At 32.6% G+C, this 126,401-nt stretch overlaps 6 protein-coding genes and 1 long non-coding RNA gene across 8 annotated transcripts; 2 read left to right on the top strand and 5 right to left on the bottom strand.

The window, feature by feature from the left end:
• Window positions 1–5,886: 5,886 nt before the first annotated feature.
• Window positions 5,887–8,651, bottom strand: LOC113515961 (uncharacterized). The gene is made up of 2 exons (XM_026900271.3): window positions 7,245–8,651; window positions 5,887–6,124 (listed from the first exon to the last, which is right to left on the bottom strand). The coding sequence occupies exons 1-2, from the start codon at window positions 8,471–8,473 to the stop codon at window positions 5,887–5,889; spliced, it is 1,467 nt and encodes a 488-aa protein (XP_026756072.2). The 5' UTR covers window positions 8,474–8,651.
• A 297-nt stretch (window positions 8,652–8,948) lies between these two features.
• LOC113516108 (pre-mRNA-processing factor 6) lies at window positions 8,949–23,698 on the bottom strand. The gene is made up of 17 exons (XM_026900477.3): window positions 23,495–23,698; window positions 23,164–23,223; window positions 21,859–21,982; window positions 21,473–21,603; window positions 20,459–20,718; window positions 19,739–19,999; window positions 18,928–19,121; window positions 18,247–18,517; window positions 17,297–17,433; window positions 15,762–15,839; window positions 14,717–14,933; window positions 14,207–14,370; window positions 13,387–13,563; window positions 12,906–13,039; window positions 12,413–12,563; window positions 11,159–11,269; window positions 8,949–9,426 (listed from the first exon to the last, which is right to left on the bottom strand). Exons 1-17 carry the CDS (start codon window positions 23,587–23,589, stop codon window positions 9,202–9,204), a joined length of 2,790 nt encoding a protein of 929 aa, XP_026756278.2. The 5' UTR covers window positions 23,590–23,698; the 3' UTR covers window positions 8,949–9,201.
• A 498-nt stretch (window positions 23,699–24,196) lies between these two features.
• On the top strand, window positions 24,197–40,508 carry LOC113516057 (centrosomal protein of 162 kDa). Its single transcript, XM_026900402.3, has 5 exons — window positions 24,197–24,754; window positions 34,559–35,120; window positions 35,445–35,960; window positions 36,226–36,440; window positions 37,261–40,508. Exons 1-5 carry the CDS (start codon window positions 24,365–24,367, stop codon window positions 37,492–37,494), a joined length of 1,917 nt encoding a protein of 638 aa, XP_026756203.2. The 5' UTR covers window positions 24,197–24,364; the 3' UTR covers window positions 37,495–40,508.
• On the bottom strand, window positions 24,943–33,536 carry LOC113516058 (carboxypeptidase B-like). Its single transcript, XM_026900403.3, has 9 exons — window positions 33,382–33,536; window positions 30,228–30,596; window positions 29,964–30,155; window positions 28,865–28,998; window positions 28,140–28,300; window positions 27,318–27,449; window positions 26,638–26,734; window positions 26,030–26,176; window positions 24,943–25,318 (listed from the first exon to the last, which is right to left on the bottom strand). Exons 1-9 carry the CDS (start codon window positions 33,473–33,475, stop codon window positions 25,079–25,081), a joined length of 1,566 nt encoding a protein of 521 aa, XP_026756204.3. The 5' UTR covers window positions 33,476–33,536; the 3' UTR covers window positions 24,943–25,078.
• A 4,561-nt stretch (window positions 40,509–45,069) lies between the features above and the next one.
• LOC113516000 (pre-mRNA-splicing regulator female-lethal(2)D) lies at window positions 45,070–52,344 on the bottom strand. Its single transcript, XM_026900327.3, has 5 exons — window positions 52,190–52,344; window positions 51,852–52,079; window positions 47,545–47,669; window positions 46,664–46,991; window positions 45,070–46,094 (listed from the first exon to the last, which is right to left on the bottom strand). Exons 2-5 carry the CDS (start codon window positions 52,042–52,044, stop codon window positions 45,835–45,837), a joined length of 906 nt encoding a protein of 301 aa, XP_026756128.1. The 5' UTR covers window positions 52,045–52,079; window positions 52,190–52,344; the 3' UTR covers window positions 45,070–45,834.
• Window positions 52,345–55,449: 3,105 nt separating this feature from the next.
• Window positions 55,450–116,618, bottom strand: LOC113516080 (protein lozenge-like). 2 transcript variants are annotated; one of them, XM_052901013.1, is made up of 6 exons: window positions 115,560–116,618; window positions 106,624–106,863; window positions 92,942–93,055; window positions 87,218–87,382; window positions 58,888–59,022; window positions 55,450–56,815 (listed from the first exon to the last, which is right to left on the bottom strand). In XM_052901013.1, the coding sequence occupies exons 1-6, from the start codon at window positions 115,669–115,671 to the stop codon at window positions 56,292–56,294; spliced, it is 1,290 nt and encodes a 429-aa protein (XP_052756973.1). In that variant the 5' UTR covers window positions 115,672–116,618; the 3' UTR covers window positions 55,450–56,291. The 2 variants fall into 2 exon arrangements, with proteins under 2 accessions (XP_052756973.1, XP_052756974.1); XM_052901014.1 differs by lacking the exon at window positions 92,942–93,055.
• On the top strand, window positions 93,003–100,728 carry LOC128202066 (uncharacterized). Its single transcript, XR_008253592.1, has 3 exons — window positions 93,003–93,100; window positions 95,393–95,565; window positions 99,945–100,728. It is a non-coding gene; the product is annotated as an uncharacterized LOC128202066 (long non-coding RNA).
• Window positions 116,619–126,401: the final 9,783 nt, after the last annotated feature.

Here is a 126,401-nt window from a genome sequence, read left to right as displayed (position 1 = left end):
GTCCCGGAGGTGGCTTGGCAACCGCGAGTCGGCCTCTCCTCTTCAAAGGCCTCAACGTAGCATCCGAACCATGATAAGGAGTCAAGGCGCTAGTATGATACTTGCCTTTCACAACGCCTTCCTTTCCTATAACCTCGAAAGTGGTGGGACTCACCTTCTGACTAACAACGAAGGGTCCTTCTCGTCTAGCCGCAAACTTATGGCTAATACCCTTAGAGGCGTTGCTCGGGATATGTGCTTCTACCAGCACTCTATCACCAACAGCAAGTTCAGGAGCAGGACGGCGACCTTTATCAGCATATCGTTTTCGTCGCTCTTGCTCATTCCGGATTCTTCTAGTTACCTTCTCTAAATTCTCAGCGAAATGACGTAAGTAGGGTGTAATCTGCTCTACATAATTATTAGAACTTACAACTTGACGGATATCGTCGGCAAGATGTATAGGAGCACGCATCTCTCGAGCGAACGTCAAGTAAGCAGCGGATTTACCAGTACCTTGGTTTGGAGCGTTATTGAGGGCAAACCTTATTAAGGGTAACTTACTTGGCCAGTCCCGATGATCACTATCAGCACTAAGAAGAATAGAGAGCATCAATTTCATCTCTCGGTTCTTGCGTTCTGCAGGGTTTGCTTCAGGGTGATATAAGGGCGTTAAGTTCTGATGGACATCAAAAGCAAGCATTACCTTTTGCATCACGTTCGAGACAAACTGGACGCCGTTATCGGAGATAACTCTACGGGGCAAACCATAACGTAGGAACACTTCTTCGACCAAGACCTTGCTGCATGACTCAGCAGTAGCATCTATGAGAGGAAAAATCTCCACCCATCTACTTGCTGTGTCCTCAATTAAAAATATCCAGCGCTCACCTTTAGGTCCTTCCGGTAAGGGTCCGAACAGGTCCATGGACAAAACTTCGAAACGCTGCTGAGGTGTTGGGGTTTGTAATAACCCTGCGCGTTTCAAGTTGGTAGGCTTATACTTCTGGCATAGCTCACAAGCCTTGACATATTGCGTAACTAGTTGTTTCATATTAGGGAAATAATACCTTTCTTTCAGTTTCAGGTACGTGCGCTCGATTCCAGGATGTCCAGCTGTCGGCGCATCGTGGAGTTCCTTCATCACCTCATCATGCATGGTAACAGGAACGACAAGCAAAGGTTCCTCACTCTCACCTTCGGGGTCAGCTCGGTATAAGACACCTTGCGTCATATAGTACCCTTTATTAGTCCAGAGAGTCGCGCGCGTAGGATCAGCATCCTCGAAAGCCAGGATGATCTTCTTACAGTCAGGATCAGCCAGCTGTGCATCACGGAGCGTCTTTGGATCTCGATGTGGTAAGTCTAAAACAACAGGACATACATCGCACGTAGAATTCGTTGACTCAGCAGGACGACTAAGAGTATCAGCAACCACGTTAATCCTGCCGGGAGTATATTCAACATCTAGATTGAAACCTTGTATCTTCAGTGCCCAACGAGCCAGACGTCCACTGGGTGTTTTCAGAGAGAACAACCACTTCAGTGGTTGATGATCAGTGCCGATACGTACCTGGGCTCCCTCCAAATAACCTCGGAACTTTCCTAACGCCCATACTACGGCCAAAGCTTCTCGCTCCGTAGTGGTATAATTACGCTCAGCACTGGTGAGTAACCGGCTGGCGTACTCAATAGGTTGTTCGGATTTGGGGTCAGGTCCCTGCATTAGTACGGCCCCTATGGCATACGCACTCGCATCAGTTCTCAAAATGAACGGCTCGTCGAAAGCGGGCTGGCGGAGAATCGGGGCAGAAGCTAGGCGAGACTTTAGTTCTTCAAAAGCCCTCTTCTGCGGTTCCTCCCACAGCCAAGATTGTTTTTTTCGTGTTAACATTGTAAGTGGTTCACTCACCTTTGAGAACTCCGGAATAAATTTTCGGAACCAAGAACAGGTTTGCAAGAAGGTTTTCAGTTCCTTCAGATTCACCGGCGGTTCCCGATTTACGATAGCATCCACCTTGGATGGATCCGGCTCTATCCCTTTCGCGGAGATAAGGTGACCTAAATACTTTACCTTCTCACGACCAAATACACATTTCTCTCGATTGGCTCGTAAGTTAAAAACACGCAGTCGATCGATCACCTGTTGCAGGTCCTGCAGGTGCGACTGCAGATCAGAGGAGATCACAAGGAGATCATCAAGATATACAACGATAGTTACCTCCTTTAGTCCGGCCTTGAAACGATCCATCATCCTTTGGAAGGTTGCCGGCGCATTACGTAACCCAAACGGCATGCGGCGGAAACGGAACACACCGAAAGGCGTGACAAAAGACGTCTTGTCTCTGTCATCGGGGTGGACCTCGATCGGCCAGTATCCTGACTTTAAATCGATCGTAGACATGACTGCACCAGCCTTGGTAGAAAACAGGATGTCATCAATGACGGGCAATGGATACTTATCTGTTTTTGTGATGGCGTTTACGTTTCTATAGTCTATAGCAAACCGCCACTCACCAGGCGACTTCTTTGGAATCAGCACTACCGGAGATCCCCATTCAGACTCTGCTTCTTCTATGATTTCCTCTTCTAACATACGTTCTATCTCCTTCCTCATAATTTCTTTCTTCCATGGCGAGACACGATAAGGCGGTACAGCTACAGGAGCATGCTCACCTGTATCAATCCTGTGGACTGCGAACGTTGTAGGGGCTCCCCCTGGCTCGAAGATGTCCCGATTGTCATGCAGGAGAGTGTTAAATGACTCCCGTTCCGAAGCTGAGAGGAACGCACCTTCCTCGTCACGAAGAACGATGGCTGAAGCTGTTGCGATCTCACCCACTGGATCAATCGCTTCATACCTAAGGTTGAAGTGCCTAGAATCAGATTTAAGCGTATACAAGTGCCTTTCAAAATTCAGTATCATACCAGCTTCCTGTATAAAGTTCATTCCTAATAAGGAGTCTGTAGCATCGGGTAATACTATAAACACAGTTGGTATAATTATACCTTGAACCTTTACATCAACCTTAGTGGTTGCAACATTCATTAATTTACTAGAGCCATCGGCTAATTTAACAGTAGTATTTACAAAACTAAACACATGATTTCGAGTTCTTAAAAATGTATATAAACTTTTACTAGCAATAGATTGTTTTGCACCGGTATCAATTAAAGCGGTACCACGTTCACCATATATCTCAACATCAAGTTTCGGGCGTGCTCGTGGGTCTATATCCTTATTTCCCAAGGCAGCAACCGATTGGAAAGCAGTGGAGGATGTTGATGCCGTTACTGGTGTGGTCGGCCGCTTCTTGCACGTGGGGCAATTTGAACGGATCACTCCCGGCGCACCACAGCCATAACATGTAATTGTTGGAGGTGGAGGATATTCCTTAGTGTTTCCCTCTTGCTTACCTCTTTGTCTCTGTCCTTTCGGACATCCTTCTGTTTTATGACCAAATTGTTTACAATACCCGCATCTCGGTCTGGTTTTCTTCATAACGGGACCCTTAGATGCAGCAGCGGGTGTCGAGAAGGCTAATTTACTGGGTGTTGACATCGTCGCTGTGACAGGCGTTTGCTGGCCTTCTGCATACAGTTCTTCAACAATGCGTGCTTTCTGAAGCAGTTCGGCAAATGATGAAAACGATGTTCGAGGTACTTTCTCTCGTATATGACAACTAAGTAGACCATAAACCATGTCCAGCTGAGTTTCTTCTGAAAGCGTATTTGGCGGCAGCTGACTAATCAGCGCTCTCGCTTTAGTTACAAAAATATCAGTAGCTTCGTCTCCTTGTTCTCGTTCGAACAGGCGTCTATACACCTTATGTGGCGGTAATTGAACACCATAGGTACCTTGAAGTAGTTGTATCGCTTCATTCCAGGTCGTCACAGAGTGCTTGATCCCTTGCCACCAGGTTGCTGCGAAACCTGTTAAAAGCATTGGTATACCACGAAGCGCTATTTCATCTGAGATACTAACACATTCTTTATATATAAGAATAGCATCCACAAAAGCTTGTATATCTCCCGTTCCATCAAAACGTGCAGTACACCTGGCAAAATTACCTCCAACAGTAGCAGGTTGCGTTCTAAGCGCACTCACAATCTGAGCTAACTGACCATCCGTGATTACCAAAGGCGTAGGTGCAGCAGAAGCAGCAGTGTTCGATGCACCATCGAGGTAAGATTGATGACTATTCATATTATTTACAGGTGCAGGCATCGTCGGCGAAGGTAAGTATCCATCGGGTGGAATGAAGTGCATGGGAGCATGATGTATATATGGCGGAGCATACATAGATGGCGAAACATTCGTGTGCGTCTGGGTAGACCATGCAGGCATGCCATAAAATGCGGCTGAAGTGGTCGGAGCAGTAGGGATCGGCGGGAATCGATGTGCAGGATGCACATGCCAACCAGGAGACATAGCATATAGTAACTGAATAGGTACTTGCGGACACGTAGTAGCTGTGGCCTGCATTGTGGCAACAGGCGTTGTTGTAGGCACGATGTGATGAATCTGAGGCGGCGGCACGCTATGCACGCCAGGTTCAGCAGGTGCAACTGTAGTGACCGGCGGGGGCAATCTTGACATAGTGTGCACCCCACCAATTTCGCCGGAGCCAGGCTGAAACACGCTGTGTTGAAGTGTGTCATCAGCTGTGCCTGAGATGACAGGCGATCGCGTGCACTGCGTACTCGCGACAGGCGCAGCCGGGTTAGCCGATGTCACCGAACTGACAGTTGTAGTCAAAACCCGTGAACTGTCCTCACTCACTAAACTATTAGCTCTAGAACGTGTAAGAACCATTTTAAAGTTCACAACAAATAATTTGTCATCAAATCGATTTTCGATAGCGACTCGTACTTCACTACATTTATCGACACATGTACATCACTATTTGTGACGTAATGTTGGCAATATTGTACTGTCAACATTCAATCCAAAATTGTCCGTTCCTTCACTCTATATTGTCTATAGCAGTATGACAAGAAGAATTTCGAATAAAAAACGGAAATTGAAATATGACAAAATTATACACACTACAATATTGAATTTCTTTTTTGATTTGATGCAACAATTACTTCGATACACTGTTAATACTTGATACTGTCCCAAAAATGTCCATAAAATACGACGTAACTATTATATGGAATGTCTTTACCTCAAAATTTTTTGTAAAAATATTAAAGTTTTGAACCAGGACTGTCCATTTGTCGAATGTTCTAGCACTAATGATTATGGATTAGGCTGTACACTAACACTCGGCAACAAACAAATGGTTTTCACAGTCTTTTGTTCACAACTTGCACCACTTTTAATTATTAAATGTTCGGCCTCGCGTTGGGCTGCCACTCTAGTGAGTTCTTGGGGTTACGGGCCAAAGAAAACGTTTTTTATTGTGGGAATATACTTTTACTGGAGGTAAACATATAACTCGTATTAATTATTGTAATACACAAAAAACATGGACACTCTTAAAAATAACCTTACAGACAGTACAGACTAATTAACAAGCAGAGACAACTCATTCGCTAATCTAGAGTATACAATCATGGAATCGAGCTGGGAGGCGGCGCTGGCGGCCTCTGCTCTCTCGAATACCGAGAGTAGGTAATCGAGTGATGGCTACAGTCTGGATATGCCGGCGCGCTTTGCGAGTAATTAGTACTACATTTGCAGGACACGTGGCAAAAAACTTCGCATATTTACAGTTATATAGTGGATTTCAATTATCGAGGTAATTTTATTTATGGTACCCTTAAATGATGTGATGTAAAATATTCTTCGTAATAAAAACAAATTACAAATTTTTTTTTAACAAAGACGGCCTCTTGATAAATTCCTGAGTATATTTTTTATGATAATTGTACATCACTTTGAATAATTCACTGTAGGTACTAATTCCCTTGTTGAAATATACCAAGTGGTGATAGCACTAGGTCCGTATTCGTACTAGCTATAATGGCTCTCATGAGCATCATATCGTCTGGGGTGAACCGCCACCCACTTAGTTGGCCTAAACTCTGAAGCTTGGGGCAGCACTCCATCAGAAGCTCTACGGTGTCTCGCGTTAACCGTGGAGCGTTTGGGAACCAGATGCCTTCAAGATTCTCAAACTTGTATCGGCGGACCATTCTGGAACACCATAATAAGAATTTCGTATTATATTGTTTTAATAGAACTTAATAAAAATGTAGAAAACAAAAATAGACTCGACTATAAGACTGTCAGTCCAACTGTATATATAAATAAAAATTCAATAAATTCATTATTACAATTTGTTACTACTTTATTTCATTCAGAATTATTCTGTGATTATTTCAACAAAACTTGGTTACCTTTCCTTAAGTTCTATTGAAACTATAGATTTTTTAGATTTAGATTAACCAAAAAATAAATGAATGGAAATAATAACATATATGTTAGGCCGAGTTAGAAATGGTAGAGATTCATTTACAGAATATAAGCTCGAAGCAGATTTAAACGAAATATATTCTTATTTTTTTTTTAATATGTTATGTCAATTTACAATAGACATAAACATAAGCTTAAAATTCATATCATTCATTGAAATTTATAATTCATGTCATTGTAAGTCAATATGCCTCTACAGGAAACTTTAACGGTATCAACTTTCCCATATCATTTTTTGTTTGTTTTATTTTGTGGTGGAGCAATTTTAACTAGTAAATGATGACAGAATTAAGTGATGGTTTATATTGACATTGTGGATACGTGCATTGTTGATGTCACTTGATCAGGATAATTTCTAATATAAAGAAATATCTTAGCCCTCTCTCAAGAATAGTACCGAATAAAGAATACCCACGCTTGAAGCACAAACTTTTGAAATTTTGCACGAAAAAATGTAAGGGTTTTAAGAATTAAGAAAAAGAGAACCGGAGGAAGCCTATCTTAGTAATACCTATAAAAAAATAAAAGTTAATAACTCATACATACTGTTTTTACAATTCAATGGTGAAAAATCCAAATGAAATATTCCAATGTTATATATAAAACTATGTGATATTCATAAAACTTCCTCTTATTATTAAAAAAAAATCTTGTAAAATATCAAATAACGTACTCAATGAAAATAATTCCTAATAAAATCCTTAATATTGAATATAAAGAGAAAATTGTCAAGTTTTCAATTATTAAATTGTGAAAATAAAAGTCAACAACGGCGGAGATACCGTTTAGCCACAATAATAACGTAGCTGAAAATAGCTTTGGTTTAGATAAGATTACTTACCTTGACATATCGTCGTCATCGAGCTTGATTTCATCTCCAATAATTAATTTCTTTAAATTTGGGCTGGCCGTCATCAGGTACTTGAGACATGAAGGCGATAAGTTTCCGTGTATAATCTCAATATGTTCCAATTTATTGAACGGTATCTCTTCCTCGTGTGTGGCAGTATGTATCTGATAGAATTCTATACTTTCTAAGTTCCTACACGTCTCTGCTATCCTGGTAAAGTTGAACGACCCCTGTGATGCCGAGAGCATAAGGGTTACGATTTTGTATCCTATTTTATCCAACAATTGGTGCAACTCATGACATTGGAATTTGTTCAGTTTGATTTTGTTTATATTATTTAATTCCTTCACTTGTTGGAGAACGCCTTGATCTGGTTCCTCTAAATAAATAGTTTCTAGCATCGGACATAGCGCGAGTATCGCTTTCATCATGCGCATATTCGTTTGAACATCGTGTAAATATTGCAGTTTCGTTTTGAAACCTGGAGGACAATCACTATTATAAATATGGTAAATAGATTTTCCGACGAACGAATAACTACCGAGGTTGGTGAGATTCGGTAATTGACGTATCAGTAGCGCCACATCTGTGTGATCAATATTCTCCTCGCCGTACATACCAATGTTTACAACAGTCAAGCTTTGTGTAAGTTGGGGATTACCACGTAACATTGCATCTATACCTATCTCTGTAATATCCGTCTCCCCAGACACATCCAAGAGCTTCAAAACTTTATTATGTTCACCAATATACTTAAGCACTTCATCATTGGCGATGTAAGGTATATTAAGTACAGTCAAACTAGGTAGATTCTTGATTAAGTGATACATGAGCGTTAAATGCTCATCTTTGACCCAAACTCCTTTTAAATTTAGCGAGGTCAAGTGTCGCCCTTGCTCGATAATCAAATCAAGTACTTTCCCATAGTAAGGGCACGGAAAAATTCCTGTCGCTAATGTTTTTACGTTTTCTTTGAGCAGCAGTCGCATTGAATAATATCTGATAGATGGATCAAGGTATTCTGAGCTGAGTATTAAATTAATGAGATCTTGGAAGATGTCGCTCGTGGCGCCCATGCTTTCATAGTAAGAAGTAACCATAGCGAACGGTAGCGCGACATCTTCTTCTGAGGACACACGCGTCAGGGTATGGATGAGTTGTCTCGCCACCAAGGAAAGCGTGATCTCTTGCAACGGCGGCACTGGACACTTGGGCGACATTATTCACAACACTTTCTTATGTTTAATATCACTGACACTATAATCTAACTAAATATTACTATAATTTGAGCATCGCTGTCAAACGCTACTACTCTTAGTTTTGGGAAATGAAAGAAGTAAAAATTTCGTGTAGCTATTTAGCACACGCATGCGCACCATGGCTGGCAGAGCGCCAGCGCACGTTTATACTCCAAACTCACACAAACTCGTTTTCATTGTGTATTTATAGAACGTTTATAAAAAGTGTTTATCCACGCCGTTCTCATTGTTATTATAATCTGATTTCATAATTGATAAAAAAATTCAATTAATTAGATTTTTCAACTGTAATAATAAGTGATTAATATGTAATAATAAAACTTGAAACATGCAGTATAAGATTCTGATAACTATAACCCTAGTTCTTATTTAAAAGAAGTAATTCAATAAAAAATTAAATTCAACTACTTTTAATTACTTTAATTTATACTAATTCTTATTCTAAATTAACAATGAAGTGTTCGCGCTTTACATCAAAACATGGAAAACTCCTTCTTGAACGGTCACTTGATACTTGACAAATAAAATCAATAACTATATAACACCTTGTCAATTCATATAGTATAATATACACTTTCCACAAAAATGATAATAGATACTCTATTAAAATGACAAAAATAGATTATTTAGAAATCTATACTCATTCCGTATAATAAATACATTTCATTATCATACATCAGATAATACGTTCACGTGGGGACAGGTAACTGTTTAGCGACTAGTAACAGGATTTGTTCAGTACTGAAACACCAGTTAGCGATTTCTTTGGAAACCTTGCACCAATATTCGCCGTGGTGCGGCTCAGCCGTCTTGCACCGGGTCTTCACATCCTCTTGTTGTTGTTCCGTGCCGTGAAGTAGCTCGAATTTGTAGAAGTATGCCCACGCGTCGCCGAGGTCGGGGTCGATTTTTACCTACGAATTTTTAGTTAGTTTATATTCCAATAAACTCCATACTAATATTATAAGTTTGGAAAATTATTTTTTATCCTGCTTAACTAATTATTATGAAGTTTGGTATATTCGTTAGCTACTATATGAGATGGGGTAGGACATAGGCTATTTATACCGGTTAGTCAACATATCGGGAAAAGTTACGGGTAAAAGCTTGTAAAGCTTATAAAGAGAGAATATTCGACATATTTTAATTTTTAAATTAAAAATAAAACCCGATTTTAAAAATTCTTTCACCTATAGAAAGCTATATAATCGGCAAGTATTACCAGATATTTTATGTTAAAAAAACATACGAAGCAGTGACAATAAGTATTCAAATAAAAAAAGAAAAATTTATTTTAAAAAATCACAACCATTTTCCGGTAAAAACAATGCCAGTTCATTCCAAATACAAATTGAAAAACGTTTGTTTGCGTCTATAGGGGTTAATAAACCTGTGGCTTCGTTCAAATATACTCGAACAGTGAATTAAGAATATTTTTTATTTTTATAGTGTATTTTATAACTCCTGTCTCCAGGGTGTTGATTAAAGTTCTTCCAATGTTTAAATAATGTGGCGTAATTTTTTTTCACAGTTGTTTGTGAAGAAAAAATATTATCATGTTAATAAAAACGATTAATATACACGATTTGCCCCTATTCAGGGTTTGAATAACTGTTATTTAGATTGAATTGTCAATGCCTGATATGATCTTATCGTATTAAATTACGATTTGGTTTTCAACTGAGCGAACAAAATTACTTTAGAACTCAGATGATAAATTGACTTGGCTCAACAAACTGTAAATGTTCATTGCACGAATGAACGACTTGTAAAAAAAAAGTATTAAATTTTTAGTAAATTTATACTTTTTTGTAAATTATAATAAGTAATATACTAGATTATAGTGTTTCGCCGTATAAAAAGCAACGATTTTGGGAAAAAAATATTCATATTTACTCATTTGAATATCTTTGGCCGACTTCCAACCGCAACTGATTGTTATATCTGAATCTGACATGAACTAACAACCTACACAAATAATTTTATAGCCCATGTGTTCAAAATGTGTGGGACAGTTATTCCAATATCTAATAGGCGAGCAAAAAAAAAAATAAAAATAGTTAAACCTTTTATAATACAGGCATTCATTAAGGAATTACAAAAATCCTATGGGATAGGAAATAATGTGAAGGGGAAGCCGCGGTAAATAGCTATTTACTATTACTTTCTTTCTATTTAGATTTCTAAGTAGGTAATATCTTAGATGCTTCGCTTAAGTGGGTGAAAATACAGCAAGCAAATTAGCCTTTTAAATTTAGATTTATTTTTAAATAAAAATCTAACGGTAAATAGTGACTGCCATAACTCTGAATGAAGTAAGTAAAACACAATCGACTACGTGTGCATTTCACAAAACGCCTTTGGCTACACGCGCATTCAGTAGAAACGCAGTCGGCTACGCGCGCATTCAGCAGAAATGCAGTCGACTACGTGTGCATTCAGCGGAAACGCAGTCGGCTACGATCGCATTTTGCGGGAATACAGTACTACATGTATATTCCACATGGAATATACATATAGTACTGTACTGTAGTAATGTGGTTATGCGTATTATACACTTCATAAAAATTTGTTTTCCCATTCGCATGAGCACGGTTGAATCATTGTCACATCATCTTAATAGTAAATAAAAAAGTAGCAACTCACCGTTCTGTTGAACCACTCGCGACACTTGTTGATCTTGGATTCGGTCCAGAAGAGCTGCGAGACGGCGAGTAGCACGTGAGCGTCGTGCTCGCACTTCTTCAGCGCGTCCACCTACATAATCCATACACATTACAAAGATTGTACACTAGAAAGCACTTCCATAGGAAGTCCTTATTTTTACTTTTTCTAGAGTAATTAGGTACCATAATACATAGAAAATAAGGGCCACATCACTACATCACCAGAGGCAGACTTTGTACAAATGTCGTTTACGTAGGCACCTCTGTACCATTCGTGTTTCTACCGTGAAGCAGTTGTTTGCTTGGCTGTGTTTCGGTTTGAAGGGTGGGATATGGCAGTGAATTTATAGGGTACAGAGGAGTAACACCTGAGTCCTCAGGAATAGCAACGCATGTGGGGTATCATGGACGAAACAGTATGTTATGTTCATGGTACTGCTTATGTCTAAAGGCGACGGTTACCACTTTACATCAGGTGGGTCGTCAGCTTGTTTGCCATAAATATTATTCATAAAAAAAATCTATTAAAGTCCTATTGCTGAACACGAGTCTCTTTACAAAAGAAGAAGATATACTTCACTATTGATCAAGTGGTTTGTTATCAAGTTTTCCTTCTCTTAACGACTGTACAGATACCATAATTAACGTATCGCGGTGTTACGTTGACGCAATAATTGATCTTCGGTATAGTGTGACAGACTGAAGCAAATTGTACATATTTTGCTATGTGCGACCGAAGATACGCTGAATGTAGCGCCACCCTTATACTGATGTATTGTGCCTTATTCACTTAATCGCCTCTTGCGACCTCTTGTAGTGGGAATAAGAAAGAGTGTCAAATTACATGTTGTTGGTATTTTTCCTCTTTCACGATACATTTAATACTACACGTAGTACGATAAATAACATTATTTTCTATTTATGTCATCAAAGAATGTGCTGTTACGATTCATATACAAATAAAAAAAAGCTAAGTATCCAGGATTACTTATTAGTATTACATTTGTTAGAAGACTATTTTGGATATCACTATATTAAAATAACTAAATATAGGTTATAGTAAAATTACACTTGGAATAAGTTGATGACCAACTTGATGAAAAGTGATAACCGTCGCCTATAAGCAATATATACTGTGATATTCATGATACCCCTCATGTGTTGCCATTCCTGAGGATTTACGCCAGGGTCATGACTCTTAAGCCATTTTTACTATTATAAAAAATATACTCACGCTCTTAGTTTTTCTCTGAGGTCTTGACTCCATAAATATTGCTTCAGCCCACAATCGTCCAGCGTTGGGGCACTCTTGAAGCGCCTTCGCCATTACGGCGTTTGCTATCTCCGTGCTACCGTTCCGCCTCTCTAGTCTGACGCTCTCTAGCCTATGAAATAATTATTTATTTATGAAATTTTTATTTAAATTATCTATTTTTGGTTGTAATTAGATATGTGTTCGTTATTAGGTTTTAACTAGTTAAAGTATAACATGTTGTAATAGTTATAGTGTAATGCAAAGATAGAGGATTGGAACATTTATAGTATTTTTTTTTATAATATTTTTAACTGTTTTTCACATCATATATCTGACAACAATTTAATAATATTCCTATTTTTATATACTTGTTTACCAAATTTAAAATAGACTTGCAGTTGATATACAGACATAAAAATTTTACTACATTGCTATTTACCATTTCTTTATGATATTCATATATAGAACATACCATAGTTCAGGATTCTTAGGATTCCTCAGCCTGGCTTTTTCTAAAACTGATCTTGCTTTGGTAACATGTTTCAATTTCTCTTCCAGTCTCGATAATAAAATCCACATCGGCACACATGTAGCACATTTTTTCAGCTGAAATAAAAAAATACCATAATAATTTCAAGGTCTTGATAGTTTTATATCATTTGTAATTCAATAGATTTTTTTTTTAATTTATCGTTTCTAATATAGTAATATAATGTATTAGAAATGATAAACATAATATAGTATAAGTACATAAGTAGGTAACCACAATAATACCTAAACATTATTTGTTTCGTTAATGTTTAACTTCATACAACTACATTGTATGAATCCAATTAACGCATTTATATATTTATCTGTGTGTAATTACTATATCGTATTATTATTATTATTAGTATGATGTCTCTATCAACTTGTGAATTTTTAATACTTATCATAAACAGAGTAAAACTTACCCCCTGAAAATAGGTGTTATGTGCGTCTTCGTCCTTTCCCATTTGTTCTTCGATCTGACCTTTCATCATATGTAATTTGGCATAATCACCAAACACTTTAATTGCTTCTTCAAGCAAATTTAACGCTACGTCCAAATTATTTAAAGCCCATTCCAGCTTTGCAGATTTTATCATTACCTGAAACAAATAGTATGATATACATTTGCTGTAGATTACATAATTGGATAAGTTAGAAATTAAAATATAAAGGTGTTTATTTTTAAATTCCGATTACGTACTTTGCTCTTTGTACTTGATATTCATTAATAAGATAACAATAAAGTACAAAGGTTAAATAATATAACAATTATTATGTTTTGGTGTAGGTACTTTATAAGCCCGTGATGTAAATGTTTATCAATTTACTCACGTGCTTTCCGATAATCAAGTCAATTTTCATGTACTTTTTCTTTAATCAATCTAAAATTTTACGTAAGGTGGTACCATAATGAACTTCTTATCGCACAATTAGCTCTTCGATAATACAGTATAATTTTTTTTTATTTACTGATTGTACAAATTTTTTTAATACGGTTTTAGAGAAGTTTACCATGAGCTGTTTCACCGAGTTTTTCTGAGATAAAAAAAAAGATACATACAAATTTCGTCACTTAATGTATGCTGTTGCAGACTACGGTACTTGTTTACTATAGGGCTAATCGTATGCATGTTCGCCATATGTGTTTTTTTTATTATAATGCTCATTCTTATAGCCTAATTATATTTCCTAAATTATGTAAATAATTCCACAATTATAAAACATAGTTTAAGTAATTCTTACCCGCGGAGTAGGCGCAGAAGCTCGCGCTTTGGATAGTAATCGCCTTGCTCGATCATACTCTTTATTTTCGCTCTCAAGCTTGACAGCAGCTAACCAAATTTCCTCTGAATTGGGATTTGCTTGAAAAGCAAGCGATAAGATGCCTCGAGCTGCTGGTACATCACCTGGTAAGAAAAAATATAATCTAATAAATTAAGACTTCTTTTTCAAATATTTTTTTCATTTAAGCATAGCTAGAGATTAAAATTAATCATTAATCTAGAAATATACTGTCGGATACGTCCGTAGATCGCATAGAACAGTGTACGCTCATTTGACTGTTTATCTCTCTCTCTCTCTTTAGTTTATGTGCAGAGATGTCTGTGCAAAATATCCATCAGCTACCGTTCTAAGAACTAGTTTGCATAGTTTGATGTAAATATACTGTCCAGATAACGTCCATCAGTCGCGACTGACGGACGCGTCCAATGTATGTTTTCACCATTAATTTGACAGAATAATAATACTGACCTGCTAGCCACTTAGACTTAGCTCCCATAAGCCAAAGCACTTCTGATTTTGGACAATGCGCGACAGCTCTTTGCAATAAAGCCTCCAAACTAGCCCGGGTGCCATGTTGCTTCTCAAGGTACGCTGCGCGCAGCCATATAGACTTCTTGGATGGGAATACAGATAGTGCGTAGCCATAAACTGCGCGGGCGCATTCGTATGCACCTTCATTTGCACACTGTGTAAATAAATAAAAAAAAAGTTGTTTAAATGGCTTGGAAGTGAATGAAACGCACAGATGAACCATATTTTGGATACATAAAATAGGATAATGAGAGGAGGACGCCGACAGTCACAGGTTATAAACAATTGTTTGATAGTTAATTTTTTACTGTCTCGACTATTACATATTATTGTTATAATTGATATTCATTCATGAGATGGCGGCAATAAAAATGAGATATTTATCTATACAGTATTTAACAAAGTTTTGAATAAGAATTCAAATAGATGTTTAATTTTAAACATTATAACATAAAAAGTAGGTAAATATCATAAATCCAAGGATCTGACAAATTTCAAAATATTCTTTTTTGATGATTTTATGATTAACTAAATTAGTAAATCATGGGGAGAGATAACAATAGATAATATAAATAGAATAAAAAGTAATCAAACTTATCGAAAACGTGTTGTTTTCTTTGTGATAAGCTCAAAGCATTAAGATAATATTCACCTTACGGGTGGCATATCATACAAACGGACTTTAACATTATTACGATTAGATATAATAGTTACTAATAATGTTTTGTTTTTAGAATATCTTGAATCAATGCAGACAATAATAAAACTTCATTGTATTGCAAATTATACATTCATAGATTTATTTTTTTTTATAAACGTTTTCAATATATATTTTTTTGTTTGGAAGATTGAAAACAGACTCTTAATAAATTCTTTTGTTTTCGAATATATAGATTTTTTTTAAGATAAATAAAATTTTACATAGTGCCATCCTTATCTTAGTTCAATAAGAATAGGTTGTATTATTACTTGGTATACTTACAGCTTCAGCATCTTCCATCCAAGTATGTTTCTGGTCTTCAGGTTCAATTCCATGTCCGATAACTGCTCGAATAATAGCCTAAAAATAAAGAAAATGATAAGAAATAATCCTTCTTCTAATTGAGACTCCAAATATTTATTTAATATTATTAATATTAGTAATGGAAACGAGTAGCTCTAAATAATAATAATATTAATCGATTTATTATCTCTTCACAATTAATCACAGTGAAATATAATGAGATATGTTTAGATTAAAGTAATCAAATTATAAATATAATTGTGAGAAACTAGTGTCTGAGATAGATATAAGAATACCTGTATTACAGGTCATCAAAACGAGCAATATATTTTATCAGGCTGAACAATTGTTATCGATTAGAAATTCATTGTGAAGAGTCAATTAACTTGACTATATTCCTTACGTACTCATCAGGATAACAGATCAGGGGGTCTACCATGAAATGAAATTCCGAATTTTCGGACTTAATTTCGTGATACTGTTTGTACCGAAATCGACCCTGTAAATGGAGCTTAACATTTCGTTTGTCATAAATCCTATCATAAAAGTTCAAAGGAACGATATTTTAGCATTTTTAATATTTTTAAACATATCACGTAATTTTAGCATCAAATTTTTGTTTCGTTCGGATCCGAAATTTCGGAAAATATTTCATGGTAGGCCCTCAGATGCTTAGATGAGGTTATTATTCCATTATTAGTAAGGAAAATTAACAATGAGATGTTATTGCTCAAAGCGATTTCAACTAAGCAACCTTTAATAGAAAGTCTCAAATTAAACCATACACCAACCAAAAACGTTAAATGTCCTTTGAGGAATTATATTCTTTTATTTAAATATAATACAGATAATTTATTATATGACAATGAATTACATCGTGAACGCGTCAATAAACGTCGATATCTCTTGTAGATACTAATATTACGTATATGTAGGTGTAGGCAATCCAATATAGACTTAATATTCATAGTGGCAATAGCACAACCCTCTCCTCTAAAAAAATTCTAACTGGACGTGTTTTTGTATTATTATTTTATTTTGGGAAGAATAATCGATGCTTTAGTTCGCGATAAACAGTTTTTTACTCGGCAAAGAAAAACTATTATTCGTTTAAAATTAAAATGGGATCTACATAGAAATAAGCTCTATCGTTTGCAAAAAGAATTGTAAAAAACCAAATAGGCGGCATAATTGTGTTACATCTCAGAGAAAAATCTTTTTTAATAATAATTAAGATTGGGTTCCATAAAAAAAAAACACATCAATTGACTGATTCTTTTAGGGATTAAAATGAATAATTTTTAAATTAAATTAAAAACTAAACTACTGAAATTATTTTGATAAAATTTATATGAGATGTTATGATTAAAAAATATAATTTTCCAATTTGGAACCGAACTAAGAACCTATTTCATTTTAAAGTCTGTTTAATAGTATTTGCACCACTTGTAAAAGGACCATAACTGGATCTGTTAATAAAATGGTCTAAAATCAATCTATTTGTAATAAGATACCTGGCAAGTGTGAACAGCTCCAGACTTCTCAGCTTCCATAGCTTCTTTGAACCAATGTTCGCGGTTGATTTCCACGCCATTAGCACTGAGTGATGTTATAGCGCGGTCTATGATCTTCTCAACCATATGTGTGTTACCTGATTCACAAAGGAAAAAAAAAATTTTTTTAATTGGTGATAATGGAATGGTAATCCCGCCTGCGCTATCAGGATACGCTGGCGGGGTACCAGTGAAGGATGATAGGTGAGGATGAAGTATGTCAGTTGGCCCATCGTGACGAATTCAATAAGAATTGTTCACGATGGTTTCCAGGGGGAACCACGTGGAGGTTGACCTAATAGGGCATATTGCTAGCAATGGGGCTGTCAAACTCCATTGCTAACAATCCCTTTCCCCCTAGGAAAAAAATATTGATACATTGATATTGCAACTGTAATATCTAATGCAGTAAAATAACTTTGTTGACTGTCGCATTGTGGTGAAATTATTAGGATAGATTGGTAGAGTTAGCGTCATCAGGTCGACCTTAACGCGGTTCCTCTTAGAAACCATCGTGGTTGATTCTTGTGGATTCATCATGATGGGCCAACTGACCTTCTTTTATTCCTACTACTCACTGGTGCCCATCAGCGCATACTGACAGCGCAGGCGGAGTTACCATAGTTATTTTGACCCATTAAAAAACATTTGAGTAAAGAAACATCCTGAAGTAAATACATAAAAGATATTATAGGTGTTACATTGTATTTGATGATGTGCATTATGCATACCATGGACAGTTACCATTATTCATTAGACAAGCCATTAAACTGTATGCTATTCCAATTATATATGTTAATGTTACGCAAGTCTGAAACAAATGGTTATAAAACCAATCTATACCACCTTTTTTGTGTATTGATATTGAACTAAAATACTATTTATGGCTACCATAAATGGAAACAACATACCATGAGCTTCCTCTAACTTAGCAGCAGTCACCCAGATCTGTCTGTCTGTAGGTACATTTTCGCGCGCTTTGTTAAGCACTTTCCTAGCGTTTTCGTATGTTTCGAGTCTCGCTAGTGCTAACCACAATTCAACACTGGTCGGGCAGCACTCAACCGCTCTGGACAGTAAAATTCGTGCATCTTCTGGATTCTCGAGTTCTACAGCTGCTTTCCACAGACGGACTGAATTGGGAATGTGTTCTAGAGCTTTCCGATAAACACGACGTTTCGCCTATAACACAATAGTATAGAATTAATAAAAAGAAATAATGATATGTAGCCCTGCACTTATGACATAGCGCAATCTAGCTCCAAACTAAGTAGAGCTTTCATAATGGGTATCGGAAGACTGGGAGGCCACACTTAACTACATTTGTAAATAAATTTTTAAAAAGAAAATAAACAGCATATCTTGATACAAATTATTATATTACTATTTGTTTTCCGCTGCTTCATCGGTATACATCAATATGTACCAATACCAATGTACAGATGTACCAATTTAATTCAAATCCCTTCAGTTGTTTAAACAAACCTTTTTACAAACTTACACATTTAAAATATTAATGGGATGCGGGTAATGAACTCATAATCATCGGAAGGATTCTATTAATAACCTAGAGTAGTACTTTTGTGCATTACCTTTGTTTCTTGCTCCAAATCAGCAGCTTTCACCCATATCCTCACACTATGGGGCAAGTTCCTAGCGGCATGAGCAATAACGGCTCGGGCGGTGTCTCGAGGTTGTAACCTCGCTGCCTCCAGCCACAATTCCTCACTACTAGGATTCACTTCGCACCCTTTCATTATAAGATTACGGGCAGATTGAACTTTGCCTGAAAATTTTGCAATCAGTAAAAATATGTAGTATCTATAAATATCTATATATCTTCATATTCATGTTTATCAAACAGAAGACATGCTGTGGTTGCCTATAAATGTAAGAACAGTTAGATTTAATCTACCAGTGTATTGTACTAAAATGTTTAGCTGTATCTTATGTTGGTAATCCTATAAATAAATAAATAAATATCAGAACCCTTTAAAGATAGGTAAATAGAACTAAGAAGTGAATAAATATGGGGATTTAAAAAATACGGCAGACTATTTAAAATATTCTTTCATATACATATGTATAGAAAAAGGAATAATTTTAACTGCAAATTTGTAGGTAAAAATTGTTGTGTATCTCAGCTTTGAACCAGAATTGGACAATTCTATGTAATTGAACTCAAAAATACTAAGACTATTTATTTTTAATTTTAACTTTAATGTGTGTAAAATTATTTATTAAATGACAGAATTCTCCTTCAGAACTTACAGTGTTATGTTAATTATTAATCAACAAAGCCCAGTAATGGAGGAGTTAACTTAAAATTCCAAATAATTATATGGAGTCCTTATTGAGGGGCTGATCATGTTAGGATGAAAAAACAAAAAGAAACAATTTTACCTGTAACTTCTTCTAATCTTGCACTAGCTATCCAAGCAGGTGGATGATTCGGATTTGTTTCTCGTACTGACTTCAAAAGTAGTCTAGCCTTCTTTATATCGTTTATATCACCTCCATATGTAGGGATCATAGACTGCAAATCTGTGAGGTAGCCTTTGGGATCAACAACTGTTTGACCCGTCACCGAGTCAGATACTTGAGACAATTTAACTGTCATTAGTGTGTTCCTGGCTTGTCCAATCTTTCTTAGATCCAAGTCACCTGTATAAAATTTATAATAATGTTAGATTTAAATACCTGATCATATATAGTCATGTTGAAAGTGATTTTTTAATTGTGCTACAAGAGGAGTCAGTAAATATTTCAATTTTTTTTTTTAAGAGAAATCATATTTGACTGCTAAAAAAGAAGGTAATGTTTTTTGGGCGTATTATGAAACTAATGCCTGAATTTTTGCTAAATAAGATTCCTAAACTCATAAAGATTTCTAATCTTTTACATGAGGTAGACACTTGTTAAATAACTGTACTCAAAAAAACATTTATAGAAATAAGGGATTCACTACACTATTGTCAAAACGAAACGCTCATCAATGAATTGATTTAAAAGTATATTTGCTTGTTTATATTTCCTTTTCTTTATCATAATTATTGATTAACGACTTTGCACAACCATAATTACAGTAAATAATTCTATAACTTTAAAAAAATACAAATATACCTGAAGGCGTCAACATTCCAGGAGTCATCACGCCGGGCATCATGGATGCTAGTCCTGATCCTGGGTCTATAGATGTTGAAGACTCCCCTCCTAAGTTTCTGGAGAGTACACTATCAGGTAGAGGGGTGAATTTTTCAGCTCGCGGATTACGTTGCTTTCTGTTACGAGCATCACCAACTTCAGGAATTGCAGACCATTCCTCTTCAGATACCTGTTTTAATTCGCGTTTGAGATCTGAAAACTGCTGTTGGATTTTTGGTCTGAAACATGATAATTATAGTATGAATATTTTTATATGACTAGTTATCTACTCTGGCTTCACATGAGTATATAGATAATAATTCCTTTAATACCTATCCCATGTACATAATAAAATACGTACATGGAATAGGTTTTTGATAATTAGCTTGATTCAGAGACGCTAATTCTCGAAATTTATTTTTATAATAGGTTACAACTCGATGAATTACTGTTTTAACTAAGCATAAAGATTTTGCTATGATGTAAAATTGAAATTAAAATTTTATGATAAGGTTAAATATTTAATCATGATGGAAAATTGTGATTAAATCTAGGCAAGGTATAATGAAAAGGAATCAATTATTAATTCAGGTGATTGCTTTTGCAAAGCAATCATCTGTAAAGCAAGAAATTAAGAATTCATTTGTAACAACTTAATATGAGACAAACATGACATAACACTATTGATTATAAAATGTAAAGATTGTCATAATCAGTCCTAATTTATTTCGCAGAAGATATAACATACAAAGAAGAAATTGGCGAATTGAGCAAGTCATATTTACTTTATTTTTATATGTTTTGTATCAAAAATTTTTTTGTAATGTGGTCAATAAAGAATTAATAAATACAGGTAAAATAAAAGCCAAATGTTCATAATTTATGCTTGAATAGATGATCCCATATCACCATTTCAACCAATGTAAATGTGGCAAATAAGATATACACCATGTTTTTTGTGGTAATTGGAGAGTTAAGGAAATCATACATTACCTTTCTTGACGATATCTTTCAAGATCTTCTTTTAAGCGTTTTTCTCTATATTCTTTCCTCTTTTCATCCATACGTTTGTCAATTGATTCATAAATTGCATCTGCTTCAGCGTCATCTTTATCATAGGGATCCTTAAATACAAACAGATAATTTTTATTTATATTAAGATTATAATATCTGATAATAATTTCATCAAAATTGATAACTCCAATAGCCAATAGTTCTCAACTTATTCTGGATCAGTTTTAGAAGAAATTAATAATATGTGACACTTGACAATTCAAATAATATAAAAATAAAAATATGACATTATTAATTTTTATTCACTTCTTCTCCCATAGATGGTCCCAGATTTCTTTAGAAATGTATGAGATAAATTTAAATACCTTAGAAAACAATGATCCACTATATCCTGAGAATTCATCATAATTAGAGTCATTCAAGTCTTCATCATCATCCTCCTCTTCTGTTTTTTTACGTTTTGCTGCAGGTGGTGCATGACGGTCATCACTGTAATACACAAGTTGATACTTATAATTAATGAGTTTAAAAAAGATAATGAAATATTATCCACCCTTTTGTAGGATAATTGGGAACATATTCAGCCTGAATAATTGAAGAATACCAGTTTGAGTCTAATTAGAGGTATATACTTTTATAATGAATATTAAAAAAATAGCTGATAAAAATTAGATGAATACAGAAAATATGGGGCTCATATCCAAAATACTACCTAACAAATAACTAACATAGATATTAAAATTTCTAGTAGTAATCACAAAGTAATTATTATAAATTTAAACTATTGTATGGATATGAGAATAAATAAATTATTTACCTTTATAATACTTATGAGTCTTAGAAAAAAATAATTATTAGTTTATTATGACAGAAAATCCAACTCTAAGAAAAATAGCAAAGGATATAAGACAATAAAAACTGCAAATTATAATCTTTACCATTTTTTGAAGAGAATAGTAAAGAGTTTTCATTCAAACATATATTGTCAAGAAAAGAAAGTTAAAGGAACTGTTGTCGTGGACAGGACCAGTAGATGTGTGTCTGTTCATTTCATTTTAGAAATATATATATATATATATATATATATATATATATAAAAAGATAAATTAATATTTCATATTAATATTTTTAATACATTGTGCTACATTATTGTAATTTTCATAGAGATCTAAAATTTTTTTTAATTAATATATAGCATATGTTACTTCACTGATAATGTAGTTTTCTACATTATCATCAGTAGGTGAAAAAATTTTTAAAATAATTTGAGTAGTTTTTGAGTTTATTCATTATATATATATTAGTGTAGTTTGTAAAAAAACTAAAGATATATTACAAGTGTCTATTAATAATAAGGCATGAAATTTTAAAATGAGCCCTATTTGAAAATTTAAGCTTGGTATCAAATAAGATGTTCATTTAGGCAATCCGGAATGTATATTACTTATTTTTATTGGGAAAAATTTAATCATATTTATTTACTCTTGTCAGAATAATTGTAACCACAGTTGTAGTAAGTATAGATAGTGCATATGATGGACCTTCATTGTAATGTAAATTGGACTATCTTTTCCATACTAAGCTTCTTATTTGGGACATTTTACTCATGAAAATGTGGAGCAGATCTTCCTTATTGGTTTCTAGATTATGCGATCAAAAACTTTACTTACGAAACATCATTAGCATCACGAGCTGGTCCAATATCAGATCTTGTTGTGAAACCTGTAGCACTGTAATAAATTAAAAATTAAGTATAATTTATTAACATTATTTAATAACATGTTTTTAAGTAATACTTGAGAGCATGTTTCTTATAACATATTTAGTCTGTTTAACCCGTGTGCAGGAAAGAACTTTAGTTAAATTATAATTTCATCTGAATATTTCAAAATACAAAAAATAAATATCACAGATCAAACAAGTTTTAAATTGAGTGATAATATGAATCTCAGATAAAATAAATTTCAATAGAATATAATAAAATTTTGGATGAAAACTTACCCTCTACCAACGCCAGCTACATAACCTAAAGGCGCAGGTATTCCTAGAAAATGCTTCTTATTTTTATTTACAAATGCTTGAGGTGGTACGGACATTTTAATTTGGAATATATAATAGAAATAAATACTTAAGGCTCAATTAAATACCTCTAATAAACAAAATACACAAGGAAATGTCAGTGGATGTCGATTTGTCAAACAAATGTAATGCATAGATTAGATGGTATGTCATTTCCATATATGTGTCATTGACTGTCAATGATCGCTGGTATTTAAAAGAACTGTGCTTAGTCTACTGCAGTACCTTCTAAGTTTATTATTATTAATCTATGTTAATAGCGTGTATCTAGATTTAAAAAAATTTAGAAAGAAAATATTAGTTACTGACCTACTTTTTTATGTTTTCGACAAAAACTTTTCTTTTTTGGTTCGATCTATGAACCGTAGAAAAAAGATCGCAGGTTTCTCTATACTTAAGTTGCTTTTTGATCGCAAATATATTTTTGTTTATTGTTACCATATCGATTGCACCTGCAGTCCAATATCAACATTTTATCTACCTAAGCAAACTTGTCAATATCAAAAATAAACTGTACCGTTTGATAATAACTTTCTATTTATTTTTTGTGAAATATTCAATGAATTTTCCAAGTACTATCCCTAATCTATGTTCCACCCGAATTATCACAATTATTATCTCCGCGTTTCTAATCTGTGCTGAACAATGGTTGCTTAGCAACAGCTTGTTTGTTTGATTGATACATGAAATGAAATTATAAAAAAATTATGTAGATCATAATAGTGGATTAAATTTATTGGATCTATTATTTAATAAAGCAAATATTAAAATTGATACCTGATCTCATATTTAATGGCGCAGTGCTCAGTAACTATGGTCAACGCAGAACAAAATTCTACTGATAATAGTATATCAACGAAAGAATTTCTACACATTGAAAAAGCCTGTGAGGTACCTAGAGATAGTGATGAAGAAATTAAGATGATATTTAATGAAATCAATAAGTTGTCTGGTAATGCAGATAGTGATAAAATAATTGGCGAAGACGTCGAGGATGTGGAGCTTATTCTAAAGAGGGCTGAAGATATTGCTCATGAGACTGAAAATTTATTGAAAAGTAGCCCTATCGCTGCTGTTAATGGCATCACCAATGATAGTGGAGCTATACCTCAAATTAAGGTCACGAAACCTAATGATAACGAATCTAAGGCTGTAGCAAGTGCAATTTCTAGTGTCAATAAGGTAATTATTTTTCTTTCACCTATTAAGGCTACCAAAACTACTTTGAAATATAAATTATGGTTAAATGAAAAATAAATATAGTGCATTCTATGACGTTCATGGTGCTATTAGTTTCTAAAGGTAACTATCACTACTTTTCATCTTGTGAACTGTTTCCTTATTTGGTATTCTAAGGTATTAAAAAAAAGTTAAATATTTATTTTTTATTTTCATTTCAATAGTATAATTAAAATTATATTCAAGACATTCATATTTAAATACTACTTATATGATAACTTAATGTAAGTTTAAATATTATAAATAATATAAGGTTGTTTATTGAGATCACTCCTTATTCACTTGTGCAGCTAGTACTCTTAAAGCAGCTAGGGATTCCTTAGCAACATTTTCTATGTAGGTTGTGGGAAGTACAAATCCATATCTGCCCTTGTCATTAAGTTCAATGGTGTAAGAGTATTTGATGCCCTGGCTCTTTGCCCAATCGTCAGATCCTCCCGCTGCTGGATATAAAAGTTTACTTGAAGAACCTACACTATAGTAATCACCACCTGTTGATTGGATAACCTGAAAGATAATAAAAATTAATTGTAATTCTGAATAGTTCTTATCTATCTATCTATCTATCTATCTATCAATTTAAGAGCTGCGTTCTTGTTGGTGGAGCTCTTACCAAGTTCTTATACAAGTTCATAATTGCTGATCTATTCAATTGTTTTGACAAATTTATTAAGCTTATTATAAGAAGGAATTTTTAGTAAATTTGCTGATACCATTCATTAATTTTGAAGTAACTTAAAAAAATTAGTTTCTCATTTCAATTGTATTTTTTTTTTAATATTTATTATCTCATATCTCTGTTAGTTGTAATTCAATTTGAAAAATTATTTTATATTTGAAATAATATACTTACAGATTGGTCTTATAGAAATAAGTGGTATTGCCAAAATTGAAGTTGTGTTTTTGTGGAACACAATTTTAATTATTTTACACATTTTAATATCTTATACATGATAGGGCTACAAAAGTCTAAAATATCACATAGACAATGTAACATTTTGTTAAAAGGAATTGTTGTAAACAAAAATGATTTTTCAGCTATATGTGTTACATACACATTTATTAAATTTCTAGGCTAGACTGATTTTATTTATAGTATATAAGAACGAATGAATGCGAAATAAATTTATGGTCTATGTTGGTGTCTAATACTATGTAATTACAGGGTATAAGTAGGTACTATATATTGTATATAAATAACTTGTAGATTTATCTTACCGCAGCCATTTTGTCACCAAGAGATTGTAAGTCCTCATAATCTGGTGGCACAGCATTTTCATATCCCCATGGGTACAAAATATATTGTCCATAGCTGTGGTATGTTATATAAGCCACATAATTGGCAGCACTCTTTTGGAAGAATTCCTAAAAAAGACAAAAAATGTGAATACAACAAGAGAAATGAGGATATATTTTTTTTTGCAAAAGATCCTTGCTAATATTATCAAACAACGGCCATGTTGTTTGCTATACAGTCCAGTTTGGTAAAATTTTCTATTTAAGACAGAGAAGGACATAGGGTGCTTTACATCTTTTTCAAGATATACCTATTGCAATGAAGCATATATTGTAGTTGATATAAACTAGTATATAAATAAAATAAATAAATGCTTTCATAACTATGATTTCTAAAGAAATATTTAGAGGGTTTTATCAACTACTGTTATTGTGGTGAATGTAACACTCGACGTTTTATAAAAAGGTGTTAACAACGGTATAAAGATATTTTAGATAAAAATCCTTATTATAAGTAAATGTATAGCACATCAGGGTAGAAATATTATTTAACTTTAAATAAATTTTACAACCTTGCCACATGAACTTACATAAACAGCACGCGATTCTGGCTCCGAAAATGCTCTAGGACCACGGTAAATTTCACTGCAAGAACTGCTAGATGTACCTTTACCACCCCAACGGTATCTGTAATGTAAATATTCGGACTGTAGATGCTATAGTATCAGATTTATAAATTTACAGCTGCGTCATTGTTTGCTGATCTGCATCACGATCACAACTTCTCACTTTCAAACAAAACGGCTCAACTTTAACTCGTATTTGACGAATTCCATCAGAATTAAGATATCGTATCCACGCTAGAGAAGACATTACTCAGGGATTGTAGTGGAGATTCTCATGCCTGTTACACCGGGTGTCGTAGAGAGAGTAGTGTTGGACATTTCGCACTTTTCTCTCTGCTATTGTTAGTCCCTCAATGGTCATCGAAGTACGAGTAAGATATGGGTTACATCTAGGTGTATGGATAAGTGAGTAAAGAAAGTCTGATAAGATGTAACCTAAGCTACTATTAGTCGTGTCGATCTTTACTCACTTAACGGCAACTTTTGCAAGATTAGAGTGCCACCTGCGCTCGCTCTCATTCTGATAAGTTCGCTGATGACAGTATACAGTAAATAATTTAAAGATAGACCTGACAAATGGAGGTTTATACCTTCATAATTAAAGGATATTGAAATAGATCTTGAAAAATTAAAGTAATCCTCACCCAAAGTTCCTATTTAAGTCAACGCCTGAACATCCTCTTCCAGCGACACCAGGCCGCCTGTTTTTCCTCCACAAGCGATCACTCATGTGAGTATACTCGTATCCATCTGGATTCATCACAGGCAAAAAGTACCTGAAAATAATAATGTTGTTCTAGTTCGCCTTTGTGAACCTTTCTCACATCATAAAATTAAGGAAGATATTTTCGTGCTTTTCGTAGCACAAATTACTATAAATTTTAAGTAGACACAGTAGCGTTTACAATAAAATTCGTTCCCTCGATTATTGTATTGCAGACAGAGTTCCACCGATGGAGCAAAGATCTTGTATACACGTGACGGTTACTTTTAATACCTATTTTTGTCTATAATTAGATTATGATGATCCGGGCGTAATGATGAAGGTCTTTATTATTTTATTATCATGTATGTTTTTATTTATCAGTGTTTGTTTATTACAAGGATTATGAGGGAAGTAGTATACCTAATCATCACCAATAGTATAGCTGTACATTCAAATAATGAAGAAGGATTTTTAAGCAATAATAATGTTAATTAGTCATCCTCGCATCTACTTTTTAAATGATTTCTGAAAGGTGGAGGGTCTCAGTTTATTTATATTTTTTATGATTTTGACAATTCTATATGCAATAGATAGGCTTTACTTTCGTATTATGTAGTTCTGAAATAAAATAGATAACATTCTATGTTTATTCTAACACGGTGCTCGCAGTGCGAACATGCTAAATTCTTATTTATTAATAGTATTTTTATACAATTTGCGAAAGACACCCACAAGTTTTAGAGTTAATGGGAATAATTACCAATCTAAGTTTTTGATGTCCTCAGATTCTTCATCGAAGTTTTCAGCAAACTGATTGATGATGTAAGTTACAGTTGCAGGACTGATCCATTCGCGCGCGTGGATACCTCCATCTATGAAAATGGCTTTATTCGAAGGATTACCGTTCGAAATTCTTAATACCTAAAAAAATAATACCTAAAATTAAAAGTGAAAGGGATCTTGTATACATGATATAATAAGTAATTAAGGGAAATATTCTAATGGAATATTTTTTTGCATCTAAGTATCTATATTGATAGGTAGAAAAAAATCCATATGCTTGCATATATGTGCTATTAAGAGATCTACAATAATCGCTGGTCACCTGGATCAGTACCTTTGTCCCGCATAGGTTTCTGCCATCAAATAGTAGTGCCTATATGACTGTGTATAGATTTGTGATTTAAAGGTGTACTTAACATTTAATCCTCTGGATTGACAACGTATGAGTAATACTACAAACGTAACAGTCTAATCTGTGATGTCTAATTACTCTTCATATTTGAAGGGGACAGTTGCTATTTTATCAAATGGGCTATTTCATGTTGCTTAAAAAAGTTCATAATAAACAAAGCGAAAAAAGGCGCACTCTTAACACTTTATAATTATAATACTACACATTCGATATGAAGTCCGTTTGTTTTTGGAATCGTTTAATTATTAATAAATTACATATTGGTTAATGATTAAATTCCAGTTATTTACCTTCAATTCTCGTCCTTCATGTGATTTTCCGATACTATTAACACTGATGATAGCAGGGTATGTTTTGGATAAATATTCTAAAAATCCGTCGATATCTTCTAATCTGTGATATTGTTTCCAATTCATACGGTGTCCTGGAAAGCAAAGATGTTTTTCAAAACTATACTATTAAATATTACTCCTAAGAATATTTATTTAGGGATTTAAATTTGTAGAATAAACAATTGATTTTATATTGAATATAATGTATCAAACAAAGTAACATTTACATTGGATATATAGTTTAACGTATAAAAAAAATTGCAATTTATTATAAATTTAAAAATTTACTGTAAATTTTTTTTTTAATTATTAGTCTAACGGAAAAACAAAAAAAAAAAAATTGTAATTCGAGTACCAGAAGAAGTTGCAAAGAATATATGCCAAACCACACGACGTTTGTGCTCCTAAAAATTTGTGAAATTTATACATTGATTTTCCAAAATACACATTTTCCAAAATACAATCAGTACGGAACAATATCTGGTTAGTTACGTAATCTATAAAATGTAAATACATTGAATGCATGCACACATTTTTGTTAAAACATGTACATTCGCGCCAAATTACCAAAAAATTAGAAGAAATAATTAGAACACATGTGAACGTGCAATGGAATCCGGAACCTTAGTTTGATAACGAACCCCAATTCGCATTTGGCCAATATTCCATGGGTATGTTGAGAGAACTGTAGCCCATGTAAGCCCCTAGCAAACTTAGACGATGTGAACCCCTGTAACGCCAAAAATTGTAAGCTCTTGCTGTAACAAAATGACACCCTTGGAATATTGTTAAAAATTCCAGGAAAGCATACGTAAATGACTTCCACTAAACGACTCGCAGTATTCTTAGTAATTGTAATCAATGTAATACTTATTATGATTAGTAATACTAATTTTATAGTAGGTATTCTCATCCTCTTTATTGTTTTAAAATTATGAGTGTATCATAGTGTTTTTTTTTTATCTTATAAGAAGAATATTCTAATTTAAGAATATTACATAAAGTAATGTAATGTTAAATACTTCTAAGTAATTTTTTTTTGTCTAGAAGTACTTACCTCGTCTGTCCTGAAGTTCTACTTCATTCTCATCTAGAGGTGGATTTTCTTCATCAATCCTCTTCTGTAAATCCTCAATAACAACTTCAAATGCAATATTTTCCCTACTCAATACACGAGTAACGTTTTGTATAGCATCTGGTTTTATGAATACATCAATTGCTGTTCCATTAGTTCCCCAAGTTGCAATTTCTAGAAATGAAAATTACAAATAATATTCTTGTAAATATCTATATTATTTACTACATACTTTTTCATACTTACGATTTCTTCGACGTAGTCTGCCAAGAATACCACGACTTCCTTCTTTTTCTATTGAGACTTTCCAGAGTTGAGCACCGGAATAATCTACTTTTTGTGAGGCGGTTTCCGCTTTAGTTAATGTTGTTTTGGTTTTAATTGTATCAACTTTATTATTTAGGGTATTATTATCAGAATCCTCGTTTTCTTGTGTATTTGTGTTAGTTACATCTGTTTTTATTTTTTCTTCAACTGGCTCTTCTTCAATTATCTCTAAAGGAAGCTCATCTGTAGTTACTTCTTGCTCACTTTTTTCTCCCGAAACAGTTTCTGTAGCCGTTTCCACTAATTTATAATCAGATGGCTGTGGAACTGCACCGCGATTTGGCCATTCTGGAAATTTTGTATTATATGTATTATAATAATACATGTATTATAAGTCCTTATTATAAATATAAGTCCTTGTAATACCAGAGGGAGACTTTGTACAAAAGTCGATTATTGGGTACCTCTGTCCTATTTATTTTCTATTGTGAAGCAGTTGTGTTTGCATAGCTGTGTTTCGGTTTGAAGGGTGGGATATGGCGTAAATTTACAGGGTACAGAGGAATAACATCTGAGTCCTCTGGAATGACAACGCATGGGGAGTATCATGGGCGAAACAGTATACTCTATTATGTCCATGGTACTGCTCATGTCTCTGCTGCTCAGTTGCAAGTATAGCTTGTAATCTATGCTACTTAATATACGCTTTCTTTATTTGGAATAATAAATTAATATGCTAATATTATGTATGAGACTCCCAATATCGACTGAAAGTATTTTTATTATATTAACATCATATAGTTTATATTCATTTTATTTATTTTGCCAAACGTAGATATTAGTTTTGGTGTGGTTTCAAAGGACTTTTCCCCTGTGAATGTTTAGGCTGTGAAATAACCTTCCCGCCGAGGTGTCTCCTAGAGACTGCAGTATTCTTTAAAAAGGGTATATTAAACTTTCTTTAGAGTCGGCAATGCGCATGTGACTTCCTTAGTGTTTTAAGCATCCGTAGGCAAAAGTGACCGTTTACCATCAGACGGGCTGTATGCTTGTTTGCCATCTTTGTGGTGTATAAAAAAAATATGTATGTCAAAATCTATCTTGGCTATAATCTATCGATTTTTAATTCTGTTATTAAGTACGAGTGTAAAACGTGATCTGTTATGTGTTACTATCATGTTGAAAATCAGCATTATTCACAATTACGCGTTGGTATTAAAATTGTTGTAAATCATGCCCCTTTTGTAGTTAACATTAATTAGGTTGTAATGAGATGATTTTATCTACGCAGTGTATAATTTTATTTTGGTTAGGTTAACATATATTACTACAATTGTGAAAGACTTGTATAAATGTAATTTATGGATTTAATGAACAAAATTCATGCAATTAAAGAAAATATTTATTTATTTATATTTAATTGTATCATTTATAAAAATTATAAATACAATTAATTTTAAAGAGAATTGATATAAAAGGCGGTCTTATCGCTAAGCAATCTCTTCTAAATAACCTTTGGGAAGAGGACATTGAGAAAAAAGAGAATGAAATAATAGGAAAAATAATAGAATAAGAGAACAATTAATTTATATACATTAAATTATTCATAAAAACTAAAATCTATTTTTTTTATCTATTTTAACTATTACACTATTTTGTCACTTTCTTTCAAATTGAGAATTTAGTGTAAAAGAAAGAGACAGTTCAATAACTAAAATAGGTTTATAAGAGGTGTGATGTTTTTATAAATAAGAGAGATTTATTTAATGTCCTAAAATGTCCGCGAATATATTTTAAATAATACTCAAATGTGAGTCAAATTGTCAAATTTCTTTTGCAGTATCCTTGTGTCCTAGTTAGTCTGGCACTTATTCCTAACGGGCTATTCAAGTGCCGTACTAATGAATTCGGTATTTTAGGTGTACGTACGATATACTTTGATAGAAACAATGATTAAAATGCATGACTCGTGCCCCATGTGACATGTCTAATGACTTTCTCTGGCTGTCTTGATTTCCATTCGCCGCTGGCCTGATCTTGCTTGTAACGGTTTTACTAAAACTTGATTCAACTTAAAGGAAGGGTTTCCTCTAATATGTTTTATTTAGATCACGTCCTATGAAGGTGACGCTATGTTCAGAATCATGATGTATTTAGTATTCATATTTAAAGTTTTAGTTCCGCTTTTTTTTATTAGCACGCTTTGTTAGTGATGAACTATTATTTCCAACATGCGTGAACTTATTGTTGTTCTTTTCATTTTATATTTGCTATTATTTATTTATTGTACAATGGTTTTTGTTTGTGTCCTATTTTATTTACTTTAATTTGTTTCTCTTTTTTAAGTACCGGTATGTATTGATATATGGGTATTTATCATATCTTAATATTTAAATATTCAAAATCAGTAGTAAGTATGAATATGCATTAGGAGAAACATATTTTTTTTGCGCTAAATAGCTACAACGTGTTTTTTCATTTCTCCTCTATCCAAAGGTCGTCTGGATGAGGTTAGCGATAAAAGTGCTTTTCGTACTTTAAGTGGTGTAATAAAAAAAAAAAAACTTATTTCTGCAATACTATTATTGAGTCTCGAATTATAAACTCATTTAGTAAATAAATATTTTAGCATAGTTAAATGATGAAATATTTATTTTACTAAATGAGTTACTGCAGTCCACTGGTGGATACAGTCTCCGCGAAAACGCGCTTTTTTATAATAATTACTTAATAAAAACATATTATGATTTTTTTGTGTTGTACTATGGACTGAATTAGTAGTGTGTTGCGCATATTATTATCAATATTCACAATTAATATAATAGAATTTAAGAAGAAAAAAACTATCAATGACAAGTGAAGAAAAAAAATATTCAAAATTACTTTTCTGTTTGTTTTGGATTCTGTGAAGTGATTCTCATTCTTTCTTGATCTTATTCAACGACAAATTTTCATTATCCTCAATTTGAATAAACAAAAATGTTATGAAGATTGTATTTCCTTATGAGAATAAAGACTTAAAATTATTCATTAAAGTTTTGGCAATATATCTAAGACGTTTTAGTATTATAAACAAAATTGTTTTTAAAATAAAGACAATATTATAAATTTAATATGAAAATACAATAATTACCTTGCCCGGGTTGCTTTTCATTGACGAGTGGTGTACTGTACACCACTGTGACTCCAACCACCAACAAAACGAACGCCGCCGACCACGATCCCATGGCTACTGAGCCTTCTAACGGGCGAGTCGACAAGTGCAAATGCCCACTGATGCTCCTGCGCATCGATGGAGCCTTTTTAAACTCCTAAACTACCTCTTGTTGCTGCCATCATTAATACTGCACATTGTTAGAACATTGTCCGTGAACACTGATACGGGTAATATAGAAATGTAAATAGATTTCTATAAAAAGTTAATTAATCGGTATATAATAGATATATGAATACAGAAGCTATAGCTTGGGCTAGAAAATTAAATTTTGTTACGTGTGATGTGCTGCATTCTAAAAAAGATATAGATGAATCCTTGTTTTTATAAATTAGGTATGTTTTTTGATATAATATTATATAGACCAGCTGAATTCAATAGAACGTTTCAAACATATAATTGTCCTGACTATAAGACAGTTTGCTGATGTCCAATATGGTAATGCAAATAAAAATCTATTGAATGAATATTTCGATTTAGTATTACATTCATTTCGAGATAATTTCTGTGATAATTTCAACAAAACTTTGTTAGCATTCAATTAAGTCAATTGAAACAAACTATAGTTAAAGGAAATTGTATGAAGTCATTATTAAAATTATTAAAATCTTGTTATCTATATATATACCTAAATCTAATCCGACTTTTTTCTAGTTGTGAATTAATTGACTTACATAAATTTAGGCTTTCATACTTACGATTCTCATTGCCTACCAAATGTAAGTAGGTATATGGAACGTATTTTATTATGCAGTATTGAAACTGCTTGGTATTTTTTACCTGAGTGGATAAATTTAGATTAGAAGGCTTTACGTGTATTTTATAGGTAGGTACAATATATTATTAGCTTTGGAACCAGAATGACAACCTTCCTGTTCGGGTAGATACCTACCTGCCCACCTAAGCGCCATGTTCGGTCATTGCCTCCAGACTTGCAGTTATTTTACGTTGATGACAAACTCTATTTACCGTAAACACTTATTTAATGGTTTATTTATCACAATGACTTTTAAATAGTTTAGCATCTCATTTGGGCCCCTTCGTAGTGATTATGAAATCGAAAATATGTATGAGTAAATAAGTAATATGTTTGCAGGCCAGTCCTGCCAAGCAAAACAGTAAAGAAAATAACGATATACGCCGCAAACCGAAGTTGAGGCCTTTCTCTGCTGGTGTTATCGATTCTAAGAAAAGAGAGACTTCGAAAGTGGCACGGTTCTCAACAAATTCAAATTCGCCGAAAAAAAACAGTAGTTGTAAGCATGAAAATTTATTAGAGGAATTGAAGGACACAAACGAAAGGGTGAAAGCTATTGAGCTTCTAAATGTTCAATTGACAGAAGATAACAAGTATTTGCGAAAAAAACTGGACCATATTAATGAGCAAAAACATGTGACTGATTTGAAATTGTCTGAATGTGAGAAGTTCGTGAGCAGATTGGGTAAAGAGTATGAGAACAGAAATTCTGAGTTAAAGGAAATAAAAGAACACGAAGGTAGAATCATGGCTGAGTTGAATAAGGAAAGAAACGAAAGGAAAAACTTGACGATTCAGCATGATAAAGATGTTATTGTTATTCAAGATCTGCAAAGACAAGTGAAAGAAATGGAGATGATATTAAAAAGGAAGCATCCCGATTCAGTGTCAGCTTTAATAGGTTCGTATTGTATGATTATATTTAATTTTCAATTGATTTATTTTTTATTATAAAATATGGAGCGTGGTGTGTGTATATATATATATATATATATATATATATATATATATATATTCTGAAACTTCTTTATGATTCCATTTTGATATATTTTCATAAAACAAATCCTAATATGCTTGTAGAAATATGAGCTTGTCGATTGTTATCTCTACCACAATGGGAACTGTGAACTAATGTCCCTGACTACTCCATTATGGATTATTAGGAGTCTTGAGCAGATTTTTTTTATATATATATATTTTATTTACATAATATTTCTTGTTTTAGTTGCATCTAAGTCATCAACAGTTGAAGATAATAAAAAAAAGTTACTTGAGGATCGTATCATTCGTTTAGAACAAGAATTGAAAGACAAGGAAGGTCATTTTCAGGGTATACTACTTACTTTGCAAGAAAAGTTTGGGGACATGAAACAAAAATATGAGAACCACATTATTGACGTCGAGAGGCAACTCATGGAGGATCGTAAAATTAATAATGAATTAAAAAACAAAATCAACAAAACAAACATGGCCGATTCTGCTGTTCAAACTGTGTCTAGACCATATCAAAGTGTAGCGTGTCAAACATTTATAAAACCAGATAGAGCATCTTCTGCTGTAAGTAGGTTGTCGCAGAGCTCTACACTTATTTTAAATAAATTGAAAGAAGACAGTTACTTAGTGGCCACAATAAAAGGCTTACAAGCCGAATTAACAGTAAAACAACGTACTATTGCAAAAATTAACAGAGAAACTGAAGAACTTCGAAAGAATTTAAGGAATTTACAAAAGGAGAAAGAAGGTACAAAGTCTATTTACATCTTATTTAGGTGTCGATGTGATATGATACAATCCTGACATGTCTTTGTAATAAATTTAGTAGTTTAAAAATATATATATTTTACATAGAAATCCTTTTTCATCATTTGCTAATTTTATTAACCATTTAGAAAAAAAGATACGTTTTTCTTTACTTAAGTCATGAGTAAAGGAAAACGTACTATAGAGAACTTGCGCTTATTTGAAATATTGTATATTCATAATATTACAATATTGGTTTGTTTTAGTATTATTGAATTTGAATCCACAAAAGAAGCCCGGATGTAAACAGACAAAGTCATCTGACAACATATTATTGAGAGTGAATACAGAAATGGAAGCCGAACTTACGGAAGTACGAAAACAAAAGGAAGTCCTTACACAAGAACGAAGCAGCTTACTCGACTCTTTGAAACGGACAAACGAAGATTTTATATTGCTGAAAAAGAAACGCATACAAGATGTAAGTGATTTAATTATATTTTTCAGTCCACTTAAAAATAGTATGTTCTTAATTCGTTTTTTTTTTTATATATATATTTATTACCTCATAACTCCGTCAGTTCTAAACCGAAAATTCTTTTTTTATCTGAAAGTACACTATATATAAATGTTATCAAAATCGGTTCAGTAGTTTGCTTTTTAAATCAAAATGACTGATTTTGTCCTAATTGAAGTTGTTTTTTGTGAGACACAATCTATATACATATAATAAAACTGCATATATATATATATATATATATATATATATATATATATATATATATATATATAGTAGTGGCCTGTCCCGGCGTCGCACGGGTGGACATTTTTACAATTAAAAAAAGTGGCCATTAAGGCTGCACACGCGACGGAAGCTTAAAAATGGAGTAACTTCTCCCGTTTTCCCAACATTTCCCTTTACTGCTCTGCTCCTATTGATCGCAGTGTGATGGAAAGTATACTATAACCTGCCCAGGAGTATGAAGAATAATTGTACTAAGTTTAGTTAAAATCCATCGATTATTTGTTTCTATAACGAACGTACAGACAGACAGACAGACAGACAGACAGACAAAAATTTTACTGATTGCATTTTTGGCATCAGTATCGATCACTAATCACCTCCTGATAGTTATTTTGGAAATATATTTCATGTACAGAATTGACCTCTCTACAGATTTATTATAAGTATAGATAGATTTTGAATTGTTGAGTTTGTGAGAATTGTTGTTGAGTTGATGAAATTTGAATGAATGAATAATTTGTTAATTCAAAAAGGTTAATTTACATTAATATTTCAGCTACACACCCTACAGTTGGCACATGAGAAGGAACTGATGCAAATGAATATGCAACTTTATCCGTTACAAGAAGAGATCAAACTGCTGAATAGGACAGTGGAGATACTCCAAGAGCGAGTGAGGGCTGCTGACGACAAACTCCTGAGGCACCAGGCTGGTATCAAGGATGTGGAAGTGCACGGAGGAGGAGGTGATAATCTAGGTAGTAGGAATACTAAGAAGGATATTCGTTAATATTTTTTCACAACTGTCGAATCGTTATTTCATACTTACTAAAATTATTCATGTGAAAGTGGGTTTGTTTGTTTGTTATCTCGTAGCGCCTGAACGGCTTAATAACTCGTTATGAAATTTTGTATACAAGTACTATAGGAGATGTAAAAGCATATAGGCTAATTTTTATCTCGCTCATTGAATTATCCCGGTCATGCGGACGAAGTCGCGGGCAAATGATAGTGTTACTTAAATATGAAAAAATGGCACCTAATACCAAATTCCTTGTTTAAGAATCTTTAAATTATCTCCGGTCAGTTATTAAAAAGTAATAAATACCTATTCTAAGTAAACCCGTCATAAAAAATAAAGTAAGCGAATACATTCCTTCTAACATTTTCCTTATTGGTCTCGTGTTCGTACTGGTGTTATTTCTTATTTTTATTTGATGCGCTATTTACTAGAGGTGGGTAATATATAATAATATCTGTATATTTTGGTTGCAGTATCTATAATATATATTGACTCAGTAATTAATATGTTAAATATAGGTTTTTCCGATATATAATATTGAAATGAATGCACATATCCGATTGGTATGGGCGATATTGTTGACCTTTCTTTCCGTCGTTAATGTCCCGAGGAACCCAATATATAGATATCAGAGCGGAACCGATATTACCCATGTCTTCTGTTTACTGTTGAATTTTAGTACTTTTCTTCATACTAAGACTTTCCCTACATTAATTACGTATAAGTGTGGAGATATGTTTATTTATCATTGCGTGGATATTAATTAGTAGTAAGGTACATTGTTGTAAGACACTTCTAATTGTCTACCCGTTTAACGCCAGGTCATTTACACATAACCGAATACCAACGGTCCGCTGTGTTATATCGTTTTTACTATGGGCTGTTTCAATAGAAATTTATAAAAAGGCGACTAAGTTTTCAACCGACTTCAAAAAGGACGTTCTCAATTAGATTATACTGTTTCTATATTTGTTACCTCATAACTCTGTAAGTTCTAAATTGACTTGGAAAAATACTTATATATATATATATATATATATATATATAATATAGGATATACTTAAAGATTAGTCCAGTAGAAATTTTATCAAAATCGGTTCATTACTTTAGTTTTTACATGAAAATAATTAGTTTTGTCACAATTGATGTTTTTTTTTTTGTGAGACAGTCTTCAATTATATTGAAGTGAAATTTATAAATTTGAACATACAAGCAATTAATCGATTTTCGATTTCTGCTACTATGGGACTTATGTTTCGTTCGGATCAACTATTCAATTGCTTAAATTTTTATTAAATTTAATATTAATTATTAATTAATAGAATTCTATTTCAACAGATTACAGTTAGGTTGTTTTATGTTTCATCTACATTGTATTATTTTATGTTGTATGTTTCGTACTACAAGAGAAAGGGAAAAGAGTGAGGGAAGACTCTTGGGAGGAAAGAGAGAATAATGGTATGTCGAATTTTAAACCGGCTCCTTTAAGTGACTACTGGTATATGTTGAGGCTGTGCATAATATCTAAAAAATATCTAATAAACTATTTTGCGAGGTGGACTTTTTAACAAAGTTAACTATGCCAAGTTTCAAATTAGCAGCAATTTTCTCTATTTTTATTTTATTTTTCTTTTTCTAAAAGGCAGATTTAATGTCTTATTTTCTCATAATCACATTAAAGTTGATATTGCACATCGGGTACGAGCTTCAGCACCACCTTTGTGCGTCATGCCGGGGCATGTTTGTATCTCTGGAATATTATCTGCTGTCGTTGCCTTCACGGCTTAGAAGCAGGAATTTGTCAATTTTGTGGGTACACGTAGTCACGATAGTTGTGTGTGTCTTTGTGTGCCTTTATACTCGTAGTTGATTATAAGTAAAGAATAATTTAAAAATGGGACCAGTAGTTTGTAATGTGACATGAACTTGTCATTGTGTTCTTACGGGTGCCTAGTTATAGAGTATTTAGAACTGTTACGCACAAAATACGAGAAATGTAGGAGCAGTCAGTGTCATATATACCTATATTAGTTACAATCAGCTCAAGTGAGGCCACACATGGAATACTGTTCTCACCTGTGGGCAGGAGCGCCACAGTACCAACTCCTTCCGTTAGACCGCATTCAAAGTCGGGCAGCTCGAATTGTTGACGATCGGTGTCTTACTGTCCGGCTCGACCCACTGAAACTGCGTAGAGATGTTGCATCTCTGTGCATCTTCTACCGAATTTATCATGGGGAGTGCTCTGAAGAATTGTTCGGATTGATACCTGCTGCAGATTTTCACCATCGTACAACCCGCCATAAACTAAAATTTCATCCCAACCATCTGGACGAGTGGCGGTCCTCCACCGTGCGTTTTTCAAGGCACTTTCTTCCACGCACAACCACTCTTTGGAATCAACTTCCAGCAGCAGTATTTCCGAACCGATACGACAACATAACCTTCAAGAAAAGAGCATATTCCTTTTTAAAAGGCCGGCAGCACACCTGCAATGCCGTAGGTGTTGTGGGTGACCATGGGCGGCGGTAGTCACTTACCATCAGGTGAGCCGCATGCTCGTTTGCCCCCTGTGTTGTAAAAAAAAAAAAAAAAATCAAAATTTATATAACTGCACAAGTTGCCAAAATGTCTCCATAAAATGATCTTATATTTGTACAATAATATATCATCGATTTATCAAACATTAGATAATACGTTACACAGATTATTGTTTAAATAATCTATCAATTTAGGTATTATTAATTAAACATTCTTTTGACACTTGGGGGATCCCATACTATATTTTAATACGTGTTATATATTTATAGACCTGACTGTATGTATATATTTGAACTCTGAATGGTTCCTATGATATATTATACGACGATGTTTCTAGTCAAAGTTAATATTTTTGTGAGTGAATTTCGCTTCTAGCAATGTGAAGTCTTGCAGTGCCTTAAAGGTTGCGTCAGTCTTGAATAAAAATGTTATTTTTCTTTACAATGTTGTTTTATTTGAAAAGTAGAGCCTATACCTGTTTATTTTGAGACTGTGGGTATGTTTTATTGCGTGAGTCTTGGCAACACCATAACTTAAAATGGCAAACAACCAATCTGATAGGAAGTGGTAACCGTAAACGAACAACACCATGGATATAACAGAGTACATTAACGTTAGTAATATCCCTCATAGTTTGACATTATCAAAGACTATAAGTGTTATTATGTTCTAATTTTAAATCTAATTTTTCATATCCCACCTATCAAACCGAAGTCAGTTAAAACACGGCCATGTAAGCAGGCCTACTTGGCAGCACTAATACGAGAGGGATTAAAGTACCCAAGCAGACGGATATTCGAAGTATAATTTTGGTTAAAAATTCTGAATATTTGGTTTTGAATTTCTAATGTATTTTGGTTAAAAACCCTCGATAACATTTTCATATACGTAGTTTGTCCTTTTCTAAAAAGTATCTAACTTTCTCTGTTAAATATAGAGTAGTCATACTGGTTCGCAATCTAGGTTTATGTGTGTTATGATCTTGTTTTAGTTTTCACTATTAGCATATGTAATAAGGCACTTTTCTCTTTCAATATCACGATGTAGGTCATACGAAAATTATTGTAACCTACTATGTTAACTTCAATTTTGAACTTTTAAGGAATAACTAAGTATAACATATTAACAAGTATTTATATCTAAATATACACGATATTTTTTTTTAATTTTATCTTTGTAGGAAGATCCTCAGGCGACGCTAGATCAAGCGTAAATTGATAATGAAATTGAAATAAAATATATATAATGTAAAAACTATAAACTGAATAAGAAAATAAATAGTATTGACATTATATATATATATATATATATATATATATATATATATATATATATATATATATATATATATATTTCTCTGAATATAATTCTATCAAAACCAGTTCTGTCAGCACCTTATTCTATTTAAAACCTCTCGTTTCTATGATGTATGACTGATGGATTCCGGCTGCATATACCCAGTCTACAACCGCCTCTAAAGCTGAATAGATCAATTGGTACCAGATTTGTATCGCGTCTTCGTTGTGTTGAATATTGCCTGCGAAAATACAATAGGCGCCATTTAAGAAAATATTCAAGTTTTATTCATTCTTGAGATTTCCAAATAAGAAAAAGCTTCACTATCTTCACAAATTTGTTTATATATATATATATATATATATATATATATATATATATATATATATATATATATATATATATATATATATATATATATATATATATTAACACTGTGATTTCTTTTTATTTCACAAGTCCATTTGATCTCATTAGATCAATTGGACTTGTGAAATTGTATTTTTTGAGAAAAATGGAATGGTAACCTCGCCTGCACTTTTGGTATATATTTGCGGGATGCCAACGCAGAATAATTGATGAGGATGAAAGCGAGTCAGTCTATCATGATGAACTCAAAAATTATCCACGATTATTTCCAAGTGGGGATTGCGTGGTAGTCGACCTGATAAGAGTATATTGCTAGTGACAGAGTTGTTAGATCGCATTGATAACAATACCTTTCCACCTCATTATAGGAATTAGGTGATAATCATCGCTTATATATGAAAGTAATAAGTAAGTAAGTAACTTGTTTTTTTTTTATACAACTTAGAATAGCAAATAAGCCAACGGCCCACCTGATGGAAAGTGGTAACCGTCGCCTATAGACATGAGCAGTACCATGGACATAACAGAGTATATTGTTTCGCTCATGATACCCCCCATGCGTTGCCATTCCTGAGGACTCAGGTGTTATTTTTCTGTACCCTGTAAATTCACTGCCATATCCCAGCTTTCAAACCAAAACACATCTATGTAAACACAACTGCTTCACGCTAGAAACACGAATGGGACAGAGGTGCCCAAGCAAACGACTTTGGTACAGAGTCTCGCTCCCTGTCTATTATAGTTCTCAATCGGTGTAATTTCCAAATGTTTTTAGTTATGCTTCTTGTGTTATAGATTGTGCACGTTTTACTGTATTACGGCAATTTACATATGGAAATAGTCCTATTGTTTTTTGAATAAGGTCAACAAATGACAATACAATTATAATATCATTGTGTAATTCTGCATTCGGCGTGGCTTTAAATCGAGCGCACCATGGATATAATATTAGTTGACCATTTAAGTGTATATCCACAAACGCTTTTAGTTGACTTTTCAAATTTTATATCAGATTCTAAAAATTGAAATTTACTAAATAGAAATATAAAAATTAGCGACCTCTGTATCGAAATTTCATTTAAGTTTCGAACAAAACCTAAAAAAACCATCAGATTTCATACGTTGTAATTGTAGGATTTTTATCACTTACGCGTAGGTAATGCAATAGATTCTGATTCAGGAAACGCACTAGGTCCCGAAAAGGTTTCTGTCCACTCATTTAGTTTTGTTATACTGGTAACGGTCCAATCTTTACTGAAAGGTAGGTGCCAGTAACTGTGTAATAGGAATTTAATTTTATTGATTTACAAGTAAAATTGATCTCAGCAAAAGTAAAAAAGTGAGTGTAGTTTTAAATAGATGTTTAAATGATCACATTTAAATATTGGAGAAACTGAAAGAAGGAAATTAAAAAATAATATTAGATGTTCCTTATCAAATTTTCATGAAGAATATTCTGTATTTTTTAAACATGTTATATAGTTTATTGGAATAGTATCCGCATATTTGAGTCCTAGCTTCTCGATTTCTATGTTAATCAGATTGCTTAAGTATTCAACTTTAATTAAACACAGATGCATGTTGATCTATAGCATCGAGTGAAGGAAATTCTTGGTAACAAAACTATAATAACTTTAGTAATCTAACGAATAGTCTATTTCATGAGGTCGACTTCCACGTGGTACCTCCTGTAAATCAACATGTTAATTGCTGGTGAAATCTTTATTAACTATAGTTAACTAGACTGACATAGCTACTTAGAATTATTTACTTACGTATATACCTACTAGCAATTAAGATACTCACTCAAAGTTCCTGTTAATGTCAACGCCAGTGCATGATTTGGACTTTCGACGATTCTTCCTCCAGAAACGGTCCACAGTTTACGAATACTCATATCCATCAGGATTAACCAGTGGAATAATATATCTAAATTTTATTCTAGCTAATTTTAATAAAAAAAAATATGCTTAATATCTAGTCATATTTTTTGTAATTTTACTATGGTTTTTCAGCAATATTTCAGACGAAACAATAAAGAACATCTATAACTATGTAGAGTCACGACAATGTTAGATGAGGGAGTCAATTTATAACAACTAAGGAAATTTAATGGTCGAGAGATAGACAGCAGAGCCCCTCTTAAAATATATCAGTAAAGCCTAAGTGTGGTTTTTTAATGGGTGTAAATGGCATAGTAACTCCGCCTGCGCTATCGATATACACTGGCGGGGTACCAGTGATATGATAGGTGAGGATGAAAAGGCAGGTCAGTTAGCCCATTGTGACGAATCCAACGATAAATTAATCATGATAGTTTCCAAGGAGAACCGCGTAGAGGAACTTGATAGAGTATATTGATAGCAATGGGGCAAAACTGTGGCAAACAGCTAAATGATTACAAAGGTTGAAAAAATAAAACATAGAAACAAACCTCGATTTTCCATTAGATTCTTGATCAGAAGTACATCTGAAGCTCCACGCAGCGTTGTTCGCCACACCTGAGCGCCTTCTTAAGCGACTGATCTTCTTGAGAAACTTCTCGATTATCTAATGCAGACGTGGACCACATGAAAAACTTCCTCGACACAAAAAGTATGCAATTAGATAATCCATATAAATGTGTTTATAAAAAAATAGATACTTTTCATTTTGTTGCCAGGTCACAAGAATCTTTGTTTGACCACTAATTCTCAGTATTTTACCACGCTTGACTACTTTGACTACGTCACTCTAAGGTTATTTTTTTTGTGGATGAAAATGCGCTGATAATTTCGAGTGCCCTATTTTGCCTAGACAGCTTGAAAATCGTCCTAAAAAGGGTAAGTTCACCACCATGTGGTAGGCCACTAGGTTGTTATGACGATATGGCTAAGTTTTATTATGCTTTTAGTTTCCATTTGTACTCGTCGTCATCTTGTTGCATAAGAAATTAGGTCGAAATTCAGTTTGTTAAATAGGTTGAGTAATAAAATAAAACTAGCTACGGGTGCGGTATTTTATTACTGAATTCAAGTACTTTTTTTTAAAAGGATTATCTTTGTTCATTTCATCAATTAATTAGATGTATTTATTTAAAACATAAAAGGTTTTGTAGTATTTACAACCAAATTTTGTTTAAAAATATTATACTTACCAGCACTAAAATGAATCGCATATATAAGCACAGAATACATTATTATAAATGAGGACTAGCCAAATGCAACGACAACTGTAAGAAATATTTATTACTAAAAATTTTACGTTTTCACTCGTATTTTTAAATTGTGCAATATATCATAAACTGTGTAATTCAAGTGTTAGTGTTATTTACAACCTAGGTTTGTTGTTTCAAAGTGCAAATAATACAAATATATGTATGCTTGTAATATATGTTTATTAACATAGCTCTATATACATTCATTGTAATTTCAAAATAGAAACATTTCATAGAAACTCGTAAATTTCATAAATATGTGACAATCATTAAAACATTAAAGTTGGTGTTTTGGAATTATTGTTTGCTGCATGTAAAGGGGCTCAATTTTACCATTACCGCCGATTGTGGCATATAAATAAAATAAATGCCGTAAAACAATGGTGTAGAGCAACACAAATCAATTGTCATTGCTCATATATCATCTGATTTTCTAATATATATCACAATTATTTCACTTATTATAAATAAATTACAAAATTGTCAACTGAGTCTTAATATTCATGTATAAAAAACAATGTCAAAAACGATTTCACTATTAGGTCTGGTCACATGGTCCACTGTTGTGCATAGAACTCAAACTATACTTTACCAAATGTTTCCTTAGTCTCGTGTTCACATTTGACACAACAATCATCACCAATTAATTGTCAATGGGAATGACGTATACTTGTCTATATGTTTGTCTTCTAATGAAAGTACTTCAAATGTGCTAATAGATAAGCAATCACGTGTTTTGAAATGAGTGATAGACACCGAACCAGCATATCACCTCAACAATACATAGACAATGATCACTCACAATTAAAATTCATTAAAACAATTTCGAGTCAACGAAATGGCCGATATGCTACATTAATAGCTCACGTATTTCACTAGTTCATATGTAAGAATCGTGTTCTAAAGAGGAACACTGAAGTCCTGGGCTAATCGGCATCTCCGTTGGTCACCGTCAGGGGTTCCTCCTCCTCGTTATAGTCAAGCGAGAGAACCGAAGCTCGCCTCCGTTTGCCGACGGGCGCGTCGCTACACTCACTACCCGAGTATGTTCGCTTGTCGGCGGGAGAAGGCGGCCTGTTGCCGTTAACAGTCGCATGGGTCGCCCGTAACTCCTGCTGGAGGAATAATACCGTGCTCTGCATACCCTCAACATCTTCGTCCAGTTCTTGTATAAATTCGTCCATCTCTGAAATGTAAATATATAAATTGTTAAGGAGAATTTTTTTAACCCCGATCAAAGGGAATAATATATTCATAAGTTCAGAATTTAAAAAATTCTAAATGGTATATCTATCAGATAATTCTAGTATTTGTATAGTATAAGATTTTTATGCTACTATTTATATGAAGGTAGACTATAGAGAAGTTGTACTAAAGCCTGTGTCTAAAAATGTATGTTACACACTATGTAATAAATAGGTGATTTTCCACCTTCGAATCAGATGTTTCATATTTTCTTTGCTAGATTTTAACAGAAAAAAAGAGAGATTATTAGTAAATAGAAGTCATCAATATGAAATTTTGGTATTGTGTGTATTCACCCTACTTTAGTAGTAACATATCACTTTAGTTTGGTGGGGGGAGCATACAAAATTGTGTGCCTTATTTATTAATTCTGCAGCCAAGTATGTTGTTTTCTGATATAAAGGTGAGTTTATGAAATTATTTAGTACTGTGATTTAAAATCTTCATGTCAATTAAGAAATATGAAAATAATACATAAATAAAATGTATTTAGTAAGTAAAACGACTAACCTGATTGTGACTTCTTCACCTCTTCACTTAAACTTTTTTGTAATGCTAAATCTCCTTCTAACTTTGCTATCCGTCCACTGGAGGTCATACGGCCAAGATCTTCATTTTCCTGATGTAATAACCTACACTTTGCCATTAATTTTTTCCCTGTATTAGAATCTGGTGTGAATTTCCATGCTGATAATTCATTCTGAGTTTCTTCTAATTTAGCCTTTGTGGAAGTCAGTTCTTGTTTTAATCGTAAAATTAACACGTTCACAGCAGGGTCTAGAAGTGTAGGTCGACCATTGAGACTTGCGTTTGACGATTTTAATTCAGTTATTTGACTCTGTAAAAAACAATATTTTCATTTTCTGCTTAAAATTTTGTAATGGCGAGAGTGAGTTGTATTATTTTTTGTTTTAACAAATTAAGAAATTTATTGAGATATGAAGCCGCATTATGATGCATACCCCATATGTTGCTATTTCTATCTAAAGAGTAAGTTGTCGTTGTTTTCGTTATCTATAATTACACTGTCATATCACATCCTTTAAGCTAAAAATAATTATACAAGTACAGCTGTTTGGTAACAGAAATACGAATGAGATAGAAATATCTATGCAAACGGCCTGTAGTCTCCCACTAATATTTTTTATATTAATTATATAAATACCGTAGTAGTGATAGTAAAGATAGATACCGCAAGTACCCAAATGACGTGCAAAGTATTTGTACTTGCAGCATCTATTTATATCAATATCTGGGCTAGATTCCAAATTACGACCTTTCAACGTTGTTGTTTACTTCGATGGGTAAATAACGAACGTTCTTCGCGATAGTTTGTATGTACATAAACAATAGTACGAAAGGAATGATAATTTAAATACAAAAACACTTACAACATAATCCTGTATTTCCTGTTCTTTGGCAGCCAGTCGCCTGACCAGAACCTTTTCTCTGTGTTGTGATTCCGCGTATTGCTGTTTGATCTTATCTTCTATTTCTTTCGCCTTTTCCAAATTTCCTGCGTTCAAAAGAAATATGTAAGCTCACTATTGTAATGCCTGGTGGGGTAATTAGGTGCTTTTTAAAATTATTGCAATTTTTAATAACATATTTATTGATTTCTCAGATTATGTACCATATATTCAAAACTAATTTGTATGAAAATGAATCTATCGTCTCACTGATTAGCTTTATTAATAGTGTTTGCCATCAACATCAAAGAGTAAATTTCATTTGTTCATATATAAAAAGTATTTTTTTTTATATTTATTTGTACTTGTTACTGTATTAACTTTTAGTGCAAGTGAAATGGTTTTAATTGTTTTTGATTTTTAAATACTACTATATTAACTTTTAACAAATTAACTGAAAAGGATGAAAAAATTTTGAAAAATAAATTAAAATTTGTTTACAAATTATGTGGAAAATACCATATACTCTTATATATGGATAAAATATATTATTTATGGGCATCTTGCATATTAATTATTGCCTCAAAGTCGCCTTAAAAATATTTGATTCCATTTACATAAAAAGTATCTTAAGAACTACATATACAGTCTAAATCGACAACACCTTAACTAATATACATTATAACACTGTATATGACATCACAAACAGAAAAATATAAATACAACATCTATTAACCAAACTATAAATTTCTCCATGTAGTATTAGAAACTGGAGACAAGTTTACTTACATTTTACATACATAGTTACATTTGTGAGAGTTGAATTTTGAAGATACGAAAGACTTGTTACAATAAGTGCAATAGATATATAAAGAAATTAATAACATTACCAAATTGCTGTATCTCAAGCAAAATTGATTTATCCAATTCATTATGTCAAACACTCCTTTTTAGTTACTATAAATTGCTAATAATAATATTTTGCTAAATGAAAAGGATAGAGTTTCTGTTGTAACAATATTATTATTTATTTTTACGTATTTTTATATAAATTAAAAAGTTTTGAAATTAATGATATAAAAGAAATTAAACATGTGGGGTGAAGATAAACAAATTGATAAATAATCCTTGGCCATACCTTGTTAACAATCATCTACCAACAAACTGTGAAGCAATTAAATAATAACTTTACTGTAAAAATTTTCAACATTGCAGTAGAAATAAAAAGAAAAAAAACAGTAATTCAATAGTGTAAAGAGTTTTATCAAGAGGTGAAGACACTCACTGAAAATTGAAGTGAATGGCAAGAGCTCCACCAACAAGAGTGCAGCTCTTAAATAAGATAGATAGACAGAGTTCCATACACGCACAACGGCCCAAATAAGAGGCTAAGCATGGAAAACGGAGTCTTTCTTATATTCACATTCACAGAGTTCCATATCTTTAAAATTTGGGAGGTTATGTTTTCATAAAAATTTAATCTCTTAATATTTTACAATATCTTTTTTTTATAACACAGGGGGCAAACGAGCATGCAGCTCACTTGATGATAAGTGACTACCGCCACCCATTCAAAACACCAGACGCATTGCAGGTGTGCTGCTGGTTTTTTAATGATAAAAAATAAAAAAAAATAAAAATGGAGGAATTCTTACTCATATATATAGCGATAAAAGTCCTTACTAATATCAGTGTGCTTATTAGCACACAATTACTTAATAGCTCAATTGTCATAAAATTTGGTATACATGTATCATTTATTCTTTTAAGACTTGTAGATATAAATAATATGTAAAAGTACAGAATGAAGTTGCAGGCACAGCTAACTAGCTATTAAAAAAATAGAATAAACTAAATATTGTATTAATTTGCACAAGTGAACATTTAAATATATAGTATTTACTAAGTGAATCAATCATAAACAGGGTTTACCCTAATAGATATTTTAATTAGTTAATTTCAGATATGTATTTTGAAATAACTTAAATGACTTCATTCATGATAAAAACTTATAATTTTAATTATAATATTTACCAAATTTTTAAATCTAAATATCATTCATTAGCATAAAAAATATCATAAACTATAACTTTAAGTTAATAAAAACTTATAAAAATTTTCTCTTTTTTCATTCTTTACATCTCCATTATTTATTCATTTTGTAAAATTATACTTTAAAATTTAAAGAAAATAAATATGCAAACTAACAAATATTATTTATTAATAATTTAAAGAGATTACAATAATATTGTCAGTTATTACAAAATAAATTAAAAATGAAGCTATGATAATTAAAATAAAAGAATGAAAACAGGTCTATTTCATATAGTATGATCCTGCTTTTTTTTCATACTAGTTTATCCAGAAAATATTGTTATTTACTGTGTTCATTTTTTGTTATTGGGATCAAAACTATGCTATCATTTAAATTGACACAAACAATACACATGAATTAAATTTAATTCATTTTGGAATAGCAGTTTTAGAGATTAGTGTGAATAAATAAAAATGCCTAAATTTATAAAAATTCTATGTTGCAATATTGCAACATAGAATTTTTATATATTTAGGTAGATTCATGGAATGGAAACAGGTATGTAGTAATAATTAGTTTTAGAAAATACATATCTATATTAATAATTATGGAAAAAATGCTAAGCATTATTATAAGGAATAGAAGAAAAGAAACATAAATATATCATTAGAAATTATGTACCCTAGAGCAATATCTTTTAATGTCATTTTTTTTTTATAACAGGTGGACAGAGCTTCAAAATCAACAATTTGTGTCCAAAGAAATTATTATTGAGCAAATAAAACATATTAAGCTTTCAAAGTACATCTTAGAAATTGAATAATATTGATATGTTATGATTAATAAGATGCCAAATGTGCCCAAACATCATTCCCCATAACACATGTTTATAAAATAACTAGTTTTTTGTTTACATCCAATATGGATTAATTTATTAAATATTTTCTAAAATATATTCAAGTAACATAGCTTTTTATAGTACCACCAAATGATGGATTAATAGTAATATTGATTATAAATGATTCGATTGATTTCAGAATGATAAAAATTAATAGAGTAGGTAAAACCAGTTTAACCTAAACTGTGATTCATAATTAATACTAGATTACAATATCATTATACCCAAAACACCCAATACGTAGAGACATAAATGTTAGCATTCATATATAAGATATACAATATAATCAAATAAAAAAAGGATATACAATATAAGAAAAGAAATAAATACTTTACAATTATTCTTAAAATTTCAGAAAATTGTTAGAAATAGGAAATTTATTTTAATTTATATAGTACAATTACTTTTCAGGGTAAATAATTATACTTACTATATGAATCAAAGCAAATCCACTTTTTAATTCAATACATTCATTTTGGCCCTCTTTTATATAGAAGCAACATAATAATTTTGCTGATATACATAATAATATGCAATACAGTAATATTATTTATAACTACTAGATATTCACTTTACAATAATATTTCAAAAATATCACAATGATATTTTTGAAAAAATAAAATAATATTATAATAAACAGAACCAAAAGTTTAGATTGATATAATAAACAAAGCATATCTTTATCATATTAATCTTAAATTCAAACTCTTCAATAATTAATATGTTATTGAAAGGTTTCATTTAAAGAAGAAACATTATTAAAACTCTGGAAATATTTGTTCTAGGATTTCTGGTTTTGTTTCCAACTTTGATTAATAATAAAAAGAATGATTCTCTTTAAATGCTTCCATATGGTTTTAGATTAATTTTGTTATTAATAAATGTTTCATAATGAAGATTACGAAGACCAAATTAGAACAACTGTTTACAAAACAATTAAAAAGTACAAAAAACAAATAAGAAAAATATTTACTTTTCCATGTGAACAAACACCACCCGATTCTGCACTTCTGTTGGTCACCGAGGCTAGTGGCACAGCACTGAACATAGACACAGCTCCAGGGTACTCTGGAGACTTCACTGGGCCTTGCGCCATTATCACTTCCACAAAACACTCCACTGGCACCGCGACACACCAATCTCTTCTCAATACTATCTTAAAACACCTAAATACACCTTCGTACCACATATTTCGTAATTAACAATTTTTATCACAGTAACATAATTAATATTGCGCCATAACAGTATCACTAGTAATTTTAGTTAAAGTATTGTCGATATAAAGTAACATATCTCGATCGAGGGTCGATCGGACCACGACCGCGGGCCGCTACAAGCCGAAACTTTCGTAAATACCTTCCAACTGTTTGTTCAAAGATTCGAGGTGGTCTATGTACAAGTCCTGGGATCTCCACGCGGTGCGCAGCGAGTCGGCGGAGGCGCTCTCGAGCTGATGCGGGGTCAATAACACGCGCGTCTCTTTCGTGCCTCCGCCGCCTGCACTGCTGTCACACGTCGCTTCGCCGTGGCGATCTGTCTCCTCGGACATTGCACTCTTACAAACACTATAAGAGGCCCTTTTTACTGTAAGCAAATGATTACAATTAATTCGAGAATGCACTGAATTTGCATTTTTCCGCCGTTATCAGAAACCTGAAATGTTATATATTACACACAATACGAGTCGTACTTACACTTTTTGAATAATTAATTAATTATCACGGGTCAACTGGCAATAAATAATATAAACCTTATCACTACAATTGTCACAAAAAGTATTATTTTTATGAAGTCGTTAAATGAAACACGGCAACCGCCATTTTATCACGTAGCACTGTGAGTGTTGCCATTTATGTTTCATTTTTGCTTATTTTAGGTCGTGTTGTCAACTTAATAATAGATTTCCCCCTGAGGGTTTCTCAAAGACAAAAATAATGATTTTTTAAATTTTGATCATTAGATTGCAAATGTCACCATTTTTCGGGGAAAAATAGAATAATTAAATCAAACAACATATACATTTGCGAGATACTTTCTAAAAAAATAAATCACTCTATGATCCTTAATCTATGAACCATATCGATCTAGCGATTTGGAAGCAATCGTGTTACGTCATTATCTCAGCCGAAATCTTTGATCATTACTTAGGCACAGATAATATAATACTACTTGGGTCATTACAAAGTTGTACTTAGAATACTTGCGAATGATCACTAAATGGCAAAATGCATTTAATTTTTTTGTATCAATTCATTCATAATGGGAACATCAAAGAAACTAAGCCATACAACCTGATTTTTAATAAAAAGTTAGTATATCCATGTTTTAACACGGCAAAGTTACCATATCTTTTTCAGGATTCTTTAGAATGGCCACAAGCCATTAGACCTAAAATTTTGAATAAAATATGTATGGAGAATATCTTCTTTAATAATTCTCCAGTAGTTGTAGCAACATACTAAAACACAAGTATAAATTTTTAGAATGTTTCAGGATGTCTTACAAATGTTTTATTATCAGGTGGGCCGTGTATGTCACCTCAGTGGTATAAAAAAATCTTATTAACGACTAGACGTAAAGTTTTTTTAATAGATTTACGTATTGATTTTGGCTTTGAGTATTTTGTATTATTATGTGAGTAATTTGTATTAGTGATGTGATTCTTTAAGAAAATAAATAATTTAAATAATATCGAATAAGAATACTAACAATTGATTCTCAGAAAAATTAAGGTCTAAAAACGATTACTCAATAAATCAATCTTTTTCAAACTTGCATTTTTTCACATTCAGTTATGAAATACAAAATGGAAACCATAATAATTAATATTTAATATTTTTTATTAAACTTTTATTTACAACTATATCAAAGTATATAGTGTAAAATAAACATATATTTCGAAAATTTATTGGTTGTTATAAATTATCTTGCATTTGGGTACATTCAAGCAATTATACACCTATAACATTATGGTTGTTATCAACATAGAAAAAAATCTAATTTCGATTTTCTGTAGTAAAATATTAAATCGCTCGATCGATTTAGTGCTGCTATATTGAAGACTTTTTTCGAAGAAATTCTTTTTCGATTTCAGATCATGCCATACTGTTTAGTGGGTGAAAATGGGTTGGTAACCCCGTCCGTGTAATTTTAATACGCAGGGTTTCAGTAAGGGGTTATAGCTGGAGGTGAAAGCAAGTTTTTGTGACGAATTTCACAAGTTCAAAGGCCTGAGGTGGGTTGCTCTTCTTCCGACTTTTGGTCCTGGGGGCTTCCAAACGTATCTATTTTCCTTATGAATCTATGTACGTTGTTTAGTCTAGTATAAATTTCACTTGCAAGATTTCAACTAAATAAAATAAACACTTACCTATACATACAAACATGAACTAAATAAAAAAGCTTGTAAAATTATATTATCTTTTAAAACTGAGGGCTTCATTCACCTTTACTGGCCTGGGCCTCTGACCGCTTTAGTCCACCGCTGGAGCAATACATAGGTTCTTGAATCGCTTTCAGAAAATATCATTGGCAAGATGCATATTTTACGCGTGAAGAGGTGTAATTTCTCGAACGTGTTGCCTAGTTAAATTTTGGACTAAACTCACAGCTGAAGTCGTATTTACACCCATCACATACACGGTATACACTGGCGCATCAGTGAGGAGTGATAGGTAAGAATGAAAAGGCAGGTCCGTTAGCCTCTCGTGATAAATACATCTTGAATTCAGCGAGACGGTTTCCAGAGGGGACTACATGGAGGTTAATCTGACAAGGTTTATTGCTAGTAATGCAGCTGGTAGCCCCAATACTACCAATCCCTCACTCCCTATCTTTCCTGATCAAGGGCTTGGGTTATTATGATCTAGGTGGGTGACATAATGTTTTAACTATTAGGTATTTTTTTTATAGAACTTAGAATGGCAAACAAGCTGACGGCCCACCTGATGAAAAGTGGTAACTGTCGCCTATAGACATGAGCAGTACCATGGACATAATAGAGTATACTGTTTCGCCCATGATACAGTCCTGAAGACTCAGGTGTTATTCCTCTGTACACTGTAAATTCACGCCATATCTCACCCTTCAAACCGAAACACAGCCATGCAAACACAACTGTTTTACAGTTGAAATACTAATGGGACAGAGGTACCTAAGTAAACAACTTTTGTACAAAGTCTCCCTCTGGTAAATTAGGTATTTATTTATTATTACTGAGATTATGTGGTGTTTTATGCCTTGCAAAGATATTTTTCTGAACTAGGTATTATTTTGCTAAAGTTCATATCACTGGTTAGTCGATTAGAATTATTTAGTTTCATAATGATCGGAGAATGATGACTATATGACTAGTATCTGCTAATAATAATAGTTGTCAATTTCTGAATGTTGCAAGTCGTACGCACACTAATGGTAGCAGAAATATACAAATTAATTTAAATCGAAAAGCTAGACCTGCAGAGACTTCGACGTATTACTACAAATTACATGGGCTAATGTATTAGCATATGTATTAGAAATGTGGGTAATATCCTTCATCAAAAGTTTAAAAGTTTTCTTATGACAAGAGGTCATAGGCGGGGGTCATAGACTGTCTCTATTTACTGCTGAAGGTACCAGAGGAAGACTTTGTTCAAAAGTCGTCTGCATGGATATCTGCATATTTTTTTTTACAACACAGCGGGCAAATAAGCATGCTGCTCACCTGGTGGTGACTACCGCCGCCCATGATCACACACAACACTAAAGGCATTGCAGGTGTGGCTCTGTTTCGATTTGAAAGGTAAGGATACGATAATGAATTTATAGTGTACAGAGGCATAACACCTTAGTCCTCAGAAGTGGCAACCCATGACGAGATAGATTTAGAGAAATAACGCCTCAGATGGACCATATTGTAAGCAGGTAGCGGTTTTACAGTGGAATGTAAGTTGTATCAATTGAAAATCAAAAGAATTGGTCGATTAATTTAATATCTTACTATTTGATTTAATAGGTACGAAAGGCGGCTGATAAGTTAGCGACTTAAGTACTTAGCGATGACTCAACATCTCCTTATTGATAATACTAATTGCGTGACTCCTTATAAATATAAATAATACCCTATTTTTGTACTTAGTTCATTAACACTCAATCCCTGGAACAATTAATAACATCATGTCAGAAGAATGTGGAAATTTTCGCATCTTGGAGTGCTGCGCTGTAATTACATTCCTTGTTAAAAAAGGAACTAAACCAAAACAAATTTTTAAAGAAATATCAATGGTTCTTCAGGATTATGCACCTTCATATACGATGGTAAAAAATGGACTCGGCTACTTTGTGACGTGTGAAGGCGATCTCTACCCGGGACGCCCAGTAATGGTAGTGACTAAAGAGTTAAAAAGTTGAACAGTTAGTACTAACTGATCGAAGAATTAAACTGTGGCAGATAGCAGAAGAACTACATGTTAGTACTCGTAAGAAATGAATTAGAAAGATTTTACATGGACCTTTATAAAGAAAAAAAATTAGAGCGCGTTGGGTACCGCGAATGCTCACACATCTCGACAATCAGCGACGATTGGAATTATTAAAAAATAAAAAAAATATAAAACTATATTTATCATTCATTAGGCACCTGAGGCCGCGAACTTATCAGCCTCCTCTCGTACGTTTATTAACAAATAACATTTATCTAATTAATGTTTAACATTAATATTTCTATACAAATACATAATTATTTAAAAGTTTTCACATCTATATCACAATATGTACAACGGAATGTTGGTTATCCTCGAAGGAAGAGGCGAACTGTCAATAGGGTCGCCATACTTCTTGACTTGCAGAGCCGTATAGACCGTGTTTAGCTTCCTCATTTGACTCGCAAGATTGCACCAGCCCTGCTCCTTCCGCGTTGCCCTGTAGTTCTGTAGTTATTGATATGCCACCATCGATATCGCTAATTTTAATCTCACTTGGAATATACTGCTCCAAATTATGTTTATCGATAGAACTATGTAAATGCACGTGAATCTGATTCTGATTCACTGTTGAATAAAGGTTCGGCATGATCATTTGTGGGTTAGGATTTATATATGGCGTATGGGATTGTAGGCAAGCTGTGTTGTTATTTATATTGTTGTATTGGTAGTTGTTGTAGTTGTAATTATTTGTGGGCCAGGTATTGTAATAGGTTGAGTCGTAGCGCTGCGCTGGCATGGTGGGAGTGTTCAGGTCTGTGAGGGCTGGACCAGTACCGCTGGGGCTGCCTTTGAAACTCGCTGCACTGCTTTGGTAGCCGCCGTACTCTGAGTGTCCCAACGGAATTTCTGGTAATACTGAAAATAGATAAAAACATATGTTAATATCTTTACACACGAAATATTTGCATACACAATACAGTACAGAATGCAACATTCACTATAGTGCTAATCTCATATTAATAATAACCTACTATGCTTACAATTCCTGTGTAAATGTACCTTATTAATAAATATGAGTAGGAACAAGAGGAAACAAATAATACATTATTATTGAAATATGATATTATTTGAGTAGTGACGTCGTTTTAATTAGTTGAATCATGGGCTTTCCCATATGTTTTATGACCATGATATTATTGTGCTCATAATATCACTAGCTGACAAACATTGTGCTGCCATATAAATTATTTTTTTGGATAGGAACACTCTAATCACCTAGCGGTATGAAATACACTTTATGATCCATTTTCATACCTACTAAATATATATAACCTATTAAAAATCATAAAATCGATCGAACCGTTTTGGAAGAGTGTAACTGTAAACACTGTGACACGAGATTGTTATATATATATATATATATATATATAGTATAAATGCGCAAAAGTTTTTGCTTGATGCTGCAACAAATACACAGACAAAATTTCTATAAAATATTGCTTTGCGGTCTTACGAATATAAAAACTTCTTTAATTTTTTTTTAACTATTTCTACTGTACCTACACCGTCTTGTTATAATTTTAATATATTCTTACTCTTTTTACCAGAAAAGTAAGAATAATAAGAATAGAGATCTTAATAAGTTCTATTATAATCTATTATATATTTAACCGCCTTAAAAAAGGAGGAAGTTACGAAACTGAGAGTAAATGTTTTTTTATGTCAGACGAATATATGAATAATTAATATTTTATTTTCATAATGTTCTATACCCACAATTATGTAATTTTTTTTTGTGTAATAAAATTTTAAACAATGGTCTAAAATTAATTTTTATATTATTATTATTACTTGTAACGTGTAATTAGATCATATAAATCGTTTACAGGTTTTAATTTGAACTTTATTATACAACGGCTATCGTTGTGGTCAACCGCCATATTATATTGTAAATTGAAGAGGTTTGTTTATTATAACAAATTAGTACTACTATTAAATACATTAATTAATACACATTCATAATCCGCTACGGAAATGAGAAGGTCACCAGTGTGTGTTTAAATATTTTAATTCTGATACAACTTAATCCATTAAAATTTTATTGGTTTATGGCTCAAAAAAAAAATAAAAAGCTGGCAACATTATGGTTTGGTTTTGAAATGCTGTTTATTTATTTATTGATAAATTAACAGCTTACAATGCTGTTACTTAAAACGATTTAAATTTATTAGAATTTTAAACAAACAGTTTACTGAAAGTATTCTGTAAGTAAGAACAAATAAGAATTAATTTAAAAGTAGGCAGTTTGATTCATATCTAATATCGGTATACAAACTTATAGGGGGTTATATTGTGTAGGTAATTCTAAGATTTTTTTAATGGGTGAATTTAAAATGGTAACTCTGTCTGCGCTATCAATGTACACTAGCGAGTGACACATACAGTTTTCCAAGATCAGTAATGATTTGGAAAGTATAAATAAATTTAAATTATTTTTTGTATATAATAAAATATATATTGCTCTGGTGTTGCAGGTGAGCATGGGCGACGGTGGTCACTTACCATCAGGTGAGCCGCATGCTCGGTTGCCCCCTGTGTTATAAAAAAAATTGTTTGTTTACCAATGAGGGATGACAGATGAAGATGAAAGACCCATAGTAACAAATTCAACAAAAATTAACCACGATGGTTTCCAAGGATAACCATGTGGAGGTCGACCTATAGAGTACATTGCAAATAACAGGTTGTTAAACTCCATTATTAACAATCCTTTTCCCCTATATACTATTGTTATAAATATAATAATGAATTCAATTGTAATTTGTTGATCGTAATTTGGTATACATATAATAAATAACAATTGGGATTAAGGATATAGGGTATTTATCCCTGTTAGCCATTTTACCCCAGTCACGTGATAATAATTTAACAAAAAATATAATAAATCTATGATTGGAGTAGGAAAGGAGAAGATTTTTAATAGATACCTGTAGGTAAATGTATAGCAGCAGGCTCAGGTTTATAGTACGACGGCTGTAAGGCCCCATAGGTCGGGTACACGGGTGCCGTTGAAGAGTACCCTGTGTTCCACTCGCTGGCACCCAGGATGTTGCCACTACTCTCTGAAATTAAAAAAAAAAGTCGTAAATATTTTGTGTGAATAGCAAACAAAGCTGATATCCTATCTGATGGAAAGTGGCATCCATCACCTATAGATATGAACAACACCAAAGACATCACTCAATACATGGAAGCTCTCATGCATTGTGATTCCTGAACGACCAGCTAGTCTCCATAATTTGTTATCTATTTAATAAATTCGTATTTTTTTAGTCATCATCATTATTATATCAATCATTATTAATTCATTGCTGAACATAGACCTCCCATATCGTCATAGTCGTAGAATACTGACGGATCTGACAAAGATTACATATAAAGATCCGTCAGTGTTCTATGACTATGACGATATAGATTACCATAACGAATGGTCCTGAACCACCTACATCCACTGACTTCCTACAATGCATTTGAGCTCGTCATTCCATCTAATAGGGGGTCGTCCTACATTGTTTTTGGTTTCTTGATACCATATAATAATAATTACACTCTATGTAGCGAATACACTGTGTGTACTCGTATACACGTAAGATATGTGCGTAGAGAAATAACAGGAATAGAAAACAAATTTATTTTGTTTTAATGGATCACACCAATCAAATTATAATCATTTAATATTTATAAATATATAATTACGGTTTATAGGTTAGATTAAAATTGAAAGACTTGTGTACACACACAGCATGATTAACATTTCCACAACAGCGTTAAATTTCTAGAGAAATCATAATAATTAGTAAATAGCTATAGATTTGTAAGAATTTTTTTTACTGTTTATAACAATATATGGAATTTAAATTAAACAAAATTTATAACATGGTACTACCAGTGCCAACTATCCCAAATAAAATATAAATGCCGCCTGGCAAGTTTAGAAGTTAAAATTTACGCTAACTGGCCCATGCGCCTCGTGAATGATGATAATTTATTACTTTAAAAACGCTTTTTACATTTTTAATATTCATATGAATTCTAATTATTGCATTCTTTTGTTTGTTGTTGTTGACATTGTGGGGTAAAATTTTAATTTTACCTATATTTATTTTGATGACATATCAAGTTGTTAGATCATCAATTGATAGATCATCTGACGATCTAACAACTTGAAAACGATACGATAAACTTATGAAACCCTTTAAAATGTAGTGATGAGTGGTTTACTCTTGCCACAAAGACTTAGTGGTTATAAGTTGAAAGCCGACAAAAATGATTCTGTGTTAATGACAATGGACCTGAATTAATTTTTGAAACTGCAGTAGGCTCAATTATTAATGTTCTGTTATTGGACAGCAACAAGCTCGATGAAATGTAGGGAAGGCGATCATTCCGTTACACTACAGCGACAACAATGGACAATTCCTCTTACGATCACGCTGTGAATAAAATGTTTAGTTTTTATACATTTACCCAGTAATAAATTTATACTTCATGGAACTTATTTCTATACATACTGTTTTTTATTATTACATATTCATGCAAGTGTTGTATTGCAAGGTTTTTCTACCTATTCAATAGCGTTTATGAGGAAAATCCAGATATCTCAGCGTCACCAATTATACAATATACCTACGCACGAAATTTATGGTGACGTCAACGTCTTTAGAACGTCATGACAATGACATTAGTTTCTAATGAAGTTGTGTGTGTTAAGCATAAAAACTATTAGAGTAAAGTATATGTAATAGAGGTATTAATTGGAAATTTTAAACAGAGTTAAATCAAATAGATTTTTGTTTAGGGATTTTTTTTAGATATAAAACATCGAACTGATTGGCATCGGGTTTTCCATGACTTAGTTATATGCACTATTACTATGCTTTGACCATTTAGTATTGATTGAGGGTCAAGTGACATTACTGAGTAAAACTAGATTTACACGGTCTAATTTATAATCATTATTATGAATTAATTTTATTAGGATTTTTATGTGAAATGCTTTTAACGTTAAAATAGTCAAAAGTAAAACTCCAATTATAAAATTATTTGAAAAATATAAATAAATGTTAGTCTAAGATTGTCTTGTATATATTTTATTGGTTCTTAAATCAATAAAATAATAAATTGATTGGAATAAAAAGAAGTATTCTCATCATATATTCTCAACATGCACTTTATAGGTACTTATTTGTCAAAGTATAAATCAACAATATAAGTGTCTAAAAATCCACAAAGAATACTGACGAATACATCACCTCATAACAGGTAAGGCTGTATTATGTATATATATACACATTACGTCAAACATAAGTCACAATTTCTATAATTTCAATAGGCAGTAATTATTAAATGAACAGCTTTGTTATTATTGATTGTCCCGTAAAAGACCTAGTTAAATAAATCCAAAATATTAACAGTCACATGTCTGTGGGTAACCACTTTAAAGAGGCGTTAACCACGACTGTTAATATTTAGATTAGATTTTATATTTATATTATAATAAATGGTCCGCTTATATAGGTCGTATAGATGATAACGAAGAAAGACTGCCAAATGGCAACTCCTTAATAGCAAAAGCAGTGTAGTATGTGTCACTTCATTCTGTTGGTGATACCACACACATAAAGCTATGACTTCAAATGTGTTGCAAGAATTCTGTGGATGAGGAAATAGAATGGTATTACCAAGTGATGCACAGGTGCATTGTTAGGCTGAAGGAGGCCCATCTCTAGCAGTGGAAACTTAACGGTTGAAATTGAAATGAGACTAATGATGTATTCCTCAATATTGTGATCAAAATAATCAAATAAGGATAAATAAGGATATGAATTTACTGGAGGCATAACACCTTACTCCTCAGGAATGGCAACGTATGGAGGGTATCATGAGCGAAACTGTATACTCTGTTATATCTATGATACTGTTCATGTCTATAGGCGACGGTTATCACTTTCCATCAGGTGGGCCGTCAGTTTGTTTGCCATTCTAAGTTGCATAAAAAATTATATTTCAATAATATAACTGAATAAGGCATGATAAGTAAAATACGGGTAGTATTTTAAATAAACATTTTGGTATTCTTTTAGTGAGACTCTCTTTAGAGTACTCACTGTACGTATATCTTGTTATTACTGATTGAAGACATCGTGTTAACATGGAGGTCACGTGCGCGGAACACTACACACGTGCGCGTACGCATCGGGTTTGCCGTCTGATTCATGCGATTATTGTGTTAGTAAATCAGCAATGAAAGTGGGCTCGCATTTCCAAATTATGAATACATTGCCATTATATTTTTATTATGTAGCGGCTTATTAGTGACATTGATCCGCGAAAGTTTATTGTTAAAAAGTTATTAACTTTTTTATTGGCCTTATGCCAAGTTTAAGCAAAAGGTATTTATTTACAAACAAAGATGTTTTTATCGTCTTTTATTATCATATTAATCATCAGTTTGTAAAAGTTTATTCGAACACGAATTTTTATAATTCCTCTTGGAAATAAATATTTTATCGCAGTCAAAAATATTCTATATACCTATTGAATTAGATACAAAGTTTTTGCATTAAATGAGTTACTATGGTTATCACATTAATGCCATTAAAACTCGAACAATTTTGCATGATGCGCGCATGTATATAATCTGGTGATAGTTTTATAAATAATAAGTAAATAAGGTTTGATTATTAGAACAAATTTTTTAAATGCGATAATATTTGCAAGGTAGATATTGTATGAGTCAATGTGCTGATAAAATGATTATGTTAATTTGGTTATAGTAGGCTTTGTATGTATATTGGGCGGGTACGCGAGGTGATGCACGTATACACAACCGTATGTAAATTATTGATTTTTTTTGTACTCTAAAAATACATTACATATTACACAGAGTCGTTTAAATCCAGACTAAGAAGAGCGTATATTATGGATACTAGGAAACTGATGATAGGGAAATAAATACTTTTTTCAAAACATTCACACCTATGTAATCAGACATAATCATGAATTCAAATGTATTAACATCATACATCCTGCTATCAGCCGTTAACTGACCACTGCTGAACATAAACCTTCCCCATAAGGGGGGTTTTGTTAGCAGTTGCCATGGCAGGCGGTTTGGCAACCTTTGATGATGTTTTGAGAAGGACGCTGCTGCTAATCCCTCGACCCTTACCTTCCCAATAGTCACCTTTTATGACGCTTATGGGAAGGACTCACAAGAATCCTATGCTAGAACCATACGAAATGCAAATGCATAATAATTATGCGAGGATCGAATTTGTGAATATCTGAAGATGAAGTAGCTTTACACCATTACACCACTGAGGTGGTTTTTAATTAATCCGTTCCTTAATTTTTGTGTAAGAGTAATAAACATCTATGTGTATTAGTAGTAGGATAGTATAGTAGGATTATTGGGTCGAGTCAGCTATATTTATTACGTTTGTGACATTCGTTTGGACATTTGAAAAGATTATCTAGTTTGTTGTTGTTTTCTGAACTGAGTTATAAACGCATACATATATAATTTATTTCTTTATTAAGTAGGTATCAAAATATTACTTTAATACTGTTTGTATAAATGATTAAGTTTCTATATTTACTTTATTTACACAATAAATCTATTTGATTTATAATTTTGATAATATTTTATTTTGTGGTTAGTCGTTTAGGTTAAGCATTATGATTCAATATAAACTAATTATGGCGTGATTAATTGTTGTTTTACTTATCCACTTATTCCCTTCAAACGTGTTTTCTTGTTTGAATTTTAATTAAAATACAATATTTTTTTTCTTTAAATTATAATTTATTTTTTTAATTATTTAATATTAATATTAGTATATATTAATATTATAAATATGGCACACGGGTAGGTTACTTAGCACTTACGGTACTTTTTGTTCTAACCCACTGGATTCAATCTGCGGGATACAACTGATATTATAAATATGAAAGAGTTTGTTTGTTACCTTTTAACGCTTTAATTGTTTAATTAATCATCATTCAATTTGGTATACAAGTTGAATTGAAAATTTGGTATACTATTTAAATTGTTGCAAAATATAGGTTACTATTTATTCTTGAAAATCAATATATCTCGGTCAAGCAAACGAAGTCACGGGTAAAATGTAGTCTTCTATAATTCTCCTGGTTTGGGCCTTGGACAAGGTCGCGGGTTAGACTTAGTAATTTCTGTTATGATTTTTATTGAAACTCGATGAATATAAAACTTATTAATAGAACACATTTTTAATTGTAGTTTAATTAAAACAGTGTCGTAACCCGTTTGCATTTTGAATATATGAATACTAATTAAGAACGTCTATCACAGTGTATCGGATAAGGCATTGACGTAAATGATTGGTTGGTATTTCCAGTGTTTCGATGCGTTTAGAACTAGAAGCTCTACTATTTACGTATTTTGTAGAAACGTATACATAATAACAACAAATGGTAAATATGTAAAAGGTATACGAAGGACTATGGAAACTTTATTTCGAAAGTTGTTTGGAAAATTGTATTGACATAGGATTTGCGATGAGTCACGATTGCTGTGTCATAGAAAAATAAACAGGAATTCTTAATTTATCAACGTATGCTTAATGCCTTTGTATATTTTATGTATTATCTATAGGTTTACGTATTTTTGTATTAAAGTTACGAATAAATACAAGGAAAAAACAATGAACTGTTTATTGGGTTTGAGGAAGAGCTTATACTTAGTTTCACTGGTAGAACTCTCAAAAAGAGATGTTAATGATTTTAGTATCAGCCTGTATAGTTTTATTTATTTATTGTATAATAAATCTTTTTACAAATGGCGAGCTTAATGCAAAAAGTGTATGTCTATTAGTATTCATAATTTGGAAACAGTTTGGACTTTAAAGACGCTATGTAATTATGGACAAAGTTATTTTATTTTATCCTTCCAAATGTTGATTTTATAGAGCGGCGTGCGTACATACGATTACCTAAGTACGCCTGGATCCAACGAATCCACTTCATTTTGCGGTCCCACTGTTCACTGGTCCTAATTTTGCTTGCTGGCACATGAAATTTAAATAGATTCTGTCTATAAACGTTGTTGTATGTTGTTATATTCCTGGGTATAAGTAGGTATCTAAGGGACATTGGTACGATTCATAACATAAAATCTAATAAATTACATTAAGTATAGAAGTTTTATTTCTAAATTAATACTGCGAATTTTCTTTTTCGTCATAATAGGAGGTATTTACAAAAACTTAACTGGCATTTGACAGATTTATGAAAACATCTCGCTTGCTATATTAATATAGTAGGAACGGACAGGGAGCCTAGGCCTGCCAGTGACGTGGGATAATTACCATCCCCCGCCCCGCCGCGCCGTTTCCCCCCGTGGCCCCTTCCAGTGCTCGGATCGGAGTGCTCGCACGTAATGTCACATTAACACCCTCACCTCAGCCGCGCACAAACTGTCAAAACATCAACTGTACAACGAATGGAAATAATTCCGGCCAATCGTTTTGATGGAACGAAATGATTGTGGGTCGCCAGCGGTTTCAATGAACATTCGAATTTTAAAATACATGTAATAGTACCAACGTCAAAATATAATAAAAAAACTTACTCATGTTATGTAAATTATATATTTTTTAATAAATAATATTTATTTATCCATTAGTTCAACATGTATGTGTACAAGGCAGACTTAATGTTAAAAGCATTCTCTCCTAGTATATATTTTTTTAATGAAAATATAATATATAGTTATGATTAACTAGACGTGCACTGCCCTATGACACAAATCATGAAAGTAACTCATTCAATTCGAGCCGCTTAGACATAAAGATTATTGACATTTGGTTATGTTTATGATTTATATGAAGTATCGTGTGAAGTTATATTACTAGTTGTAATTGTATGATACTAGTTTTTACTCGTGACTTCGTCTTTGTAGGACGAACGGAACGTAAAAACCGATATAAAAAGAAGTCTTTCATTTCTAATACTACTTATCTTTCTCTTGACGATTGGTTGAACCCATACTAACAATATGTCAGGTCGACCTCCTCGCGGTCTCCCCGGGAATCTATTGTGCCGAATTCCAGGTGTACTTATCACGATGGGCTAATTGACGTGTATTTTCATTCGTACCTATCGTCCCTTATTGGTATCCCGCTAGCATATTATAGTTAGCGCAGGCAGGGATACCATTCTGTTATCATCTATTAAAAAACCTTACAGCGTTAAGAGGTGATAAGAAGCAAATTAACAAACTTATTTTTATATTTATAATATAAATAATATGGTCTATTTATGTATTAAACATTGAAATATACTTAGCTGTTTATACAAGATTACACAAACAAATATGAAATTATTTTTTATTGATCAATGTATTTAAAAAAAAAATCATCTTACACTTAAAGATAAACTATTACTGTTATTTTAATAGGTAGGCAACAAACTACATTACACCAGTTAATGATAATTTTATTATGCATTCTGTTTGTCGCAACGATATAACCATATCAATGTTCTCATAAACTATTATTTTAACAGTACGATATACTTCTGTAGGTTTGAAGTGTGATAACTGATAAAGCAAAATGATTTTCCCATGTAAATTTATCGTGAGAATGTTGTTTTTAATATTCAAATTCTTTTTTAATGTTTCAGCAAAGGTTTGATATGGTGTTTTAAATAAAATGGTGCCTAATACATACCTACGATAAATTACTAATTTGAAGGAATTTATAAATCTATGTCTACTTAATTGTTGTTTGGTACAATATCATTTAGTATTTAATGCTATTAATATTATCATAGATACAACAATATTTGTTAAAGTTTTAATAAAAATTAGGTATTAAATCATAATAGTGTTAGTAACGAAGTATGGCAACATTGTACTTAAACATCAATTTGTAAAAACATTTGAAGGACTTTCAATTTTTTTGTATGATTAATGTTTTAGTTCGTACGCAGAGCACTTCTTATAAAAACCAGTCGGAAATATTGAAAATTCATTGTTTTTAAAAATTGACAGATAATTGTCTATAGTTCAAGCAAAATTTATAAACTATAGGCAAATAATTTCTAAAATACCGCTACATTTATGCCATAAAAAATTACAGAATATTTATATTCATATACCTTACCTACCTTTACCTTTTCATTTCATCTCATAGAAAATGTATAAATATATTAGTGCTCACACCCCTTAGTCTTCTTACTTAACAAAACTATGGAATTTACGCAGTAATTTTTTTAAAAAAAAATATCTTTTTTAAAATTTGTTATATAAATATATAACAATTTGTGAATATATACTCCCCACTTGTATCGGTATAAATTAGCTTGCCGAGTGAACTTGTCGAATGCAAATACGCCTCTCGACCAATCAAGGGCTTTGATTAGGGGGAGGGGGGAGTAATTAGGCTCCTTTGATCGCGCCGCCTGTTCTTGTTACACACATTTCACATGTGTTAAGTTCAGATAATTAACTATATTATTGACAGGTCATTTCAAAATAACATTTTCAAGTGATTGCTTATACAGTTAGCAGGCATTTAATTATATTTAAGTAATTTACGTATAATAGGTGCTATCATAATTATACAAACATTATCATCATCAAATTAGCTATTAACTGTCCACTGCTGAACATAAGCTTCCTCTATAAGGTGGGTTTTGCCAGTAGTTGCTTCGCTTGGCAGGCTGGTTGACAACCGCAGTTAGGCTTTGGTGATATTTTAAGAGCAATGCTGCTGCCAATTCCACGATCATTAAGCTTCTTCAATTGCCTTTTACGAAATCCATGGGAAAGGAAGGCCCATTCTATGCTGAGATTACATGACTGTGTGACCATAGGGAATTATTTTGGATTACTATTAATCAAGAAATATTAGACTGTAATAATGATAATAATAACATTATTTTGCGTCGTTGCTATATTGGACATAGCAATAATCACGCCACTATTTCTTCCATATTCGTTAATTTTTATCGACATTCATTTTAAAGCTATTTATAAGTTTCCAAAATTTTTTTGATATTTAAGAGTATGATAGGATACAATTTAGAAATAATCTTATAAAAGTATTAGTACTTTTAACAATACTTTAGTATATTCTGCGATGGTCATTTTAGTCTTTGATGTATACATAGGCAACAGTTACCATTTTCCATTAGATGGGTCATCAATTTGTTTGAGATTTCAAGTTTCATTGATTTTACAGAAGAGTCTGAACATTTTAATTAGTCTAAAGTACTTTTTTCGCATAAGTAGTTGTTAGTTGTATATATCAACTGAAACAATTTAATAAATAAATAATGCAAGTTATTTTAAAAGGATATTTAATTAATAGAATAAGAGAGTTTCTCATGGGTAATGTATAGATAATTAAAAAATAAAAAGAAAGAAAAGGTATCCTCAAGTTACGGTCGTGTTAAAAACTTGTATGGTGCAGAAAAAATATTACTTAGCATATTCCAGTGAAGCTGTATAAATCTTATTACGCTCCTATAAGAATATTCTCACCCCTCGGCCGAGTTTTCTTGTTTTGTCGAGTTTTTGTCGGTGATCACTTACATCGTAACAGAGGTAATTCGATACATCCTGTGCCCGACGGCCCTCAATAAAGCCTGGACTTGACTCTGTATAAAATTGTTTAACGAGAACTGACTTCGTGGTAGCCGCTGTTCTCTAGCTCCTTTTTAGAACTTAGATTTTCTATTTATTATTATATGTATTTTTAAATATACTTCCAAATTAATTTCAATTAAGTATCAATTTAGGAATTTGTAAGACTCTATTCTATTGGAATTCTGGAAAGTGTAAAAAAAATCTTACTAATATAATAAAATTATAACTAATTATAACCGCAAGGTAATACCTACTTTAGGTGGGGAAAGGGATTGTTAGTAATGGAGACTGAGAATTCCATTGCTAGCAATATACCCAACCAGGTCGATCTCCTCGCGGTTCTCCCTGGAAACTATCATGGTTAATTCCTGATGAATTCATCATGATGGGCTAACTGGCCTGTTTTCATTCTCATCTATCACCCTTCACTGGTGCTCCGCCAGCGTATCCCGTTAGCGCAGGAGGGGTTACCATACCATTTTCACCCATAAAAAAAAATACCTAGTTCAGTAAAATATTTACATTATATATTTATTTTTGGTAAATGCTAGTACTTTGGTAGATGCTTTTCGTAAAAGGAATGTTACATACTTCTAATAAAACGCTCAAATACATAACACGACACGCGTCAAAGCATAACACGCGTTATTATTATTGAAACATTTTGGACTGTTATTATAATAATAAAACTGTTTCCATAAAAACATTTTTTAAATACATAAATAAAATTCACAATGCTCAAATTAATTGAATATTAAATGAATGGTATCGAACCACGCGGTAATGCGATAAGAATCGCTTAATTAACTGCAGTTAGTACTAACGTAAAATTAATGAAGCAAAAGAGAAATAAATTTATATTATATGTTTTATTAAGTGCTGTTCATTAGTTTTATTTTTTAATACTTTACGCTGCTCGTGATTTTTCCTGCGTGGTAGTTAAATAAATAATTATTAGTAAATAGGTAAGATATATTATTATTTACTAGCGACCCGCCACGGCTTTGCACGGGTGCAATGCTGATACTAAATATACCTACATAATATATAATATAAAAAATGGATATAAATTTATAGCACGTTTTCTTTCGTAACTGCCATCAAAGGGCGACCACTTCTTTTTTCATCCTCCAAAATTAGTCGACCGTGCTTAAATTCATTATACCAACGATACACGGTTGCCTCAGAAGGGCCTTCATCCATGAATGGCATTTGAAGTCTATCGTACGATTTGTCCGGTTTCAGTCGACACTTAAAATCGTAAAAAATCATAGCGTGAAAATGTTCTCGACGCAAATCCATTTTTCAATGAGGCACGGTAATTTTAATTAGCTCGCAAAAAAATGTGGAAGTTTTGAATTTAGAATGTACCTATTTTTACTTATAAGTAATCATATTTTTAAATAAATTATAGCGTGCCCGTCTCACATACATAAAAACTTTTTTTCGCAATACTTTCTTAATGACCTGGTATAGATAGAGTCTCAAAAACGGGTCAAGTTTTTGTTGACCCATTTTTGAAATTAGCTGACTCGCTTTTTTATCCGTGTTCTATATATAATATTTACGCACACAGTGTATCTTGACGTACCTATATTTAATTATTTAATAAATAAAATAAGTATTTATGCATTAAAAAAAATACAAAAATTCGCGATGACATGAGCAGTACTACGGGCATAACAGAGTATACTGTTTCGCTCATGATACCCTCTATGCGTTGCCATACCTGAGAACCAAGGTGTTATGACTCTGTACACTGTAAATTCACTGCCCTATTCTTCAAACCGAAATACAGCCATGCAAACACAACTGCTTTACGGTAAAAACATGAATGGGACAGAGGTATCCATGCAATCGACTTTTATAAACTATTTTTATTTTGCTTTAACATTGTATACATGTGCAAGGAACGTCGCTCTACTGGTTTATAGTACTTAGGTGTAAAACTAAGATTACTGATTCCATATTAGCGTAAAGCGTAAATCGGGAATGTAATGTGGCATAATAATAGTCCTTAGGAGTACAGGCAACCGCAGCATGGGGGCCTCGACTTGAGCCAGGCCTCGGCCTGTACTGAGTACCAGAATTACGAGTATACAACAATTTGTTTCTTCAGGGTCGGCAACGCGCGCGTAATACCTCTGGTATTGCAGGTGTTCATAGGCTACGGTAACCACTTACCATCAGGTGGGCTGTATGCTTGTTTGCCACCTCAGTGGTATAAAAAAACTGCTGAAAACTTGCTAAGTAATGTTAAAAAGATTGATTTGGGATTATAATGTAAAACCAATACTTTATTGGAGAAAAAATCTTTAGGTCATATTAAATAGTTTTTTTTATACAATTTTGTGTGTAAAAACGTTATTCAAGTTAGAAAGAAAGAAGAAAGAAAGCTTTATTGATAACCAACTGTATTTACAAATTACAAAACAAACAAAAATATACAGCAATATTAATTTATAACAATTAGTTGCTAATGTGGCCATCACTCAGCATTATGCTATGGCAATTTATTTACTGCCATAGGCTGTTATTCTGTGCAAGCCACATAGTAGTACATACACATAAGTTTGGAGGTAAATGCAGCAAATACTTCTTAGGTTTGTTCAGGATAACAAGTTATTTTTTGTTCAGTCAATACGGCATATATAATTTAAACATTGGCTGCTGTATATTTAATAGGTAAATTGATAAAAAAATTACACGGATATTTTTCCATTATTAGAATTGGGTCTTATCTTACAATTTTGACTTAGTCATCAATACAATAGTTAGTCGATTAGAGTTATTTTGTTTAATTCCGTTACCATTATTAAGCGTGTGACTGCCAACATTTAAAGATTGCCTACTTTTTATTATTAATATAATTTCTACGACTTTCCACATTAATCATCAATCTCGGACCGTTATTCAGTCTACTCACATGTTACAACATGTGTTTCATCTCTAAACGTGGCATCTTCAGGCAAATTAATAGATCGCTGCTTGGAGCCTAGTGTTAACTTTTTGGCGCCCAGATTGCGTATTAACTCAGTAAGTTTATCACACTATAAACAATTATGTATTCTTTAACACAATGTAAAGGATTAGTTGATTAAGAGATTTATATCTTTTTTTTAAACTTCCTCTTTCCTAGTTTACTTTATATTTAACATTCTTTTAGTGATTTGCTTATCTGTGGTAGCAGACTTGAGAGTCTGCCTTGACTTGAGTCTGAGGGCTTACCTCGGATGAAAAAGAATTTTCTAATAAGACATATTATTTGATAGTTTTGTTTTTTCATAGAAAATGCTATGTTTTACTAGTTTTTTAATAGTTTTGTAAAGTTGAGATCATACACAGCTAATGTTTAATTGGGCTTCTAAAGTAGCGATCCTATTTTAAATATGTATAAAACACAAACGGTAACATTGTCCAGTTCAATGCGTTTGGTTCTTACTAAGACACGTTCGCTCTGGGTAATGTAAGTTGCTGAGATTAGGGTTGCAGCCACAGAACTAGCGTGTAATTTATAGGTTTTGCTTAACATAATTTTTAAAGGTTTGTAACTTAAAGTCATATTTATTAAATAAAATTGTTGCTTCATTAATTTTTTATTTTTCTTTTTTTTTGTTATATATTATTATTATTTTTTATTTCATTTCAAAATTATTTTATTTTTCGAGTACTTAAATGATTCAATTGTATAAGAACCGGACTGTAAATGACAATGAATATGGACTAACTAGCCATTCACTGATTACTACGAAACAGGCCTGCGAGCCTAATGTAGTTATCACTGTTTAGTAAATTGTGTACCCGCATTTTAGTTCAAAGAATGGTATTATTAATATAAAACTGACATAAAATTTGTTGGCGCGTTAAAAAGCGGTAGCGGGACAGGTCGCTACAATTATAATTATGACAATAAAAACTTAAAAAAATATATATATAATATACGAAAATTTGGTATACCTGTTATTTTTTATAAAATGTGCGTTGTATAATTAAGCATATATAGTTAATAGTGCAATATACGAGTATCTGTAGAAGTAACATGAGTATACCTAGTAATATTATATTTTTAAATTGTTAATTAGTATTTACATTATAAGCATGTCGAGTTAGGTGTTATTAATGGAGTTTTATTTATAATTTTTATTTGCTAAATTGTGGAAATACTTAGCAAGACAAAGGTTACAATTTTAATTAATTACCTGTTATTAAAATAGTATTAGCAATTATGACAAATTTATTCAAACTAATGAAGTGACTCGTTTATTTTATTTATTTAAAGTAAATCAAGTAATGATTACTTGCTTAATTCCTAATTCAAAAGAAATGATAAAATATAATAATAGTGTATTGAAAATTTTTATTTATATTAATAATACGCTTAGAATATGTAATATTAATTTGCACATTAAATATTTACAATGCTAAATATTGAAACTAATAATATTTAAATAAGTTTGTTATTGTGTTTTAAATTGTGAAATTACTGGTAAACGTTCAAAATTGATAGTGTTTTTACAATATACTTTAAGATTCATATTCCGAAGTAACTTTGCATTTCCGATCTGTACGAGGTTTGTCCGGAAAGTACGTATAAAAGTTTTTTAAAAATTTTATTTTACAATTATTCAGGTAAATCAATTTTATCCCCTTCAAAGTACTCCCACTGTGACATAATGCACTTGTGCCAACGCCGTTTCCACTGTGAGAAGGCTCCTTGAAAGTCCTCTGGTTGTAGGTTTCTCAGCTGCCCCGTCGTAGCTTTTTTTATCTCATTTATGTCCCCCAAATGCCGCCCCCGAAGTACCAATTTGGTTTTTGGGAACAAGAAGAAGTCACACGGGGCCAAATCCGGCGAATAGGGGGGTGTTCGGTCACCGTAATGGAATTTTTACTCAAAAACTCACGGACAACAAGAGAGGTGTGGGCAGGGGCATTGTCGTGGTGAAGAATCCAACGCCCCTCTCGCGCCAATTCTGGACGAACTCGTGCCACACGAGCTTTGAGGCGTCTGAGCACATCGACGTAGAATTTTCCATCAACTGTCTGGCCTGGAGGGACGAATTCTTGATGGACAATCCCCCGAACATCGAAAAAAACAATCAACATTGTCTTGACATTTGAGCGGGATTTTCTTGATTTTTTTGTTCGTGGTTCCCCGGATGTCTTATCGAATTAGATCGGCAAAAATTTCACGGCCATTCTTGCCGAGTTTCGAGAGAAACTTGATTACGACGCGCTGCTCTTCAACGGAAGCGGGCTCCATGCCGACGGGGTTTCGTTAAGAGGTAACTTCACAGATGGCGTGACAAGCCAGTTCGCACCGCACGGCGGTCAGACCAGAACTGAAGCATTGTTAGGGACATAAGGAAGGGGTCCTGCGCTTACCTGGCCTCCCCACTCCTCTTTCTCGCATTCCAGAACACTTTTATACGAACTTTCCGGACAGACCTCGTATGTGTAATTCTTAAACATTGTAATATATATTAATAATCTTGACGTTTATTTAAACTACACGAAACCGATCAATTGACTTTAATGAAGATAGGATAATTTTTGTGATTTATAGAAAGAAATATAACGTTTGCCTAGTAAGACAGTATAATTATTAATATTTAGACAGTATATCTAATGGCTATTATTTTAGATATGATGTACAGATTCCGCTCTCGCTACAGCACAGCCACCCGCCAACGTAATGTCTCCACCGAGGCTATTGTTACACGGAATGGATCCGGCCGATTGACGATCGTTGATACAGCCGGTCGAACGCGTAATATTATACGTCGAACACGCGATACGCGGGCTAGCGTTACCTATCACATCTCGGCCGTACGGCTCTACATACCGGTACACTGCACAACAGAGAATATCAATCATATATTATATTGTATTGACATATACAACTATTATTGTACCGTTGGCTCTATCACAGTACTAGCTATTTTCTGCGGCTTTGCCCGCTAGTATTAGTGTGTAAAGTATCCTATACGTTATTAGGATATAGCCTACACGTATACCAAAGTTCATAAAAATCCATGCAGCCGTTTAACCATGACTAACAAATATCTAACCATACAAACGTCTTTACAAACTTAGTAGTAGGATAAAGTAGAATAGAAGAATGGCAAACAAGCATAGAGATCCACCTGTAATAAAGTGGTAAGTGGTAGAAAGTACTCAACCCAATTGAATTAATCCCACAGAACTTGTGTGTTGTAAGTTTGTTTTTCAGTTTTTTTTAAAGCCTAATACATTAACATACTGTACAGTGTTTTAATATGATTCTCATTGAATTAATAAAAGCTAGTATAAATTAACAGATTTGAATCAAGTGATTTAAAGATACACACACACATACACCATCATCAATTATTGATTGCCTCGGCATGCAGATATTATTCCGAAATTTGCTGTGTTTAAAATATCTATAACGTAATAAAGTATAGAGGAGGGATACATTATAATTAATGATTTTTTTTTATATCACTGAGGTGGCAAACAAGTATACGGCACACCTGATGCTAAGTGGGCTTATTGGCTTTATGTAAAAATATTTATATAGTATGACCATTGCTAGTTATTATTCAACAAGAGAGGACAAATACCTACACGCACAAAAATACAAACGTATTCGAAGTCGGTTAAGAATAAGCCAGCATGCTATTTGTTTACATAGGAAAATTATTTAAATTAGGTATCCAAAGTTTCAACTGCAATACTATTTAAATAATTGTCTATTTGCTGCCCTGTGTAATGTATGCTTTGTGCAGAATCGATGTTCTCTCAGTGAGATAATTAGATCATTACCGCTTGACAGGACTTCGGTGTACTTATTTAGTTCTAACAAATAAAAGCTCACATTTCAAACATATCTGCCCACCACTGTACACAACAACTTTCAAGAGCTGATCATAAACAAATTACTGGCTCCGACTTCGAGTGTCTGTCTCAGTCGTTACGCATCTACGCAATTTGCTCGATTTTCACGGTAATATTTTTTATAAACACAAACATATTACCGACAGAAGGTAGCCGTGCACCACGTAGAACAATAATTGATTGTATTGAGTCTGCCCGACACCTCAAAAATGTATCGGCCGGTATGACGAGCGAATTAATCTCTTATCTCATTCTGCTTCACCAATTTTCATGTAAAAGAGAGGGATGGATGTCAGCACGCTGCTATCCGATATGCGTTTTCCTTCGAAGGATACGAGTACGTGATTCGGTGTTTTTTTCGTGGATGGAATTATTTGTAAGGTTTCTTTATGTGTTGCTCATTACGGTACAAGCGCGTATCCTGCCTGGACCGACCGCAAATGCGAGACATTACGCTGCTACCACCTGACCTTAGAGATGGGTCCTCTATAAAGCCTCATTGGCGGTACGTGCTCGCGATTGAATATAATCGCTCGTAAACTCTTCTATCCTGATAGCTTTTTATAAGTTCGCAAACATTGAGAGATTTACAAAAAGTATATCCGTAGCTATTGTTGTGGCTTCAGTTTTCACGTAAATTGATTACATTTAAGTATTTTTTCATGTATGTCACGTGTGTTCAAAGGTGAATGGCCAGCCTTTTTTGCATTAATCCTTTATTGAATATTACTATAGAGGTTACGCACTTAATCGTTCCCTCGTATTGAATGAAGAAGAATCTGTTGTTGTGTTGTTTTTTCTTCGATTTCATACTTCTATATGAGGATATATACCTAAACTCCCAGCTAGCCATATATTGCATTCATTAGAATACAAAACATCCTATGTAGGTAAAAATGTGTTATAGATTGACTTTTTCAGGGAAGAAATAACAAGTATATGTATCTAATGTATACATATAATGTAAATATATACCTGTTGATTGTTTGTAATTGTAAAATCTTTAGTGTATATAATTCATACTGACTAAATTAAAAGATTTGATATACAATGGCGGACTTATCCCATAAAGGGTTCTCTTACAGTCAACCTTTGAGAAGTTGAAAGAAAACTGTAGACTGTACAAGGGTAATAACCGTACAGCTAAGGATAATCTAAATAATACCCAGTAAAAAGTTTAATATATAATACAATAAAAACAGCTGTATACACCTACACATGTAAATAATAAAAGTATACCTGTTGATATAGGTAAGTAAAATGTTTCATTATGTCACGTATACTTTGATTCGTAACATATTTCTGCAGAACGAACATTTGCGTTCAATGAGTATTTGTTTTGGGTCTTAGTATTGTGAAGTCATTATATTCCGTAGAACGGCTCGCTTTCATGTTTTATTACAATAAAAAGTATGTCCATATGTTAATACTACGCGGAATAAGCTGCATTGACGATTTAATAAGTAAAATAACATATTGTGAGTATTATTGTGATACTCGTATATTATGTTACATGTATTAAATTTATATTTTGTTTATTTTTTTATAGGTTTTAATTAAACTGCCGAAAATACGAGGACAGTGTTTTGGAATGTACGAATATTTATTTATGTGTCCAGATTTTTTGTCCATTTGACTTTACTATTTTTATAAGTAAAAGTTTTTAGTTGTGTAGGTATTTAGAAACATCTTAATGCTTATGCTACACGATAAGAACTTATTTCTTTTACTATATTTATCCATATAATATGCCGACTTTGGGGGCCCGGTTTAAAAAAATGTTCTATTAAAATAATTTTTTTAAATTTGTTTTTTATTATTTTAAGGGCTTTTACCTTATTCAGATATATCAGTCCTATCGTACCTTGAACTGATTTCTCAAACAAAACTTTATTTACCTACTTATATGATTTGACTCAAGCGGAATTAGGTCTTTGCCTAGTACTACTAAGATATAATGATAGGATTTATAGAAAACAATTTTTTTTTATTATTTGTTGTTTCGTTTAAACCCTTCATTTCATAATTTCATAAGTTGTATTTAAAAATATTTATAATTCATTTACATGCGTAATCTGGGTAAAATCTGGTATTTGATAAAACTTTCAGCATTCGATAGGTTTAACTTTTTATAATTGATCCTAAGTAATTTTGCCACTGAAACAGTGGTATTTTTTTTTCGATAAATAAAATCTACATGTGTTAAAAATATCCGCGTATTTACATTACTTAAAAAGTAAATAAACCGAACTGATTCTAACGTTGTCGATCCATTTCAATTTAAAATGTGGAACTAAAACATTTGCCTCGCCTTTTTGGTCGCCTGTCGTTCGTGCATTTACTAACCATTTGTTAATGCGAGAAAATGCAAACGGAAAATAGTGGCTGGTTACGTTAATGAAGGAAAATTCTAAATAAATTATATACGCAGCCAATTCGAACTTCAGTTTGTCTGTTGTAGGAAAAATAAATGGCAGTAGTCTATATAGACAAAATTGTAACTTATATAAGTTACAATTTTGTTTTGCAATACCATGTAAAAAGGATAAGCTATACGAGCGATACTATATTTTCTGATATTATAAATATTAATTTGATTATTTATTTGTTCTTTTAGCACTTCAATGGCTCAACCTATGGTACCAAATGGCTCAACGAAAGTTTTGCGTCATTTTGGCATAGAGAAAAGTGTAGTTTATTTTTATCCTGATTAATCAATATGATGTATTTTGGTGAAAATATTACTATTAATAAAAATAACAGTAATAATTCAGATGTAGAAGTTTCTGAAGTTTTCAGAGGAACTTCCTTACGTGAACACTCAGATTGAATCAATCATAAATACTACAGCATAGGATTCTTCAAAAAGTACGTATTAAACTTTTTTAAAGGTTGGCTACGCGAGCGCGACATCTCTGGTGTTACAGGCGTTCATAGGCTACGGTAATCCCTTTTAGCATCAGACGGGGTATATGCTCATTTGCCACCATAATAGTATAAAAAATACTTTATCACTGTTTTTATTTGATTTGAAATAACTAACAAACTATAAAAAAAATATTCATGAAAAATAGATACTGTAGTAAGTATCTGTTACCTATGCTAGAAATGATTATACCATTCCGCCTTCGGGAAGCTAATTATAAAATCGATGTATCGATAATACTTCGTACAGAGTTAACTGTCCAGCTCGTCCAGAAGCTGTGGTTTTGTGGCTTTGGAGCTTAATTCTACCCGTAGTGCTCCGCCCTCATACATTTTAATAGTTTTAATGTTTCAAGAAGTCGGTAGCTTCGATTATTATTGACCATCGAATTCTGGGGAGCTATTCTCTAACATTTTTTGTTATAGGGTAATTACGAAATGTCGATGAAGACGTTTATACGTACGTGGATAATCTTTAAACTAGTCGATATTCTTTTTTCGAACGTGTATATTACGTGATAATTAGGTTAGATATGAGGTGCGATGCAGGCGCGTGCGGTGGTGCACCGCTTGTGTCGGTGCGGTGCCTAATCCAGGGCCGCTTATTACATCCCACAGTAGCATCGGATTGTAACCGCAGCTATTGCCCCTCGATTTCTGCAGCCCTATCGATCTATAGTTTCGTTATCAAATTTTCACACGGACCCTCGCTCTCGCACCAAGATTGACTTTATTTGAGTAAGTGTAACCGCAAAGCTACGCGCCAACGCAACCTAACATCCGATAAGCCAGCGATTTTAACAGCAACTTTACAGTACATAGCACACTAAGTTCAATTTCCCGATAAAAGGCGGCGTGATTTAAACGTATTGTAATGTAAAACAGAGAAAAGTATCGTAGCAATAGTGTGTTAGGTAGCCGGCCGGTAGCCAATCACGGCGCCTCAGATATTGATCATCGAAATTGATCAATCAAATCGAAAATATTGTACCGGAAATAAGGCGCGATATAATACTTATTATATTGTTCGTCGAATTGAATGTTTTCGAAATAGATTTTGTGTTCACAAAATTGTGATATACAGTTATTCACACCAATATATTTTTCAATGAAATCATTCATTTCACTAATAAAATATAATTAGTAATTACGCTAAATAAGATACATCAACACTAAAGTTATTTTTAAATATATAAAAATAACTTATATAGACACATTTGTACTCCCAATTTTTTAATATGTAATTCAAAGTAATACTGAATAAGTAAGCTTAATATTTAATATTGGTATATATTCTAATATATATCAAATATGCCATAGATATCTAATTGAATAGAATAAGATATTTCAGATAGTAAAAGTTATTTAACTAATACAACACTTTATCTAATTACAATAATATTCAAAATTAAAAAAAATCTGTGGACTGAAAGACGAATTCTATTATTGAATATTAAATTATAACAATTCCAACATCTATATATTGGAATTGTTTATATTGTTCAAATTGACTTACTCGTGTCTGGTTAAAAATGTAGCATTCATTCAACTCACTTGTCATGGCTAACCAACTATTTGTAAAATGGAAAATCACACAACAAGTGATAGAAAGATAAATTAGTACTTTATATTAGCTTTAATAAGCAATTTTTGATAGCTTGGGTTACAGTATCGTAATTTTCGTAGGGATCTCTATTTAAAAAAAATAATATATAACATATGTTACTCGCAGATAATGTAGATTTATATAGGTGAAAGAATTTTTAAAATCGTTTGGTCGTTATTTGTAGTCGTATGTAAGTTAATGTAGTTCTAAGAACTGACAACTCATGGGGAGAAAAGGTTTTTGAGTGGCGACCCTTTACCGGCACAGGCAGTGTAGGACGACCTCCTACTAGATGGAGTGACGACCTCAAATGCATTGCAGGGAGTCCGTGGATGCAGGTGGCTCAGGACTGTTCCTTATGGCAGTCTATGGGGGAGGCCTGTACAGCAGTGGACAGATAATGGCTAAGATGATGATTATAACTTTAGAGAAAAAAAAAAACAGAGAAATATTCAGGGATATTTTAATCATTTTTAATTTTAAATTTATCTTTATAAATAAAAAATAAAACGTTACATATATTATTAATTCTGAATCTTTTATGCGGTGTTTTTATAAGCCATATTTGTGACTTTTGTATTCGTTCTACACTAATTTAGTCTGAACGGATTTTTTTTTTACTCGTATTCATTTTTAATTGATGAATAATTTCAACTGTGTTAGTAATCTTATAGTTTTAATATAGATTAGTTATGTGTAAATAATAGTATAGACTAAACACAACGAAAAATAACTAACATTTGGATGTCTAAATATGTCTAGGTCTATGCTCACGACGTTACTCTACCAGATTCTACCGCTGTAATGACATTGTGCCAGCAGCGTCGGTTTTTTCTTGGATCGCATTTGAAGTTATTGTTATTATTTTTCTCTCGGAACATCGTAACCCATCCAGAGGTTGTCGACCCTGGCCATTCAGTCTCCTGATTTCTATTTTAAATGACTGGTACCAGTGAGTGTTAGAGATAATACGAATATACATAGAATACTAGTACATGATTATTTAAAGGGAATAAGGAAATATTTGATAATAATGAAGTCATATTTAAATAAAATATAGAAGTGCTAATTTAAAAATAAAATTTTTGCTCTTTGAATTAATAATTAATATGGGTGTATATTAACACTGTAAACTATGATACGAAACACATAAAAATAATTGTGTAATTCTGATATAGCCTTGTGAAATTATATTGTACTTAAAACTTAAAATTTCATTGAAAATTTCTTTAAAATTGATTGAAAATGAGAATAAAGGGCAGTTGGTGACGTAGATGTTGATTTAGTATCTATATAATCCGCACATCATTATATATTCTAAACTATATTTACATATCTCTAGGTTTTTGCATATAACATGCACCTAACTACTAACTTTGTATATAACTTACAATTGACATGGATTGACAGATTTTAATAACTGTTTTTTATACCACTGAACCCACCGGATGGTAAGCGGCTACCGTAGCCTATGATCGCCTGCAATACCAGGGGCATTAGTAACCCTGCAGAAAACTCTTTACCTTTATTTTGAAGAATCCCATGCTGTAGTTTCTTGGAAAAATGATGACGTAACATAAACTAACAAATCAAACAAATTCAAGTCAACTTAATGTATTGGCTGGTGTAGATATAAAAATTGCAAAATATATACTATTTTGAATCAGTTTGACGTTAAGTTCATACTAACTAAGAGTAAAAAGAATTTCCAATAAAACATAACGTTTCAATGAAACTAAGTACCTATACAAAAATAACTAACATAATTAGTAAATTATAAAATACATGTGTATATTTAAATATCTTTTTTGTTTGGTTGTTTTGTATAATTGGTACCGGTGATGTGGTTGTGTCAATGTTATTTATAATTTAACTTAATTATTAGATATAATGGTTAGCTCCACTTCTCGGCAATATTTGCATATTTATATACTTTCTTTCTTTATATAGCAATCTGTAGTTAATGTTGTTGGTAGTACTATTAATCGCATTTAAATGTAATTTTATTATAATTGCATATTGTATTACTGTTTGTTAACTTTAATAAAATAAAAAAAAATATATAATAAATATATAGAATGTATGCTAGCTAGCTACCTAAAATTTATAATCAACTGCAAAACCACACGTATAATCCTACTATTAATTGAATAATGAATGGCGTCTAAATATTTATTTATTACACACATTGGGTATTTTTTATCGAATGAATTGGTTGAATTTCCAGCGTCCATATATATATATATATATATATATATATATATATATATATATATATATATATATATATATATATATATATATATATATATATATATATAGTTCTAGCATTTGTGTATACAGTATTTATATATTATAATATTTTTTCTATCTACTACTAATTAATAAAAAAAAATATTATAATACGTGCCTAATAAAGTCTGGATCGGTTCCTCATATTTTAATGCCTTAATAATACTATAGTCATAAATAAAAAATGAAGCAATGACTTAGATGGCTTTAGAATGCCAATCGAAATGGCAGGCAAGGTGTTTCATCAGTATATAATTGGATGGTTCCGATTGTCTGGACCCCCAATGCCCACTCCCCGCCACTGTACACGTCATCACGTAGCGTAGGTACGTCATTGTTTATGATCGTTTATAGCTTCTGAGGGTGTACCATGAAATGAAATTTCAAATTTTGGAACTCAGTTTCGTGTTTTCTTTCATACCAGAATCGGCCTAGTAAATATAACTTAAAAATTTTAAACGATATGTATTATGTAATTTTAACATCAAATTTATGTTTCGTTCGGCCGAGAAATTTCAAATGGAATTCAGAAACTATAAATGAAAAAAGATTGGCTTAAATGTGTCGTGTAAATAAATATATTTAGGATCTCCTTCTGTTTTTTAAACAAAGTCTTTATTGATATATGTATATTTAAAGTATCACTGTTACCTATATATGCTAATATGCGGCTAATAACAATTTACAAAATGTATTTCTGTATTACGTTTTAAGTTAATATGTGTCTATATTTTGATTAAAATAATAGAAGTGTGGATTAAAAAAACTAATAATAAGTGACTAACGAAACAGGACTATCTATTTTTCATTTAATATGTAAATACATAATATATAAAACAGTACAACGATTAGTTTTAGGTCTGTTTGATTATGATTCATTGGGATTTGTGCTTCAACGTAATAAGTGAATCATAGTTGTGCCTATAGAATATATCTCTATTGACATTATATTATGCTAAATACATTAACAAATAATATTATTGTTATTTATATAACTCATAACTGTTGCCCGCGGCTTTGTACCCGTGAAAGAAAGAAAAAAAAGCTAAAATTTTTTATTAGTGGTGTTGTGTTTTCTAGACTTAGTAGCATTTTATAGCAGTTCAAGTAAAAGGATAAATCCTTCAACAATTCCTGTAATATTGCTACAATAAACTGTTAAATAAAAAAAAATAAAACAAATTATATAATATTATTATTGTAATAAGAAATTATTTACAAAATTGAAACCTGATTTTACACTTTTATTGGCGAGGAAGCTTCAAGTTGCTATAGAGAGGGCTATGCTCAGAGTTTCGTTATGTAAAATCCAAAATGGGGATATACGCAGAACAACCAAAACTAATATAATGTAGAGTACAAGTAAGTTGAATAGGCAATATGCCAGTTATGTAGCTTCAAATACCGTCAATTTATGAGGAAGTTGAAGTCTTTCGTATAGGTGAACGCAATGGAGGTAACTCCCTAATAGATGGAGCAATGAGTCCGAATATATTTTTTGTAGTATAGAAAATTAAATGGTAACTCCGCCTGCGCTATTGGTATAGGCTGGCGCTGACTGGTACTAATGGGGGATAATAGGTGAGAATAAAATTTAGACGAATTATCCCATCGTAACGAATTCATCAGGAATTATCTACGATGGTTTCCAGAAAGTAAGCCGTGGAGTTAATAGAGTATATTGCTAATAATATAACGGGGCCACTTTTCCCCATTACTAACAATTCCGTCTCCCTTCGACTAGCACGATATTAATCTATCTATTAAAATTGGTTAATTATTGGTGATATTACACGTAACATTATGTAGAAAAAATATAGGCAAATTGAGAATCAATTTTTTTTATTTCTTAATAAAATTAGATATTGGAATGTTAAAATCATATGCCAATAAGTATAGAGCAATTAAAAAAAATGTATTATATAGCACGAAAAGCCTTCAATAAGCAAATTCCAATAAAACATGGTTGGTAACTTGTATTATTTAAAAATTAATAAAATCTATTTTAAGTTACATTCGATAAGGATTTATGACGTAAATTAGTACGCACGCATATTATATTGTTTAATGGCTCATAGGTATAGGTATAGGTATCATATTTTAATAAATTAATATAATTTTTTGATTACATTTTAAATTATTTTAAAGTGAACTTTATAAGCGGTGATAGCTTTTTAGATAGCCAATAAAGGCTGGAATTGTGTTTCGGAAATTCGAAAATGAAATCTTAGTATAAGTATTGAATTTTTAAAATTCGTAACAACACGTATCCCACAGTTGATAGTTAACTGGAAACAAACATACTCATAATGATAAATCATCTTTTTAGTTTTTACAAACACAAACTTATTATAAATCTGTTACCTGGTACCTTTACAACTCAAATACCTAATTATCATGAAATTTATCATACACGTCGTATTTTTTTTATTTGCAATTAAAATGGATTGATTCCAGTGACAACCTCGCATATACTATTGATATTGGTTCGCTGGCAGAGTACTAGTGAGGAACGATAGGTCAGTCGGTCCATTGTGATGAATTCAACAGGGATGACGATGGTTTTTAGGTGACAGTATTATAGATTGACCTGAGAGGGTATTACCAGCAATGGGGTCACTAAACTCAATACCCCACCTATATATGGTATTTAAGAATGAAAAAAGGAATTTATGAGGTTTATGATGTACTATTTATGACGCCATTTACTACGTTCCTATCATATAGGCAAAGTCGCGGGCGCAGCTAGTATATAGCATGTAAATTAGATTTAGGATTAATTTCCCACTCCCCAACGAGCTAGTAAGCGTTAGAGTTGACATGAACGGGCGCAAGCGCGCGCTGTAATGTGCGTAATGACCGTCGCGTCATTAGAGCGCGCAGATTGCCCGCCGCGCTGATGAAAGCCGCTGCTGCGATTGCCTTGTAAACGCCCCACAGCTTAGACCGAGCTTTGGAGCCAGTAGAGTGGAACAACTTTTTTATTTAACTATTATTGCCCATTCAGGATGGATTTGTGTGGTGAATTCACACTGCGTCACATTTCTTGCTTCATTCACTATCAAAACTCATTTCTAATAATCTTTTGGAGGGAACAATAAAGATTAGCTATCCATATATACATTGATATAAAATACTAGCAGTTATTAAAAAAACGTTATTAAAAAAAGAGCACAGTCAATAAAAATATGTTTCAACGCTACCGCAACGCAACCGCTACGCAACGTACCGAAATCTTTAATTTTGAAAAAATAAGACGTCCAGAAATCAGGTTAATTATTTACGGTAAAGAATCAACTTTATTTATATCGTGTCCTTTGATTATTTGTAACTTATTTTAGGTTTAGTTTCAAATTCATCACACTTTTTGACGGTGGGTAACATTTCTATAATAATATGTATTTATGTCCCCCTTTTTTCTCATATATATATATTTGTTAAGTTTGAAAACCCTCAAGTGCTGTTTCGGATAGAGATTATATCCGTTCATACTAGAACAAATTAAATATATTTGTCCTATTAGAAATTATAGGCGTTATTATATTTAATCGGTTTATAAATATCTGTTTTCTAAAAGGACAAAGTTATTAAATTCGACTATATTGTTGCTGTATTGATTAATTCACTTACTGTGATTTTATTAAAAATTTTCACTAACTAAATTAGAATACATAAATTTTTTTTTTAATACATAATTTTTTTTTTTAATTCTAAGCCATTAAATGTTCGAGCGGACTGTCTATACGATTATTTAGCGGTGGCATTACAACTCGTCGGCAAATAAGGCGGCAGTTAGAGGGCCGTGATTGTGCGCCGAGCGGTGCAGCGGTAATGAGCGCGGATATTAATAAATTTAGCAGCCCCACCGTTTACAGTTATTTAGGACATAATTACGTCAAGAAAATTAGCTATCTGTCTGACGGTTGTTGTTTGCCATGATTTACTGTATTATGTCAAATTAGTTTTGTTTTTTATTAGCTCATTTTTTGTTCGGTATATTGATATATTGTTACAAGTATTTTGCAGGTGTTCTTCAGTATTTAATCAGAATAAAAGTAATATTAAAATCTTAAAAATATAAAAATCAATATAGTATATTTTGGTATAAATATTATATATATATTCAGTACAAAATATAAAAAATAAACATTCATTCACTACTGTACGCACAGTAAAAATAACACTAAGTGGGTACAAAGTAAAAGGATAACCTTACAACTTATTTCTGGATCAAGGTTTAACTTTAATATTGAATAAAAGTACTTAATGAAGGTATTTATAAACGTAACAACTTATAAATATCTTATGTCTAGAGTTATAATAAATTGTTTTTTTTTATATAACTTAGAATGGCAAACAAGCTGACGGCCCACCTGATGGAAAGTGGTAACCGTCGCCTATAGACATGAGCAGTACCATGGACATAACAGAGTATACTGTTTCGCCCATGATATCCTCCATGCGTTGCCATTCCTGAGGACTCAGGTGTTATTCCTCTCTATCCAGTAAATTCACATGTAAATTGGCATGCAAGTTAATGAGTTAGGTTTACGTAAAAAAACGACTATATCGATAGTGATTGAGTTATATATATATATATATATATATATATATATATATATATACGTTTATTACCTTACAGTTCGACATAAAAAAAGTAAAATGCGGGTTCGAATCCAGTTTGACCAACATGTGGAAATGTTAAAATTTGGAATTTGTTTATGAATGTCACATACGATTGATAGAGATGATCAAAAATAGGTAAGTGGGTTAGTTAGGTTCATATGACGATGAAGAGAGGTTGACCTTAATGATCGATTCTGCTGATTGTGAGTCAAATCATGACGTTTGTAGACAGCTTAAGTTATAGTGTTCTGTTCTGTTTAAATTGTAAATATGGAATATAAAAATAATAATAATTTACCTCCCACAGGCAGATTCGCATTTGTCTTGTATTCTCTCTCTTCGTGCGATAGCGAGCGTATACTTCTGACTGGCGAGCTTTTGTATTCCATATCTCTAAGTGCCGAGTCTATCAGCGTTCGTTGAAACCCGAAACTCCGAATTGGATGAGGGGATACGTTTGTACCTAAAACATCAAACAATATAATTAATAATGAATATATAATTCCAAATTAAGAACTTGCATTATTATATTTATATATATTTGGTTCTCGTTGCTCATCCCGTGAGGAACTTAGCTTGAAAATAAATTAATTATAACAATATTAATTAGCTATATTGAAATCGATATATCAGTATAATATATGCGTTATCTCGGGAAGTGTGGCATAATAAGAGGTATTTTATTTATCGAAAAGTTCTCATCTATTATTTTTCATGAATGACGTTTCCTGCTTCGTACTTCATATATATAACTATGTATCAATCACCTTATTAGGGATGAAAGGTGTTTTTTTAGATTCAGCAAATTGGCCTGAGTCGGTCCCAACGGTCTTTGTTTGAGGGGCGCCGCCACAATTATTTGGGCACCCGTAGATATCCGGCAAAAAATATGCACATAATTAGTTTATGAGTTTACACAATACAAAATATATCGATACCGCAATTATGTTGTGAAATCGACTCAAACAAAACACGAAGTTAATTTTTATTATGAACCGGAGAATCTAGTGATGTGATATGTGGTGAATGTAAAAAAAAATATCGATATTAGGAATATAAATAATTCTCATTATAATATATATGTATAATATTGTAATTCATATCTATTTTGTAATTGTATGTAATTTCATTTTTTTATGAATTGATGGAGAAATAGAAATGACTTTACTTTCAAAATTAGAACGAAAAATCTTATAAATAGATATTTAAAGATTTTATAATTATTTCACAATTCTAATGATGAGGTCACAGATATACAGGATTTGGTTTAGTTACTTGGAATTATTATTATTTATATTATTATAATAGTATATCTATTGTGTGCCCTTATTACTTTCAATATTTGTTTGTACAGTATTTTTTATTTTCAGTAGTATTATTATGTACCATCATACGTCATAAATTGTATTTGATTAAAAATAATAATAATGAAATATTTTATTTCTTGCAATTTCATCGATATTCGATATTTGTCGTAGTCAACACAAACGAGGGTCACTGGAAGCGGCTTACTCCGGGGCACCTACAAATTAATTCTATTTACTAAAACTTTTAAGTCCCGGCGCACGCGAGATCTTCCTTTCTTGTCCAGTGGAGTTTGGGGCTTATTCGTTAAGTACCTACTCGCTTTTGTTTGCCCTTTCTACTCTTTGTTTAATATCTGTACATTAAGCTGGATTTACTGCTTTTATTCTTGTAATAAGTATTTTAATTGAAAGGTACACATCAAATGATTAACTTAAAAAATCAGAATAGAAAAGTCCTTTTGCGAGTTCAGTTTTTACCCGAGAGCTGAAAAAAGGAGGTTGTTTCTCGAGTTTAAATAATTATTCGTATCGTGGTATAACGTATCAGTTGGAATGATATGATAGCTTTCACTTAATGGAGTGTTATTAAATGTGTTTAAATTGTGGTAGTTCTACATATAAATTTTTTTTTACACAACTTGGAATGGCAAACAAGCTGACGGCCCACCTGATGGAAAGTGGTAACCGTCGCCTATAGACATGAGCAGTACCATGGACATAACAGAGTATACTGTTTCGCCCATGATACCCCCCATGCGTTGCCATTCCTGAGGATTCAGGTGTTATTCCTCTGTACCCAGTAAATTCACGCCATATCCCACCCTTCAAACCGAAACACAGCCATGCAAACACAACTGCTTCACAGTAGAAACACGAATGGGACAGAGGTACCCAAGCAATCGACTTTTGTACAAAGTCTCCCTCTGGTAAAAAATAAGTAATAAGTACTTATTTTAGAGTCAGATATTTTCTACTTCATTTTTAAATAAAAAAATTGTTTTTTATTCTTTTGGTATTGGTCTTTAAATTATATATTATTATTTTAAAAGAAATGAGAATGAACGTTTAACATTGATAAGCAAAGGAGGTTTTGCCTATACTCTGGTTCTGTAAGTACGAGTATGACACTACTTCATTTTAAATATTAATATAATCCTCTGTTTTTAGTATTAATATAAATTCAATAATTTAAATGCTAGAAAATACCACCACAGCCGTGTCCAGTATGTATAAAGTATATAAATAAATAATATTTGATGAATTATAATAATACACAATGAATAGGCTGTATTAAAATGTATATCTATTTAATTAACAATTACGTATTATTGTCACATAAACAATATGTCTGAATTTATTTACCAGCAAATTGTATATATTTAGCTCATCAAGTATAATGTATCTGTATCTCGCGACTTTGCTGCGTAAATTAAGATAAAGTGTAATGTGTATTCTAGGAGTTTAATGAAATTTGATATTGAAATGGTTTTTAAAAATTGAATTGTATATTTAATGAAATAGTAACAAATTTTGTTGAAATTATTACAGAAACTTTTGATTCGTACTTTTTTTTACAACACAGGGGGCAAACGAGCTTGCGGCTAACCTGATGGTAAGTGACTACAGCCGTCCATGGTCATCCACAACACCAACTATTATTGTCTTATGATCGGGACAATAATTTATTTGTAAACATTTTTGTTAAGTTCTATTGCAATAGATTATATACCCTATTATATCCAGAGAGGGTGTTCGAATGTGAAGGAAGCAAAAGAATTCTGTTTACAATGGAGCATTTGGTGTTGCATTGTTTCTGATTATTTCAATGGGAAACATGTGTGATGTGTGTATTCTCGTATATACAAGTGTGTATGATCTATATTTTGAGTTAACATTTATGATAATTTTGTTTCATTTAGTATTCAATATAATTTTTTTGTAATTTCATCTGGCGTCATCTGAATCTGTATACATATACAATATCCCATGGCATAATCTAGGCTATGGTTTATCCATATGTTAAACTTTACTCAAATTCGTGTAACTCTTACAGTGGCATTAAGTAATGAACACCCAAACATTTTTGTAAAGTGTTACATTTGTAATATTAGAGGGATTCAATTTAATGTTATTGTTAAATATATTATAATATATAACTAGCTACATCACGTGATTATTCTCACACATTATACATATAATTTAGAATATGATCTATCTATGAAGAAAATTTTATTTATTTATTATATTTACCAACTAAGAAAGCTTGATATTTTATCAATTTGTATATAAAACGTAATAAAATTTAATTATTGAACACTTTCTAAATAATTTATTGCTATTCTGTGAAACTCGACAAGTTTATAAGTTAATATATTAAAGTTCGGACACTGACTCATGACACCGTTGAACAAAATCAATGCTAGTGGAAGAGGAGCCTGTTTTGCTAGCTCTATTCTTCTCAACGGATGGAATAAATTTCTTATATATGCTCGAGCATAATCTAATTATGCTCGAGCATATATAAGAAAGGCGCTCGAATAGATATCAATGCCAGGATGCTGTGATTATATTTATACATTGTAAACACTTTTAAAATATATTTTATTCAAATTTTTTCAGTCGTATAGCAATTTTCATATTTATAATATTAATAAGGATATACGAAATGGAAGTAGCTTCCATCGGCACAGGATCACAAAGAGCACCTCGGGAGCAGTTGTGTTCCGTGCGTGAGTGCAACTTATTACGGATATAATTTCACTATTGTTTGCCGCCGGCTCTGTGGCACTGCCACTCCATATGGCGTAACGTGTTTTTAAGTCAATTTCGTCGATAGTTCATGTTCTTTTTGAACAGTTTAGTTTCGCGTGACCGGACCAAAATGGCAGAGGACGGTCTTTTTTATTTCACTAATTAATGTTTCTTGACAGATAAATAACTGAAGAATAATTCATAAAAAAACAATATACTATGGAAGTGCACCTGTTTTTAATAGATATGAAATATTAATATTGTACATACTTTGGTAGCATTTTATTTCAACTTAAAATACCAGACCTATAGTGGGAACTGATCTATAATGAATGATAATGAAATGAATCCCACCTACGGTAACGGTATACACCGGCGGGGCACCTGTGAGGGACGATAGGTGTGAATGAAAAGGCAGGGCAGTAAGCCTATCGTGATGGTCATACCTGAAATTTAGCACAATGGTTTCCAGGGGGGACCACGTAAAGGTCGACTTTATAGAGCAGATTGCAAGCAATGTGACTGGTAGTACAAATTACTGACAATCTATTCTGCGAGAACACAAGTGAGAACCGATACCTGTAGATATAACAGCACCATGGAATTATAGAATATACTGAAGATGCCCGTGGATGGGCTAACTGACCTGCTTCATCACCATCCATCATTTCTCACTGGTACCTCACTAGTGTATACCAATAGCGCAGGCGGGGTAACGACTCCATTATCATTTATTAAAAAAAATGCGTTCTTATTCCTGAAAACTAAGTATATATGCCTCCGAAACCTGTAATTTCACTGTCATACTCAATTATAAATGTATGTAAAACAAAAGTTTATTTTAGACACAAAATAATGTTTGCTAAATTAGTTCCGTGGGAAGAAAATATTATCAAATAGTGATATCACGACCGCAGTAAGTATATACCTACCATGCAGTATCGCGTATGAAATTATGCGATGATAAGTGAACAAATATGAATATTCCGTGTTAAAAAAATATCGATAGAGAAACAATTTTTTAAATTTATTTATTTTATTTATTTAATTCTTTATCGTACACACTAGTTATAAGAATATGACAGAGGTAATCAAAAGTACAAAGGCGAGCTTAACTCTAATAGAGTTTTCTTCCAGCAAACCCAAAGTGGAAGGAGCATCAATGTTCGCGGATACAGCAGAGTTCAATATTGTGTTCAACATTGAGTTTCGATTATCGTCTTAATCGAATTCCAAGACAAGGTGTAATTTTGTTTAACAGGTACGCTTAAAATTATTTTTTTAAAAGTATATTTTCGTTTACTTAATTTTATAATTGCATTTTGTTCATACAGCTCTGATTGGAACAACAGGTTCTAATCTCTAATTAATGATTGTGATTGTTTATGATGATTGGCTAACACATTTACGTATATAAAGTTAATTTATGGTTTATTAATGATTGTATTATAGAAATGATACTGACAAAAAAGATACCATATTACCATCATCATATTAGCCGTCTAGTGTCTACTGATGAATATGAGCTTTCTCCAAATGGGGGCTCTGCTAGTAGTTGTCTCGCATGATATTTTAAGAGGGACGATATAAATATACAATATAATAGTTTCAAAGTAGCTTTCCGTCTACTACTTCATACATGTTAATTTCAAAGGTCAGAAAACTAATAAAATATATCACTTGTAGATGTTATATCATAATAACACATATAATCAATTTAAAGCTATACCGTTAGAAATACAATTATGAAAACCATACCTAATTTGATACAGTAGTTTTTAAATGATGCCGAAACAAACAAATAGTCAGACAAAATTATTAAACAAATTATTGTTTTAGGTTTCTATTGCTCTTATTAAGACCCTTCATATCAATATATATATATTTTTTAAATATCTTACATATACTTATATTTATTTATAATTTTAATATATGAATCAGTAAGATACTCGTATGATACTTACTTGTTTTAGACCGTGGTTCCCGCGGCCCATCGACGGTGACTTTGATTGCTTTTTGGTATGTTGCTACTTGAGGTGGATTCGTTGATATTGTTATTGTTAGAGAAAAACTTTTCCCTGAAACAAATGAGGTGATTGAAAACGCTCTATTCAAATATTAAGGTAATTAGATTTAATAGTTATTTTTACGAAGAAGCCTATGAATATTGTAAACCTGAAATAATGTAAAGGGTATCTTATATGATATATTATAGTTTGATAACTTTGCTAATCAAAGCATTAAATGATATATGCATATAAGTATTATGTAGTATAAATATATTGATCTATCAATCGTGAGTATACTTGTATCTTGAGTAATCCAATCTTATGTCAAATAAAACAAGATGTGTATCATCTTCCTGCCCTTATTCCAATTACATATTTGGGGTCGGCGTAACATGTTTTTATCAATATTACTTTTGGTTTTAAGACCGGCCTCTGTCTGTCTGACGTAAAACCACCTGGTCAGAAATAAGAGATCACTACCAATTTATTCATTCTAAGTAATCAATTAATATATGTTATAAATCACACCGTCTGTATAGTTTGTGTATAAGCTTATCATCATTATTTCATCCCCTATCTGTCCACTGCTAAACATTGGCCTCCTCCACAGACTGCCACAAGGAACAGTGTTGCGCCACCCATTGAATCTCTGTAATGCATTTGAAGTTGTTAATCCATCTAGTGGAGGGATATCCTACACTGCGTTTGCCCGTATGGGGTCGCCACTCAAGAACCTTTTCCCCCTATCGGTTGTCTTGTTCTTCGAGCTATGTGACCAGACTACTGCCTTAGGCTTGCTTATCCTTCGGGCTATGTCGATAACTATGGTTCTTTTGTGAATATCCCCATTTTGGAATCTGTCACACAAATAAACTCCGAGCATAGCCTTCTCTATAACTCACTGGGCTGACATAAGTTAAATTTACATTAAATCTTTCTAAGGTACATTGAAACAAGTTGATGTCCAATAACTTTAATAATGTCTTTTAATTACCTATGTACATCAATTAAGAGTACATACAGATCGCAATTAATTGATAATGGTCCTGTAAATAATTAACTACCTATAACGTTGGCAGCTCTATTTAATTATTAAGTTACCCAGTTAATCAATACCATTAAATATAATTAATAACTGTACATTATGTTCAAACTAGGCTACATATGAGAATATTCCCTAACAACACGAATGGAAAATAGCGAGCTTTTTGGGAGGGCGATTTGCGGTCAGCAGTAATGAATGCACCGATAAATACCGAATAAAATTACAGTTAAAATGAGTGGATTAACATGTCTAATGCAGATAATTCGCGTGTACTGTGCACTCGATTTGGATTAAATGACTGATTTCGAACAGTTTTAGTCGTGAGTTTAGTGAGATGTGTTTAGGTTGTCAATCTACATAGCTCGATGCCAGTGTGTTATATTTAATAATATCTCATAGAGTTTTGGTTTACTTATTTGTTAAGATCACAACAACCATAATTATAGTTTGTTACAATCGAATTTGATGAGAATATAAAAAAAAAAGTAAAAGCAGTTTGCCTTTACTTGTAATCGTACCGCTGGACATTGCGATAGCAGTACAAGTGAAAAATTTATGAATTAATTGATAATTTTGACCTGTCAGTAACTTAATTTAAAAAATGTTTATGTATCAACAAGGCTTGTTTACTTACATTTTATTGAATCAAACTATAGGAAATAAACGTGGTTTAAAATATATCTATATATTAGAATAAGTAGTAGACGTACACAAATTTAGTAAATTTACTGGTTAAAACAACATAACTTTTTGACTTTTGCGGTGCATTATTTATGATTAAAAAAAAACGATCATTTAAGTAAACTATTATAATTTACCTAAATGATCGCGTTACTTCCTGCCCCTTTAAAACCATAAATAATATAATGATTTGATTTTTTATCAATTTAGTTTTATTATACTCTCTTCTCTCATATCTCGTATCTCTATGATACTTCGATATCACTATTTTTTTCTCACAAAGTAAAGCAGACGTTGTAACTCGAGTTTCAATACGGAAACAAATCATCATAAAACGTTGCTCGCTAAACTCATGTCTCGAATAATATGAAATATTGCTTTTAAAATCGCTAAACTTAATGCATTTCGCATGATCACTCATCAACAGTTTAGGGTCTAACACAATACGCGCGGAGCTATAAAACATAACATTGTATCGCAACGATCATCTCCCGAGAGGTGTTGAGAGAGCCGCGTGAAATATTCAATTATTGTGCTCAGGCGCAGGTGGGCTGAGTGTAGGGAGGGAACGGCGGCCATCTTGATTTACGACAGAGCGTAAATCCTCAGTGACATTTGTGAGTAAGGCGACTCGCATTCTGAAGCTACAAATGCACGTACCTATACGACATGTTTTTCAGGAAAATATTTTGTGGTTTCTCGAACACTGCTGCGTGGATGCCTAGAATATATTGCGAAGCGGACTGTTAAGACTCGATGAAAGCTGAACACTATCGGTTTATCGTTTTGGGACAAGATGGATGCAATCAACGGTTCTTAATATTGTATTGTTGGTGCTAGAGTATATAAATAGGTAATATAATGTACTTGAAGCATATCAACGGATAGGATTATGTTTAGTCGTCTCTCATTGGAAGATACCAAAGCATATTCATTTCAAAACAGTAAAATAATCTGAATGTGTTTGGTTACTGTAATTTCTTTATACTACTGAAAGAACCAATGACAGTCTAGCTAATAAGAAGTGAAGTTCTTACCAGCTGGTAGGTAGTTATCATGATAATTTCTACATACATACATACATATCTGTCACGCCTGTAACATGATAATTTCTACCATTGTATATATTATACAGCGCCATCTAGTTTCAAACTAAGTAGAGATACAACTTATAGACATTCTTAGATACTTTTTTTACAAATATATATTATATTACAGTAGAAGCTTAATTATCTGACCGTCGATTATCTGAATATTCGATTATTCGGACTTATTAATCACGGCTCTAATTATTAGAAATGGTATTATGTATTAATTGGGTAAATAGGTATTATGTGATCCATTATCCTTATAGTTCGTATTTTTTTAAGATTGTATTGTCTAAATAACATATATAAAACATATTTACATAATAAAAAAATATTAAAATATATTATTGTTTGATCTGATTTTAAAATTGATTATCCGGATTCGATTATACGGAATAGCCCTGGAATTATTTGATTCAAATAATTGAGATTCTACTGTAATATAGAAAATATCCAGACCAATACATAGAAACAATGATTAATACTTATGTTTGTAATGGTCGGGGATCGAACCCGCGACCGCCGTTAAGCCGTTAGGTCACCAAGGTCGTTGAAATTATTTACTAACATACCAATACCACAGATTATAAGCCACTATTAGTATCCTATGTCATTTGTGTTACAGACTATATATAGATTAAAAACAATAAATTAAATGCTATTTCATGGATGAAATAGATGGAACGGTGGTTGGTATTTGATTTGGCGTGACATCAATTAATAAACTTATATGTATTTGCTTAGGGTCAGACGGTTTTTTTTTTATACAACTTAGAATGGCAAAATAGCTGACAGTCTACCTGATGGAAAGTGGTAACCGTCGCCTATAGACATAACATAACATAACATGAGCATAGACATAACAGAGTATACTGTTTCGCCCATGATACCCCCCATGAGTTGCCATTCCTGAGGACTCAGATGTTATTCCTCTGTACCCAGTAAATGCACGCCATATCCCACCCTTCAAACCGAAACACAGCCATGCAAACACAGCTGCTTCACGGTTGAAACACGAATGGGACAGAGGTACTCAAGCAATCGACTTTTGTACAAAGTCTCCCTTTGGATATATTATAATCAAATAAATACCACAATGATTTCAACAGGCATCACAATATGTACATATTTAACATTAGACTTACAAATATAACATGCCATCATCATCATCATATGAGCTGTTAGCAGTCCACTGCTTAACATAGGCCTCCCCCTATTAGGAGCTCTTAGCGGAATTCCTGAAGGATTTGAATACCGTAATCAACTACCTCAATAGTACTTCTAAACAGATAAGTCTTAAGGTGAACATGGTCAAGACTAGAACTCTATCTAATGTCCATATCATATCTATCTCGGTTATAATTGAGAAGACTACGCTCGAAGTTGTCGACGAGTACGTATACTTACGATAACTTGTCAGATTCAGCAAGTCCAGCTTCGACTGAGAGGTCAACCGACGAATCTAAATCGAATCGCCTTTATAGAGCGAATCTAGCACTGATAAGACCCTTGTCTTTAAATTTTGAGGTATTATGGATGAGAAGATGTGGCATACTTTTCGAATGCTGCCCAGTCGATTTGGATTCGTCGGTCAATGAATGACTTACGGAACCGAAAAACATGGTTCTACAAGGTTGCCCGTAAGCAAAAGATTCGAGTTACTTAGCGAATTATGGAGAAGGCTGTGTTGAAAGTTTCTTTGCGTGATAGTATCCAAAATGAGGATATCCGCAGAAAAATCAAAGTGACCGAAATAATCCAAAGTATTAGCAAGCTGAAATGGTAATGGTTAGTCACATAGCTAGAACCGAAGAACCGACAGGAACCGAAGAAATTTCAACTTGTACTGGCAAAAGCAGTGTAGTGTATAGAATAACGTCCTCAAATGCATTGCAGTGATTAAGTGGGTGTAGGTGGCTTAGGACCGTTTGTTATAGCAGTCTAGGGGGGAGAGCTATGTACAGCAGTGGCCAGATACTAGCTAATATGATGATGATCATAGCCCGTGAAGCTGTTTAGGATCTTAAAAACAATAACTATAAAATGAATTCTATTATTATATTTGTTATGATATACACTACGATATTTTCTTAGACGAAAAAAACAGTTATTTTAATTAAACAATGAATGAGTGTAATGTAACAATGTAACATGACGTTTGTTGTGATGATAAAATTACATTTGATAAAGACCAAATAAAATTTTTGCTTGACTCGAAATGAAGTCCACAATCTAGAAATTACTATATTAGTGAATTTTTTTAATCTATACATATAAATGTGTTAGCAAATTTTAGAGTAATTGGAGTCCATTCACGCGTACAGATCCTAGAAACGTATATAGAAAAACGAACAAAAAACGATCCCAAAGACGACATACGATTATGACCGCTACATAAAATGATTTGGTCACATTCTGGTCATGCCGTTTATGAGTCGACCACTCGCTCCTAATTATGTGTTCAATTTGATGACACGCTCGAGATGAGGCTCTCTCTCAACTTAATACGACGAGCGGTACATTTTATTTCACAATGCTCGAATGGAGAGCGTTAGAATTGTTTTGCGTAATTGGTGATTTGTCGTATGACGTAAAAATATTAGGTACTTACAATTTTATTACGACTGCACATGCAGTAGGTAACTGGAATGGCGTGATTGTGCGTCGCCGATGCTCTGAAGTTCATTTACATTATTGTGATGTATTCGTAAATATCTATTAATCTGTACTGTATGTAGGTAATCTGTGTTCAGAGTTTGTTCGTAACATTTGATTGTCCAGTAAAATCTTAAATTATGGCATGCAGAGCTTTTAAGAAAAGAATGAATATAATAGCGGTCTTATCCCATAAAAAGGATTTCTTTTAGTAAATCTTTATGATACAAATTGTGAATTGGTAGAGACAAAAAAATAATAGCACGAGCACAACATTGATACTGGACAACATAACATCTTAATGATACCTAACACATCTAAAGGGGTGGGAGAAAAGGGATTGTTAGCAATGGAGTTTGACAGCCCTATTGCTAGCAATATGCCCTATTAGGTCGACCTCCACGTGGTTCCTCCTGGAAACCATCGTGAACAATTCTTGTTGAATTCGTCACCCCGTCTGCGCTATCGGTATACACTGGCGGGGCACTAGTGATAAATGACTGATGAGGACCTTCCTGACAAATTCAACTAGAATTGGCCATGATGGTTTTCAGGGGGAATCACGTGGAGGTCGACCTTACTAGTAATGGGGCTATTTGACCCCATTACTATCACTTTCTCCCCAGTATTCTGAATATTGTGACTTGTACTGTCGGTGAAAAAAAGTTTTATGGATCTATATTGTCTTGTATGTGTATAAAATAGATGTAAAATAATTAGGTACCTATTTTAAGGAACTCATTACGTGTTAATAATTATTTAGTATAAAAACATGTTATGTACGTGAGGAACAAATTTGGTAACAGATATCACAGATATTATTAATTAACATAAGATAAATCACTTGGCCAGAAACCATTTAAATAGAGTGATCCTCACCATCGAGGATCTAACTAAGGGACTGTGCAAATTAACCAACTAATGGATATTTTTTTGATATAATAACTGCCGGTTTAACTTACGTGTAATTTTTTTTCTGTATCAAATTACACGTAAGTTAAAGTAGTAGTTATTATAATAAAATATAATATTGGCCGTATGGTCTCGGCATAGAATAGGCCACCCCTTCCTTTCCCGTGGATACCGTAAGAGGCGACTAAGGGATAGCGAGGGATGGGTAGCAGCGTCCCTCTTAAAACATTTCTAAACTCTAACTGCGGATGCCAATCTGCGTGCCAAGCATGGTAACTACTGGCAACAAGCTTATGTTCGGTGGATAGTTAAAAGCTGATATGATGGCTATGATAATGTTACGAAACTTTTAAGAATAAGATATTCTGTCACTTTAAGAATAAGATATTTTGGCGACGGTTACCACTTTCCATCAGGTGGGCCGTCAGCTTGTTTGCCATTCTAAGTTGTATAAAAAAAATGTAGGCTGTTAGCCTGTTTGCCATTCTAAGTTACATATAAAAAAATACGTTCTTAATTCAAATATATAAAGTACCAATCTAATGAAAGTATACACTTATAAAATGAATCTTTTCAGAATCGATTAATATTCCAACTTATTGTATCGTGGAACGGGCAACCTCCGAAACTGGTGCACGTCGTTGCTCCGAAAGCTGTCTTATCTAATTAAATCACATCACGGACGCGGTGTTTTGATGATCACGTCACAACGAATACCAGCTCACACTACAGCTATCAAGTTACGTATTATCTAAATAAATAAAAAAAAATAATTATAATATTTATCTTCTTACCGCTGTAATAAATTTACACAATAAACGAAATTAAAAGTGTCGATAAAAACCCGTTAGGTTACCACTGTTTAATCGAACATTGATTTGTTAATGAAGTAGTGATTATATTGAAAGTGAAATTATGTAATTGATTTGTCATACTTACTATCTAAATGATCAATAAAAATAACTGCGTTTCATGGTGACTGAGATAATGAAGTCAGAGGCATAGGTTATTGTTACTGTTGTGGTAAATATTACACACGAATTGTTTATAAATGGGCTCACTAGAGAGCATATTTTTATGCAAAGAGACAGGTTGACTTCTTTAGTGACTAAGATTAATTTGGATTGTTAATTGTGTTTACTACCTGTATGTCAGTTGGAATTTTAATTGGCACGATAATTTTACTGGATTTTATTTAATGACTTTGGTATTTTGTTGATTTACATTGAACTTAATTACCAATAGACATCGACCTATTCATGATTGTTATCGTAATTTTATTAATTACACATTACTATCAATAAATATCATATAAATTAATATTTTATTGTTATTATTTCAGCCATTAACTGTCCACTGCTGAATATAAGCCTTCCCTATAAGAAGAGTTTTGCCATTAGTTGCCATCCTTGGCAGGCGGGTTGGAAACCGTAGATAGGCTTTTATAGATGTTTCTGCCGCTGACGACGAAGACGTTTTTGACGCTGCTGTCCATCCCTCGCGCTCCCTTATTCGCCTCTTATGACATCCACGGGAAAGGAAGGAGTGGCCCATTCTATGTCTGGGCATCTCGTACACAGCGACACATAATATAATAAATATCACCAGAGAGAGACTTTGTACAAAAGTCGATTGCCTGGGCACCTCTGTCCCATTCGTGTTTCTACCGTGAAGCAGTTGTGTTTGCATGGCTGTGTTTCAGTTTGAAGGGTGGAATATGGCGTGAATTACAGGGTATAACACCAGAGTCTTCAGGAATGGCAACGCATGGGGGGTATCAAGGGCGAAACAGAATACTCTGTTATGTCCATGGTACTGCTCATGTCTATAGGTGTCGGTTACTACTTTTCATCAGGTGGGCCGTCAGCTTGTTTGCCATTCTAAGGTGTTAAAAAAAAATTATAACTCTACCTTTAATTAGGAAAATAACAATAAAACTTGTTTCCCGATCCATTAGTAAAAACTAACTTAACATTGTTCTAATGTCACACTGGTTGTAATCGTAACCAGATAGTATTCTTAATTTACTCGTATGTAATTATTTAATAATTAAAAATTACATATACCTGAAACTTGTTTAATATAAAAAAAAATCGCTAATAGGATCAAGGTTATATTTGCAAATTTGATTTGGCATTACTTATTTGTTTTTAATGTACTTGTGGAGGCTTTGTAAAATTAATACATAAAATTATACATATATAACAGTAAAGTAATTTGTATAAAATTAAAGTAGTACGTGTATGTAGACATTTTAATTGATTAGCAAAATTTTTGTATTTTGATGATTAATGAACATGTATGTATAAAATATATATTAGATATAAATATTTACTCGTTTCTATTAACAATATCCTGTTTATCCCTAATTCTAAGAACTAGTTTGTGTAATTAAGTCATTTATTTAAAATATTAAACAACATTCTCAATTGTGACGTCTGTACCTCTTTAGTAATGTTCATTAGGTTACAGGTTGAAATAGTTTTTGGTATAATATAACGTCGTTATTAATTCTTGGAATTATAAATTTTATTTTCCTACTTTGATTATAAACTGTGGAATAGCACGCCTTTGGCAAGAATATATTGTACTCTAGAATACGATCCAACCCTGAGTGATTCAGACTGAATCAAATTTAATTCAAATACGTTATATATATGTATAAAACTAGAATATTTTACATATTAAACTCAGACAATACCTAATATCTATACATAGGTTCTAAGATGTCCAGTGTGGAAACGATCGTGATTTTACAGTGCAAAATGTACGCATGTGGGCCGGTAATGGCCGCGCCGCGCAACAATGGAACTGTAAAGTGTGAACATCGTTTACTGCGCCTGCGGTTTGGAAATTAAAATCCGACTTGTCTTGATCCGTCGTGAAAGCGGCAAGATTTTCTTCGAATGAGCTTTTTGTTTTTTTTTCATGTTTTGTTCGTTATTTTTAGTTTTATGCGGATGTGATTTATATTTAGAACCGTTTTTCAATGCCAGAGACGAATCTGTTTTTGAAGAGTTTTGAATAGTGTTACAGATTTTTTCATTCCTAGGTTATTGTAAGTAGCGACTAGAGGAACAATATGCATTACTTTAGTAGTAAGAGAAGGGTAATTTGAAAGTCAATTTGACTTAGGTGTTTTTTTTTATGCCAATTCCATTCGTGCTATCTGTATACGCTGGCTGAGCACCAGTGATGAATGATAGGTGAGGAAAATAGTAGGTCAGTTAGCCCATCATGATGAATTCCACAGAAAACCACGGTGGTTTCCAGAGGGGACCGCGTAGAAGTCGAACTGATATATTGGTAGCACTGGGGTTGCAGACCCATTATTAATAATCCCTTTTCCCCAGATTCAGCGGTTAACTTTGTTTCTTTTTGTATTTTAGATTAAAGAATATAATTTGTGCAATTACTGATAGCAGACCATTTTTATCTATTCTCTGGGAATCAAGTGCACGTACGAGATTACGTTTAGTATTTGTAAATATATGAAATAATAGACTGATATACTTGCATATTGATAGTGATGTACGTAAGATACATGTTTGGTTCTTTTTACATGCAATTTCCAAAAGGATGCGCTTCCAGACTGCCTGTACTATTTATTATCACACTGGTTTTAATGTTTCTTTTTTAATTAAACAGAGCGGAATAGTTTTGTCAAATTCCAAATCGATTTTATTCAATGTCCGTATTTTTAAAAGAGAAAATAAAATTATTATGCGATGTTCATTCTATAACTAAACTTGTTCTATGGCACTATAAATTGATAACAAATCGTCATTTAATTCAGTGACACGAACGTCACAAATGCAAGTTTCCACGTTCGTGATTTAGAAACTTCGCTCCCTCACCGCAAACGATTATTTTGTTTATTGCCTTACAGAAAGAGGGGAAGGGGGAACGGTAAGAAGCGAATGAGACCTTAATCGAGGCACCGTTTAGTTTTCTTTTACTCCTTTAGACTTGTAACGGTTATAGGGAAACATATTTTTAAGGTAATCACTTAGCTATTTATTGTTCGCAATTGACGTAAGGCGTTAAATCCGCCAAATGTACTTTTTCTATGCGGACTTTAAAACAGGAGGTTCTGAATTTATCAATATATGTACATATGTATGTATAATATATATATATATATATATATATATATATTGTTAATTCTTAATCAAATCAAAACGAGAGCAAACCTATTACTCTTGTGTTGGCTTCATATTAATGTTATTATGATTGATGTTGCGGCTTTTGTTTTCTTTTTTGCGGAATATAGTTTTATATTATTCACAATAATTAATTCTCAATCTTCTTATTAGAACGTTTATGGGGGTAAACAGAGAGAATCGAATACTAACGGTTATTCATATGAATTTCATAACTCATACTAATTCATACACACCATTTTCGGAGACTCCTGACTCCTCCCTTTGACAGCTCGCGGTCTATCTGGGGGTCAAAGAGTCATTTTATGATGCATGTCGACTTGGTCGATATATTAGTGTATTACTGGTGATAACAAGACAGCTATTATACTCGGTTTAATGTATAAAAAATCATAATCATAATATGCATGGCATATTATAACTATAACGTATAATTATAATGAAGATAAGAAGATAGAAGGTAGGGACATTACGGATGTATAATACAGTAATCTTTAGGAATGTCAACGTAAGAGGTGTACCGTGAGCATTACAGTGTATTCTATAATAGTTGCTGTGTTGTTCAAGTTTAGAGACGACGGTTAACACTTTCCATCAGATGACCCACTTGATTGCCATTTTAAGTTGCATAAAAATATGATTCATAATAGTTTAAGCCTTACCAATTAATAAAATTATTGAAACGTACATACTTCTACTTTGCGTCAGCCTTTTCTCTGATATTCGCTGACCTACAAATTGTTTATCGAATTCAGTGGTCTCGAACTTACGGACTTTTTGGTATTTTCACCGATATGGCACCTAAAATGATGCTATTTTTCATCGATTGCTAAGAATGCCGATTTTCAACAATTCCAAGTTGGCATCCCTATTAGTTTCTTTTTTCGGGTGATTTATTGATATAAATAGACTAAAACGTATACATTTTTATATATCATAATATCATATCAGCCATAAATTATCCACTCTTGAATATAGACTTCTTTCTATTGGGAGGTTTTGCCAATAGTTGCCACGATGGCTGGCTTTGGGTTAGCGATCGCTGATAGGCTTTGATGATCAACTCGATTATTAAGTTTCCTTAGTCGTTTCTTATGACACCCAAATGAAAGGCATGTGCGACCCATTCTATATCGGGATCGCACGGCGGCACATTTTTATGTGAAATATATTTATTAATAGTTCGATTTCATCATGATTTGTCGGGTATACTTAAACAATGCATCTAATTTTTATGATATATGCTCACTATTATTAGTTTTAATCCCTTTATTGTGAAATTATAATTCCTAAAGTTGAAAATAAACGGGATTTGATTGAATAATGTTTTTTTTTTTACATACCGACTTTCGGTTCAAATATACCGATTTTACTTGGCAAATCTACCGACTTCGTATTTTGATATGCGAGATCACTGATCGAATTCAACATTAATTCAAATGATTAAAAACCTTTGATGCCACTTAGTATATTCATAGTCATGCTATAATGACTCACACATACGAGTATATTTCCCAAACGATTAATGCGTAAAAACTATTTTTGTAAGCGTAAATAAATGGCAATTCCCTAATTGATAGCTCTGATACAAATCTATTATTGGCAAAATATGTATTTTTTACTGACGTTATTGATCATTTGTTTAAGGAAAATTGTAGCTTAATTTTTATTTTTGGCGTTTAAGATACGATAAAACATGATGTATTCTTAAATAATTGGTTACTTTATCACAGTGTCCGCGAACTAATTTCAATGTCTTTAATATATCTGCTAATAATTAATAATAATCCTCGACACTAAATAATATGTATTATATGTTTTATACACTCTCCGAAAACATTGTTATAAAATAGTGGGTTTCCATGGAATCCAATTCTAGAGTTGGTTGATTGAGCACTCAAAAATACAACAATCTCTAAATGAGATCTAGATCTAGTTAGAGAAAACAAACCCATAGGTGATTCCATTAGAGAGAAGGCGATCGGGTAAGTAGTGAGTGAGCAACCATAGTGTAAGAAATTGTTGAAATAAACATACATCTAAAAGAAAATAAGTAACTATAAATAACCAAAACTTATATGATTGTATCTATATTTACCTATGTTTATTTTTCTGCTTATTCATGTTTTTTTAGGTATGTTTATTTTATTTTAGTTAACCATATTGGTTAACTAAAATAAAATAAGGCTGGAGACAGAAATCGTTTATTTATTCATAAAATTTGTTAACTAGGTTATTTATAATAACCTAGCAAATAAATATGAAGAATTTTTGCATTACAAATAATACTATTTAGAAGGATTCTACAATTAACTTTTCAGTACATTTTTCTGTAGTATCTATGTGGTTATTGGTTTACATAAAAATATATTACAAATAAGATACACAAACTCACTAATAATACTATTAAAGATGAATCTACCAGAAGTTTTTCGGTACTAAATTGTACGGCGGTATACGTGGCAATAACACAGACAAACTGTTATTGTGAGTAATAATTGGTTATTCTGGCGTTATATCGACCAACGGCTCTGATTTGCCTACCGGGTGGTAATATTGTTAAGGATTTCGTTTATAGTTGCTACTCCTATTACGACCATTAGAATGGTAATCGTATCTAATAATAGGTAGGGTTCTTCTATTACTAGATATTTATACTATAATCAAAGTAAGATCAATTAATTACATTTTATAGTTTAGCTAAAATACATTCGTGATATAATATGTAATGCAAAAAATATTATCTTGAAGTAGAAGTTATGTGCGTAGATGAAGAAGAATGATATACTTTTCTTCTAGATTAATTGAGAGGGTTAATGATTGACAAGAAGAATTGTATAATTTTTTAAAAAGCCTAAGTATTTTCAGTCGCTGATAAGTAATGGCGGGAATAATGTTACAATATTATTAATGATTATAAGTTGTAAAAGCTTGTGTATGTCTTTTCGAATCTGTTTTTTTTATATTTGTTTTTTTTTTTTTATTCAAGTACCTAGTAGTATATAAAATAAAGAGGTTAGATTTTTGTGTTAATTGATTATTATACATATTACAGCCTTATGTTATACTTATCTAGAATGTATATCGACTCACCTCTGCCACTTCTTCCGACGAACCTTAAATCGTTAAATTTAGCGACGCTATTTTTCATTACTGTCGAGTTATTTCTCAATTCTGCACAACAATTTTCATCGTTGCCAGCCCTGACGGTGACCAGCGTACCATCGACCACGTCTCCCAGGGCCACCACCTTGAATCCGCCAGGTAACGTTTTGTTCGACCGCCAGTGCTGTGGTAACACTGAGCACATGTAGTCAGGGCTGCCAGTTGGTACTGTAAAAATAAAATTATTTTCATTTAGTTTTATTAGATTTTATTTATATTTACAAATTTCTAGTAAGAAAGTGTTGGAGCATAAAGTTTATTTCCATAAAATTATAAAAATATTAATTCTTTATGAGTGGAAACAATTTTTTACTTGATGTCTTGTTTTTGGAAGGTGGCAACTTCTGTATTATTTTTTTATTAGTGTGTGCTCTTTTTTATATGTGGCCCCTTTTAGAAAAAGATTCGTGTAAAGAAGTGTTAAATGAAAAATCAAAATATCAAAATATTGTCCGCTGTTTTTATAAAAACACCACATCAAACTTTCCGCCTAATCGGAACACAATTTCAGCTAAGAACTGGCAAGAAATTTAGCTGTTGCCTTTTTCAAAAAGTTTAATTCTATAAATATTGAATTTGCGTGAATACAAATTACTTAGTAGTATCTGATTATAAAATTAAATATATTTATTTATATAGAGCAATATTAAATTTAAATGATAGAACTCAATAAGTTGAAATAACGAAAACTAATAAAAATAATCAAGAAAGTACATACAGATCTAGAGGCAAAAGTAATAGAGTAGGTGTACCACAAGGAAGCATTATTAGGCCTTTGCTCTACTTGATTTACATTAATGATCTCCCCAATATAACTCAACATATATGTAATCTATTTGCTGATAACATTGCTATATTTATTCCAAATTAAAAAAAAAATAAGAATTTTTATAATAATGATATTAATGATACTATTAATGACACTGTAAATTGGATGAAAATAAATAATTTAAAAGTATATTTAAACAAGACCCATATAATTCAATTTCATAAACAATTTAGTGGTAATACTACGAATCTCGTAGTTACTTGTAATGAACAAGTTATAAATTAATCAAACACAGTAACATTCTTGGGAATTGTTTTAGACAAAAATTGTACCTGGAAAAACCATATAGAAAGTGTATATAATAAACTTAACCGTTTTTCCTATGCACTATGGAGATTAACAAAGGTAGCTGGTAAAAAAATTGCCATCCATGTTTACCATGGATACGTTGCTTCCGAAATAAGATATGGTCTGATACTGTGGGGAAACTCTGTAGAGGTAAATAAAGTTTTTATCTCACTAAAACAAAAAAAATGTATACGAGCAATTTTTGACATTTCACCTAGGACAAGTTGTAAACCATTGTTCAAAGAACATAACTTACTGACATTACCTTGTATGTACTTTTACGAAATATGTCAGTTTGTAAGGTCCCATTTTGATTTGTTCAAAAATAAAGAAGACTTTCCTAGTAAATATACTAGAAGACATTGTAGTAAATTTGTATTACCAACAATAAAAACATCTTTATGTAGTTTAAATTGTTATTCCATGGCAGTCAGAATATATAACAAACTGCCAACAAATATTAAAAACTTAAATTGTAATAAATTTAAAAAAGAACTACATAAATGGCTAGTAAATAAGTGTTACTATAGTGCCCAGGAATATTTACAAAATATAAAATATTAACACATAAAAGATTGACGTTTCTGTATAATTATATTGCAATTATTATTATATTATTATATCTGTACAATTAAAGTTTAAAAATTTTACATGTTATTTTATTACATTATTACATATTAAAAATTTATTTTGTCATATAACTTATGTAATGACTGTTGCACGTCAGTAATGACAAAATGTGTGAAACCATTATAATACTACCATATGACCTTATTGTACCACATTTTTTGCAATAAAATTCATTCATTCATTTATTCCAATAATTTGTTGAATTTGATTTTGCCTAGTTTTTTAATTATTACTTACAGGTACCTATTTATTATGTACAATTTTAAAGCGCCGTTGTTTAGTGTTATTATTTTGTTTTATAACACAAGAAGAAGGAGAGTTCAAGTGCATCTAATATAAAAAAATCGTTATTAAGTTTAAGTTTCAATTCAATTTCTGGTGATGAAAAACACTAGTGACGCACCAATTTTACTAATCCGATATTTATGTCATGAAATAGACAATACAAGGGTCGTTTCTATCCACGTTCAATTTAGACAAAATTTAGTAGTAGTAAGTTCAGTTTTAATATTTACAATAGTGATTGAGTCATCATCATATCAGCCTTTAACTGTCCACTGCTGAATAAGCCTCCCCTTGGGGGGTTTTGCCAGTAGTTGTCACGCTTGGCAGGCGGATAGGTAACCGTAGCCAAGCTTTAGAGATGTTTTAAGAAGGACGCTGCTGCCCATCCCTCGCCCTCCCTTAGTCTCCTCTTACGACACCCACGGGATAGGAAGGGGTTATATTCAATTCTATCTCGGGACTACACGGCACTACAGTATACAGTATAAAATAATATATATTATTTTTAGAAAATATTGTGCGTTTGAATCAAGATATACCTAAATAGGCTATAGATATAATACATACGATGTAATGTATTATTTATACATACAAATAATTCATATATTCCTGAATTTAAAAATTGTTTTTCCATAAAAAAATCAACTTTAATACTAAACTACTGACCGATTTTTAATACAATTTTTATGGGATCAATCTGTAAATAAACATATCCTTTTATATAAAGGAAGAATTTTCCAAGTCGGTTGAGATACAATTGACAGAGTTACGAACTAACAAAAATACAAGCGAATCAAAAACCTTCCACTTTTTGAAGTCGGTTGAAAATGGTGTTCATTAATATCTACATTAAAGTATAGGTGTCAGTAGTAACTTCTAGTAAAAACGAGTTGATCATAAAACGAGGAAATTGTTGAAATTAATCATTAATAACAATAATGGTTTCGCTGACGGGTATCGCCGCTGCTATTGGGTAAAATACAATAATAATTTTATGTTTTATTGAAATTATATTAGATCGATAAATATATAATACGTGTTTTAGTAACTACCAAAAGACTATACCATAGAGTAGTTTAAATAATAAGAGATTGTGTCCTACAAAAAATCGACTTCATTTGTGACAAAACCAGTAAATTTGATCTAAAACTTAAACTACTAAACAGATTTTAATAAAATTTCTATGAAACCAATCTCTAAATATATCTTTACAAATAAAAAGAAATTTTTGAAATTGGTTTAGAACGGTTGTAGTTATGAGGTACAATCTCTTTCTTTTTGTAGTCGATTGAAAATATATTCGAATTCAGAAACTTTGAATTATTGAACTCGGTTGAAAAATAAAGGACTTTTACATGACTAAGCCGTAAAGGTATGTAGAAATGGAATAGTTTACCACCTATTTATTCTGTGGCCTGACGACATAAGAGGCGCTCAACAAATTAGGTGCTAAACGCGAAGTCAACACAAATCGAGTTAAGATGCGGTCACACTTATACGAATATTTTTTTCAAATCACCGTGTAACGGATTCGGTGACAGTAAAAAACATTAATAGTGTAACTGTGGTTTCTGTATTTACGGAAGCTGAGGCTATATACAAATTATAGCGCCGTAGTCTGTGGGGAGTGCGGTCAGCCCGCGATAAAGGGTTTCTAAAGGCGCGTGGAGTGACGCCGAGTGTTACATCCATGTTTCTTATAACATACTTTTATATCTACTTCTCCTACCATCTACTTCTTTTTTCTCTTCTTCTTTTATCTCATTTTTATTGTACTGGAGTCTTTATAAAGGTCGTCTTTAAGAGTAACCCTGGCCCAATCGTGTTTTGAAAAGCAGTTGTGCTTGCAGGGAAAATATATTGCAGTGAATTTATCGGCTTATCATCATTACAGATGTTAACTGTCTAGTGATGATTATAGGTCCATAAGGAGTGGGGGTGCCAGTAGTTACCACGCTTGGCAGGCAGGTTGGCAACCGCAGTTAAGTTCAGTGATGTTTTAGAAAGGATGCTGCTACCCATTCCTTGACCATTCAGTTCCTTTAGTTACCTCTTACGACACCCACGGGAAAAAAAGGGTAGCCCATTCTATGCCGGGACCACACGGAAATTTATCGGATTTTTTATTATTGTTTCAGGCGTTAACTGTCCACTGCTGGACATAAGCCTTCCCCATAAAAAGAGTTTTGTCAGTAGTTGCCATGCTTGGCAGGCGGATTGGATTTATCGGATACGAAGACATAATACCTTAGTTTTTGAGAACGTACTAGGATATCTTGGAGGTCGCAATGTAATTTATAAACGTTAATTTAAAATTGCAAACCCAAATTTTCTATTGAAGTTTTAGTGACAGAACTTAATATAGTTTCAGCTAAGAATTTTGGATTCGAAATCCAACGGTTGCTCTTTCAAAGACAATTTAAAATTCATTAAGAACAGGCATTTATTCTGACAAATCACTATGTTTTAAGAGTAAATACTAAAGACAAAAAGTACCATTCAAATCGTTTCAGAATAGACAAAGAAATAGCGTAACGTACACAAAATATACTATTTAATTTTGAACTTGGTATCTCCATTTTGTAGTTACTTTCAATTTTATTTAATTTAAAAAATTAAAATTTTAAGATATTAAAGTCTGTGCTAACAAAAGCTAACTAAATGATAATTATAATGAAATTATACAAACATATTCAGTAATACGGCAGCTATAAAGTTCATCGGCATTGCAGTAGTGGTTAAACATATAAAGTAATTTTATTGAACAAGCCCAACCTCATTAGGGCCACATTAAACGTGATCATTACTGTGAACGCTTCACACCGGTGTGTAGCGGCCCTTATATCGAAATTCTAGCTGCGAGCTAATTACTTTTGGTTTGTTGTTATTGTACATAGTAACTGAACATTCATAGTACTAATTTTAATCGGGAGAGGTTGTTACCCTTTGATATCAAGAGTTTCTAGGCCACCGTCGTTGTACCCGAAGGTCCTTTGTAATAATAATAATATAATTTATTTGCAAGAAACACGGTATACAGATATTAGTAATAATATATTAGGAACAGGCGTGTTTTGCCAAAACAATGGCATGCAAAATTTTAATATCTATGGTAACTTCTTTTCAAATACTATTAACAAAATATTATTTATGTGCTTATATATATATATATATATATATATATATATATATATATATATATATATATATATATATATATATATATATATATATATATATGTGTGTGTAGTTTATCGTATGAAGGTTTCACGTGTTTTCCAAAGCACAAATCAGGTGGTAACTATTTTTAAATGATCCAAATATGTATGGAAAAATTTAGGGGTTAGGGTTGAGATTCGAATGGTTCTCCGGACCGCTGTCAAGTGTTATTCAAATGAACAGTCATCGTTCATACAACTTATGAGTCTTATATTATGTACCAAAGGGATACTCTGCATAGAAATCGTCTGAAAGGCTCACCCGTCGATCCGCCGTCAAGCAGCTGTGATTTCATGGCTATGTTTCGGTTTGAAATGTAGCAGCAAAAATACGGTGTAATTATTAAAAGGAAGTATAATTATTAAAATAAAATGGATGCATCAGTACAATGGAAGGAATATAGAGAGTTGATATTTTTAAACAGGTTATTCTCGCGTACTGCGTTGAAGTCTTTTGTTAGAGTATGATTTTAACATTATTTCAAGAAAAATAAAAAAAAAAATATTATGTTACTTTGTACTTTATAAGTTGTTAGAATTATTATATAATAATATCTGTTTTTGAAAGTATTACGCGGAACATTAGTAACGCTGTTCTAATATAATATCATTTATTTCCTCCACATTTGTATTCTGAACAAAATTGGCAGACACGTCTGGCCAATTTTAAAGTCATTTGATGTTTGTTTATCTCCATAGTTATTAAACAGAAATATTTAGGGTTGCAAATCATAATTATATAGCTTAAATATAATAGAATATTAAATATAATATACACATAAATATCTCCCAATAGGATAAGGCTTATACTCAGCAGTGGACAGTTAATGGCTGATATGATGAATATTTACATAAATATTTAGTATTATCATAAATATAATATATACTTAAAAAAATTCTGTATGGTATCGGCATATAGGTCGTCCCTTCTTTTCTCATGAATGTCGACTCATGAGGCGACTAAGGGAGGGCAAGGGATGGACAGCAGCGCCTTAAAACGTCTCCAAAGCCTAATTGCGTTAGCCAAAACGCCTGCCAACCTGGCAACTACTGTCAAACTCCACAAAGGGAGGCTTATGTTCAGCAGTGGACAGTTAAAGCCTGATATGATGATACGTAAAAATTAATTATAATAAATTATGACCACTTTTTATATTTTGTTTTATTTTAAATTGCTCAGAAAAACTATACCTGCCAGTAAATTATAATTCTATTCTATAAAGATTTTTATTTAAATTATATTAATATTGTATAATATAATATATATAATAAAGGTCAGCAACGTGACACCCCTAGTGTTTCAGGCGTCTATAGGCTACAGTGAACGTGATGCTTGTTTACCACCTTTGTGGTAAAAAAAAATTATGTAAATTACACGATATCATTACCAAATGTGAACTAATCCTGATTTAATCGATTTCATAAAAAAATATTGTTTTACATTATTATACATATTACGTAAACGAAATATTTCAGAGACGTCACGTTATTTATTAAATACTATTATTACACATATCAAGACTTCCTTAATTCTAAACATAAAGGGATGTAACTATTTATAGTTTAAATTCCTATCGTTAGTAACTCTGTGGTTTGAAGATAAAAGAATATTGAATGTTTTCGATAAAATTATACTTATATTGTTTAAAATATTGGTTAACCAATTTGTAAAATGTTCCTTATAATCTTTTAATTTGGTTTGCATGGCTGTGTTTCGGTTTGAAGGGTGGGTTATGGCGTGATTTAACAGGGTACAGAGGTATAACAACTTAGTCCTCAGGAATGGCAACGCATGGGGGGTATCATGGGCGAAACAATATACTCTGTTATGTCCATGGTACTGTTCATATCTATAGGCTACGGTTACCACTTTCCATCAGGTGGGCCGTCAGCTTGTTTGCCATTCTAAGTTATATAAAAAAAAAACGTACCTAATACTATTAGGTATGTAATATTCTTAAATTATGTAGATAGGGTTTCTCCATACAAATGCTTCGAGAAAAGCAATTCAACTTTTTCATACAATTTTGCTAATAAATAGTTATGAGTGATTTCTTTATAACTTCTATATTTATTTTGTCTTATAAATTCTACACTTTTTTAATGAGCAAAAACCCATTTTATTTATTAAATAATTAAATATAGATACGTCAAGTTACACTGTGTGCGTAAGTATATAAAAAATCGAGTCAGTTATTTTGACAATTAGCTGACAAAAAGTTGCCCTGTTTTTGATACTCGCTGCTCTATCTATATAATCTAAGGTTATTTTTATTTTTTTAATACTTTATTATACACTTGTCATAAAAATATGACAGGAGTAATTATATATATGAAGGCGAGCTTAACTCTAAAAGAGTTCTCTTCCAGCAAAACCAAAGTTAGTTCACTTATTTAACTAAGATAATTACGATTAGACCATTTCTATCTATTTTCCTTTAACCAAACGTTGTAAGAGATTGCTCTAGCTATAACACCGCCTTTTGTATCTTTATGTGTATATTTCAATCTGTATACAATAACATAATATTGAATTTCACTTGAATTGTTCAATTATCATTGTATATTTTTATTTACGGTGCAATAAAAATTCAAGAAAAATAAATAAATAAATCAGGTAATAGCTTGTGTAAAATATATTTAGTCGTAGGTTTTTCCAAATTTTGTATGATGTTTATATGTTTATTTAACAAATAGGACAGGAAGTACCAAATTATTTTGAAGTATGTCGGAATAATTGCGTTGTATTTATAGTTATAAAGACTTGATATACTTCAATACATAGATTGTCGTTTATCATCGTCATCATCATCATATACGCCTTTAACTGTCCACTGCTGAACATAAGCCTCCCTTTTAGGGGGTTTTGCTAGTAGTTGGTATTCTTGGCAGACGGCTTTGCAACCGCAGCTAGACTGGTGATGTTTAAAGAGAAACGCTGCTGTCCATTCCTCGATCATTAAGTTCCCTTAGTCGCATCTTATGATACCCACGGTAAAGGAAAGGGTGGCTCATTCTATGCAGGGATCACACAGAGATTGTGCAGTTCTCAAACTAGAATTCACTATTGTTAGAAATAAGACTACAAAAATCAGCAATTGTATACAATTGTAATGTATTATTTACATTAATTTGATCTATGAGGATCAGAATTGGGATTAAATGAATGGGCAGCGTACATGGCCACTACTATGAAACCGTGACAATGATAATTTATACGTAACTAACAGTTAGACGTTTGTTTCTTTCTATAGAAAATGTTTCAACGTTTATAGATATTTTTTATTGTGTATTTGCCTAATATCTTAATAGTTCGGGGGGATAGGGATTGTTAATAATGAGATCCAACAGACCTATTACTAGTATTATACCCTAACAGGTCGACTTCCACGTGGTGCCCCCTTGAAACTAAAGTGATTATTTTTTGATGAATTCACCACGATGGGCTAATTGACCTGCTTCATCTTTACCTATTACCTTTTATTGGTGCCCCGCCAGTGTATGCCGATAATGCAAGCGGGGTTACTATTCCATTTTCATCCATTAAAAAAAAATCTCAATAGTATATGTTTCTTAAAATTATAAAATAATAGCTAGTTTAATGATACACATACCGAGATCTGGGTGTTCAGCTCTAGTGTTCTCAATGATGGTCTGCATCCAACAAGGTTCCAGCTCCGCCATATCGCGGCGCCGTCGGCCTCGCGACTCATACGGCAGGTGCATCGTCACAACATCACACGCTACTTCACTACCGCTAACGACAACCGTCGGCGATACTCGTACGTCAATGTATATCTCACCACGTAAAACTATCGCTTTCTCATACACCAAGGTCGACTGGCTAAGATTCTGGTGGCGTTAGCGGCACAGTCGAAATTTACTATGTTTTATTGACTGATGACTAATTTATTGTTTGTCCCAAGAGCTGATTGTTGGCACTCTTCCAATAAAAAGCACTTTGCGTCTCTTGCGCGGTTGAAATTGAATTGACAGAGGATTCGCTTTGTTGTAAAGATTAGGTGGAATTTCTTTGAAAATATATGTTTACCCTCAGTCTCTCCGTTGAAGAAAAAAGTCCAAATATATTTAATAAGTCTTCGAGATACTTCTTTAACCTTAAATAAACAATACGCACATATTCACTTAACTATTAAACACACATATAATTATAATGTCTTTGTATGTGTGCTACAATCGAGAATATTTATATAATTCTTTCCTCGATTCGACGATTCAACGCACTACTTTGCAATAACAGACCTTGGAGATTTCTGTTTCAACTTAACTTTCGTCATTTTAGGTGACTCACGAAGGTAAAGTTTAGCGTTAAACCATCCAAATTCTGGCCAAGCATTCGGATTAATGGTTCCGGTCGATGTTCTTAGAAGCGCAACGATCTATGTATGCTACGTGTGGATCGTACACGCTGTCAACATCAGCTGAGCGTTAATTTATTCAAGATATTTCCCGCGCGTGTTGCGTCAACGCCGGTCCCTTGATTGTGTTGATCTAAGTGTAGTGGCTAGCGTAAGTCCCCGTGTCCGCGTCCGTCACAGGTATTACCGTGTGGTGCCGCGGCCGGTGAGTCAACTCGCGCGGCGCGTTTTACGTTCGTCGTTCGACGGAGGTGGCGCGCGTGTAGTATGACCGCGCGACTCTCTACTACTGAATCGCCGCCATTCTGTCACTCGCTGCCTCCATTCTCTGCGGTCAATCTGCGGTTTGGCCACGCTTCATTTGTTGGGAAAATGCGCGCCATTTACCTCCCGCTCGCACTGATGTTCATTATACACTGTACGAGCGAGACACCCGCAAGTTTTGTACCATTAAATATTTTTGTTTAGTTCCATTGTTGAAAGGGAAATATTATGAGCTTTTTCATTGCGAAGCACAGTCGCGTATCTCCTTCTTTTAGGGTGTTGCGGTTGTTGTTGAGAGAGATGCATATAAAATGCGAGTTTTCTCGCTACTCGAGATAAAGTTTTCGATTTCTTAATAGGCAAAAATATTTTCTGTAAAACAGAAAAAAATACTATTATAAGTATTACTTATTATAAAATACAAATATTTAAACAGAAAATTGAGATAAACCATAAAGATCAGATTTTGGTGCAGTTTACTTGATCATGTTTTTAAAATCATTGGTTTAGAAATAACATAAAACACATTACCTATTATAATAAATACGGCAAATCTAATAAAATCGTCGAATGCAAATTTTTTTAAAGGTTTCGTTGTCTACTCGGTATTAAAACCGAGTATTTATTCAACTGTAAATTTATAAAATAGAACAATAGTTTAAAATTTTAAAATATAGCTTAATTTAAATTTCTGACGTCTTTAAGAAAGTTCGCGATGAGTGGGCGTGCGCGCGGCTGGGCGGGGCGGCCACGCCTACGTCGCGAAGACGGCGCGGAAAAATGACATAACCACTTGCATACCGCACCGCCGCCGACACAGTACCGCAACTACCATTCGGTTGCTCAGCGTGATCGCACGCCGCCTCACTCGACACTTGTTGCACCTAATGTTACATCTTATCTATTATATATTGAAACTGATTCTAGCGATTTACCGACTTATTCATAAAAAAAATTATCAATCCTTTATAAGCCGTCTATAACAATAAAATAATGTTATTATAAAAACCTGTATTAAAAAATGCACTATAACTGATTAATGGCGACGTCAGATATAGATTATGTGTAAACCTGTAATAGTAAAAAATTATTCATAAACGCAATATATAGCAAGCCAATAAAGTGAAGACGTGAAATAGCAGTCCTATAAAGTTATAATGGACTAATACATGCATGTAAGAACATTTCAACCTTAGAATAAGTAGTATTAAATTAAAATAATATATTATTTTACGCAAGTAAATAAATACTATTAGTTTTTTATGGTCTAAAATATGAATCAGTTGAAAATCTGCGATTAATTATGAAGAATTATATTATAATAATATGATATGCACACCCATCCTAAAGATGTGTTCAATGAATCGGTCTTTGCTTAACCTGATCTATGTCCATTAATATTTTGACGTATTTGTATATTCGTTTTGTAATTTAAATAGAAATTATTATATTTTATTCTAATTGTTATTAAAAGGGGGGAAAAGGGATTGTTAGTAATGGAGACTAAGAATTCCATTGCTAGCAATATATCCAACCAGGTCAACCTCCTCGCGGTTCCCCCTGGAAACTATCATGATTAACTTGTATACTTTTACATTTATATTTATTTAAACTAATATTATAAAAAGGTATTTTATTTGTAATGTATAAATTAAAAAAAAAAAACATATTTAACAGATTTATTTCACTCAGCAGAGTGCAGAGAGAAGTGCAGAGTGAGTATCAACAAGTAACATAGCCTATATTTTATTCAAAAAAACTATGTGAAGTATATAGGCACTTTTCATTAAGTGAGTTTGTACACTATTTTAAGTTACACAAAAATATAAATATTTGAGTTAGATAAGCTATATTTCCATATTAATATTACAAAAAGAAAAGATTAATTTTTTTGTATGTTCCTTTGTAATGGATAGATCCAAAAAGTACTTAACAAATTTTGAGCATTATTTCACCCATAGTACGTTGTACTATCATTGACAATGGTAATGATATAGCCGTTAACTCTCCACTGATAAACATAGGCCTCCCCCTTGGGGGATCTTGCCAGTAGTTGCCACGCTTGGCAGGCGAGTTGGCAACTACAGTTTTTTTTTATGGGTGAAAATGGTATGGTAACCCCACCTGCGCTAACGGGATACGCTGGTGGAGCACCAGTGAAGGGTGATAGATGAGAATGAAAACAGGTTAGTTAGCCCATCATGATGAATTCATCAGGAATTAACCATGATAGTTTCTAGGGAGAACCGCGAGGAGGTTGACCTGGTTAGGTATATTGCTAGCAATAGGATTTTCAGGCTTCATTACTAACAATCCCTTTCCCCCCGGCAACTACAGTTAGGTTTTAGTAATGTTTTAAGAGGGACGCGGTTATCCATCCCTCGACTATTAAGCTCCCTTAGTCTCTTATGACACCCATGGGAAAGAAAGGGGTAGTCTACTCTATGCTGGGACCACACGGCCATAACATAGGAGTACCTAACACAGCTTTTATATTATTTTTTATCTACCAGTGCGAAGTCAGGGCGGGTCTCTAGTCAATCTATAATTGTACAAAACAGTCGTAGGAACCGAGTGATACAACGACCGCAATGTTGTCAATTTTTGCGGTAGCGAATAGAAGTGAGACCGCAGCCGCACTATCTTCGGTGGTCGGCGACCACTATCGCATATCGCACTTAACTATTATCTGTTAGATAGTGAGGCTATTTAGTATGAATAAATTTACTGCTCCAATGCAGTTTATTAGATAATTTAGTATAAAAAATGTGGCCTAAATTATTAAGTATTCAAAAGCTATTTTTTTTTAACGTGTGAAGATGGAATGGAAACTCCACCCATACTAACGGTATACGCTTATGAGGCATCAGTAAGAGGTAAGGATGATAGTCACTTGGTCCATCATGATGAATTAACCACGATGGTTTCCAGGAGGAACCATGTGGAGGTCGACCTGACTTTGAATTTGACAGGAATAGGATACTAGCAATAGAGTTGTTAATACACATTACTAACAATCCCTTTTCACTCTGTTAAAAGTTGTAGCAGTCCATGCTTGACCTCAATATTTGACTGAAATGTTTGTATGAATTAACTTGGTAATCAGAAACAGTGAGTATGCTATAAAGAAAAATGAGACCTTAACATTTTTTCATGCATTTTTCTTTATAGAAAGATTCTTCAGACTTAATAAACATTTGAAAAAAAAAATCCCTCGTGTTTTGCGCTTAGCAACATATTTTGCCGTGTGGTTCCGACATAGAACATTCTTTTATTGTGGAGGTCGTAAGAGGTATCAAGGTTATTAAGTACATATATTCATCATCAGACCAATTTTTAAATATTCATATCTAATATTTAAAAGATTGACATCAGATTTGTATTTGAATCAGTAAAAATTTACTTCAATCCTAAGAGCAGAAACTATTTCGTTGATTACTTGTAAGATTTGGCTTTAACATATTATTAGGTAGGTACATAACTAACACTGATTCCTGAATCAAATTTACTACGAATTGATCGGTCACTGAAACGTATAAGCAAGAAATACACATTTCCTTCCTTTTGTACAATTGTTTGAAATACAATAAATATTTCCCTGTATTTTTACTTATTTAGTTTTTGCTTAATAATATTATATTCACTGGAATATAATATTATTAAACAAATATACTATATATATTACTATTTATTTATTTTCTCCACAAATTTTACAGAAAGTTACATGAAAAAAAATACAACTATATATGTATGTATAATTACAATATATATATAATATTATTAAGATACTGATCTATCGATATTTCGAAGCAATTCTACTAATAGAAAAGTAAATTTTAAATCTGACCATATTCTCGATTTCGATTTCGATTTCGATTGTGACGAAACCAGTTATTTTGATCTAAAAAAGAAACTAAAAAACAAATTTTGATAAAATCTCAGATAAAGTATGTCCTTTTAGATAAAGAAAGAAATTTCCAAATCCATTCAGTGCTAACGGAGTTATGAAGTAATGCGTAAATATAAAAAAAAAAACAACCGAACTGTGAACCTTCTTTTGCTTCATGTCAATTGTAAAGGTTCATTGCAAAGCTAAAACATTCATTATCAATAGTTAGTAATTGAAATCTACCATTTTCGAGAATATTTATGTCTTACAATCTATACTGGGTGTCGAATTCTACTCGTATTACGTACGAATATTAAGAGTTGGCAGTGAACGTGTATCGAGCATACAAAATTTGTCTGTATTTAATATTGAAGGCATTAACAGATACATACCTATCCTGCAGTGCTCACAAGTCATTATGAAACATTCAATAAATAAACGAATTTTGGCATACTATATTTCTCGTACTTATATAGAGGGAGTTACAGTCAATATGACAATGTCAATTGTCACCATACGCGTGACACAATACGTGACATGACTATGGGTACGCCCACAACTGTAATCGTCTGCGGCGCCTAACTACCATGATTGTTTATAAACAGACACCTATGCATACATTAGGCTCTCAATTCTAGTACGGCGATCGTTTGATAGGGCGATCGCACACGGCCGAAATATTATATGACTACCAATAAGTATCAAAATAAATCTTTAAACAGGAAGAGAGAAGAATTATGAAAATACCAGATTTTCTAATTTTATTATTATTCCAGCCGTTAGCTGTCCACTGCTGGACATAAGTCTTCCCCATGAAGGGGATTTTTGTCAATAGTTCTCACGCTTGTAAGGCGGGTTGTCAACCGCAGTTAGGCTTTTTGAGATGTTTTAAGAGGGACGCTGCTGCCTATCCCTCGCCCTAGGTAACTAAAGGAGTATAAAAAAATCTAAGTTGTATAAAAAAACAAAAATAAAAAAAAATACAGAATACAGCAGCATAACACCTTAGTCCTCAGGAATAGCAATGTATTAAGGGTATTTTCGGCGACACAGTAATCTCTGTTATGTCATGTCTATAAGCGATGTTTACCACTTTCCATCAGGTGGGCCGTCAGCTTGTTTACTATTCTAAATTGTATAAAAAAACGACGTTGCGAAGGGATTACAGGTAAACAGTACTTACATACTTTTGACATTTCGGTGTGGATAAAATATCGTAGTCACGTTAGAACTGAAGTGAGCGGCGTCTTCTGGCAGTCCGTGCCAGATATAATGGTGATAATGTGAGGGTGGCCGAAGAAACTGTGTTGCGTTAAATCCCGATCGTAAATTAAAATCTTACTTACACAAGGATCCTAACCACGTCATAGGCAAATTAAAATAATTTCATACTACATACTGCATAACAGTTACAATTTCCATACATTATAAAGTAAAAGGCAAGTTAGACATAATAATATTAGAATTTTTCATTTTTGTAATAAAAATTAAGCACAAACGTGTTGTAGATATTTTATGTTTCCTAGTATATATCTATTCGTATACAAAAGAAGAATCCCTTTAAAGTTTATGAAATAAAGAAATTATAAAATGTATGTAAAAGCTACTGATTATTATGTGTAGTCACCTTAATGCAACGACTCTGATAGGTCGTTAAAGCGACGGTCAATGGTCAGACGACAATGGAATATTGGTACTTACCCGGTTTAGGGGTAATTAGCATATGAAACAAATGATTTATAGTTAACCTTATTATAATAATTTTAAGTTTAAAGCGATAATTTGTGGTAATGAATTTGTGAGAAAGCAACAATATTATTTACGACAGCGTTATTATTTTTAAATAGCAACACTGAATTTTAATTAATATTTTTATTTACGATATTACGATTAGATAGGAACTTGCTATAATATAATTGCAAATTTATATAGAAAAAAATGTGTAAAATTTTATAAGTATGAGGGGTAGAAGATTTAAAGGCCGTGCCGCTTTGAAACTTTTCAATTAGTTAATAATTATTGGAATGTAATTTTCATATTTTAATAATATTTATAAATAGTATTTAATTATATTCGATTAATGTACACACTAATAATTTATACAGATACATAATAGGAAGAAAACAAATGTTTAAAGGCGAGCTTAACTCTACAAGAGTTCTCTAAATCTAAACTTGAAAGAAGCATCAATGAAAGTCAATGTCAATGTCATTGGGTAGTACTGTGTATAAATTGTTCATAAATGATATGTGACGATTTACAAAGTAGTAGCGTTGCAGGAATTCGAATGATTTTGTTATTCGAACAATTAGTAATTACTAATTTTATAATTCGACTACTAAATTAGTAATATCCTAATTTCAGTATTCGAATGATTTTACTAACTAGTAATTAATTATATAATAACAAAGTCCTTTCTATGAATCTGTTTACTATTAAGTTCATTTCACAATCTGTATCCATTACTACTATATTACTATTTAGGAAAAAACGTCGTGAAAAAAAAACACATCAATTGAACTATCAATTTTATATTACGTGTTGCAATTCTTTCGTAATTTCATATAAATCTTGTACTTACTTTTATCGAAAATTGGTATTTTTTATTAAACTTAAATTAGCAACACTCTTATTCATTAAAAAAAAAAAGACAACGATCGGGTCGACTCGGCTATGTTCATGTTGACTCCTATATCAACGACTACTAATGAATGATTTTTTTTACAACACAGGGGGCAAACGAGCATGCAGCTCACCTGATGGTAAGTGACTATCGCCGCCCATGATATTAGTATTCGGATGATAGTCGATAGTAGTCGGTTGACATTTTTTTTGATGGATGAAAATGGAATGGCAGCTCCATCTGCGCTACCGGTATACGCTGGCGGAGCACCAGTGAACGGTGATCGATGAAAATGAATAATATCTCCTTTTAACATTTAACTATCATAAACCAGAGGGAGACTTTGTACAAAAGTCGATTGCCTGGGTACCTCTGTCCCATTCGTGTTTCAACCGTGAATCAGTTGTGTTTGCATGGCTGTGTTTCTGTTTAAAGGGTGGTATATAGCGTGAATTTACTGGGTACAGAGAAATAACATCTGAGTCCTCAAGAATTGCTACGCATGGGGGGTATCATGGGCGAAACGGTATACTCTGTTATATCCATCGTACTGCTCATGTCTATAGGCGACGGTTACCACTTTCCATCAGGTGGGCCGTCAGCTTGTTTGCCATTCTAAGTTGTATAAAAAAAAAAAACATTCTTTTTGAAAAATACTTGGTGTAGATTTTCAACGAATACGGTCAAGGAAATGTTATCGCATCACCGATATAATTGCAGTGTCTCTTCTAACCTTGACATTAGGAAAATCATCGAAACCTCGAAGGAGCCGTAATATAAAAAAAAAACAATAATTTGCAAAGTAAAATACTTTTTGTAAAAAATAAGTGAATTCATTTGTTTATTCTACCCATGTCATCCGCAAGATAAGTATATACTTGTAATTTTAAGAGAGTAATTGTAATGATCAGTGAATATTGTTTTACTCTGACATCTCACTCATCGTATAGTTTATTTTAATTATCGTTGTATGTGTGTAAAATGAAATAGAATTAAATAATAAATATTTTATCACTGTCACATGTAAATTGTAGTGACGTAATTGTCTCTTATTGCCGACTAGAACTAATTAAAGTATCCACTCCCGTTCTGAAAAATAATAATCGGCTTGATGCTGTCCAACCTGAAGTGGAGGGGGGAAATGGATTGTTAGTAATAGGGTCTAAGGAACCCATTGCTAACAATACACCTTATCAGGTCGACCTCCACGTGGTTCCCCCTAGAAACTATCGTGAACAATTCTCGTTGAATTTGTCACGATGGGCTAACTGACCTGCTTCATCCTCACCTATCATCCCTCACTGGTGCCTCGCCGGTGTATACCGATAGCGCGGGCGGGGTTACCATTCCATTATCACCCATTAAAAAATAAAAACCTGAAGTGGAAGAAGGAACATATTTACCTACATCTAATAAATATTGAAAATACAATTGCTATCATACTGTATTATGCATAGATTCGCATTCTAATTTGACCGTCATAACATTTGAAATGCGATCATAGCTGTGTAGCTATGTTCAATTAGAGGCGCCTATTGTAAGTCGTCGTTGTCGCTCGACGCTAATCGCTTTAGGAATATTGTTAATGAACTTGCCATAGGATGCATAGGGGCCTAATCGGGTCGTGAAAAACAATAGCTGCAGAATTTTGGCTAATAAACAAATCCGGTGTTATGAGGGGCGGCTCTTTTGTTGCGCTACTGAAATAATAGGGTCGTTGTAAATGTTTTGGTCGTCTGTAGTAAATAGATATTTAAAGCTATTTGCATTTTTTAATAGGAAACAAGCTAAGTACTTATTTTTTTTTTATGTCAAATTATTTAGAAAAATTAGAAGAATTAGATCGTCCGCTTGTTTGTTATACAACTTAGAATGGCAAATAAGCTGACGGCTCACTTGATCGAAAATGGTAATCATCGCCTATAGACATGAATAGTACCATGGACAACAGATTTTGTTTTTATTACGTTAACATTATTACTATTATTTTTACATTTTATAACTTAAACAAGCTGATGACCCATACATATAAAATTTTTAAATTAGAATAATTTTTACACACTGTAAAGTGTACCTAAGCAATAGTAGTAGATAGGTACTTTGTTTTGGTATAAGCAGTGAAAGTACTTCATACACATTTTTAACTTGTCTTTTCATTGAAATAATAGTGACAATATATAAAATAAATACCTACCTAAATAGATACAATAAAAATAATATTCTTTATTTGGATTTTCGAAAATCCTTTGTAGTTTATAAGAGACAGGAATTAACGCGATTTTTTTATGCAGCTTAGAATGGCAAACAAGCTAACGGCCCACCTGATGGAAAGTCTACGACACCCTCCATGTGTTGCCATTCCTGAGGAGTAAGATGTTATGCCTCTGTATTCTGTAAATTCACTGCCATATCTCACCCTTCAAACCGAAATACAGCCATTCAAACACAACTGCTTCACGGTAGGAACACGCATGGGTCAGAGGTACCAAACCAAACGACTTTTGTACAAAGTTTTCCTCTGATAATCAATTAGGTAACAAATTATAATAATTTTCCTGAGTTATCTCGACGTTTCGACCAGGTTACACTGACCGTAGTTACGAATAGTCCACTCATTAATTTTCGTTTACTATAAAACAAAAGGTTTACCAGCGGGAGAACTTTGTACAAACGTTCTTTGCTTGGGTACCTCTGTCCCATTCGTGTTACAACCGTAAAGCAGTTGTGTATGCATGGCTGTGTTTCGGTTTGAAGGATGGGATATGGCGTGAATTTACAGGGTACAGAGGAATAACACCTGAATCCTCAGGAATGGCAACGCATGAGAGGTATCATAGGCGAAACAGTATACTCTGATATGTCCATGGTTCTGCTCATGTCTATAGGCGACGGTTACCGCTTTTCATCAAGTGGGCCGTCAGCTTGTTTGCAATTCTAAGTTGTATAAAAAAAGGGTGTTAATACAAAATTACTCGTAATTGATTGTTTCATTATCTAATAGATATATTTTTTGATTATTTTGAGTACATAAAAAGATATGGCTACGTTGTTTTTTTAAAGGGGTGAAAATGGAATTATAAACCCATCTGTGCTCTCAGTATATATGCTAACAGGGCATCTATGAGAGATGATTCATGAGAGACAAATTCTACAAGAATGAAGTACGATGGTATTGATGTAGAAGGGAAGTTGGATTAATAGGGTATATTGCTAGCAATGAGGCTTTTAATTATTAACACTAACACACCATTATCAACAATCCATTTAATCCAATCATTGTTTATATATATACGGTAGAAGG

The sequence above is a fragment of the Galleria mellonella genome, unplaced genomic scaffold (genome assembly GCF_026898425.1).
Source record: "Galleria mellonella isolate WM207_F2 unplaced genomic scaffold, CSIRO_AGI_GalMel_v1 utg74, whole genome shotgun sequence".
NCBI lineage: Eukaryota > Metazoa > Arthropoda > Insecta > Lepidoptera > Pyralidae > Galleria > Galleria mellonella.
The sequence above is the reverse complement of the archived record's forward strand: the minus strand, read 5'-3'. Positions and strand labels throughout refer to the sequence as shown.

Bases quoted from the DNA above. Each gene is read 5' to 3' on its own strand.
- LOC113516057 (XM_026900402.3), top strand. From the start codon at position 24,365: ATGGCGCAGTGCTCAGTAACTATGGTCAACGCAGAACAAAATTCTACT. The intron at 35,121-35,444 runs GTTCGTATTGTA...TTCTTGTTTTAG, and splicing joins TTCAGTGTCAGCTTTAATAG to TTGCATCTAAGTCATCAACA. The intron at 36,441-37,260 runs GTAAGTGATTTA...TTAATATTTCAG, and splicing joins AAAAGAAACGCATACAAGAT to CTACACACCCTACAGTTGGC.
- LOC113516080 (XM_052901013.1), bottom strand. From the start codon at position 115,671: ATGCACCTGCCGTATGAGTCGCGAGGCCGACGGCGCCGCGATATGGCG. The intron at 106,864-115,559 runs GTATGTGTATCA...TTATTTTTACAG, and splicing joins AGCTGAACACCCAGATCTCG to TACCAACTGGCAGCCCTGAC. The intron at 56,816-58,887 runs GTATCTATTAAA...ATCTATTTTCAG, and splicing joins TGCTATACATTTACCTACAG to TATTACCAGAAATTCCGTTG.
- LOC113516108 (XM_026900477.3), bottom strand. From the start codon at position 23,589: ATGTCCGTACCACCTCAAGCATTTGTAAATAAAAATAAGAAGCATTTT. The intron at 18,518-18,927 runs GTAATGCACAAA...ATTGTGTTATAG, and splicing joins ATTTGGAGCAAGAAACAAAG to GCGAAACGTCGTGTTTATCG. The intron at 14,934-15,761 runs GTAAGTATACCA...TTATTTACACAG, and splicing joins GGATGGAAGATGCTGAAGCT to TGTGCAAATGAAGGTGCATA.
- LOC113516000 (XM_026900327.3), bottom strand. From the start codon at position 52,044: ATGTCCGAGGAGACAGATCGCCACGGCGAAGCGACGTGTGACAGCAGT. The intron at 47,670-51,851 runs GTATTTACGAAA...TTTTGAACGCAG, and splicing joins TTTGAACAAACAGTTGGAAG to GAAATTTGGAAAAGGCGAAA. The intron at 46,095-46,663 runs GTTAGTCGTTTT...TTTACATTTCAG, and splicing joins GGTGAAGAAGTCACAATCAG to AGATGGACGAATTTATACAA.
- LOC113515961 (XM_026900271.3), bottom strand. From the start codon at position 8,473: ATGTCGCCCAAGTGTCCAGTGCCGCCGTTGCAAGAGATCACGCTTTCC. The intron at 6,125-7,244 runs GTAAGTAATCTT...ATGGTGTTCCAG, and splicing joins GATGACGACGATATGTCAAG to AATGGTCCGCCGATACAAGT.
- LOC113516058 (XM_026900403.3), bottom strand. From the start codon at position 33,475: ATGGGATCGTGGTCGGCGGCGTTCGTTTTGTTGGTGGTTGGAGTCACA. The intron at 28,999-29,963 runs GTAAGTACTTCT...TTTGCTTTCCAG, and splicing joins AGAACTTCAGGACAGACGAG to GACACCGTATGAATTGGAAA. The intron at 25,319-26,029 runs GTAAGATAAATC...ATTATCTTTCAG, and splicing joins TTGGTGACAAAATGGCTGCG to GTTATCCAATCAACAGGTGG.